At 43.8% G+C, this 131,274-nt stretch overlaps 1 protein-coding gene across 1 annotated transcript; it reads right to left on the bottom strand.

Moving 5' to 3' along the window:
* Positions 1-12,186: 12,186 nt before the first annotated feature.
* On the bottom strand, positions 12,187-71,655 carry SH2D1A (SH2 domain containing 1A). Its single transcript, XM_029607876.1, has 4 exons — positions 71,443-71,655; positions 49,481-49,544; positions 28,383-28,518; positions 12,187-12,625 (listed from the first exon to the last, which is right to left on the bottom strand). The coding sequence occupies exons 1-4, from the start codon at positions 71,577-71,579 to the stop codon at positions 12,582-12,584; spliced, it is 381 nt and encodes a 126-aa protein (XP_029463736.1). The 5' UTR covers positions 71,580-71,655; the 3' UTR covers positions 12,187-12,581.
* Between the last annotated feature and the right edge of the window lie 59,619 nt (positions 71,656-131,274).

The following is a 131,274-nucleotide window of genomic DNA, read 5'->3' as shown; positions in this document are numbered from 1 at the left end:
AGGTAGAATAGCAGGACCTTTCTGTGACCCACCATTAAAGAATTTGGTGCTTTCGCCGTTGTCCATTATTCCAAAAAAGGAACCAGGGAAGTATAGATTAATTCATAATCTCTCCTTTCCCTTAGGTCATTCGGTGAATGATTTCATTCCTCAAGAGTTATGCGAGGTTCGGTACGCTTCTTTTGATTCGGCTGTGCAACTGATCAAGCAAGTAGGGCAGGGTGCCCTGTTGGCTAAGGTTGACATTGAGTCGACTTTTCGGCTGTTACCATTGCATCCAGGCAGTTTCCATTTATTCGGTTTTCGTTTCAATGGGTACTACTACTTTGATAAATGTTTGCCGATGGGTTGCTCCATAGCATGCGCGTATTTTGAAACTTTCAGTACCTTTGTTCATTTGGGTAATGGAGCAAGTTTCTGAGTCGAGGAATGTTGTGCACTCTTTAGATGATTTCTTGCTTGTAGGGGCAGCTGGTTTGGAACAGTATAGTCAGCTGCTTCAAAGGTTCCAAGACATTGCTGAATGCTTCGGCATTCCACTGGCAAATGAGAAAACGGAGGGCCCATGTACTCAATTGACGTTTTGGGGCATTGAATTGGATTCTATTGCTATGATTTCCCGTTTGCCCAAGGTAAAAGTGGAAGCCTTGAGGGCGTTAGTAAAAGAAGCTGCGGGTAAAGCAAAGCTAACTTTGCAGCAATTACAATCTGTATTAGGTAGTTTAAACTTTGCTTGCCGAGCAATACCGATGGGTAGAGTCTTCTTGCATAGGTTATCCTTTGCGATGGTGGGCGTCACCAGGAGCCATCATCACATATGTATTACTTCTAAAATGCGGGAGGATCTGTCTATTTGGGATCAATTTTTGTCGGAGTTCAATGGTAGTTCCTTCTGGCAGACTGACTCAGTATCCAACAGTGATTTGGAATTGTATACGGATACAGCAGGGTCTTTGGGTTTTGGTGCCTACTTTCAGGGGGCCTCGTGTGCTGAGCCATGGCCCAATGATTGGCGGGTATCGGGAGCTACTAGAAACATTACAGTTTTGTAACTTTTCCCCACAGTGGTTGTGGTGTGTTCGTGGGGTTCACGGCTGAGAGATAAGAAAGTCCTCTTTTGGTGTGACAATCTGGGCATAGTTGATGTCAATAATAAGAGAATAGCGAAGTGTCTGATGATCTCTGAGTTGCTGCGGGAGCTGGTTCTATGTTGCTTGTATTTGAATATGACCATTTGGGCTCATCGTGTGGCTGATTCTCTTTCTCATTCCAAGTGGGAGCTGTTTCGGAAACTTGTTACAGAGGTGGATCCAGCAGGAGCTTCGGTACCTCCTTTCCTTTGGAAATTTGGTTCCCGGAAGCCTGGAAGCTGCTGTGAGCATCACTAACCCCGGCCACTTGGAACGGTTACATGACTGGTGCTCAGAAGGTGATGTCTTTCCTTTATTCCAGGGGGTGGACTTGGGGGCTAGTGTCGGATTTATTGCTACTGCAATTCATGGAACAGGCCAGATGATACAAAATTATTCAGAGTAGTTTAATCACAAGCGGATTGTGATAAATTGCAGGAAGACCTTGTGAGACTGGAAAATTGGGCATCCAAATGGCAGATGAAATTTAATGTGGATAAGTGCAAGGTGATGCATATAGGGAAAAATAACCCATGCTATAATTACACAATGTTGGGTTCCATATTAGGTGCTACAACCCAAGAAAGAGATCTAGGTGTCATAGTGGATAACACATTGAAATCGTCGGTGCAGTGTGCTGCGGCAGTCAAAAAAGCAAACAGAATGTTGGGAATTATTAGAAAAGGAATGATGAATAAAACGGAAAATGTCATAATGCCTCTGTATCGCTCCATGGTGAGACCGCACCTTGAATACTGTGTACAATTCTGGTCACCGCATCTCAAAAAAGATATAATTGCGATGGAGACGGTACCGGGAAGGGCTACCAAAATGATAAGGGGAATGGAACAACTCCCCTATGAGGAAAGACTAAAGAGGTTAGGACTTTTCAGCTTGGAGAAGAGACGACTGAGGGGGGATATGATAGAGGTGTTTAAAATCATGAGAGGTCTAGAACGGGTAGATGTGAATCGGTTATTTACTCTTTCTGATAGTAGAAAGACTAGGGGGCACTCCATGAAGTTAGCATGGGGCACATTTAAAACTAATCGGAGAAAGTTCTTTTTTACTCAACGCACAATTAAACTCTGGAATTTGTTGCCAGAGAATGTGGTTCGTGCAGTTAGTATAGCTGTGTTTAAAAAAGGATTGGATAAGTTCTTGGAGGAGAAGTCCATTACCTGCTATTAAGTTCACTTAGAGAATAGCCACTGCCATTAGCAATGGTTACATGGAATAGACTTAGTTTTTGGGTACTTGCCAGGTTCTTATGGCCTGGATTGGCCACTGTTGGAAACAGGATGCTGGGCTTGATGGACCCTTGGTCTGACCCAGTATGGCATTTTCTTATGTTCTTATGTTCTTAGAGTGGAAGGTTGCTCTAAAGCTGCCATAAACAAGCAGTTATACGGGTTTTCCTTTTTTATGAAGGTTCATGGATGGGGTTTTCCAATTGGCTGCTTTGTCATTTGTCAGCTGTTGGTGGGGTGGTCTAGGGATTCCACTTGTGCAGGAGATGGGAGATTGCCCATTATGCACAACATTTTATTGAGATTATGGGATGTTTTGCCGAGCATCTGTACCTCTGCTTTTGAATGTTGCCTGTTTAGGGCGGCTTTTGTATTGGTGTTTTTTTGGAGCTTTCAGGGTTAGTGAATTGGTAGCCAGGGGTGTAAAGGGGTGGAATCCACCGGGTTGCTAGAGCGGCATGTGACCTTATCCCCCGCTTTTTTGCTCTTGTTTATTCCAAGGTCAAAAACCAATCAAGCGGGAAGAGGGCTCTCAGTAATATTAAGGGCAGTTCCCGGTTTATGCACTTGCCCGGTTGCTAACACATGGGCATATGCTCAGTTGCATGCCCCTGGGAAGGCCCAGTTCTTGGTCCATGCTGACATTCGTCTGCTGACCAAATATCAATTTCAGATGGTGTTGCGGTCTTGTCTGTTGTCCTTAGGTTTAGATGTGGGGAAATTTGGAACACATTCATTTAGGATCGGGGCTACAACCTCTGCAGCTTCAGTGGGTCTGTCAGGTGGGATGATCCAAAGGATCGGGCGCTGGAAGTCAGAAGCATTCGAAGGCTATGTTCAGCCTGGGCCTTTGTAATTATGTTTTCTTTCTAGGTGCTGATCATTCGCAATGCTGCGTTTGGATTGTGGGACATTCATATATCCTTTGGGCTCACAGACACGCTTGCGGACGCCCGTATGGGCCTCATTTGGACTTTTCTGGGCGGGGTGTTGGTATTGAATGGTTGGGACACAGGGGAACGAAGTGGGTTGAATTGATCCCATGTTTGCAGAAGGGCTTAAGATGGTATAGGCATCCAGATGTTTTAATCCTTCATTTGGGGGGTAATGACTGGGGAAAGATGTCAGGGCGCAAATTTATCAGCATGGTGCATAAGGACTTAATGTTTGTTTCCATTCTGTTCCCTGCTGCAATAATTTGTTGGTCTGATATTATAGCAAAGCCTGCTGAAATGGATAACTTAATCTGGCGCAGGAGCCGTGCGAAAGCCAATCAGCAGCTTGGTTCATGGCTTAGCATGTTGGGGGGCTAGCACATCCGTCATGAGTGGGCCTGGGATTCAGTGGGGGGGGGTTTGTTCAGGGATGACGGTGTGGATTTGTCATTCGTTGGTCTTGATTTATTCCTCAATTCATTTCAAGAGGCCTTGGAGACAATTTTTCTATAGGAATCTTGGCTGCATCTTTGGAGGTCACAGATTGGGTGATCTGTGCCTGTGGCAGGTTGCCCAAGCCTTTGGGGTGAAATGTTATTATTTCTATGAGTTGACTTGGACAAGTTATAATTTATGCAGACAGCTGGGAGCAGTTGTCAGAGATGGGACTCCTTGCTGGGAGGTGGCGGGGACCGGGATAATGATTTCAATGAATAGTGGAACTTGATGGTCGGTTGGCTAGTAGTGATCATCTTGTTGGGAAGTGGCGAATAGTCGGTTGAGTTCCTAGATCGGATACTGAGTACTCGGGCACCTATGTTGTACAATAAAGCTGCGGCCTGTTGGATTCCAATACTGTGTTTGTGTATTTTCTGAAGGAAGGAAAGGGGGTGGGGGGGATGGGAGTGTTGTTATTGTAAAAGGGTGAGGCGGAAGGAGTGTAAGTCCTGGCTGCCCATATTATAGACTAGGAACATGCAAACGTTTTCCAGCTCTTTTCAAATTTAGTTGTAGATCATCAAGTTCACTTGAATAATCAATGTCATTTTACCATGAGTTATAATCTGACTTTTTTTTAAATCACAGATTACTCATATTATCTTGGATAAATGTGGATTATTGGCATAAGCTTGGTATCTGAAAATAGAATTAAACTTTAAATAGTTCATATTATATATGTATGAATTAATGAGTATTTGCAGAGTCAAAGCTTTTCACATATTCAAAGGTCATAAAAATACTTTGTGTTTAAGTATAAATCTTAGAATATTCACATCTAGTTCAATTCAAATAGATCTAGATAAAAAAAAAATATGGACATCTGAGTTAAGCAATGAGTTCAATGTATATGAGTCCTGTTATAGCCTGTATTGCTTTGATTCAAGGTATCTAAAACTCCCCATATAATAGGGATGTGTATTTGGATGATTCAGATGTGAAATTTGATTCAGATGAGTACATTTTCTGTTTGGTTCAGGTAACCTGAACTGAATGAATTCAGATCCCCCCACCCCCAAAGAACTTGAATTTTTTTTTTTTGGCTCATTTGGATTGGTCCCATTAAAATATATAGGGAAAGGAAAGCCAGAGCAAAGCAGTTTGAGGAGGAAAGAGGAGGACCAATCATGTTTCAAGCACTTTTTCAACCAGCCTGTACCAGCTGGCAGCTGCACAGATTGATATCATCCATTTTTTTTTAGGTGAAAGTGACAGCACTGTGAGTAGCCAGTCACATTTTGGTCTTGCTCATTCCTCTATTGGATCTGAGAGAGAGAGAGAAGGAAGAGATTCTGAAGATCTTTGCTTCAAAATTCCAGAGCTAAGTTTTAGATCAGGGGTGGCCAACCTGTGGCTCTTTCTTATGCAAAATGTAGCTCTTGCACTCCTGGCAATCGAGTAGCAGAGCAGGGGGGAGGACCTGGAGCAGGAAGCACACACAATAGAACATAGCAGAGAAGAGCCATTCTGCTCCAGCATCTCCTCCCCCTCCTGACCTAACAGTGCTGCTGCTTGCTGCAGAGACAGAAGAGAAAGGTTGGAGAAGGGATCAAAGGGTTTTCTCTGCTTATCCCTGCTCTACTATTCAACCTGCATCTTCTCTCTGCCCCTCCCCCCCCCCCCCCCCCCCGAGGTTGGAGCTGACAGGACAGAAAAGAAGCCAGCCAGTCAGCTCTCTGCTCCAGCCCTCTCCACCCTGTCCAACCCCCCACCCCACCTGCTGACTGTGTAGATGGCTCTTCTCTGGTCCGCTGTCTGGAAGAGCTGGCATATACACAGTCCTAGGCCCAGCAGCTCAATGTGCTCTCATGGCTTGGGGATTCAGCTGACAGCAGAGGGGAGGAGGGAGTCACCCAAAGCCCAGTCAGGCCAGAATAATTTGTGGCAAGGGAAAGGGAGTGAATACTGAAAGGGGGGTGAATTGAGAAGGGGATGAATGTAGTTAATGAATACTTGGAGTAGCAGTCATCATGTGAATGCTTAAAGGAGAAGTGATACAAAAAGTGAATGCATCTGAGAGCAGTGACATGAAAAGGGGTGAATATTGTAAGATTTGGGTAGAACTGCACAAGGAGGAGCTTATGCTGCGGGGAAGATGGGGGTGATTATTATTTCCTTCCTCATCTCCCTGAAATCAGCAATGAAAATGGGCTATCTGGCACCTTATTCTTCCCCATGGTCCATCCTGCCATATGTTCTGCAACAGGCGTGAGAGGACCAGGGCTTGGGTGGGGGAAATGGAGGGAGGGAAGCAGGGCCAGGATAAGGGGTTGTATGAGAACCATGTGGGAGGAGTGAAGATGGCATGAGAGAGCCAGGGATGGGGGTAGAAGGGGTTTGAAAGAAAGGGGAAAGGCTGTGAGAAAGCCAGGGAGAGGGTATGTGAGCAAGAAAGTCAGCAGTGGTGATTGGAAGGAGGGTGAAAAAACAGAAATGGAGTCATGGTGGGCAGAATTGGTAGTGAGAGAGCCAGAACAGGTGAAGGGGAGGGAGAGAGAAAATGGGTGACAATCATAGGTAGTGAAGGTGGAAGAGTGTGAGAGAGAGTTAGCAGGGGGTGAAAGGAGAAGGGGGGTAACAGAGCCAGAAGCAGTGATGGGACGGGGGAAGAAGGGAAGTTAGAGATGTGATGAGGTGGAGAGGTAAGAGTCAGGGATGGTTGTTGGAAAAGGACGGATTGGAAAGAGACACATGCATGAATACTTCTGGGGAGAGTGACTTGAAACGGGGTGAATTTTGGGGGAGAGGTGGTGGTTGTATGAAAACCAGAAGGGGTAATATTGGAGGGTATATGCAAAAGAGACAGAGACGGCACTAAAGGGGAGGCGATAGAGGAGGAGAGAGAGCAAGAGGGGATGGGGACAGAGGAGATACTTATAGACAGAGAGTGGGGAGTAAAACAAGGGGTTGGGAGAGGTGTTAATGTCATTGTTCTTGAGAGGCTTGAGAATGTTATGCTGAGACTGATTGAAGGAGAGTGAAGCAGACAAGAGAGAAGGAGAGAGAGAGAGACAGATGTTGGGCAGAGCATAAGAGGATAGAAAGAAAATGCTGGTCAGAGACAAGTTGGGACAGGGTGGGAGAACTGAGGCAGATACTGATGGGGATAAGGTGGGAGGATTTAGAGAGACAGATAGGGTAATTGAGAGAGAGTCTGGTGGGAACAGAATGAGAGGATTGAAAGGGTGGCAGGATTGAGAGAGACTTGTGGAGGGATTAAGAGAGAGGCTAGTGGGAGCAGAATGAGTTTGACAGAGACTGATGGGGACAGGGTAGGGGGACTGAGAGAGAGACTGGTGAGGGGATTGAGAGAGGGAGAGATACTGTTAGAAGGGGCCTACCTCACAATTCTTTGTCTTTTGAAAACATGAGGCTGTTTGCCAGAGGATGTGGTTAGTGCAGTTAGTGTAGATGGGTTCAAAAAAGGTTTGGATAAGTTCTTGGAGGAGAAGTCCATTAACCGCTATTAATCAAGTTTACTTAGGGAATAGCCACTGCTATTAATTGCATCAGTAGCATGGGATCTTCTTAGTGTTTGGGTAATTGCCAGGTTCTTGTGGTCTGGTTTGGCCTCTGTTGGAAACAGGATGCTGGGCTTGATGGACCCATGGTCTGACCCAGCATGGCAATTTCTTATGTTCTTATGTTTGGTGATGTGCATCCTGATTTCTTGGTGTGTGTGAAAGGCTGGCCACCCTGCTTTAGATGTAGAGGAAAAAGCAAAACGTCTTCTTATAGTCACTGTGATTGTGTCCTAGCTGTGCTGCTAGCAGCAGAATAAACTGTAATCTCTCTGCCAGAGGGTTATAGTGTATCACTGTATGAGTTACTGACACAGATAGGTATCTTTAACTTTAGAAGATTAAACTATATTTATAACTTCGGAAACACCTCTGCCGTATTCAAAGTATCTATCTAGTGCCGTATTCAAAGTATCTATCTAGTGCAATAAATAACTGATAGATGAATGGAAATAACCCAGCGGAGGCTGTTTCACATTTTACAAAAAAAGCCATTGAATGAGACAGTTCACCAACTTAAAAAAAGGAAGCCTATAATAATAGATTCCTTTTTAAACACATTTGCTGAGAACATATCTCACGATCTTGCTGAGAATGTAGATAAATCTCTTGAAGTATGGAACTCAGCTATTTTAAAGACGTTAGATATTGTAGCTCCTTTTAGAACTATAACTCTTAAGAAATCTCACAATAAAGCAAATTTCCCCTGGTATAATAATATCTTACGGTTGATGAAAACCGCCCTGAGGAAGAAAGAGCGTCTCTGGTCAAAACAGAAAAATTCCGAAACACTTTGGGTCTTTCATAATGCACTAAAAAGTTACAAAAAAGAAGTTAATTTAGCAAGGAAAAGATATTATGCTGATCAAATTGCAACTGCAAATAACAACCCAACTATACTGTTTAATATAGTACAATCCTTAACTGCTGATCATGCTAATGTACTCCCAAAAATTACAAACGACATATGTGATCAAATATCAAAATTTTTTCAAAACAAAACAGAATCTATATCCAAGGAATTTGCTATGTTACCTTATCCCAGTTACAAACAACAACTAGTAATCTCAGAATGGTCAGAGTTTCACCCTATTACTTCAAAATCTATACAAAACATCATCGGCAAACAAAAAGTCTCTAACTCGCCATTAAATCCTTGCTCAGGCACTTTACTAAAAAGTATTGTGGAAAAGTATCCGAACTACTTATGCTTACTTATTAACCAATCTCTGGATACTGGCTAGTTTCCTGACCTACTAAAACAAACTTCAATATTGCCCATTTTAAAAAATAAAAAACTCCCATTTATGGATTTTTCTAATCTGAGACCCATTGCTTCACTATGTTCGTTAGCAAAAATTTTGGAATCGGTCGCTTTATACCAACTTAAAGAGTACCTATCTGAGCATGACATACTCCATCCAAATCAGCATGGATTTAGGAAAGGACACTCCACCGAGACCTTATTACTATCTTCTTTTGACACCTTTTTGAGAGGTTTTGACTCTTATACGGGTTATGTGGTAATTTTATTAGATATCTCAGCAGCGTTTGATACGTTAGACCACAAACTACTTTTGTCTGCTTTACAACTTATAGGTATTAAATCGACAGTTCTGAGCTGGTTCAGTAGTTTTCTTTCAAACTGTATCTGTCAAATTAACATAGGTACCTTCTCTTCCCAAAAATATGATCAATCAACAGGCGTCCCTCAGGGCTCATCGCTGTCTCCAATATTGTTTAATATTTATCTTTTACCTTTGTGTCAAATTCTTTCTGCATTGAATGTCCAGTTCAAACTTTACGCTGACGATATTCAGTTATTTGTCCCTTATAAGTCCTCTTGGGCAGACACTTTTTCTTTGATCCAAGTCTACATTAGCACAATTGAGCAATGGATGGCTCATAACCGTCTAAAGCTCAATAAAAAGAAAACAGAACTTCTATGCTTAAGTTTTATATCTAACCCTACCAATGCTCCGCCTGCTAGTTTATCTGTTGGCAAGGAAACCATTCATGTTACCAAACTTGCACGTAATCTCGGTGTGTGGGTAGATGCTAACTTATCTCTAAAACAACACATTTCGAAAGTGGTGAAAACCTCATTTTTTAAACTACATGTCCTCAAACGACTACGTCCCCTTCTTTTTTCTCATGATTATCGTTCGGTGCTCCAAGCACTGATTCTGTCTGGTCTAGACTATTGTAACGGTCTATACCTGGGATTGCCAGACTCTACTATTAAGCCTTTGCAACTGATATTGAATTCAGCAGCTAGACTTCTGACCGGTACCCCACTGAAACAACACATTTCACCTGTCTTACACAAATTACATTGGCTCCCCGTCAAACAAAGAATCTGTTATAAAATCATTATGCTAATTCATTCTCTCCTGAATAATACTGATTCTACTTGGATGTGTTTCACACTACACATCTACAAACCACAACGAGAATTAAGATCTACAGGGAAAAATCTGCTGGAAATCCCTTCAGTAAAGAATGCGGCGTTGTGCATGACTAGGAACAGAGCTTTCTCGGTCGCTGGCCCTATACTGTGGAACACATTGCCAGACCCGCTTAGGTTAATAAGCAGTCGAAAAGACTTTAAGAAGGCTTTGAAAACCTACCTCTTTCAGGAAGCTTTTAAAGATTTAGAAATATCTTAGTTGAAGTAAATAAGACTAATTATGTTTGATTTATATAGTATTACTTTTACTTATTCCTGCTTTTTATTTTTAACGGAAACTGGCCAATCTCTATTTTAGTCATTATTATTTTTATTGATTATGAAATATCCTGTATTTTAATTCTTACCTATTTATTTCCTTAAGTTTTATTTTATCTCAAATTTTTAACCTTTTAATTTTAAGGTTATTTATTGTTGTAAACCGCTTTGGTCAGTATTTTTTACTGGAAAACGGTATATAAATTTGTTTAAATAAATAAAAATAAATAAATAAGGATAAAAGTCCCAAGCCACTGGGGTCTTATCTGTCTTCAACAACTGGAGTTTCTGCACTAGCCAGTTTCAAATGGAATTCAGAAACCAAAAGGGACAAGAGCTAGTTACTATGTGGTATGAAATAAAATATACTCACCTTATATCTTAATTCTTTTAATAGGGTTTTAGAGGTTTTTTCTTGTTGCATGATGCTTCTGGACTCTTTTTGGATCAGTGAAACTCGAGCCCTATTAATAAAATTGCATTGAATATTATCCCTTCCCTGTCATGTCGTATTAGCTCCATTCATTAGACAAAAGGAGGTTCTTATGTCAGACCTGCTACTGTAAAATTACCTGAGGTTAATAGCCAAGCACGAAGAACAAAACACTGTCCGCACCTTACTTTTCCCCGGAGTACATTCCAAACTGGTTTCAAGCCAGTTTTAAGTATATTTCAGGACTGAAGACATATCAGTTCATCTGGCAGCTGAATAAAGACTTTTTGTCTTTTATTTTGTTTCTAAGTAAGTTCTAAGAGAAACTACCTACTGCATGTCAAGCAAAGCAAGTGCTGCACGGATACAGACCTGGAAATTCAGACGGAACATGCAAATTATTAAGCAAAACTGTTTTTAAATAATTTATTGCAAACTAAATTACAATAGTACAATAAAAGTTAAAATCATAAAACAATTTCAAACAAACTGTACATCACACAGTCATAAGTGCACTATACATCAGAGAAAATAGATTTGGTGTTAATTAGAATTTGGAGCTCATTTTGAAAACTTGAGCAAACAATGAAACAAAATGTGTGCAGTTTCCGATTCTTGTTATATTTACATGTGAAGTTTCAATATTTTCAATGTATTGTATCTTAGCTTCCAAGCCATGTAGTATAGTATTTTTATTTTAAAGTCAGTAGAACAATGGCATCCATGCATCATCTGTAAAACAAATATTCTTATGAATTATCCATTCTACAGGCAGTACTCCTCATGTCCATCAGGTCATTTTGTTGATAAAAAAAGGGAAAACAAAAAAGGATATTTGGCATTATCTATAATTTGGGCTCATACTTATTTCTATATAGTAATCAGAACTGGTAACATAAGCCAGAGTCAGGCCAAGTTTCAAACAGTAAACCATTAGAAATACAAGTATCAAGGTTCTCATATAAAAAGAATTGCTTCAGAGTAATCTCCAAGTCTCCATGGAAAGCAGTCCACTAGGGTATTCAGTGGATTGCAATGAATATGCAAATCTGTCTCATGCATATTCATTACAGTATTCTGAAAACTCATGAGACTGGAGGGTGCCCATCCTTCTTGGTATCACTTGGTCCTGAAAGTCTTTTAAAAACCTTACTGCAGGGCTTCACATACTTGTTTTGGTGATCTCACAATCTGCATACTAGAGGCCCCATTTTTGCCAGTTCATCTCCTGCATATTCACCGGGGATAACTTAAAAACCTGACTGGCTGTGGGATCGCCAGTACAGGTTTGGGAAGCCCTGCTTATTGCCACCTAGAAGCTGGCAGTGATGCCACCACTGAACTAGGGAATTCTGACCAGAGCCACTACTGATGGCAAGAAAAAAGAAAAAAAAATCACTGTGTGCAAAGATCACGTCAATGCTGGTTCAAGCAGAGGAAATTCAGGACTGACACATCATTTCAGTACTGTAGAGTGTTTAACTCTTCGAAACCCTGCCTGATTCGTAAAGGGTTTTTCCATAGGCATCGAACAGGAAAACCCCTTGATGAATCAAGTCCCTAGGACCCATGAAACTGTAAACCCTCTTTCCTATGCATTTCATAACTAGAAACTCATCGTCTTTATAGAGGGGCTCCCCCACTTTCTCCCACCCCAGAAGGACCCCCCCCCCCTACTTTTTCCCCACATGTTTCCCATGCGGCTGTTTCTGCAGAGTTGTAAAAATAGCAGAGATAGAATGGGGGAGCAGGATTACATTATTCAGTGCAAGGACGTACTTTCAAGTAGGCTTTGGTGCATGAAACACATTGCACTCAATACAAAATTCAAATATTTAACACTGCATATTGGGATTTTGCATTTTTAAAGATGGATGGCAGAACGTACTAAAAAAAAATTACTGTTTGTCTTCCAGCTGCAAGTCAGGTTCAATCTATATCAGCTTAATGTCAGTTGATGTTTCCATTCAATTCTAGATAACATGAAAACCTGAGAAAATATGGTTTCACAAATACACAGAGGTCTTTCACTCAATGCAAAACTGATTCTTAAAGCAGTTCACATTATTTGATCTAAAACACATTTTCAGGAATGGTTTGTATGTAGGTACTCCTTAGCCATTCTTCCACCTAAAGAAAAATAAAATCATAAAGATATGAGTCTGACATTCATGCAACATTTAAATAACAATGGCATCATGTTAAATTACTCAGCAGGCTGTCTACTCTCCAGCCCTGCTTCTGCCATCCATAAAATTATTAAGCATATTCACTCATTACAACAAGCCCCATAGGTGTCACAATGAGCCCAGCTATGCCACCTGCCTTGTGAGAAGAAATGTTATTATGGAGACATCTTAAAAACAAGAGCTCTTCATCTTTTATAAATGATGCAACCAGCTACTGTAGGGGAGCACAGACCATAAGATTGATTTTGCATTGTAATCAAGGTACTATAGATATAAAGGTCCATATTCCAAAGCATTTAGCTGTTTAACTCAGAAGTTAGCTGGCTAAATGAATATTTAGGGACTTATCCGGCTAAATTCTAACCAGCTAGAATTTAGCTGGCTAAGGGGCTCATTTATCAAAGTGCTATATGGTGTTTTTGCAATTGAAATGAGAAAAAGGGGAGAGATTTTTGGCCAAGTGGGCTCATAGTTTTGCAAAGCCATATTGCATGGCTTTAACTACACCTTTTTCATAAAGCTGTGTGATAGGCCTTTATTGTGTGTTGCAATGTTTTCATGAATGCCATTTTTAGTGGAGAGCCAGCCTAGCTATCAGGGCCATGGTGGGGGGGGGGGGGGGGGGGGGAGAGAGAGAGACTGACTAGCCATAATGCCCTCACACTAGATAGGTATTTATATCTCTACGGGAGGCCCACCTAGTAACTCGAGATGAGGTTTAGGTATTAGTGTAAGGGTTAGGGGCCACTTTGACATTCAAAGTGTCACGAACAGAACAGTGCTCTCTTGTGAAGATTTGATGACCTTCGGAGTGAGGAAACTCACCCAAAGATGAGATTTGTGCAATGTTCTCTCAGCCTAGCTTGATGGACTCTCTACCTGGGTAACATCAAGCTAGGTTGAGAGAACATTGCTGGATAACTTAGCCAGCTAAGTCTAGTCGGGTCACAGACCTGTCCTAAAATTAGCTGGCTATAGTTAGCCAGATAACATTAAGATACCCAGTTATATTCATTTGTGCGACTGCTGGCTAACTTTGCTATCTAGACTATATCTAAATCTATACCTCATGCTCTTTACTTTTAAGCCCTTTACATCATGAGAACAGATCTCCAAAGCAGATCTCTGTAGGGTTCTAGTGATTAACCATTTGCTTTCCCTCAGACATGAGAACTGGGCAATCCAGGAGTATGATCTGATTTCAAGTAGAGATGTGAATCAGAACCGGAATCGGTTCCGATTCCGGTTCCGATTCACATGTGGGGTTTTTTTCATCGGGCCCGATCGCGGTTTTGTTTATCGGCTGCGCCCGAGCCGATAAACAAAAAACCCACCCCGACCCTTTAAAACTAATACCTAGCCCCTGTGACACAGTAAGGGCAAAGGCTATCGGCGCCATTTTGATTACTGGCAGCCGATGGCCCGAGTGTAGGAGATCGCTCCCAGACCCCCGCTGGACCACCAGGGGCTTTTGCCAAGTCTTGGGGGACCCTCCTGACCCCCACAAGACTTGCCAAAAGTCCAGCGGGGGTCCGGGAGCGACCTCCTGCACTCGGACCGTCGGCTGCCAGTATTGAAAATGGCACCGATAGCCTTTGCCCTTACTATGTCACAGGGGCTACCGGTGCCATTGGTCAGCCCCTGTCACATGGTAGGAGCACAAGATGGCGCCGGCCATCCAGTGCTCCTACCATGTGACAATGGCACGGATACCCTGTCACATGGTAAGGGCAAAGGGCCATCGGCGCCATTTTGATTAGTGGCAGCTGACGGCCTGGGAGCGGGAGGTCACTCCAGGGACCCCCACTGGACCACCAGGTACCTGTAAAAAGTTTTTGGGGGGGTCGGGAGGGTGGGGGAAGCTAAGGGATTAGTTTTAAAGGGTTGGGGTGGGTTTAGGAGTTAATTTTGTGTGCCATTTTTCCCACCGTCCCCCAAAATGATAAGAGAACCCCTATGATCAAAATTGTGGGGTTTTCCTATCGTTTTGGGGGAGCCCCCAATTTCTGACGATTTTGAAAATATCGTCCGATATTTTTAATCGTCCGAAGCCCGATTCACATCCCTAATTTCAAGTCATCTGTAATGCATATTTAACCTAGGAGCTACAAGATAACACACAAGCAGAGGGATATACATTTGTTACAGCCACTGAAATATTGGCTGCCCTGCCAAAATTGGTCCCCAATGATTTGCAGTAAATTGTGCTGTAGGGGTTTGAAACTCAGTGTGCCAGGGTTAAAGCAGAGTCTAGAAGACAGATTAGATATTCCAAAGCACAGAGACACTATCGCTAACAGACAACATAATGAGAGGTTTCGACAGTGGTAAACATTACATTCTAGTGATGCTAGACCTGTCAGCAGCCTTTGATACAGTAAATCATGACATACTATTAAATAGATTAGAAGAAATAGGACTAAGCAACAAAACAATCAACTGGTTCAGATCATATCTAAATAACAGATACTTCCAAGTACAAAGACGTAATATCAGAAAAAATAAACCTTCAAACAGAAGCTCCACAGGGATCAGCCTTGTCTGCCACACTTTTCAACATATACCTGTTGCCGCTATGTCACCTGCTGGCTGGTCTGGGCATCACACATTACATATATGCTGATGATTTATTTAAGGGTTTCTTATATACCGAGGCACGTTTGCAAAACATCACCTCGGTTCACAGTGTAACATAACCTAGCAACAAGCTTTACAATAATAATAATAATAATAATAAAATAAATAACTAGCAACAAGCTTTACAATAGAACATTAACAGGTAGCGGTTAAGAGGGTAGGGGATGATAGTACGAGAAATATATACAAATGTACATGTAAGTTTTTTAACAATAATGTTATATTAGGTAATCAGGAAGATTAGAAAGGGTGAAGTAAAAGATGGAGGGTGAGGAAGAGGAGAGGACCTGTGGGGTAGGGGGGGGTGAGAGGAGAGTGAAGGGGCGAGGGTAAATAGGGTAGGAAGAAAAAAGAGAAAGGGTGATGGGGAGGGGGTCAGGAGGGCGGTCGGATGCGGGGTCGGATGCGGGGTAATGCGGGGTAATGCGGGGTAATGTCATATCTTATGGAGGGTCAATTCGTTAGTCAGGGTATGCAAGTTTGAACAGCCATGTTTTAAGGTTGTGCTTGAATTTTTTGTGGCAAGGTTCCTGGCGTAGATGGGAAGGCATTTTATTCCAGTGGGCAGTTCCTGCGATGATGAAGGATCGCTCTCTAAAGGTGGTATGTTTCATGAGCTTTGGAGAGGGTATCTGGAGTTTGGCCAAGTGATGCGTTCTTGTGGGTCTTGTCGGAGAGTGAAACAGGAGATGTTCAGGGAACCATTGCATGTCATGGTTATGAATGGCTTTGTGTATGAGTGTGAGTACTTTATATACTATCCTGGAGGTTACGGGGAGCCAATGTAATGATTGGAGGACGGGAGTAATGTGGTCATGACGGTGAGTGTTGGTAAGGATGCGTGCCGCAGCATTTTGCAATAACTGTAGTATTTTTTGGTAAGCCTAGGAGGATGGCGTTACAATAGTCAAGTTTGGACAGGATCGTGGCTTGCAGAACTGTACGGAAGTCAGAGGTATGAAGAAGAGGTTTGATTCTCTTCAAGGTGTGAAGTTTGAAGAATCCGCTTTTTATGGTGGCAGAAATGAATTTTTTGAGATTAAACTGATCGTCTTTCATAATGCCAAGGTTGCGGACTAGTAGAGTAGTAGGGCAACTGGGTAGTGGGGGTGTGGGGGAGAGACTGCGAGAAGGGTTGTTAGGAGGGGAGAGGATGAGTAGCTCTGTTTTGTTAGTATTGAGAGCAAGGAAATTATCGGAGAGCAGTTTATTTATCTCAGATAGTGTAGAGTTCCAGATCTTCATTGCATTTGCAATAGAATAATTAATAGGGATGAGTATCTGCACGTCGTCAGCATATATAAAGTGCTGGATACTCAGTTTCGAGAGGAGTTGGCAGAGGGGGAGGAGGTATATATTAAAGAGTGTAGAAGAGAGGGATGAACCCTGTGGTACTCCTTGAGATAGTTTGACAGGGTTAGATTTGTTACAACCAATTTTTACACTGTAGCTTCTGTCATTAAGGTAAGATTGGAACCATAGTAGGGCTGTGCCAGCAATACCAATTTCCATGAGGCGTTTGATGAGTGTGAGGTGGTTGACAGTATCAAATGCCGCAGAGATATCTAATAGTGCAAGTATGTGGGATTGTCCGTTGTCCATGGCTTTAAGTATAGTTTCTGAGAGGGTGATGAGTAGTGTTTCTGTACTATGGTGTTTGCGAAAACCATATTGAGATGTGGAGAGTATGTTATGTTCATCAGTGTATTCAGTGAGTTGTTTATTGATAATCTTTTCCAGTATTTTGGAGAGGAATGGGAGGTTTGATACTGGGCGATAGTTGGCTAGTTCGTTAGGATCCAAATTAGGTTTTTTGAGAGTGGGTTTGATGATGGCGTGCTTGAGTTGCTTTGGGACTTGGCCTAGGGTAATGGATTTGTTCAGTATGTTTGCGATGTGTTTGGCTGTAGTCGCTGGGCTTGTGAGTATTATTTTGGTAGGCAGGTTGTCTGAGGGGTGATAGGCAGGTTTGATTTTCTTGAGAGTAGTTTCGATTTCTAGTGCAGATGTGTTTTCGAAGTTCAGTAGTGAGGGGTTTGGGTTTTTCGTGTGTGGGTGTGATTGTGTGTTTTGATTGGTGCAGTTTATAGGGGTGTTTTTAGGTGTGAGTGAGTTTGGGGAACCAGAATGAGCTGTGAAGCGTGCCATAATGGTTTCCACTTTAGAGAGGAAGTAAGATGCTAGATTCTCACATTTTGTTTCATCGTCATTGTCAGGATTACATCTATCTTGATATGTAATGAGGCTGTTTACATATTGGAAAAGGGCTTATGGGTTGAACTGGAATTGATGGATTCTTGTGGCATAGAAGTCTTTCTTTGCTTTTTCTGTGGCCTTTCGGTAGGCGTGTAAATGGGTGCGAAACTGTGATAGTGTAGTAGGGAGGCGGTTCCTTCGCCAGGTTTTTTCTAATTTGCGAAGATTCATTTTCATGGTTTTAAGTTCATTTATATACCATGGTTTTTTGTTATTCTTTTCTAAGTTGATTTTTTTTGGTTTGAGAGGGGCAGAGTTTATCTGCTATGTTGGTGGTGATTTGGAACCATGAAGCGGTGGCGGAGTTAGCATCTGTAAGGTCTAGGTTAGGTAGTTCCTCTGAGAGGGCGTCTATTATATCTTCAGTTTTTGCCTGTTTTCGGAAACTGATTGTTTTTGTAGGTTGTGAGGTTTGGGGGGAATCTTGTATGGTGCACCGTGTATCAATACGGTAGTGATCTGACCAGGGAATGGGTGTGCAGGTGGGGAGGTCAGCTTGGATTAAGGTGTTGGTAAATATAAGGTCAAGGGTATGACCCGCTTTGTATGTGGGGTTAGTCACAATCTGTTTGAAACCAAGGGCATTCATAGCTGTCAAAATGGTTTCGCATGAAGGGGAGAGGGGGTCACAGTCAGCATGGAGATTGAAGTCTCCGAGAATGATGGCTGGGTTGGCAATGTTTATGTGTTTAGAGATGTATTCTATGAGGGAGGAGGGGTTCTTTTCTAGGATGCCAGGGGGGGCGTAGATTAAACAGAGTTGGAGAGAGTTGGATTTAAAAAAGCTGATCTCTAGTTTAGGTGGGGGGGGAGTGGATTGAAGAGAGAAGTTGAATCTCTTTTTAGCTGCAAGGAGTAGTCCACCCCCTTTCTTTTTGGGTCTGGGAATGGAGAAAATGCTATATAGGTCTGTGGGAAATTGGTTAATTAATGCAGTATCAGTATCCTTTAACCAGGATTCTGTGATGGCACATATGTCAGGGGATTCGTCAGTAAGAATGTCATATAGTAGGGTGGTTTTCTTCACAATAGATTGAGCATTGGATAGAGAAGGTCATTCAATTATGATATTCAATTATATATTCAATCATGATTATATTTTCAATCATTATATATTCATTATATATTCATTATATATTCATTATATATTCATTATATATTCAATCATGATATTCAATTAATACTACCCATCGATGATATAATTGAAAAAACATTAAACATAGCTAACATGTATCTAGATATCATCAAACAGCTACTAAACCAAATGGAATTAGTTATTAATATAGAGAAAACAGAATTCCTACATTTAGAACGAAAAAATATAGAGACCATTCAAAACCCAATCACACTCAAAAACAACCAAAAAATAGAATTAGCAGAGAAAGTATGGAACCTCGGAGTGATAATTGACACGGAACTAAGCATGAAACAATATATAGCCTTAAAAGTAAAGGAAGGATATGCCAAACTTATGATTCTCAGAAGACTAAAACCACTACTAACAACTACCAACTTTCGATCAGTGTTACAAGCCTTAATATTCACAAGCACTGATTACTGTAACGCCCTACTACTAGACTTACCTTACACCACAATAAGACCACTACAAATACTACAAAACACAGCTGCAAGAATTCTAACTGGTAAAAGTAAAAGAGACCACATCACCGAAACCCTAGCTGAACTACCCTGGTTACCAATTGAGTAAAGAATACAATACAAAACACTATGCACTATACATAAATTAATACATAACAAAAAAGCAGAATGGCTGAACACTGCCCTTCGCGTACATGTACCTCACAGAAACCCGAGATCAGCCAACAAAGCACTCCTAACTATTCCCTCAGTCAAAACAGCAAGACTAACTCAAGTAAGGGAAAGAGCGCTATCCTTAGCAGGCCCTATACTATGGAACACTATGCCTTTAGAGATCAGATTACAAAGAGACATCAAAACCTTTAGAAAAAGTTTAAAAACATGGCTCTTTAAACAGGCTTATCACAAAGAGAATAGAGAAAAGAATCCAGGGAAGTGTAAGGTGCAGATAGAAGAACATTGACACACTTCACCTTAATCAATGTGTATTTTATTTTTTCTCTCACCTCTAAAGGAGAAGACACAATTACAATTATAAATCTAATCTTGTATTCAAAATCGATACATATAGAAATGGACATGATTCATCACATTTACCAAATAATAATTTATTATAAAACTATGTTACCGAACTTTGATGGCACCTATTTAATTGTTATAAGTTGATACATTTACCTACATTATGTTATGTGCCTTACTGTAAACCATTGTGACGGTGTCCATCTTAACGACGGTATAGAAAAGATTTTAAATAAATAAATAAAAGCTAGCTGAATTGGAAAGCTAGCCAGATAAACATTCAGTTAACTCAGGCGAAATAGGCAGTGGTGCAACCATACTGCTGAACATAACCAAATAACTTTTTGTTAGCCAGATAAGTTTATCCTGCTAACTTTACACCTGCTTAATAGTTGATCTAACTTATCCAACTAACTTATCACCACTTGTCGGCTAAGTTAGCTGGATAAGTAGCTCTTCCCTGTTATGCCCTTATCCCGCCAGCCACTTAGCTGGATAAATAGTTATCTGGTTAAGTAGTGGCCACTGAACATGACCAGATAGTCAGATGCCACCACTTAACCGGATAAGTCTGAACTTATCTGGCTAAGTGACAGTGAATATGGACCTCCAGAAGTTTTATTCTTTTGTGCATCTATCGCAAAAAGGGTCCTGAATGAGAGGGGGAAAGAAATGATTATAGCAACAGGTTTTATATCAGTAAAAACATCTAAATGAGCCAAAATCTTTATACCTAATATATCATTGCACTTTTGCTATACCATGCTGTTGTTCAATACCGATAATTACTTCTGCATCATTTTAACCCTGCAGATTTATTTCCCAGCATACTTCAGGAAGACCTAGCCTTTTGTGGTATGACAGAGAAAATAAATCTTACTTTTTATACATTCATTCAGCAAGAAAGGTTACATTCTTATGTTAAACATCTTAAACAATGCTTATTTATAAGTGCTTTTTTCCATTCAGCTCACCTATTTTAGATTTCTAAATGTATTAATCTTCTTAGAATCTTTCTTTCATTTTTGCACCTTATTAAGATTATCATGATTGATCTACCTACTCATTTCGTTTTTATCTGTTAAACCCACTTCTCTATCAAAGCTGAATTGATTTCTGCAGAAGAAATCTTTTGATTGAATGTTATTTTTATTATTTTGCTGACTTTGCACTCAATTACTAATGTACAGTGTGTCTTTAACATGCCAATGATGAAAGAGTGAAATTCTGCAGCAGTGATCTAGATTAATAAAAATTCGATATATTGCCAAACAATTGCAACATCTAAGCTGTTAACAACAATAGGTCTGCATCTGCAAAATCAAAGAAAAATAAGGCCCTCAGCTATGTTAAAATAGCAGGTTTAATATTTTAAAAAAGGAGCGACTATGGTAAAAAGCAAATTATGCAGTAATACATTCTGTGACAATTTACAGTATAAATGGAGAAATTACTTACCTGATAATTTAGTTTTCCTTAGTGTAAACAGATGCTCTCAGGACTCAGGTTATGTGCTCTTCTGCTAGCAGATGGGAGACGGAGTCAGATTTCAAAGCTGATGTCATTCTAGATATACCCCTGCAGTAACCTCAGCTCTTCAGTATTCTCTTCGAAAAGCCATTGTGGATATATATTTGCTTAATTAACTTGATTATCTTGATTAAACTTGATTGAACTGGTTCAACTGATTCAAAAAGTAGAGACCGCCAGTGCACTCAACCAATTAACGCCGACACCGGACAAACTGTGGGTATCTTGAACTAAGGGTAGGGCAGCGGCTTACCCGAATTTGATTAGTCTCGAGGTTCGCTTTCCGAGGTTCTCCTTCCCTGGGGCAGCCGTGGGCGGGATGCTGAGTCCATCTGTCTACATTAAGGAAAACAAAATTATCAGGTAAGTAATTTCTCCATTGCCTAGCGTGTAGCCAGATGGACTCAGGACCAGTGGATGTACAAAAACTACTCCCAGACAGGGCGGGAGGCTGCCCGTGGCCCACTTAATACTGCCCTTGCGAAGGCTGTGTCTTCTCAGGCCTGAACATCCAGGTGGTAGAACCTGGAGAAGGTGTGTATGGAAGACCACGTCGCCACCCGACAGATCTCTGCTGGCGACAGCAGCTTGGTTTCTGCACAAGAGACTGCCTGGGCCCTCGTAGAATGTAGTGGTAAGGGCTTTCCTGCCTCTGTGTAGGTTGTCTTGATTACTTCTTTGATCCAGCGGGCTATGGTCGCCAGCGAGACTGCTTCTCCTTGTTTCTTCCCGCTGTGAAGAATGAACAAGCGATCTGTTTTGCGCACCGGTTCCAATCTTTCCAGGTACCGCACTAAGGGTCTGCTGACATTTAGATGCCGAAGAAGGCATGAGTCTTCCGAATCCTTATGTTCGTCCGGAGATGGTAGGAAGATGGTTTCGTTCAAATGAAACTCGGAAACCACTTTCGGTAGAAAGGAGGGGACGGTGCGCAGCTGAATGGTTCCAGGAGTGAACCTAAGGAACGGTTCCCGACAGGATAGTGCCTATAGTTCGGAGATGCGACAAGCTGAACATATTGCCACTAGGAATACAGTCTTCAATGTTAAGAGGCGTAGTTGCAGACCACGTGTTGGTCTGAAGGAAGCCCCTGCTAGGAAGACTAATACTAGATTTAGATTCCATAGAGACACCTGCCACTTTAGGGGTGGTTGGAGTTGTTTAACCCCTTTCAGAAAGCGGGACAAATCTGGATGGGTTGATAGCCGGATACCGTCCACCGGCTCTGAAGCAGGACAGTGCAGCTACTTGAATCTTGAGGGAGTTGAGAGACAAACCCTTTTTCATACCATCCTGTAGGAACTCCAGAATCATGGGGATCTTGGCTGTCCACGGGAGTATCCCGCGGTCCTCGCACCAAGCTTCGAATACTCTCCAAATCCTTATGTATGACAGGGATGTGGAGAACTTGCACACTCAGAGCAGGGTTTCAATCACGGCCTTTGATTAACCACGCTTCTTCAGTCGAGTCCTCTCAAGGGCCAGACTGTAAGAGAGAATCGAGACGGATCTTTGTGAAGAATCAAGCCCTGCTGGAGAAGGTCATTGTGTGGAGGCAGGCACAGACGGTTCCCCGCAAGGAGTCTTTGCATATCTGCGTACCATGGTCGTCTTGGTCAATCTGGGGGCACTAGTAGAACTAGTCCCCTGTGATGTTCTATTTTGCGGATGACCTTGCCCAGTAGCGGCCATGGGGGGAAAGCATACAGTAAGTCTTCCTCTGGCTAAGTCTGGGTGAAAGCGTCGATCCTTTGGGAGTGTGGCTTTCATCTGCGGCTGAAGAACCTGGGGACTTGGGCACTGAGATGGGTGGCCAGTAGATCCATGGCTGGGAGGCCCCAGTGATTTACTATCAGTTGGAAGGCTGTGTTCGACAGCATCCATTCTCCCGGGTCCAGGTTCTCTCTGCTGAAGAAGTCTGCTGAGATGTTGTCTTTTCCTGCGATGTAGGAGGCCGAGATCCCTTGTAGGTTTATCTCCGCCCTTGCCATGAGAGGATCTATCTCCAGAGACACCTGCTGGCTCCTGGTTCCTCCTTGGCAGTTGATGTAGGCAACCATTGTAGCGTTGTCAGACATTACTCAAATCTCTTTGCCTCGGAGTCTGTGGCTGAATCACAGGCACACTAGTCTGACTGCTCGAGCTTCCAGCGGTTTATGTCTCTTCCTTGCTTCATTGTCCCTGGGCCATCAGTTCCTGACAGTGAACTCCCTACCCTCGTAGGCTCGCATCCGTGGTGAGCATGATCCAGTTCGGTGGGGATAGGCTTACTCCTCTGCTTAGGTGGTCTTCCTGTAACCACTACTGAAGCTGAGAACGTACCTCTGCTGGTAGTTGGAGGCGAATTGAGTAGTCCTGGAACAGTGGGTTCCAGCATGACAGTAAGGAGCACTGGAGTGGTCACATGTGAGCCCTTGCCCACGGAACGACCTCCAGGGTTGATACAATGAGCCGAGGACTTGAAGATAGTCCCATACCTTGGGGCGTGCATTGGTCATCAATCACCGTAATTGTTCCATCAGCTTCCTTCTCCTCAGGGGAGGGAGGAAGACTTTGTTCTGTTTAGTGTTGAAACAGGCCCCCAAGTAGTCTAGAGTCTGAGAGGGCTGCAGACTGCTCTTGACAGTGTTCACGACCCAACCAAGCTCCTGCAGTAGATTCTGCTGGTCACCTGCTGGCTCTCTTCCGAAGACTTTGCCCTGATCAGCTAGTCATCCAAGTAAGGGTGTACCAAGATCTCTTCCTTACTCAGTGTTGCCGCCATGACCACCATAATTTTGGAGAATGTTCTGGGGGCAGTTGCTAGGCCGAAAGGTAGCGCTCGGAACTGGTAATGGTGACCCAGTATCACAAAGCATGGAAAACGCTGGTGATCTTGATGGACTGGAATGTGATGGTAGGCTTCGGAGAGGTCCAGGGAGGTTAGAAACTCTCCTGGTTGTACTGCCATTATGATGGAGTGAAGAGTTTCCATGCTGAAGTGTAGTATCCGCAGATGACGGTTGACGTTCTTGAGATCCAAGATGGATCGGAATGATCCTTCCTTCTTGGGAACGATAAAATAGATGGAATAGTGCCCCGTATTTTGTTGGGACATGGGACCTGGAGTTATTGCCTTCAGACTGAGTAGTCTTGTCAGAGTGGTTTCCACTGCCAGTTTCTTGGTGTGGCAGTAGCAGGGTGACATCATAAATTTGTCTCGAGGAATGCTGCGAACTCTAGAGAGTAACTTTCTCAAATGATGTATAGTACCCATTTGTCCGACGTTATCTTGACCCATCTTTGGTAGAAGAGGGCAAGTCGACCCCCTATCTCCTCTTCCTGAGGATGGGTAAGCCATTCTCATTGTGGAACACGGCTGGAGCCTGCCCCCAGGCCTTGCTCCTCTTTTGGTCTGTCGATTCCGAAAGGGCTAGGACCTTCTGGAGGGATGAGGTGCCTGGAACTGTGAGTTCCTGTAGGGTCTAAAGCATTGTGAGCCTCTGCCTTTGGTTCTTCTGGGAGAGGGATGCTGAGATCTTTTATTCCTATCTTCCAATAGCCGAGGTACTGGGGATTCACCCCACTTGCCGGCTAACTTCTCCAATTCGCTTCTGAACAAGAGAGATCCTTTAAAGGGCATTCTTGTGAAATTTGCTTTAGATGTCGCGTCAGCAGACCAATTCCGTAGCCATAGTTGTCTTCTGGCTACGCCTCTGGCTGAGGTGCGCACCAGGTCTGAGCTTGCGTCCATCAGGAAGGCTGCCACAGGTTCCATTGTCTCACCGGTATACATTCTGGAGTTATTTGCCTCGAGAGAGAGAAGCAAGCAGGAACGTGCCACCAGTGCGCAGCAGGAAGCAATCTGTAGTGTCATTGCTGTTGCGTCTAAGGCCTGGTTAAGGATGGATTCCAATCGTCTATCCTGAGTATCCTTCAACACAGCCCCTCCCTCAACAGGAATCGTTGTTCGCTTTGAGACGGCACAGACCATGGCGTCCACTTTTGGGAAACACAGGCGTTCCTTGGTTGCTGGTTCTAGAGGGTATAGAGCGTCCAAGGCCCGACCCCCTTTGAAGCTGGCCTCCGGGGCATCCCACTCCAGGTCGATGAGTTCCTGGATGGCTTCCATCATTGGGAAGTAACATGAGGCTTTACGAAGGGACACCAGGATGGGATTCTTCTTTGGTTCCGCCATTGGGTCCGTGCCTGGAATACCCAGAGTCTTCAGAGTCTGGGGAAACAAGGGCTGGTAATTCATCCTTGTGGAAGAAGTGAAGCATGGTTCGGTATGGTTCCAGGCCTGGAGGAATTTCTTCTTCTTCCAGGGAGTCGCCATCATCATCTGAGGTGTCTGGGTCCCTGTCAGGGAAATTCTTGGTTAAACGAGGCATGTCTTGAGGCATCTAAGCAGGGCTGGAAGGATCTTGTGCTTCCAGCAGGGGTTGAGCCTGGGGCGCAGATGGGGCTGATTGCGCCTGAACGAAGGTTTGCAGCCCTTGGAAAAATTCTAACCAGAAGGTCCCTGGGACCATGTTAATCCCAGGGGAAGTTGGCGTAGGAGCCCCTGAGGTGCCCTCTTGTGGAGAAGCCAACTCAGAGATGCATAGATCCGGGGAACTATCGTCTGTAGTAGTTCCGGACCCATCCCCAGACAGTGAGGGACCAGGCTTTGGTTCCCCCTGGGCTTCCTCGCAATGCTGGCACAGGCAGGCCTCCAGTTCAGGCTGCGTGGCTCTTATGTGGCAGGCTGTGCAAAGAGAGTGCCTTCTGGCCTTCTTGGGTGCCTGTGCCATTGTCTCTAGCTTCAATGCGCTTGTGTAATTGTAAACGCGGCTGTGCGTGAAGTTGTGCGCGTTTGCGTTCGGTTGTGCGCGCGGTGTGCGTTCGGTTGTGCTCGCGGCCCAGTTGTGCGCGCGGTTATGTGCACCACTGTGCGTGCAGCTGTGTGCGCGCCTGTACTAGACACACACAAGTTAGGCGCATCGGCCACCTGGCCTGCCTCGTGCATACCGCCGGTCGAGAAGGGAAGATGGCGCCGACGCCCCCGTGCATAAGATGGCACCCACGAGGGTCTAAATTCTGCATCGCATCAGGGCCTAGCCTAACCAGGGCTGCTCAACCCGATTGGTGCTCCCTTTTACCTCGCCAGAAAAGAAATTGAATCGGTACGGCAATCCAAGCCTCGGAGACTAGAGACCTGAATTTAAACTTTTCTGCTTACCTGGTCTCGGTGCTTACCAATCAAGTGCCGGGACGGTCTCCAGCTGCGGGGGAAGAGGGCTTTATCTTCACCCCTCACTCAGTTGTGCTCCTGCTGCCTTTCAGCCACTCTGGGGCTAAGTTCACACCGGGAACCAGCTACCTGACCAAGGCACATCTCTGGGGGATATCGGAAATCACCTCAGGAATTCTCAACTGGGGGAGGGACCCTAAGGTTTCACCACAGGAGAGTGGGGATCAATCTTCTTTAAGGTAAATTTTCTTTTTCTTTCTTCTTTGCTGTAATTCTTAGCACTATTCTAGTGTATGGGATAGTGTCCGCATCTGCTAGGAGACGGAGAGATACTGAAGAGCTGAGGTTTCTGCAGGGATATATCTAGAGTGACGTCAGCTTTGAAATCTGACTCCGTCTTCCATCTGCTAGCAGAAGAGCACATAACCCACTGGTCCTGAGTCCATCTGGCTACACGCTAGGAGAAGATGGGTTTTTTTCCACAAACATTCAGAGCTTTTTTGTCTGCCAATACTTAATTGTACTAAATTCTTGCATAGTTTTTTTCCCCCTCTGTATCAGCCCCCCCCCCCAGGGAAAGGCAGGAGGGGAGGGCTCAGTTAGGGAGCAGAGTAGCTATTCTCTACTATATTCTGCCTGCTCCAGCCTCACCTCCTCCTCTCCTGATCTCTGTAGGCTGGGAGGGGAGGGGCTGGATGGAGCAGGAAGTAGAAAGTTGTTCTCTGCAGGCCACTGACCAAAAAAGCTATGGCACTAGCAGTACATGCCATGAGCAGGTATAATACAGAACAGCACCAGAATCTAGTGACTGATTAATAGAATGGATATTTTATACCCTGTAATTTTAGTTTGTGTTATGCATTTTTTCTTCTTTATTTTTTCGCCTTTTAACCATTTCCATATTACTATGGCAACATGTGTACACGTTTTGTCATGATAAAGTTTCCTGAATGTAAATCTGAGAAAAACCACCAGTGGAGAAGGGAGAGGAGAGAGTGAAAAGCACCAATGGTGTCTCTCTCCCTTCCAACCTCCCTGCCCCACTAGTGCTTCTCCTTTGCCACGACAGCGGCAGACAAGGCACCTTTCTTTCTAGAGAAACAAAGTTCTGTAAATGCCTATAGTAAAACACAAAACAGTGCTTTTGTTGATTTTCTTTCCTTGAAGAAATTACTAACCTAGTGGTATAAAATTTTCACAAACTCTTACATTTTCCAGATTTTTCAGGGGACTGCCTGAATTGTATTGATCGCACTGATGACTTTTCATAACTTGCTTTACATTGTGTCACTCACCATTAACTGCTCAATTTATTTTCATCCAGTTCATGCAATGATCTCTCCTGTAATGTATCAGTCAGGGTTTGAGGTTACTATAATAATCATATTGCAATATTTTGGGTTTATTTTGCAGGCTTTCACCTAGACAGAATGCCAGCTCACTTTTACAATGAAAAGCCAAAGCTGAGGGCCAGAAAAATGAATTTTAATATTTGATGGCCTCTATGTCATGACGTTCGGAGGAGTGCAAAAAATATATTAGCAGGAATGAACCTGGGTCTAACAGGGTTCAATATCCCCAAGTGGGCCTGAATATCTTTACTGCAGCGGGAAGAAATGTGGTGCCGGGAACAGCTCCTGCGCTTCACTCCACTGCCAAGGCTCGGGAATTCTGCAGGTGGTCTGTTTTTTGCAACCCTATACATTGCGGCCTGCAGTAATGAGAACAGGCGGTCCCTACGTATTCCTTTAGGAGAGAGAAACAAAGCGAACAAACAATGAAAAATAAAGTATGGCGTTACAAGGAGATTTGTTTTAAACAAAGAACAACCACCACCTTGTTCTTCATCTATGTTCTGGTATTTAACATAAATTTCTGCATTAAATATAGAGTATTGAGAGGGTCAAAGGGATTTACAGCACAGAATCTTTGTGCAAAGTACCTTGTGCACTTTTTGGCATACAGATTCTGTCTACGGGATAGAGTAAAGGGATTGCAATGCCCTGGTCTGGTTTCTTGAATGCAGAAAGCAGGTTTTTCACTTTACGGAACAATCTTCTCTGAACTCCAGGTGCAGTCTGAAAAATTAAGAGAGAAAGAAATCCATCAGATGCGCTATTTATTATGAACTGTATATGTTCCTAAAAGGAATGATTGTTACGACCTCAGACCTGCCTCAGAAGCAGGGTATGATCAGGGTTTCTTGGTCCCAACACTACTCTGAAAAACATAATGCACAGCTGATCACTGTCAGTGCTTCTGAAACCTTTGGCTAAATCTGTGAATGGCAACATTCAAGTTCACGTTATCTTAAGGTATCAGTAGAAATAACCATGGAGTTCTTAGTGTTCCGAGTTATAGAAATGTCCTGTTACTAACTCCCACGAAACAGGAAGCAGCTAAACTGGGACATTTCTGTGTGGCTTCTCATCATTAACCATGCGGCCTTCCTATGGTCTGTGGAAAGTCTGGATGTAGCATGAACAGCTGAATGTCAGGGTCGAACAATAGAGATGATTCTTAACAAGTGAAAGTACGGCCATACGCTGGTGCACAATTTTACTTCCGATAAAATAAAATTTGGAAAATATATATCGAAGGTGGACAAAGGAAAGGAAGCCCGGGAATGAGACCCGAAACAAACAGGCCAGCTGAAATTCTATTAATGAAGGGGATCAGAAGCATAGACAGGCATAGCAGTAAAAACTGCTTTTCTGTGCACCCTCCGACTTAATATCATGGTGATATAAAGTTGGAGGTCCCGAAGGGTAAAAAAAGTAAAAAAAAAATTTTGAAGTAGGCCGGCGGCTGTCGGGTCGAAAACCGGACGCTCAATTTTGCCGGTGTCTGTTTTCCGAGCCCGTGGCTGTCAGCAGGCTCAAGAACCGACGCCGGCAAAATTGAGCGTCGGCTGTCAAACCCGCTGACAGCCGCTCCGGGCGAAAAGGAGGCACTAGGGACACACTAGTGTCCCTTTTGCCCGTTTCTTCCGCCGGACCTAATTTAAATACTGAATCGTGCACACAGGCGAGTGGCCTGTGCGCGCACCGGGAGAACAGGCGTTCTCCCGCGGACTTTACTGAATCGGCCCATTATATTGCCATGGATTAGTCACGAGAGGGGACTCATTTTCTTTCTCACACACATATGCTCTTACACTCTCTTCCCCTTCCCCGGGTTTGACTCCAGCACTCTCCCTCTTCTCTCTTCCTCTCCCCAAACACTGTGCTCTACTTCTTCTTCTGTCCTCTCCCTAACACCAGCGCTCTCAGCCTTCCCTCCTCCCAAGGTGGCCCCAACCCCAACCTTTAACATCCCCACCTGTCAATGTGAGGTTAGCTCAAGGTCCTCCTTCTTCTGTCCCATATAGGCCGATGCAGCATGGCCTCTGTTCCCAACTTCTGGCCAGCGCAGATCGACACAAACATGGCTCCTTATATTTTATTTTATTTATTTATTTATTTATTTATTTATTTATTTAAGAGTTTTTATATACCGTCATTAAGTTATTTACCATCATAACGGTTGGAAGAAGGCACTGTTGCTCCACATCATTCCCAAACTCCTCCCATGCTCATGGGAATTAGCACAAGATAACAGAGACTTTCAACTCAAAATCTTCACACACAGCCACATATGCAAACCTTTCAACCATTCTGTCCTCTCTTCTGGTTCCTCTATTACTTATGGCCTTCTCTATGCTCTAACTACAACTATATTAAGGACCTGATCATCTCCTCTAAACTTCATGTATTGTTTCTTGCCAAAATGTGGCTACAAAGTGCGATTCTTTCTACATGACTCAAGCATATCTCCCCTATTATCATTTTTCTTATAAATGTAAATACTGTCGCTCTGGTTGCCATCCTCTACCACACCCAGAGGTGTAGTAAGGGGGGGGCAAGGGGGTGCTGTCCGCCCCGGGTAGCAACAAGGGGAGGGATGCCATTGCCACCGGCAGGAAGGTCCTGTGGCGGTGCAGAACAGTGACAGTGGGGAAAACACCGCCAGCAAAAGCAAGGACCTGCAGTGACAGAGGCCAATTGCACTTCCTGTATTTCCTGGAGCTGGCGCGACGGCAAAGAACAGGTCCAGCATTGCCGCCGGCACTCCAGGAGCCATCTGCAGAAGAACAGACCCAGCATTGCAGCCTCCGCTCCCAGAGCTGGCAGCAGAAGAAGTGGCCCAGCGTTGCTGCCAATGCTCCAGGTGCCGGCGGTAGAAGACCTGCGATCCCACTGACAGCCAAAGAAGGGAGAGACTGGCGCTATGAGAGTAAGTGCCAGTGTATGAGGGTGGATATGTGTATTAGGTGTGTTTGTATGAGGGTATGTATGTGTGTGTGGGGGTGTGGGTGAATATGTGTGGGTGGGTGTGGTATGTGTGGGGGGGTGGGGGTGTTTGTGTGGGGGGGTCAGTGTGGGTGTTGGTTTGTATGAAAGGGTGTGTGTGTGTGTGTGTATATGAGAGCATGCCTGTGTGTGTGTAAGAGATGGTGAGTGTATAGAAGCATGAGTGTGTGTGTGTCTGTGGGTCCGTGTGTGTGAGAGGGTGCCTGTGTGCATGTATGAAAAGGGTGCCTGTGAGCGGGAGTGGGATTGGGGGTGAGAGAGAGGAAGCATTTGTGTGTGTGTGTGGGTGAGACAGGAATCATGTGTGAGAGATACAGAGGAAGCATGTATGTGTGAAAGAGAGACAGAGGAAACATGTGTGTCTATCTCTTTCATACACACACACACACTTAAGCTCCCTCTGTGTCTCACCAAACATGTATTTGTGTGAGAGACCAAGGGAGTATATTTTATTTGTGTTTCTATGTGTGTATGTACCCTCAGTTCATGCCAATCTCAGGCTGACAGGTATATAGAGTAGGGGATTTTTAGAATCCTTATTACTTTTAATTACTGGGTGTTATTTGATGTCTGCTGTTTTGAAATATTTTATCGATGTTTAGGAAATTTTTAAAAATTTGTACAGGAGCTTCTAATTATTGAATATTATTCTATTCATCAGCTGTTTTGTAGTCTATATTTTTTAGTATTTATTTATTTATTATTTTTATTATACCGAGTTTCATGATAGGAATCACATCAACCCGGTTTACAATTAACAATGTGAGTAAAGGCAGAGAGTAACATAGTAAAAACATTTCCCAATTCAACATCAAATATAGTATGAAACTTAAAAAATATTATAACAATATTTAGGATGTAAGAAAGTTACAAAAAACAAGGAAAAATAACTAGGATCTGAAAGTGGGAGGAAATTGAATAAAGAATATTAACATTTTAGCCAACTGTATCAATTAATAAATATGTATAATATTATAAAAATATAGATGTGTAGCAAAAATGGGTTTACTATGGTTTTACTATTCTGATTGATTTGTTTTGAGGAATAGTGATTTTCTGCTTTTCCATTGTTGCACTGCATACAGAATCTGGCTTGTGGTTTCCAGTTCAGTTTTTGTCTGCAAGTGTGCGTGTGTGAGAGAGAGAGAGAGAGAGGAAGCGTGTGTATGTGTGAGAGAGAATTGAAGAAGCATGTCTGTGTGTGAGAGAGACACAGAGGAAGTATATGTGTAAGATACGTACAGAGAAAGCATGTGTGTCTGTCTCTCACATACACACATGCTCTCTCTATCTCTCACCAAACATGTATGTGTGTGTATGAGAGAGGGGATCATATTGTGTGTGTGTGTTTGTTGTTCATGCGTACCCCCAGTCTGCAACAATCTTAAGATGATAGATATGGAGAATGGGAGATTTTTAAAATCCTTATCAATTTATCGTTGTTAGGAAATTTTAAAATTATATATGGAGGGAGGGGTGCCAAAAAAGTATCTGCCCCAGGTGCCAAATACCCAGGTACGCCTCTGACTACAATGCATGCATCTTAAAAACTAAGGGCCCGATTTTAAAAGGGTTACATGCATAAGGTACGCGCGTAACATTTTTAAACCCCATCTGGGCACGCCGAGCCTATTTTGCATAGGCTCGGCGGTGCGCGGAAGCCCCGGGACGCGTGTAAGTCCCGGGGCTTGCCTGGGAGGGCATGTCAGGGGGCGTGTTGGGAGTGATGCGGTGTTTTCGGGGCATGTCCGGGGGTGTGTTTCCGGCTCGGGGGCGTTTCAGGGGCATGACCGAGTGCCCCGACACAGCGGCCTGTGTCGGGGCCTGTTGTGCCGGCGCGCGTAAGTTGCTACTACCCAGAGGCAGTAGTAACTTTTAAGATAATGGTAGGGAGGGGGTTTAGATAGGGCCGGGGGGGTGGGTTAGGTAGGGGAAGGGAGGGGAAGGTGCGGAGGGGTGAATGGAAAGTTCCCTCCGAGGCCGCTCTGATTTCGGAGCGGCCTAGGAGGGAACGGGCAGCGCGCGCAGGGCTCGGCGCATGAAGGTGCACAAATGTGCACCCCCTTGCGCGCGTCCACCCCGGATTTTATAAGATACGCGCGGCTACGCGCGTATCTTATAAAATCCTACCTACTTTTGTTCGCGCCTGGTGCGCAAACAAAAGTACGCGCACGTGTAGATTTGTAAAATCTACCCCTAAGGTTATGAAAGCACATAGACTGTCTCTTAGTTCAATTTTCTTTTCTAATTCAGTTTTCTTTTATTTTAATTCACAATTCCCCAGATCCCTCCTTAGCTTCACTGTCAGAAACTATGGATTTCATCGCTGATATTGCTACTCATTGTCAAAAACTGGTAATCTTAGGCAACTTCAATTTCCACGCTGACAACCCTGTTCGCTTATCAGATAAATGTTTGCTTGCCTTAACAGCAGATTTAGGCCTTACCCAGTTAGTTAACAGCCCCACCATGAGGCAGGTTATATACTGGACCTTATTTTCTCTTCTGCTAGATTCCATCTCTTCACTAGTCTTTCTGTGGACAAACCATTTCTTAATCTGATTTCATCCCAATCACAATTCTCCTAAACTTCCTCGAGATGGTAAACTTTTCAAACTAGGAATCTCAAACAAATAGAGTTTGATCTATTTGCCTCTGAACTTGATTCTTTTCCTCCCAGTTTTGACACATGTCTGTTGGATCACCAGGTTAATACCTTTGTTCTGCAGTTAATAAAGTTGCACCTTAACTCAGCATTCACTACATCATTACCCTATTCACTACTGGTATCGCTCTGGGCTAAGAAACCTTAAAAGACAAGTCTGTCACCTTGAGCAACTTTGGCGCAAGCATAAATCAGACAGCATTAAGACAAAATAGGTCATTGCAAATAGGCACTATCAATCTGAATTATTATCTCGCAAGAAAAAAATCCATCTCTAATAAGATGTAAGAAGACAACCATCCTTGCCAACTATTTAAGACTATTGTTTATGTCTCCAACCACCCGCCTCTAATTCTAGTCAATTCTTCCTGTTCCGCTGATAGCTTCGAATTTAATTTTTTTGGATAAAATTAATGCTATCTGTAAAGATTTCACTTCTGTCAAGAATAATAACCAATCTTGTTTATCATCAAACTCCCCCTCTTCAAGTAGCAATGTCTCAACCTTTAATCTGACCTTGGCTGCTAGTATCAATCTTCTACTTAGTTTGTTATGTTTTACTACTTCTAAACTGGATCCTTGTGCCCTCACAGTTTCTAAAAAATCCTTCCCTAGGATTAACTAATCCCATCTACTTCATTGTAAACTCTTCTTCCCAGCTTAAAGTTGCAAGGGTTCAGCCCCTCTTGAAAAAAACATTCATTAGACCCCTCTGGTTTAGGCAATAATTTACTTTGCTGTCTGTAATCATTATAAAGATTGTCTTTGACTAGCTCAGAGGCTTTATTTATTTATTTAATGCTTTTATATACCGATGTTCGTATGTCTCGAAAATTAACATCCTGTACCCATCTCAATCAGGCTTTAGAAAGGGACATAGCACTGAATCTGCTTTACTCGCATTTGTTAATGATGTTGGGGTTCAGGCCGATAATCAGGCCGATACAGTACAGTGCGCTCCAGTGGAGTGCACTGTTAACCCGCAATTGGATGTGCGTTTTGGACGCGCTAGCTTTACCCCTTATTCAGTAAGGGGTAATAGTGCGTCGAAAACGTGCATCCAACCCCCCCAAACCTAATGCATGTTGATGGCCCTATTGGAAGACCAGCCGGACTTCATGTCCGGCTGGACGGCGTAATGTGGGCGCAGGCCCGCTCAGCGAGACGCGCGTGGCCGAGGGAAGAAGGGGGGGGGGGGGTGGGGGAAGCAGCGGACGTGACGGGGGGGGGGGGGAGGGGGGGATGGTAGTGGGAGCGTGTCATCTGGACGTGGGCGATAGGGATTGGTGCAGGCATGGGGGGGGGGAGTAATGTGGAAGGCAGGGATAGGTGGGAAGCCAAATTCAAACTGCTGTTAAGCAGTTGCAGGAACGCGGGTGTTATTCAGGCGGCTGGCGAGCGAGAGAGCGAGAGAGGGGTAGCAGGTTCGCGAGACCCTCCCACCCACCCTTTAGTTCTGTATGATTGTTCTGGGAAATTATGGTTTTGGAGAATTTTGTCGCAGCGGGGGAGGGGGCGGTTGGTCCGAGTCATAACTGTTCATTTATATTGGTTATGTATTTGGATTTTGGTAAAAGCCGACGGTGGTTGACAACTGGGCTGTTGTCAGGGATCGGCTCCTTGCCGGATGAGGCGGGGGCCGCTTTGGCCAGACTCCTTGCAAGTTGGTGGCGGGAGTCCACCCGGGTTGGCTCCTTGCAGGAGAGTGAGAGTGGCGGGAGTCGGAACCTGGCATGTAGGGCCAAAGAGTGAGCCGAGTGGCTGGTTAAGCTATCCTGCCGGAAGGTGGCGGATAGTCTGGCGGGGGGATGGGCAATTTACCAAAGTCCTAGTTGTTGATGTTAATGTTATGATGTAAGCTCGGACCATTGGAAGATTAAAGCTGCAGCCTTGTTTTACCCACAATAAATGTCTTTGTGATTATTTGACTGGATGGGGTGGTTGCGAGCGAGTGAGGTCCTGCATGCCCATATTATAGGTATTCCTGCGTGATTCAGAAAGCAAAATGGGCAGCCAAGCCGCACATTTTACTTTAAGAAATTAGCGCCTACCCAAAGATAGGCGCTAATTTCTGCCGGCACTGGGAAGTTAAGCCTCCGACTTAATATCATGGCGATAATAAGTCGGAGGTCCCGAAAGTTAAAAAAAGTAAAAAAAAAAAATTTGAAATGGGCCCGCGGCTCGTGGGTTGAAAACCGGACGCTCAATGTTGCTGGCATCCGGTTTCCAAACCCGTGGCTGTCAGCGGGCTCGAGAACCGACGCCGGCAAAGAGCATTGGCTATCAAACCCACTGACAGCCGCCGCTCCTGTCCGAAAAGAGGTGCTAGGGACGCGCTAGTGTCCCTAGCGCCTCTTTTTACCGCTGGCCCTAATTTAAATAAATTAATTTACTATATCACGCGCACAGGAGAGTGTCCTGTGCGCATGCCAGGAGAGCGAGCGCTCGCCCGCAAACTTTACTGTATCGGCCTGAATGTTAGGGATGCTCTTATTGTCCTCCTGGACACGAGTGCCACCTTTGACACCATTAACTATGACCTCTTACTTTAATACCTCAAGGAGATTGGTCTTACTGATATAACCTGGGCCTGGTTTTACTCTTACCTGTATGAACACTTCTTCCAAGTGGAATGGAATGAGCAGTTGTCAATTCTTATGCCATTACCTTTTGGCATTCCCCATGGGTCTATTTTAACCCCTCTCCTCTTGAACACGTTTTTCTCCCATTAGCTACATTAATAGAAGACTGAGGCTTTAGACTTTCCTTCTATGCAGACAATATTCAGATCACTGCTTTTTTAAATACAAGAGCTTCTTTTTACTTGATGATTTCAACAAGTATCTTGATCTTGTGGCTAACTGTCTTTTTGATCATAAACTGAAAATTAAACCCTCCAAATCAGAGGCCAAGTGGGTTAACCACCAAGGCACTGATCAGACATCCCCATCAATGCTTGGCACTCTGATTCTGCTCAAAAGTGTCATTGCTTCTCTTGGAGAACACCTTAACTCCAAGCTTTCTCTGATTCCATATATTTCCGGCACTGTCCAGAAATCATTTATTTTAACTCTGATACATTCATCGCTTGTATCCATTCCTCAAATCACAATCTGAAACTTTTTTCATACATTTGTAATTTCCAGGATTGACTACTGCAACTCTCTTCCCCTTTATCTTCTGTACTCACAACTTAAAAGGTTGCAGTTACTCTAAAGCACAGCTGCTAAAGCTATCTATGGTTTAAAGAAATCCAACCATGTTAACCCAGTTCTACAGTCACTGCACTGGTTACCTGTTATCTGTCGGATCAGGTTCAAGATTCTCTGTCTGACTTTCTGTGCTCTCCACTCTGGCTCTCCCCTCTACCTGTCTATGCTTCTGATCCCCTACACCTTACTTTACAGGGCGGATTTTAAAAGCCCTGCGCGCCGGCGCACCTATTTTGCATAGGCCACCAGCGCGCACAGAGCCCTGGGACGAGCGTAAGTCCCGGGGCTTCGTAAAAGAGGCGGGGAGGGGGCGTTCCCGAAATGATGCGGCGTTTCGGGGGCGTGACGCGGAGTTTCGGGGGTGTTTCGGGGGCATGGCGCCGGCCTGGGGGCGTGGTCGAGGCCTCCGGACCAGCCCCTGGGTCGGGTGATGGCACGCCAGCAGCCCGCTGGCGCACAGATTTACATCTGCTTTTAGCAGGCGTAAATCTGCCAACAAAGGTAAGGGGGGTTTAGATAGGGCCGGGGGGTGGGTTAGGTAGGGGAAGGGAGGGGAAGGTGGGGGAGGGAACAGGCAGCGCGCGCTGGGCTCGGCGCGCGCAGGTTGCACAAATGTGCACCCCCTTGCGCGCGCCGACCCCAGATTTTATAAGATACGCGTGGCTACGTGCGTATCTTATAAAATCCAGCGTACTTTTGTTTGTGCCTGGTGCGCGAACAAAAGTACGCAATCGCGCAAATTTTTAAAATCTACCCCTACATGTCTTGCAAAATAATTTCTTCTTTGTTCCTCCCCCTTTTGTCATCAGGTTGGAAACCACCAGAGAAGCTTCTTTTAGCTATCAAGCCCCAGCCCTCTGGAACAGCTTTCCTCTGAACATCTATACAGAACAAAATTTTATGAAATTTCGAAAGGAGCTAAAACATGGCTTTTGATTGGTAAACTGGTCCGTAGAATATGTCAGCATTAACTGCCGGTCAGTGTCACTGTTGTGGGCGTGGACTCTTGGGCTGAGGTGGAGTTACAACTACCTGCAGGGAGGAGCCCTGCAGGTCCCCACCATCGGCTGGCGGAGCTGACTGTGGCAGAGGCCCAGCAGGAGCTTCACCAATACCAGCCCTCTTTCCCCTTAGCGGGGGGAGGGGGGGGAGCAGGTCTTAGGTAGAGCCCTCTGCTGACAAGCTGCTTGTCCAGAGAGATGGTCGGGTAACAGGCCAGGGTCTGAGGCAGGATGTGTACAGGCATAGTTGGAGGTAGACAGTGGTTCGAGGCAGGCAGCATTTGGATGTGGTCAATAGTCAACAGTGGTCAGTGACAGGCAGAGTTCAAGAAAGGTTGACTGTCAATCAGGCCGATCAGAACCAGAGATCCATCAGAGGGAAGACAAGACAGAAAGGCAGGTAGGGAGGTGAGGAACAGCACAGGCGGACTCAGAAGAACTGAAGGCTGACCACAGTACAATACAAGGACCAGGAACTGAAGAGATGAAGATCAGGAACTCAGGAATAAAGGCCAGGAATGCAAGAACAAAGACCAGGAGCATAGGAATGGAGACCAGGAACACGCTAAGTCAACTTGCTCTACCAAGGTAGTGGACATTGCCAAGGCAAGGAAGTCAGGGCTTGGAGGCCTTTTATAGGTCTTAGCTAGCTGATGTCATCAATAGGGGCCACAGTGGGCTCCCACCACAGTCCCTTTACATTTGGGTCTGAGGCATGTGCATGCACATGCTCCTAAGGGGGCCTGCACTACACAAGAATTGACAGCAGCATCAGCCACAAAGAAGACAGTGATGGTGTTGGTTGAAGGCCTGGCAGTTTTGGGCCAGCAGCCTTCCGCCGAGAAGAGAAGGCAGTGGTGAACAAAGGTAGTGGGGGTCCAGGCAGGAGGTGAGGCAGCAGTTCGCAGGGTTAGCTCGTAGCCCACCAAAAGCAACAGTCACTATTAGTTGTTTTGTTATATAATGTCATTCTAGTGAAGTCTACATGTACTTTGATTGGGTTTTATGTATGTTTTTCATTGTAAACTGCTTGGATAAATTGTTTTACGAGTAGTATATCAAATTTCAATAAATAATAATAATCATAATAGATCACCAGTTCAAAGCTGGCTCAGGCCATTATTTATCAAAGGTCATTACCATCTGTAAGCTATTTAGTGGACAATGTAATAAGTAGATGATCTCAGTCGAGTTCCATGTGGACAAGTGTCCATCACAAAGTTCACCATCAATACAGTTTGGCACTAATGAGTATGGTTGTTGGCAATCTCAGAAAAGAGACCAAAAATTGTATAGGTATGGAGACTGAAATACCTCTCATCTGAAATACCTCTCATCAGTAGAGATGATCCACTCCAAAAAAGGATTGAGGAACATGGGCAGAGTAGCATAAGGACATTTTCACTACTGCTGCATGCGCTGTACTGGTTTTGTTGATAAATAGACTTCAATTTCCAGCACTGTCAATCTAGCACTTTTCTTGAGCAATGGCATTCACTTTTAAAAGTTGTTTTTTTTAAGAAAAAGAAAAATATAAACATGGCCACAATTTCTTTTTATTCTCCCTTCTTTGTGAAATTAAATCAAAAGCTGGCTGCAGCCGATAACTGCAAAAGGAACAAGAAAGAATATTTATCAGTAAAGTCTAGATGGAAACAAAGCAATAAAAGTAGTGTCAGGTGGGTCTTTAGAAGAGAGAAAGAGGAAAGAAAGGGCACATGAACTCTTAACAGGATTCAATCCAATAAACAAGTAAATGATATTAATTATAATGATGGGGATATATAAATGACCCCAGCCTTTTAAACTCATTGTATGAAGGTAAATTATTTGGCTTAAACCTTTTTAAGTGGACCAAAGAAACTTCAGTAGTAATAGGAAGATGCAGGAAGAAACTGAAAGACGTAGGAAAATTTATTATAACTACAGAGGTGTTTGTCAAAGGATGAGAGCTTCAAGAAATGGAATATAGGGGTGATATAGGCCAAACTGTATTCACCTTTTAGTTTCTTGAGATTTTGCTCTATTTTATTTCACTCCATTGTTTTACTTATTTTATTTTGTATTTCGCTTAAATTTGTCTTGTTTCTCTGTTATTTTATTCTTTTAAACTGTTTGTTGTATTATGGTTTTGTTACATTTTTATTAGTTTTATTTTGATATGCTTTATGCTATATTTTTGCTAGTTTTTTACCTTGTTAGCTTGTTCAAATTTTATTTATACATTGCTTTGTTTTACAAATGTAATTAATTGTGATTAATCAAGTAATCATATATATAAACATACACATAGACCATGACATATTTAATCTGAGCTGGTAGACAGTAATAGAGAGGGAATAGGTAGTAAATGTTGCGATTACTGATCCTGCTCAGTGGTGAGAGCTTGCTGGTTGGTTAGGCAGCCCTGATACAATGAGTTTCACATGTTTGCACTCATTTGATTATTAGCCAGGAAGACAGGGATCACATAGGGTTCCAGGGCTAAATCCATTCTCAGTCCCACGGAACGGGGGAGTCAGATTCTTCTAATGGTGAGAAGAAACTTCTTCAAGGTTCAAGGTGTGGTGATGACTATCTCTCTCTTGGGAAGTTCTTACTTTGATAGGAGTGCCAAATGATTACTATGGACTCTCAGAATAGGTGTCCAAAACTCTTCCAAAATCTTTCAAAATCAAGTTTGTGGCATCATACACACACAGTTCTTGACATAGCCAGTTGTTATCTCAGCTCTCCAGCTGTCCTTTATCTGTTCAATTGTCCCTCAGTAGATGGGATCTGGGGAAAAAAATCATCCTCCAGGGCATGGAAAAGTAAGCCTGACCAGATGAAAAGTCTAGACAACAGGGAACAATCAGATCTTCTATCTTTCCCCACTCTAGGGCAGGAAGGGTGGCAGTAAAACTCTTCCCCCCAGATCCACAAGAAGCAAAGTATTTACACAAATGTCCAAAACTGGAACTCTCTTGCAATAGAGAGAAGGAGAAATCCAGTTGATTGATAAGGACGCACCAAACTAGAACTTATTACTTGTAACCTACAAATGCATATTAATGTTAAATTCAAACTACCTAATATGTTCCCAACAGACAAGCCCATAGTTTTTTGTATTAAATTGTTACTGTACTATGATGGCACATGTTTAATTTGTAATCCATAACCCTCATTTTCATTATCGTGCCTTGTTGTAAACCGTTGTGATGGTTATCTAACTTAACAACGGTATAGAAGAGTTTTTAAATAAATAAATAAAATAAATAGGCTACCAACCATGGATTGTGAGATGGAATAGGCAGTCTTCCCTACCCTGATCATCCCAGAAAAGGGACTTCCCTGTAATCCCTTCCTGGGCCCAGAACCAGGCATCTTGCAAGAAACTCCAAAAATCATCAAAATCACTGGAACACAAAACTGGAGACAACCCAGCTAGACAGGTGGCATACTGGAAGAGGTCAAGTCTCGATTGTTTGAATAGTATTATTTAGTTCTACTTTGATGGGGGTTTATATGTATTCTAGGTATTAATTGAAGGAATTTTACATTTTGGGGTAGTTTTCAAGCCATTTATGTGCATAAAACACGGGTTTATGTGTGTAAATGGCTCATTATAAAATTGCACAGGGTTTGTGCACATAAAAGTATGCATGTAACCTGATTTCTCATACATTTTTATGCAAATTGGCATTCATGGGGGCAGAGCCAGGATTTATACTTTTGATTTTTAAAAATACACATGAAAATTAACTTGCACAAGGTTAGTTTGTGAGTGTTCTTAGGAATAATTTTCAAAGCAAACTTATGCGCTTAAGTTCACTTTGAGCAATAAAAGATGGAAGGGAACCTTAATAATTGTAATTGTTTAAGTGACACCTAAAAAATATTATGCTCATGCTGCAGCTAAAGACAAGGTATGTTAGTTTATCAGTCAAGAACGATAACAGCGATACAACCTAATGGAGACAGCAAAATATAACAATCTTGAATGTAAATGGAAACTCAGTTTATTTTTGTGGCTAGCTGCGAATTCAGAAACCACTGACACGGAAGAAGGCCAGGTTTTACTACTAAAAACCAAGCACAGGAAAACCAATAAGCAAAACACACTATGCAAATATCATTGTATTAGATTGATCTGGAGGTCTTTCTGATTCCATCAGTTTCTGTGTTTCTAAGTTTCAAACCTGACACAGCACATTTCAACTGGCCGCACAGTTTGAACCATGAAATAAAATATGTGTAAAAATAGCCTACTGAGCCCCACATTGTACAAAGAAGCTGCTGAAAGACTGTAACAAAGTTCACAAGACAAAGGTTTGGCCTTACAGCCACAATGGGGCCGATATTCAAAGCGATCCAGCCAGCTAAAGAGTTATTTGGCTAGAGCCACAATTCTAAATCGTTGTTGTCATTGAGCAGCTAAGTCTTGCACCCAGATTTAGTCATTCTAATTTTGGGCAGTCCTGGGGAGAGGAGGTCAAGGGTACTTAACTTTTAGCTGGCCATTGCTAATATTTTCAGTGCTATCTGGCTAAATCATCAGGCTATCCGGCTTATATCGAGCTAAATTCTAGACAGCTGGTTTTAAGCTGTGTATTCTCTTCAAAATCCACCCCAGTGCATATACAGTGTGGGCATATTGCATAGGTTCCACGTGGCGGCAGCATGTCGGATTTTCTAATCTAAATAAAAGGCATTTCAAGTCAAAAGAAGGATTAGTTATTGGGAGGTCCCATGTTCAGGGAAGAATCTTTTAATAGCTTTACCAGTGCGGTGTGATTTAGTGCATCGAGTACACAGGAAACAGCTCTGAAGGGAAGAGCTGGTACATTATTAGAGCCCCCTGCATGTATGAAGCATGCTCTTTTCTGACTGAATTCGAGAGCTGGACAACAAGCAAGCCCCTAATTTTGTTTTTAATTTCCATGCCATGTGATGTTGAACATACATATTATGTGTCTCCAGCTTTTTTTTTTTAATTGAATCCTGTGGCTTCCTCCTGATTCTTTTAGCCTTCAGCTGAACTGAAATCAGGGCTGAAATCCTGGTGCCATAGTAGCTTGTAAATGACAGCAGAAAAAGACCAATCAGCCCAGTTATTCTGTCCACGCTGCCAGCCACAGAGAGGGATCACCTGCAAGATATCTCTTCTCATCCAGGAGAGATTTTTTTGTTTTTCTCCTTGGAACTCTATCCTCTCGAGTAGATGAGCATGCACGATACTCTCTTAGTCCCCTCCAGCAACCACCTTTCCCATACCTAACCACAAAGCTCTGTAAATAGCAGCAATATTAGTGTGGCCACTGCCCGATCATCCAACCTCCTGCATTCCCTGCACAGCCTCCAGGTCAGATCTGGGTATGTGAGTGCCTGCATTTCTACAAGGCTTCCTAATTATTTCTGTATTTGCAGCATGCCAGGCAGGCCTGCTCTAAATGGCTTACATTACTAGGGGTGTGCACAGACGATTTTTTTTTTTTTGTTCTTTTTTGGGCCTGATTCAATAAGACATTTTCCCATAAACACAGAGGGGCGGATTTTAAAAGGAGCGCGAATAGCCTACTTTTGTTTGCGCTCCAGGCGCAAACAAAAGTATGCTGGATTTTAGTAGATACGCGCGGATGCCGAAATTAACTCCTGCCTTTGGCAGGTGTTAATTTCTGAAAGTAAAATGTGCGACTTCCTCTGTGTCTCTCTCACATGCTAACACACACACACACAGGCTTCCTCTCTCTCTCTCTCTTGCTCTCTCTCACGCACATAAGTAGACAAAACTGAATTGGAAACCACAAGCCAGATTTTGTATGCGGTGTAACAATGGAAAAGCAGAAAATCACTATTCCTCAAAACAATACAATCAAGAAATATAAATCAATCAGAATAGCAAAACCATACTAAAAATATACATTTCAAAACAGCTAATGAATATTCAATAATTAGAAACTTTTGTACAAATTTTTACAAATTTCCTAAACATCGATAAAATATTTCAAAACAGCAGACATCAAATAACACCCAATAATTAAAACTAATAAGGATTTTAAAAATCCCCCACTCTCCATACCTGTCACCCTAGATTGTCGTGAAATGGGGGTACACCAAACAGAGAAACAAAATATGCTCTCTCTGTCTCTCACACACATACTGTTATGAGTGAGGCCTTCGGCTACTGTTACGAACCGAGGGCTTGGAGGCATTCGGCTACTGTTACGAGCGCGGAGGCACGGTCATTTCTGGAACAGGAGATGTGAGCCCTTGGACCACGGCAGGACTCAGGGAGGAGCCCCAAGACACACCGCGGGAGGTGAGCTGGTGCGAGCACGGGTAGCAAGGAACAAGACAAGACTAGAGCAAAGACAAGGAGATGAGAGGTCTGACCCTCTACCAGACCTGCACGCCCCAGGACCCCAACGAGAGCGTCAGCGTTACCATGCTGCGGAGACAGGCCGGTGGTGGCTCCAGGCCACACAAGGAGCTGGAGGGCATTGGCAGCAGCGTCCCTAGGCCGCGTTGGAGGTCGGAAGCACGGCGGTTCAGGCCGTGACTGCTGCGAGATGGCTCCAGCGCTGGCGGCTACTGAAGAGGTGAGAGGCCTGCTTGCAGAGGGTAGCTCTGCGGACAGAAATCGTAACACATACACACTTGGTGAAAGACAGAGGGAGCTTGAGTGTGAGTGTGTGTGTGAGTGTGTGTGTGTGAAAGAGATAGACACACCTTCATACACAAACACACACCCTCATTCACACATGCACACACACCCTCATTCACACATATACACACCCTCATTCACACACACACACCCTCATTCATACACACCCTCATACACACACACCCTCATACACACACACACTTATACACACACACACACACCCTCATATACACACACACACACACACACACACACACACATACATATACCCTCATACACTGGCACTTATTCTCACAGGGCCAGTTTCTCCCTTTTTTGGCCGCCGGTTGCACCGCAGGGCCTCTTCTTCTGCCACAGGCTCCAGGAGCACCGACGCCAACACTGGGTCTGTTTTTCTGCTGCCGGCTCCAGAGCACTGGCGGCAACACTGGGCCAGTTCTTTGACCATGCGCCAGCTCAAGGAAATGCCGGTGGCGTTGCTGGTCTCTGCTACTGCAGGTCCTTGCTTTTGCTGGTGAGATTTCCCCTGCCACTTCACTGTTCTGCGCCACTGCAGGACCTTCCTGCCGGCAGCAATGGCTGGCCCAGCCATTGCCACCGGTGCTCCTAGATTAAGTGCCAGTGTATGGGGGGGGGGGGGGTTGTTTATGTGTATGAAGGTGTGTGTGTTTGTGTGTCACACACATATGCTTCCTTTGTCTCTCACCAAGCATGTATGTGTGTGTATGAGAGAAAAGGAGCATATTGTGTGTGTGTGTGTTTGTGGCATGCATGCTCTCAGTCTACAACAATCTTAGGATGACAGACATGAAGAGCGGGAGATTTTTAAAATCCTTAATAGTTTTAATTATTGTGTCTGTTGTTTTGAAATATTTTATCTATGTTTTGGAAATTTTAAAATTATATATGGGGGGGGGGGGGGTGTTGTGGAGGTGGACCCTTGGCCTGAAGTGGAGTTGATGCTACCCATGGGGAAATTCCCATGGATTCCCACCATCGGGAGATGGAGCAGACCGGGAAGCGGAGGCTGACTGGAGCTTCGCCAATACCAGCCCTCATTTCCCCACAGGTTGAGCCCTTGGGTACCAGGGCCGGCTGGTCTTAGGCGGACCTCCGCGTGGTTGATCCCGAGGAAGGTGTTCAGAACAGGGAGCCAGGAAGCAGCAGGGACACAGGGTCCAAAGAAGCTGAGTTCAAGACAGGGCCTGGATCCAAAAGCCTGGACAAGCTGAAGCAGGCTAAGAGTCAGGAACATGTTAAGTCTGGGCTTGTAAGTAGGCTGAAGCCTAAAGGAGGCCAAGTGCACGTAATCAGCTGAAGACAAAATCGAGTTCAGGCTGGAATCAGAACAGGTGGCTGGAGACAAGGTCAAGATACGAGCACAGGTCAGAGCCGGGAATCTGTCCAAAGCGTAATCAAGGGCAAGCAAGGGTTGAAGCCAAGAATCCGTCCAAAAGCGTAGTCAGGAGAAGCAAGGGTCAAAGCCAGGAATCCTTCCAAAAATGTAGTCAGAAGCAAGGGTCAAAGCCAGGAATCCGTCCAAGGTAATCAGGAACAGGTAATAGGTACTGGAACTCAGGAACTGGAAACAGGAATGCTGGACAGGAACAAACGAGCACAGGAGCAGGAACAGGAACCAGGAACAAAAGAGTAGCAACTAAGAACAGGACAAACATAGAGACCTGTGGCCAAGGCAAGGACCGAGTGGCAGGGCCTGTCTTAAATAGCAGGGCCCGGCAATGTCATCATTTGGGGTCGCGGGAAGGTTTCCCGCTGTGGCCCCTTTAAAGTCAGGAGAGGCTCGTGTGTGCGTGCCTAAGGCAATGACTGGGATTACGAGGTGGCGGCGTCTCCCCCATGCACACATGGGGAGACCCAACTGGGACTGGAGGAGGCCATGGAGCAGCCGGAGGAACCTGGGGAAGAGGGAGAAACATGGACACGGAGGTAGCTGCCTACTGCTGCTGGCGAGGAAGGGCCAGGTCCAGGACCCGGGAGCCGGGAGTGAGTAGGGCCAGACGCAGGCTTGCCGTGGCTGGGACATGCAACAGTACCCCCCCTTTACGCCCCCCTCTTGGAGGTCTGGGTTTGCCCAGATGGGCTGGGTGGAACCGTTGAAGAAACCCTTTGTCTAGGATATTACGTGCTGGTTCCCAGGAATTTTCTTTGTGGCCATACCCCTCCCAAGAGAGGAAGTATTCCCAATGACAGCCTCTCCTCTGGACATCTAGAATGTCTTGAACCCGGTAGATAATATCAGTCTCCAAGATGATTTGAGAAGGTTCAGGAGTTTTGCACAAAGGCCAAGAGAGCACTAGAGGCTTAAGTAATGAGACATGGAATGAATTATGTATTTCCAGCGTGTGTGGCAGACGGAGCTAGTAGGTCACTGGGCCAATGCGTCGAGTGATGGGGAAAGGCCCGATGTACCTGGGAGCAAACCACTGGGAGGGAAGCTTCAAATGAATATGGCAGGTGCTTAGCCATACTCTATCACCCGGTTGAAATTCTGGGGCAGGTCTGCGAAGGGCGTCTGAAGATTTCTTGGCACGTGCAGTTGCTTGGCGCAAACGTTGGTTCGTACGAATCCAAAGGGCCTGAAGGGCGTCTGCAGTTGCCTGAGCTGCTGGAGAAGGCAGTGAGAGAGGAACTGGCAAGGGAGGCCGTGGCTGTCTGCCGTACACCAGAGAGAAGGGAGAGACTCCTGTGGCTGCTGCGATGTGTGAATTATGAGAAAATTCGGCTCTTGAGAGAGCGGTTCATCCGTTCAGTTTGGCCGTAGTAGGTAGTGGTAGGCCGTGGTAGGTAGTGGTAGTAGGTAGTGGTAGGCCGTGGTAGGTAGTGGTAGGTAGTGGTCAGGCTGATGGAAATCCCAAATTTCCAGCACAATGAGTGCCAGTGGCGGGCGACAAATTGAGTCCCCCTGTCAGAGGCAATGTCTACGGATAACCCATGGAGGCAGAAGACTTGGAGAAAGAACAGATGCTGAAGGTAAAGTGGGACATGGCACAAAATTAGCCATCTTGGAGAACCTGTCCATAATCACCCAGATGACAGTGTTCCCTTTAAACACTGGAAGGTCCACCACAAAATTGGTGGACAAGTGAGTCCAGGGCTCTTCAGGAGCAGGCAGGGGTTGAAGTAGCTCCCACAGTCGACCCACCAGAGGCTTTTGTTGGGCGCACATAGGACAGGAATCTACATAATGCACATGTATTGGAAGACATGGTGAGCCACCAATAGTAGCACTGTAAGAGGAACAAGGTCCGAGTGCGTCCAGGATGGCCAGCTACTTTGGAATTGTGTGCCCACTGTAGAACCTTTTCACGAAGCTTGCGGGGTACCACCATTTTCCCCACTGGTACAGTCACAGCAGCAGACAGAGAAATGCGAGCAGGATCAATTATATGATGGGGATCTTCTTGGGAGTCTTCAGGGTCGAAGGAATGAGACAGGGCATCAGCCCAGAGATTTTTCTCGGCAGGATGGTATCAGAGGTCGAAGTCAAATCGAGTGAAGAATAACGCCCAACGGGCCTGGTGAGCATTTAAACGTTGGGTGTGTGCCAGAGATGCTCAAGGTTCTTGTTGTCAGTGAAGATTGTGAATCGATGTTGGGCGCCCTCCAGCCAAGGGCGCCATTCTTCGAGGGCAAGCTTAATTGCAAGGAGTTCTCGATCCCCGATGCTATAATTTCGCTCTGCGGGGAGAACTTGTGGAAGTAGAAGGAGCAAGGACATAGAACCCCTTTCGGGGAATGCACCACCTCAGCTCCAATGGCAGAGGCGTCCACTTCAACAATGAAGGGATGGTCGGGTCTAGGTGACGTAAGCATCTTTTAGGGCTTGGAAGGCAGCAATTGCCTCTGGAGTCCAATTCCTCATATCACTGCCTTTCGGGTAAGGGCTGTAAGAGGTGCAGCAACCAGGGAATAGTTAGCTATGAAGTGGTGGTAGTAGTTGGTAAAACCAAGGAACCACTGGAGTGCTCGGGGTAAAACTAAGGAACCGTGGGTCGGAGCCAGTCTTGGATGCTTCATAGCTTACTGGGATCCATGGAGAAGCCATGTTGGGAAACAATGTAGCCCAGGAAGGGTAGGTCTCAGGGTGTGTTTGCTGGGGTGGTGCGAGTTTAGAGGGGGGGGGGGGGGTTACATATACATTCAGAGGAATTAACTGCAAATTTGATATGACTGATGAATTTCTATCAATTTAATCAATGAAAGGTACCAACAAGAGGAGTTGATTTGTACAAAGCAGTCTCTAGCTAGCTCTTGTTTGTATATATATATATAGTATGTCATATTGTCTCCATACGGAGGTGCTCGCTCTCTCTCTCTCTCTTTTTTTATCACGGTTGCTACTTCTGCTATAATTTATAGTAATTTAATGAATCTAGGAGATAGTTTGTACCATTCCATTGATCACATATGTATATAGAGAAGGTAATTTTTACAAATGTGTGCATTCAGGTAAAGTCTGCATGTACCTTATACATGCAGACTTTACCCTGAATTCTCAAAGCAAATCTATGTACATGCTTTGAAAATTTGTGGGTAATTGACCCTGTTACATGCACAGAATAACTCACACAAAGTTGCGCCTGCACTTCAGAGGCCATAACTTGTGTGGGTTAACTTGTGCACATACTTTGCAACAATGTAAAAAGTATGCCTAACTTCTGACTCTGCCCCAGCTCTGTCCCTCCCCAACCCACCCCTACCAAACGCTTCTCCCCAGGTTGCAAAAAAATACTTACAAAACCAGGTTGCAGGCATACTTTTATGTGCATTGAGCCCTGGGAGATTTTAGAACAGCCATTTATGTGCAAAAAAAAAAAAAGCTTTGTTTCTTCTATGGGGAGGGGAGGGCTGGTAGTGTAGCAGTCTTATTTAGCAGAATTAGCATATGATTTGACAACCCTAAGGAATAAGCAGGAAAAAAGAAAAAGAAAAACTATGATAATAAGGCCCTAGAGAGGCAGTTTGCTTGGAATTTCAGCTTTCCAGCTAGTGCACAGGCTTTCAGAGGTTAATTTGGCATAATTAAGTAGACACTAAAAAAAAAAAAAAAAAGAACGTTTGCATTGGTGAATCAGAGGTCAAATTCAGTGGGCTTTAACGGTAATGAAAGTTCACTCAGTTCTGAAAGAAAGGGAATATGTACCTCAGCAGTCCAGGAACCCGACTCAGTCTGATGCACTCTGTAAGTATAAACCAAACCTTGATACCTGTGGAAGGATCAAATTGAGTTTACTGTTAAGTACACTTCACCGAGTCCATTTTAATGACCAACAGAAGTTTATATTTGATTATTTAAACCCTCTGCCCTGCCAGCTCTTAATTTTTATCAAAACTACACCACCAGCTTTCCTACTGAAAATGAGTCGTATTTTCTGTAAATAAAGAAGATTTCTGGAATGAACAGGCACATCAGACATGTAATATATGCTGCTTAAATTGTTTTCCCACACATATTTTGTCCCTTACATTTTTTTGTAATAATATAATTACGTCTCCATAAATTTGCAATAGGTCTACATTTGCATCTGTGAATGTAAAACGAGTCCATCAAGCCTGCTACGTAACTAACAATGATTCCCTGCACAATCAGTTTTGCTAAACTATAACAATACAATGACTTTTGTTGGGGAAGATGGGGCTTGCATCCTGACTTCAGGTGTTTTGAAAATTGTTTTTGTAGCGAACAAGATCTTATCAGAGTCTTGTTTCACCCTCTGCTGAACAACACGCACACTGCGCTGCCTCTTCAAAGACCTTTTGTATAAAAATTCAGTTAATGGTATGTTCACTAAAATGTATTTTAGACAACGGTATCGTTGGTTAACAAATTGAACACAAAGAAAATCAGTATGAATCTCACTAGAAACAAAAATATTGGAGGCGATATGTGCAGCAAAATTCAACTGTGTTCTCTGTTTCCCAGCAACACTAAGAGCTAAATGGAAGAAGTGAACAACATCAGTTTCACAACTAAAAATGAAAATCACCTTGCATGAGGGGCTTTGAAAAACATAGGGTTTTTTTTTTAATTGATTATATTTTTTTCTGCCATAGGGAAACAAAAATCGTGTCCTCCACTTCAAGGGGCAGTATAATTTTGTTCTAAATTAAAACCAATGTGAATCAAAAGAAATGGAAAATTGCAGGACTCCATACCATTTGGAAATATTAAGGTGAATTTTTAAAGCCCAGCATGCACCAAAACTGGGAGATATGGGCACAAGTCGGCCCGGCACGTGCTGAGCAGATTTTAAAAGCCGCTCGGGTACGCACGCACTTGCTGCTAAGCACACAAATGAAAGGTTCCAAAAAAGGGGCAGAGCACGGGTGTAGTCTAGGCAGGGATTTCACATTGAAATTAGCGTGTAACTTTACTTCTACTATGGATGACATGCAAGTTATAAAGATAAACAGATTGTCGGGGTCAGGGCTAACAGGGGAGCAGAGAGGCAATTAAACGAGGGGTTTGGAAGTCTTATACCTTATTGGGTAGATTTTAAAAGATTGCGTGTGCATGTCCATGTGTGCGTGGTACCCGGTGCGTACACATGGACATGTGATTTTATAACATGTGTGCTCAAGGAGGACAGGATTTTTGCTGTTACGTGCAGCGACACATCGGCGCTGTCCCCATTTCCCTCCCAGTCCGCTCCATTTAAGGAGCGGACTGGGAGGGAAATTCCCAACCCCCTAGCCTGACTTCCCATCTCCTTCCCCTATCCCTATCCTAAACCTCCTCCCCAAATTTTTAACCTACCTTTTGTGCCTGCTTTGAGCAGGCGCAAGTTGTGCACCCCAGCACCCTGCCGGCACGCGATCCCCTGGCACAGCGGCAAATGGCTGCTCTGCCGGGCGTCTCTCGTCCCGCCCCCAGCCCCGCCCCCAGACCGGACTGCCCCGACCCCTGGACGCCCCTTTCACAAATCCCAGGACTTACGTGCGACCTGGGGGTTTACGCACATGGCTGGGCCTTTGAAAATTGGCCCGGTGTGCGTAGTTGATTTAAAATCCGGCCCTATCTGGGTGAAATGGTAATGAATTGGTGAAACTGGTAATGGCTTCAGCGTGCGTTTTTTAAAATCCCCCCACTTACATGGTACAAGCAGCATTTGCATGCATAGGCATGCGCACATGTACGCACGGTCTGGCTATTTTATATCATGAGCATAATTATGCACGTATGTTATAAAATGGCTGCGTTCCTGTGCAAAGGTGTGACGAACATGTGCAGATGTGTGCCCGTGCACCTGTTTAAAAGTTAATGTCCCTATGAATGCAGTCATATGCATATTTTATGTTTTAACTTGTAATGCCACCTTGGGCAAATTATTGGAAAGGCAGTATTTAGATTTGTAAATACATGAATAAATAAGTAAATGTGCGAAAGTGTGCTGCTAAGACAGCACCGCACCATACGTTGGAAAGCAGGTCTGCACTGAAATAAGAGCGTTAGTAGGCTGCTTCCAGCTTTTTAAATTGTTTGAACTTCTTTTTTCTAATTAATTCTTCTGCACAGGTTAATCAATTTTCAAATGCGGCACTTCAAGCGTATCGGACAGCCACCAGGAATTTCTAAGTGTCTTTCATGGGTGCCATTAATATGGTAGAAATAAAGATTTATTAAACAATAAAAAAAAAAAAATCTCATCTTTTTCCATCACCATATTACTAGCAGTTAATTTTCTACATAACCTGAGAGAAGCAGGTTAGACATTCAAGGTCCTTTAAGAAATCATCAGGGTTCTATTGCGCCGGGAGTTTGACCCTTGGCCTGGTGCAGAATTGGTAGGCTCCCTGGTTGGACCCAGAGAGCGCCTGCCACCAGGAGGCGGAGCACAGGAGGAGACAGAGGCTAGCTGGAGCTTCACCAATAGCAACCCGGGGTTCCCTCAGGTTGAGCTCTTGGTTACCCGGGTCGCCTGGTTTTTGGTGGGCCTCGCAGGATCTCCGAGAGATAAAGTTCAGGGGTATGCCCACCATGGACAAGGGTGCGTGGTCGATGTTCAGGTCAGGAAGTCCAGGAGCCTGAGAAGGCCAGAACAGAGTCTCTGAATGAAGAGCAAGGATCAAGGCCAGTGTCAAGGATAGCGTGGTCAGCCAAAGCAGAGGTCAATACCAGTGGTCAGTCCGTGGATGGTCAGTCAGGCAAAGGTCAGGTTCCAGGAGGCAATCAGTCATGGTCAGTGTTCAGGCAGAGGTCAGTTCCAGGCAGCGTGCAGACATGGTCAGTGGACAGGCAGAGGTCAGTACCGGGCAGCATTCAGATGTAGTCGAGGAAACAGGCAAAGGTCAAATCCAGGCGGCGGTCAAACATAGTCAAAGTAACAGGCAAAGGTCAGTACCGAGAAGACAGTCCGAATGGTACCACCTGGGGAGACGAAGGAATAGGAGGATGCTGGAACAGGAGGACACTCGAACAGAAGGACTCTGGAACAGGAGACTGGAACAAGCCGCTGGAAAGGAGACTGGAACAAAACACTGGAACAAGGCACAGTAGCAGGAAGGCAAACTAGCTATCATAACGTGATCGACCTGATTGCCAAGGCAAGGAAGTGGGGTCAGACCACTTCCTTTTAAGCAGCTATCAATCAGGGCGTGCTGCGGAGCAGGGTTCCGCCCTGGCCCTTTAAGAGGGCGGGTGGTCCATGCACATGCGCCCAGGGGTGGGGCCGACGCCATGGAGGACACCGAGCCCCGCCATGAGGCCTGGTCCAGAGCCGGAGCTCAGGGGGACCGGAGACGCCACGAGCTGGAAGCAGCTGAGGAGGGTACGTGCCCGGAGCTGGTAGAAGGCGTAGCGAGGTGAGCAGGCCCGGCTGCAGAGCATACGCAGCCGGGAAGCGCAACAGTACCCCCCCCCTTCTAGGCCTCCCCCTTACCGGCCTTGGTTTCTCAGGGTGCTCCCGGTGGAAGTCCTGGAGGAGTTGTATGTTATAGATGTGGTGGGAGGGCTCCCATGAGTTCTCCTCAGGCCTGAAGGCCTCCCACAACAAGACATATTCCCACTGACCATGTCTCTTATGTATATCTAGGGCCTCTCATACCTGTAAGGTTTCCTCTGGTTCAGCGGAGACTTGAAGAGGAGAAGGAGTCTTGAGAGATGGCCAAGACAGTACGAGAGGTTTCAATAAAGAAACATGAAAGGTATTGTGGATATCCATGGATCTTGGTAGCTGAAGTTGATACGTTACCGCTCCGACACAGCGGAGGAATGGCCCAATGAATTTAGGTGCCAGGCGCTGAGAGGGTAATCGCAACCTGATATGTTTGGTACTCAACCATACCTTCTGTCCTGGTCGGAAGAGTGAGGCCGACCTTTAATGAATATTAGCAACTCTCTTGAATCATTCTGCGGCCTGAGCTAGACGCTCTTTGACCTGGTTCCATACTCATTGGATGGTTTGCGCTGTGAACTGAGCCACTGGCAAAGGCATGGAGAGAGGCACGGGCAGAGGCAAACGTAGTTGGTGGCCAAACACCATGGAGAACGAAGCGATGTCGGTGGCAGCGGCGATGTGTGTGTTGTGTGACACCTCGGCCCATGGTAACAGGTCGGCCCAGTTATCCTGCTGGTCATTCGCATACAACCGTAGGAAGGTCTTCAGCGTATGGTTGGTTTTTTCCGCTTGCCCATTTGCCTGACGGAAGTAGGCCGATGTAAAGTTCAGGGTGAAGTTGAACTTTTTGCATAATGATCGCCAATACTTAGCGTCAAACTGTGGCCCTCGGTCTGAGATTATTTCAGGTCAGGAATTCCAGGAGCCTGGGAAGGCCAGAACAGAGTCTCTGAATGAAGAGCGAGGATCAAGGCCAGAGTCAAGGATAGCGTGGTCAGCCAAAGCAGGGGACAATACCAGTCTGTGGATGGTCAGTCAGGCAAAGGTCAGGTTCCAGGAGGCAATCAGACGTGGTAAGTGTTCAGGCAGAGGTCAGTTCCAGGCAGTGTGCAGACATGGTCAGTGGACAGGCAGAGGTCAGTACCGGGCAGCATTCAGACATAGTCGAGGAAACAGGCAAAGGTCAAATCTAGGTGGCAGTCAAACATAGTCAAAATAACAGGCAAAGGTCAGTACCGAGAAGACAGTCCAAATGTACTACCTGGGGAGACGAAAGGAGGACGCTGGAACAGAAGGACTCTGGAACAGGAGACTGGAACAAGACACTGGAACAAGGCACAGGAGCAGGAAGGCAAACTAGCTATTACAATGTCATCGACCCGATTGTCAAGGCAAGGAAGTGGGGTCAGACCACTTCCTTTTAAGCAGCTTTCAATCAGGGCGCGCCGCAGAGCAGGTTTCCACCCCTGGCCCTTTAAGAGGGCGGGCGGACCGCGCATGCCGCCTAGGGGTGGGGCCGATGCCACGGAGGACACCAAGCCCCGACGTGAGTCCTGGTCTGGAGCAGAAGCACAGGGGGACCGGAGACGCCACGAGCTGGAAGCGGCTGAGGAGGGTACGTGCCCGGAGCTGGTAGAAGGCGTAGCGAGGTGAGCAGGCCCGGCCACGGAGCCTATGCAGCCAGGAAGTGCAACAGGTTCGTTATCACTGTTAGGGATTCAAGAAACATCTGAGATTGAAAAAGAACCAGGAAGATGGTCAGCCTGTTTGAATGTCAGATTTTTACCACGTTTGATGGCTATCTCAGAAAAATATCTCATTGAAGGTGTTGTCACAGATCCAAGGAATTTTTTTGGAGGTAAGAATGTGGTAACTGGTCTGTGAGTTAAGCTAGATATCCATCTATCTCTATCCTCCAAATTTCAGCATTGGTTAGGTCCAGGTTTTGTCAGCTGCAACAGCTTTGTCCTTAGAACATTCTGACTTGGCTATAAGTCATTACTCAGTCTTTTGTGATGAGCAAACTTGACCATTGTAATTAGCTATATCTGGGACTTTATTGGCACAAGTCAAAAATGATTAAATTTACTTCAGCACATGACAGCCAGACTTATGGTGGGGGTGGGGTGGGTCAGAAGTATGATCATATTATAGCCTTCCTGCTCAGTCTCCATTAGTTGCCAATAGATATGAAATTCAAATTCAAATTCTTTGTCTAGTGTTGAAGTGCGTGCGCTCAGTTCATTTCCAAGATATTTGGCTGGAATATGAGCCAGGTAGGAAGGTTGAGTCTATCATTCCATGCAGTGATCCACCCAACTTCTACATGATGTAAGATGTTCAGCTACTCTGGTCTAGCCTTATGTAATTCAATTCCATGGAGCTGAGAGTAAAAGTTCATTATCTTCAACTTATGAAAAAGGTTAAGGCATATTTTTATAGTCAGGCTTTCGTGAAATGGGCTAAAGATTAAGCCCTAGATAATGTGCAGTGAGCTATTTCATCAGGGAGGAAGAATATGGACTTATGGGTGGTTTTGGAAATGTTATGCTTGACAGAGGTAATTTTCAATAGAGTTATACACATAAAAGTAACATGTAGTAATTTTCAAAAGTGCATTTACAAGCATAAAACCTTTTGATAATTCAGCTCTGGTCCCGGCCCCTCCCTGCCCCTGGACCTCCCCACCCTGCCCACGCCCCACCCCTGGACCGCCCCTTTTTGCAAGCCCCGGGACTTACACGTGTCCCGGGGCTTTACGCATGTCGCCGGGCCTTTACGCATGTCGCCGGGCCTTTTTAAAATAGGCCCGGCACGCGTAGGGCTTTTAAAATCTGGCCCTATCTTCTAAAGTCTCAGAATTTCAACCTCATATTTGTTCACTTAAAGATAATGTTGGGAATATAACTAAAGGCTGTTTGGCCCTGCAATATAAAACTGAATCTTTAGAAAATGTGGTGAGATCTAGGAACGTCAGACTAATAAACTTTCCCAAGCAAAAAACTGTATCACCTTCTCAGATGCTAAGAAGAGATGTTATGAAGGTTCTGAAAATCCCAGAGAATATATTACCACCTTTGGCTGAGGTGTATTGTTTATCATCAGCAAAGACGAGTCCCTGTCAGGACTTAGAATTACAATCTTCCTTGGATGTCCTGAATATAACAGGTTTTTTGGAAAATTCTGGTACTGTTGAAACTACTGCTGCGACTTTGATTGCTACCTTTGTAATAGACTCAGATCGGGACTTGGTGATGAGATATTTCTTTCATAACAGAATTTCTTCTTTTTTGAATTTTCATGTTAACATGTTTCCTGATGTGGCTAAATCTATCCAGCTTAGAAGAAAAAGGTTTCTTATGTTGTATCCTGGGGTTTTACAACTTGAGACTCTGTTTTGGTTAAATTTCCCCTGTAAATGTGTGATGAAGCTACAAGGGGTCAAATATATCTTTTATGACCTCTTGCAGATGACTAATTTTATAACTCAAAAGCAATCTTCCATCTCCCCACTGGGTGCTTCTTTTCCTACGATATCGGCTGACGGCTAAATATGTATTTGCTAAGTTTAACTCTGTTTCAGCCTCTTTTTCTTTCCTTTGTAACATGATTCCTCACATTTTTTATACTATCCTTCAAGAATTGTGGGCTAAGAATTGGAAAATATTTCTTGATAAAATGATTTTTTTTTTCTATTCCTTGATTTATTTTTCTCTGTTTCTGTACCAGAATGATTTCTTGGCATTATTGTATCAGCAATAAATAAATATATAATATATTGTATGGGAAACTTTTTTAACATTGTATATTTTGTTTTTTATTATAATCTGCCTAGATGTCTGAGGTACTTAGTGGACTATTAAATGGAATGAAATGAGAATTCATCAAACTTGATTAAGCAGATTTTCCACAGATTCAATAAAATCCAAAAGAATTTTGATGCACCTGAGTTTAAAAGTTCTATTCAACAAATTTGTTTTCTATCCGGATTTATCAAACTGAAAAGTTACAACTGAACTCAGAGGTTCCAATCAAGCATTTGATAGTGACGCTATTAAACAAGGTTCAACTCTGCCATTTTGTTGGATTTATCTTAACTTCTGATAAACCAAATAAAATTCTGATGAACCAATTTTTCCAAGATTCACACATTCCTAATCACTGCAACAATAATGTAGTGCAATGTTCTAATGCTGATAGTGGTTCTAAAATTTTTGAACCAATTGTGGTAGCTTGAGCGGTTGGCGGCTTGTTAACAGCCAGAGGAAACAGGAGGCAGACTCGGCTGTTCCTTAAGTGCACTTTGATTACAGTGAAACAAACACAAAACTAATATATAGTAGCGTTCCTTCACTTCAGCAGTCAGAATAAACGATACGGCACACCTCACTTCAGGTATTGCACAGTCCTTTAAACATAGGAGGTCCTTTCATGCTGTAACTCTTTTTTGCTTCCCAGGAGTCCCTGCCCCCTCTGGGCCCTGACAACTTAACCCCTGCTAGAGGGAACTCCTCTGGACCAGAATCCCTTGCGGTATTGATCCTTAAGGAGGACCGGGTCAGATACCTGTGACCAGTCCTTTAAGGTGGTTTTTGCAGGAGTTTCTTATAAGCTCCCTCACACCAACATTAAGAATTAAAAAAGGACTCAACCCTGCAAAGAATCCATCATAAGGGATATGCAGAGGAAAAAAAAATCATTTTTATTTTATTTTCTGGAGGGTTTTTTCCCCATGAATTTCGGTTCATGGATTGTTTGATTCATTTCATTTGTGTGAAAAAATGAATCAAGCAATTAAAAAAAAAAAAAAAAAACAGGCAAAAACCAAAAACTAGGCCTCACTCCCACCCTCCCGAAAAAATGCCAAGGCCAGGATCCCCCCCAGCCCCAAATTAGGCCAAAGCTTTGGACTTGCATAGGCTGAGGCAGAGTGCTGTGGCCTCAGCCTACACGAGACCAAGGCTTTGGCCTAGTCCTAGGCCCAATGCCTGGGCCTCAGACTAGGCCAGAGCTCGGACACAGACCCAGTGCCACGACCTGACGGCTGGGTACCAACACCAGGGCCTTGGCCCAGAACTAGGCCCAATGCTGCAACCTGACCCGGAGGGTGGGTCCCAAAGTCGGGGCCTCTTCCAGGAAGCCGGGTCCTGACACCTGGGCTTCTAACATCTCTTTGTTCATTTATGTACCCGCTCTGAATGTAGAAAGGGCAGGTAATAAGTGCTTTTAAATAAATAAATAAATAAATAAATAAATAAATAGAATACTTGGTCCAAAATTGTGGAATGATTTGTCCATGGAGTTGTGGGAGCAGGGCCAGTGCAAGGGTATTAGGTGCCATAGGCAAATCTTCTGCCTTGCGCCCACCCCCTGATCTAGACCCCGGCTTCAGCCCCGACCTCATTCACTCAGACAAACCCCTTCTCTTACACACACTTAGGCTCCTTGTTTCATTCACACACTCACCCTTACACAGGCTCCCTCTCTCCCTCTCACCAACACCCTTGCTCTCTCATTCACACACAATCCCTCTCACATACACACCAGTGGCGGAGCCAGAATTGATTTTTTTGGGTGGGCACAAGGTTAACATGGCATGCAGGGCTACTAGTTGCATGCAGGTCTACTAGGCATGCAGGTCTACTAGTTGTTTTTTTACTGATAAATAATGCCAAATTATGCAGCTTAGCATTCACATCTACGCCTAAGTATGAGGTTTACTTAATGATACAAACATAATTCACGGTGATTTGTGGTACCTTAGCCTTCTTATTATTACGATTTTATACACGGCTCTTACCTGTCCATAAATTTTGAGAGAGCGGTTGTGTTGCTTATATTTAAATTGCTAACATCTCAAAATATAGATATATATTTTTACCTTTGTTGTCTGATCTTTGTATTTTTCTAATCAGTTGGTCCTGGTCTCTTTTTCCCATTTTTTCCCTTATAGCTCATTTCCTAATTCTTTTTCAGTGTCTTTCTTCTATTACTGTCTTCTTCCCTTCCACACACACACACACACACACACATACACGCTTTCTCTCACAGACTCCCTCTCACACACTCAAGCTGTCACTCTCACTTGGTCTCCCCCCCCCCCCCCCCACAAGCTCACATTCTCTGCAGACACACATACAAGTTCTCACTTTCTCACCCCTCCCCAGGCTTATATTCTTATGCAGACACAGACGCACATCTAGGCACCCATTCTCACCCACACACATAAACCCAGACTCCCATTCTCACCCACAAACCCATTCTCCCAGTCTCACCCACACATATTCAAGCTCCCATTCTCATCCATACATATACACATTTAAGGTCCTATTCTCACCCACACATACACACATTCAAGCACCCATTCTTATCCACATATTCAAGCTTCCATTCTCACCCACCCACACAAACCCAGGCTCTCATTCGCACCCATATATACACACATTCAAGCTCCCATTCTCACCCACCCACAAACCCAGGCTCCCATTCTCAACCACACATACACACATTCGAGCTCCCATTCACCCACATATTCAAGCTTCCATTCTCACCCACATACACACCCAGCCTCCAGTTTTCACCCACACACACTCCCATTCTCATCCACACATACACATTCAAGCACGTGCACAGCTTCCGCTTTCTCCCCCAGAGCAGGAAGATCAGCTGCCTCTCCTGCTGCCACCGGACTCCTGCTATCTTCGGGCGTCGGGCCGTACTGCCCGCCGAACTTCCTGTCCCCCCGACAGGAAGTTCGGCGGGCAGGCATCACCCATCCTGCTCGTGGTCGAGAGAAGCAGAGTCTCGGCGGACCATGAGCAGCATCTCTGTGTGTGTATCAGTGGCGTAGCCACGGGTGGGCCTGGGTGGGCAGGTGCCCACCCAACTTAGACCCAGGCCCACCCAACTGGCACCGGAACTGCAAGGCTGTCGCGGGATCCCATCCCCGCGACAGCGAACAAGAGAACCCACGCCTCGCGCGCCATCACGGCACACATGGGGAAGCGCTGCTGCGGCCGTATGGCCAACCGGTCTTCCTGTTCGGGGGGGGGGAGCGGAAGCGCAGCGTACAACATCCGCTTCCTACCTCCCCCCAAGCAGGAAGATCGGCGGGCCATACAGCCCGACGCCCGAAGATAGCAGGAGTCCGGTGGCAGCAGGAGAGGCAGCTGATCTTCCTGCTCTGGGTGAGAAAGCGGAAGCTGTGCGCGGCACTTCCGCTCCCCCACCCCCAAACAGGAAGTTCGGCGGGCCGTTTGGCCCGAAGATAGCAGGAGAACGGGTGGCAGCAGGAGAGGCCAGCTGATCTTCCTGCATTGGGGGAGGAAGCGGAAGCTGCGCGCGGCGCTTCCGCTCCCTCCCCCCCCCCCGAACAGGAAGACCGGTTGGCCATACGGCCGCAGCAGCGCTTCCCCATGTGTGCCGTGATGGCGTGCGAGGCATGGGTTCTCTTGTTCGCTGTCGCGGGGATGGGATCCCGCGACAGCCTTGCAGTTCTGGTGCCAGTTGGGTGGGCCTGGGTCTAAGTTGGGTGGGCACCTGCCCACCCAGGCCCACCCGTGGCTACGCCACTGATACACACACAGAGGTGCTGCTCATGGTCCGCCGAGACTCTGCTTCTCTCGACCACGAGCAGGATGGGTGATGCTCGCGGCCCCACGTGGCTGCTCTTTGCTGCCCCCTAATGGTTGGCTCCCTAGACGACTGCCTAGTTCACCTATTGGGATGCGCCAGCCTCGATTGGGAGTTGTCTGATTTGAACATTTTTAGGAAACAGCTTAAAGCATTATTGTTTAAAGAAGCATTTAGTTGAAAATTGGTTTTAAATGAAAATAGTCTTGATGTTTGCGATTTTATTGCTATACATTAAGATGTGATCCGCTTAGTTTGATTGTTTTCATTATAAGCAGACATTGAATGTTTTAAAATAAATAAATAAATTCAAGTCTTTTATTCATTACTACAGTCATGCAAACCATAGGATGAATTTTCAAAGATTTGCATGCATAAATAGCCTGCAAAATCAGTATTTTATAAAAATCAAAAGTATGAATGCACTTTACATTTCGCACATACACTTATATGTGCAGAAAAAAGGGGCAGTATGTGGCGTTCCGGGGCAGGGCCCACCATTATTTTTAAAGACACGGGCAAACATTTGACAACTTACTCGTATAATTTTAAATATACTAATTTGCATAATCAATATCAGACTTAAGTATTATTGACTGGGTGGGAGCTCTGGGTGAACTGGGGGAAGTTCAGGCTGAAGAACTAGAAGGGTCTCAATGACCTGGCGAAGGACTGGGCGAACTGGTGGAGTAATTTGAAAACTTGTAATTTGAATTAGGTGCGCATATTTTAAATATACCAACTTATGCATATAAATTGTGTTTTATGTGAGTCCTTCTTTATTTTCACACATAAAATACATGTACGTATATTTTTAAAATAGGTAGAAAAAGACCACACTTTCAATACATTGCATGTATTAGCATATTTAAAATTCACATGTGTTGCGGGGTAGAGATACAGATATTTTATGATACACATAGATTATAAAATACTATCATAGATTTACATGCGGCCATATATATGCATAAATGCCACCATGTAGAGTTATTTGAAGTTATCTTCAGGGACGGTAACTTTCATGCTGGCGCGCAGGCACAAATGTGCCCACATTCAGTGGCCTGCACCCAGGGTTGCGGCCATTTTATAACAATCGCACGTATATGTGCACATGTTATAAAATAGGCTGGCCGCATGCACGTGTGTCGAATTTTAAATGAGTGTGCACATGTGCACGCAAATCCTGCTTCTGCTGCATAAGCCTATTCCTGTAAAACTAGTTCATCCCCAATTCGCCCAGTTAGCAGCTAGCTTCGCCAACCCCCCTAGTCTAAATACCTTTACTCCCCCCATTTAGCCCCCTGCAGATCTGCCTAGTTTTTAAAATTTTTCAACTTACACGACATCCATAGCAGAAGTAAAGTTACATATGCCGGATCGCTTAAGTATTTATGTGCACATTTTAGGTTCCTGCTCCAAAACACTCCTGCCCCGCCCAGACCATGCCCATGCCTGCCCCTTATTGAAAACCTCTGAGATGTGCGCACTGCAGCATTTACGCGTGTACCTGGGGAGCTTTAAAAATCTGACCACCAAACTCAAGCCCAACGTATTTGCAAATCCCCTAATTAATGCACATGTCTGGCTTTTAAAATTCACCTTTATGTTTTTAGTTCATAGGCAATGGAATGACAGTCTCAAGCCAGTAAATGGAAGAATTGCCTACAATAAATTGTGGTCTATCATTTCCTGGGTATTAGCAATAAAATTTGAAAAATTAAGATTGTAGTAGGCAATTAGTTCTGCCTTAATATCCCATCACAGACAAAAAAGTACCCACTGAGTCTGAAGAGTACTGTCTTGAAGAGCTTGAATTATCATGTCCCTCAACGTAAAATAATGGTTTTTAATATTTACAATCTGTTAATAATTTAAAATCTGATGCTCATTTAAATATTTGACTGCATAAGATATTTAAATGTCTAAAAATCCAAAATGTCAGCCCTAGGCTTACATATATTGAGGTTTGAACTGGCCTTTCAATATTATTTTTTGATATGGGACAAATTTTCAGTGTTCCTATTAAATCCCAATTTGAAGGTATCACCAATGAAGCAATGTAAAGGTTCTTTGCCTTTCTAGTAAAAAGATAGACAGATAGAGTACATGCCATGATAATGGTGAGAATATTAAAAGTTATATTTATTAACTAGTGTTCACTTCATCAGTTAATGAGTGATGTAAGTCTGGATCATGAGTATTCTTAAGTACAAGCTCCAAGTCCTTTCATGGCATATGCCATTTACAAGATGTCTTTTTAAAAAAAATGCATCAGTCTGCTAAAAATAAACAGCAGATGTATGCATTTTAACACTATTGAAGAGACGATAAGCATGCAACTGGTACACAATAAACGATTTGGCACACATTCAACATGAAAATCCACCTGCATGCCATAACATCACACGCAATAGAAAAATGAAGATTAGTATAGATAGAAAGCATAAACTCTTACATGAGGTTTAACGTTACACTCTTGAATTGACAGGTTTTATTCTACGTTTCTGCCTGTGTTTTCACTCTACAACTTATAGACATATCCAGTCATTCTAGAATACAGAAATTGCATAAAATATGCATATGCTTACAGTGTCATCAAAATACTGGTGTTATGTTACTGTCCATTTTAAATTTACTTCACAAAAAAAATTTCAGTTAGGCAGATTTTGCATTTATACCAAGGCTACTCTCTTTACAAATACAAAGAACTGTGCCATTTTTTTCAATATTTATATTTCACCAGGTACTCTAGGTAATTCCCTATCCCCAGAGGTGTTTAAAATCATGAGAGGTCTAGAATGGGTAGATGTGAATCCATTATTTACTCTTTCAGATAATAGAAAGACTAGGGGGCACTCCATGCATGTGGCATGTGGCACATTTAAAACTAATCGGAGAAAGTTCTTTTTCACTCAGTGCATGATTAAACTCTGGAATTTGTTGCCAGAGGATGTGGTTAGTGCAGTTAGTATAGCTGTGTTTAAAAAAGGATTGAATAAGTTCATGGAGGAGAAGTCCATTGCCTGCTATTAATTAAGTAGACTTAGAAAATAGCCACTGCTCTTACTAGCAACGGTAACATGGAATAGACTTTTTTGGATACTTGCCAGGTTCTTATGGCCTGGATTGGAAACAGGATGCTGGGCTTGATGGACCCTTGGCATGTTCTTATGTTCTTATGATCTAAGGCAGGGGTCGGGAACCTTTTTGGCTGAGAGAGCCATGAATGCCACATATTTTAAAATGTAATTCCGTGAGAGCCATACTAACTACAACCCCCCCCCCCCACCCTCCTGACTCCCCCAAGACCTACCAAATTAATTTACTACAACCCCCTACTCTCCTGACACCCCCAAGACCTGCCAAAAGTCCCTGGTGATCCAGCGGGGGTCCAGGGCTCGCAGACAAATCTTTAATAAAAAAGTAAAAATCTAACAAAACCCCCCACCCTCCTGACACCCCCCAAGACCTCCAAAATTAATTTACTACAAACCCCACCCTCCTGACCCCCCCAAGACCTGCCAAAAGTCCCTGGTGGTCCAGCGGGGGTCCGGGAGCGATCTCCTGGACTTGGGCTGTCGGCTGCCAGTAGTCAAAATGGCGCCGACGGCCCTTTGCCCTCACTATGTCACTGGGGTCGACCAATGGCGGCGGTAGCCCCTGTGACATAGTAAGGGCAAAGGCCGTCGACACCATTTTGATTACTGGCAGCCGACGGCCCTTTGCCCTTACTATGTCACAGGGGCTACCGCCACCATTGGTCGACCCCAGTGACACATAGTGAGGGCAAAGGGCCGTCGGCACCATTTTAACTACTGGCAGCCGACCGCCGAAGTCTAGGAGATCGCTCCTGGACCCCCGCTGGACTTTTGGCAGGTCTTGGGGGGGTCAGGAGGGTGGGGGACTTTGTTAGATTTTTACTTTTTTATTAAAGATTTGTCTGCGAGCCAGATGCAGCCATCAAAAGAGCCATATCTGGCTCCCGAGCCATAGGTTCCTGACCCCTGATCTAAGGGGTATATTTGCTAAGCTGCGTTAGTTGTTTGTCATGCATTAATGCCTTGCAGGAGCGTCAACATACGGTATTTTCAATACTGCACATCATTTTGTCCCCAGTAATGTCCCCAGTAATGTTAATGAACTGCTTTGCAGGCAAATGTTTTGAAAATGCATGCAAAGCAGCTCATTACTAAGCAATTACATGAGAATAAAATAGTGCGGCTTGCCTGAAAAAAATTGCAAGCTGTGTTATTTTAATCAAAGTTACCAACAATTCAAACGTTTTAGCCAACATTTCAAGAGAGCATATGCAAATCCCGATATTCCCAGGCAGTTTCTTAAAAGGCCATAGCAGTCCAAAGGAAGACCTCCCTCCATGTGTGAACCCTCCTGGGGATATTGTAGATCCCCACTCAACCCCCCACCGCCTCTAGAGGTGGCCCCCTAGGTCACATGAGAAGGGCATAAGTAGTAATGTTGCCATCCAGCTTGATTTTGGGTCAGAATGCACAGGACCCAGAGCTAGGAAGAACAATGGGATACTAAAGGTATGACCAGGAGGGGCATGGTGCCATTGGGATTCCTAAGAGGGGGGGTCCAGGTGCTGAGGTGTGGGGTGAATTTTTTAAAGGGGTGGGGTTTGGAAGGGAGGAGGGCCTTCACCATGCAAATTTCAATATTTTATATTTTTACTTTTCTGCCTAGGGGCCACCTCTAGAGGCAGCAGGGATGGGGGAGGGGGGTGTTACAAGGCCCCCAGGGAAGGGGATTTGCACATTATAGGAGGGTTTCCTCCAGGCTTTTATAGCCATTTAACAAGATGGCGGCTTCAGGTGTCGCCATCACGCAGCATTTGGAGCCTATTAATTTGCGGTAGTTTTCCCCTGCAGCATTTTACAGCAGAGGAAAATATCACACGATTTCCTAAACTGCAGTACCAAGTACTACAGCTTAATAAACCCCTTAAGTTTATACCTGAGACAACAGGGAGTAAAGTAACTTGCCCAATGTCACAAGGAGCATCATTGGGATTTGAACCCTGGTTTCCCCCATTCTCAGCCTAATGTGCTAGCCACGCTTCCATTCACTGTGTTTGAAATCATCACTTGGCTATAAGTACCAGTAGTTCATTTAATTCAATTGGACAGTCTGAAGGCTTATACAAAATTAAATATGTATTATATTAAGGGCCAAAGTTTAAAAGGTGCGCGTGGGTGTAGATTTGTTCGCGCAACCAGGCGCGAACAAATCTACACCCGATTTTATAACATGCGCATAATCATGTCAACCTACAAAACTGTTCCGTTATTCATATTAAAATTTCCTTAACAGTTTGCAACCTGAAATTTTACTTCCATAAAGCCCATGCTCTCTTTTATGGGAAACATATCTGGATTTATCCGGATGTAGTTAAATCTACTCAAGAGAGAATGAAATTATTTCTTGCCTTGTGCCAGGAAGTTTTGTCACTGGGAGTAACATTTTTGCGTACATACCTGTGTAAATGTATTATTACTTATGTTGGTAAAAGATATAATTTCCTTTTTCCTGAACAATTAAGGTTTTTCCTAGATCAGAAGAAACTTCTAACTTCAGTGCCTTTAATTGGTGTTTAATAATATTATGAACCTCAACCTTGTAGCAAGTTAAGCTTTTTTTTCGTATATTTCTTCTTGTTATGCTCCTATAATGTCTCTATCTCCTTTCCCTGTTACTGTGGACTAAGACAATGTATTTTTCTGTTCTGTATTTTTTTTTTTTACAAGTATATCTATTGTAGAAATATTCTTTTTTGACTTGCCTTTTCTTTGTCATTTAGTATGGCTTTTTAACGTTAAATTTATAAATTAAAAAAGAGTTTGCAACCTGATCTCTCAGGCATTTCTGATCCAAGCATGATGTAAGTAAGTGAAGTGTGAGATATACTCTTCACTTAGGATTGATATTACAAAGATGAGCAAGTAGCCAAAACTGAAACCTTGACGATTGAAACTACTGCTCTCAAGTTTCAAACTCGTGCTAATTCAATCCCTTTTTCTGAAATAACTTTACCAAATTTTACAGCATGTTCTGTTCAAAATGATTGGTATTTAAAAACTTGAAATGTTTGCATTGCTCATTGCAGTGGTTTTGGAAGAAATATTGCTGGCACTGGACAAAGCAATGTCTGGCCAAAACTGGAGTATTTGGGGTTCCAGATTTGTTTACTTGTTCCGTTCTTTTATTTAGTAAAATTTGTAACCTATCATTAAAATCATCCATTGTACCTGAAGACTAGAGGGGGGCCAATATTTAAAAAGGGCTCCAGGGGTGATACGGGAAACTATAGACCAGTGAGCCTGACTTCAGTGCTGGGAAAAATAGTGGAAACTGTTGTAAAGATCAAAATCACAGAGCATATAGAAAGACATGATTTAATGGGACACAGTCAGCATGGATTTACCCAAGGGAAATCTTGCCTAACAAATCTGCATCATTTTTTTTTAAAGGGGTTAATAAACATGTGGATAAAGGTGAACGGGTACATGTAGTGTATTTGGATTTTCAGAAGGCGTTTGACAAAGTTCCTCATGAGAGGCTTCTAAGAAAACTGAAAAGTTATGGCATAGGAGGCGATGTCCTTTCATGGATTACAAACTGATTAAAAGACAGAGAGTCGGAATAAATGGTCAATTTTCTCAGTGAAAAAGACTAAACAGTGGAATGCCTCAGGGATCTGTACTTGGACCGGTGCTTTTCAATATATTTATAAATGATCTGGAAAGGAATATGACGAGTGAGGTTATCAGATCTGCAGATGTTACAAAATTATTCAGAGTAGTTAAATCACAAGCGGATTGTGATAAATTGCAGGAGAACCTTGCAAGACTGGAAAATTGGGCATCCAAATGACAGATGAAATTTAATGAGGACAAGTGCAAGGTGTTGCATATAGGAAAAAATAACCCATGCTGTAGCTACATGATGTTAGGTTCCAGGAACGAGATCTAGGCATCATAACGGAAAATACATTGAAATTGTCGGCTCAGTGTGCTGTGGCAGTCAAAAAAGCAAACAGAATGTTAGAAATTATTAGGAAGGGAATGGTGAATACAACAGAAAATATCATAATGCCTCTGTATTGCTCCATGGTGAGACCTAACCTTGAGTACTGTGTATAATTCTTGTTACTGAATCTCAAAAAAGATATAACTGCGATGGAGAAGGTGCAGAGAAGGGCGACCAAAATGATAAAGGGTATGGAACAGCTCCCCTATGAGGAAAAGCTAAAGAGGTTAGGGCTGTTCAGCTTGAAGAAGAGATGGCTGAGGGGAGATATGATAGAGATCTTTAAAATCATGAGAGGTCTAGAACGGGTAAATGTGAATCGGTTATTTACTCTTTCGGATAATAGGACTAGGGGGCACTCCATGAAGTTAGCAAGTAGCATATTTAAGACTAATCGGAGAAAGTTCTTTTTTCATTCAATGCTCAATTAAGCTCTGGAATTTTTCACAGAGGATATGGTTAGTTCAGTTAGTGTAGCTGGACTTAAAAAAGGTTTGCCAAGTTGACTTAGAGAATAGCCACTGCTATTACTGGCATCAGTAGCATGGGATCTACTTAGTGTTTGGGTACTTGCCAGGTATTTGTAGCCTGGATTGGCCACTGTTGGAAACAGGATCTTGGGCTTGATGGACCCTTGGTCTGACCCAGTATGGCAATTTCTTATGTTCTTATCTCATTATGAAATAAATAAAAATATAAAAAGAAATTAGACAATCACAAATACTGTCTACCTTTAATTTAATTATTAAAGAAATGCAAATATAAATTAAACAAATAACAAACCTTGATCTTTTGAGTCTAAATTAATATGATCAATGTAACTGTAAAATCAGGTTGCTCTCTTCCTTATAAAAGATTTCCTAAACCTTAACATATGTAGAAATAAGTGTCAACAACAATGGGACTAACTTGATACATGTGTCACTAGCTTTTGGGAGTAAGAGCTATGCTTCCTTTATCAGGTCATTGAAGCCAGTCACATATGTAATGAGTTAGTCCAATAAATCAGTATCACCTACAACTTGCTCATTGACTCTTATTTCTACAAATTCAAGTGGATGAACATGGCAACCGCAATACTTAAACCTGACCATAGAAACAGAGAAACATATATGTCAACAGATAAGGACCACAGAGCAGAGCATCATTCTGGGGCTCCTTACAGTCCTAACTTTGATGATCTATAAGCATTAGCAAGTGAGACATTTTCTATTTCAAATTCACTTTGCCCGATCCATAAAACTGCAATAAAAGTTGCATTGGTGGATCTTTTTAATATTCTTTGGGGGAATTAGATAAATAGTCACGTATTAAAATGCAAAAATTTCAATCCAAATAAAATCTCTTTCCAGTTTTGGGATCCCTAAATTGTAAGGCCTTAGGCAGTCACCAATTCCGGCACCCTTAAGGCCACCACTAACTTGGGCCACCCAACTTGCCTCTCTGTGCTTGAATGATGTGTTATCACATATTCAGTTTGTGGTCTTCTTCCTCCCTTACCCTGCCATTAAGCTCCATGTGTGTCTGTCCCATATATGCATGAATTCTGTCACTGTTTTGGTTCCTGTAACCTCTGTTGGAAGTACGTTCCAGGTGTCCACCTCTCTCTCATTGATAAAGGATTTTCTCACCTTCTTTTTCAACATCCTTCTCTTCAGACCCTTTTTCCTTCCTAGCCCTCTAATTGTTCCATGTTATGTAAAATGCTACCTTCTGCTTGAAATATCGAGCAGACTTCAATAAAGCTGGATGGCATTAAACCTCCCTCCTCCCCCACTTTCCCCTTATTTCTTCTAGTGAGTACCTCTTTAGGTCCTTCAGTCTTTCTACACTTGGGGGTCAACAGTCAAAAGGATCTAGCTGCCTAACTTTGAAAGTCAGATGGCTATAACTGGAAAATCTTCCCCCCCCCCCCCCCCCCAGACACACAGAAAATAAAGTTTCCTATTTTCACTAGGGGGCTACATTTACCCACTTTTAAATTAAGCATTCCTGGGGGTGTGGTTTGGATATGAGAGAAAGCCAGCTAGAGTGAATTTCCATTGCCTGCTGACTAAGTTAAGTTGCCTTAACTCTGAGCACAGATACAACAGACTGGCTAGATTGTGGTTAAAACCTTTTCCTAAATCTAGCTGACTAATTCACCACTGTTGGATGTTTTGAAAATCGACACCCACCCCTCCTCCCCATGATTTCTTTTAAAGGCCATGCAACCATTTGGCGGTTCTCCGTTCAGTTGCCTATACCTTATCAAAGTCTTTTTGTAGATGTGGTCTCCACAATTGGACTCAGTACTCAAGGTGGGGTAATCATCATCACTTATACAAAGATCCTTACTTACAATCCACCCTATATCTGAATGTCAGACCCCATATATACGCTTTCTTATCTACTCAATGTTCTTCTTAAATTTTGTGTAATCTGTTTGTGCCTACCTTTAGGGAAAGGCGGAATAGTAAATGTTTATTGACAAATATGTGGATGATGTCACTGACAATTTTGCTATTGAGGTACTGTGTGCTTCTAGGACATGTGCTGAAATCTATATTTTTTAAAGTAGTTATTATAAATTAATATCGGTGTGAGCAGTGCTATATGTTTTTGAGATGAGCAAGAAGCTAAATTTACACGATAACAAACAATGGCCGTACCCCAAAGGGCTTTCTATTTAAAAATAAAATTTAAAAAAAGATGGACCAGAAGAGGCAAACATCTGAAATCACATTATTTAAATATATTTCAAAATTAATTGAACCTTCTAAATGTTATGCCTAAACTAAGTAATGAACATTTTAGTAGATTTTAGAATTGAAAAAGGAGCCTTGCTTTCTTTTTCGTTACAAGTGCAATCTTCAACTTTCAGTCAAAAATCCAAAACAACTTTAAGTTGTGTGATCTTAGTAGCAAACATGAGGTCTGGGTCAGGCATGTCCTGATCTTTAAGCACAGTCTGAATTAAAGGCCAATTGCCCAGAAATGCTCTCATTCACAATTTTGTCATCTCTGGGATTATGTAAGATTTAATCATTATTAGCAGCTCTTTTTAGGGGAGGTTGGGGAGTGGTGGAATTACACATTATACTCCTTTTTATTTCTCCTATGTACTAAATTTTTAAAAAGTTGGCAATTGAGCTACAATATAATTTTTAAAATTACAAAAAGACATAAAAACTGGTGCCATTACTGAGAGACTTTCAGGTTATACTTTCTACACATGAAATAAAAGGCAAAAGTTCTACCACCCAGACTTTCCAGCTCTGCATACTGACATCCTAATTTTAACTTTCAGATTTCAGATCTTTACATCGATAATGCACTTCTTTTGCCACATTAAGCCATCAGAACTAATCCATATCAACTGTGAAATTTAATTTTTCCATCTTAAAACAAGGACCAGTTCGCTCTTGGTGAACAGCCAAATTGGGAAATTTGCATTACAATTCCCTGCCTCTGGAGGAATACTAACAGCAAAATGGTTTCCCTTCTTTCTAGAGAAGGAAAGGTTTTATAATGCAATTTAAGGCTGCTTAAATTGACAGAAGGAGTAGCCGCCCGGATCTAACACTCTGGATCCAGCAAGTATACTTACAGCACACATAGGCAGTACACCCCAGGGATACTCTCGCTGTCTCGTAGCAAGTAGCTGCCATCCTTCCCTGCATCTGTCAGTACCTTCTCCACTGTTTCCCGGCTGATCTTCCCATGGTAAACAGAGATGGACTCCATTTCCTAACTGAACCACCAAATCTTGTGGAGTTGGGCCCAGGACAGAATGATTCAAGGCTGGCGCTCTCAACCTGAGAGTACCTTAGGACTGACAGCTGTCTTCCTCTGTGCTCACAATAAAACCAACAGATTGCACAGGATATATAGAGAAGAGAAAAGCAAAACAGGAACTGCTTCACAACAATAATGCAGAGCCTGTATGACACCTATTTCACTACAAATAAATGTGACCTTATTTACTGTGTAGGATCTGTGAAAGGGCATGAATGTTCAGTTCTTGTAGTCACTTGCTGTCAGTGTGAAATGGTACCTGAGACTTAGATTGTCTGTCTAAGGCTGGTAGGGTTCAGATCAGAAAACCTATTTCTAAATATCTCCGCTTTAATATGGATGTGGTTACTGTGCATTTCTGGTTTTTCTTCACTTTAACCTAATCAGGCTAAAAGCAAAACAAGCTTGTAAGCTGTATCTGAAATTTAGAAATGTTGTATTCAGTTTCTCTGGGTCAATTTTGGCCTTGAAACTCTTTTCACTATATACCCAGGACTGAAGTCACATGGTCAGAATTTTTTTATAAATCTGAATGGAGATACTGTGGTGGAAGGCAGGACAGAACCCAGCCCAGATACAGCTATGAAGTTTTCATGGGCTATTCATTTTGAATAAATCTGGTTGTCAACAACCAGGCAGGCAGCTCCTTCCTGAGCATAACAAGATACTGGGGGCAATATTCAGACACTGAGTGGCTCCAATAGTTAGCTGGATAAATGTATCTGGCTTACTAGCAGGGTTTATTCAGCGGTGCAGTTTCACTGCTAAATATACCCAGCAACACGACCAGAGTTAGCCGGATAAGTTAACCAGATAACTTCTAATATCGGAGTTATTCAGTTAACTTATCCGGATATCTTCTCCCTGCCCCTAGAACACTCCTGACTTACCCAACTAAATTCTAGCCAGATAACTAGAATTTAGCTGGATAAGTCTCTAAATATGCTGGTTTTACTATTTAGACAGATAACATTTCAGTTATCCGCCTGAATGGCTTTTGAATATCAACATCCACATTATTCTCATTAAAAGTTATTTTCTTTGGGCCATCCCAGTGGCAGTGCTAAACACGGCCATACAGAGGGGCCTGGCTTGGATTCCTGGCTCAGCTATTTCATTCCCCGGATTGCCTAAGGCTGGGAACACTGAAGAGGCAGCGCTCATAGCCCCAGGAGCCAAGGAATCAGAGTCATCACACGACGAGGACACCAGTGGCCAGATTAGGGACCCCTGTGACCGCAGGATTCTAGGGACACCCATTTTGAAATGAAAGAGGCCACTTTTATTTTGTCTCATCAAATCCCCCAAACTAATCGAAAATGCCTCAGAAAAAAATATTTTTTTTTTCAGATTTTTTTCATTTTGGGAAAAGAGCCCACGCTATTTGCAGAAAAGAAAAATTAAAAAAAAAATTAAAACACTCCCTCCATTGCCAAAAAACAGGTTGACAATAAATGGAACAAATTATCGGGCCGATTCAGTAAAATGTGCAGGAGAGCCGGCGCTCCGAGGCGAGCGCCCGTTCTCCTGACGCGTGCCCAGGCCACTCTCCTGGGCGCGCGATTCTGTATGCAAATGAGGGCCCATGGTAAAAAGGAGGCGCTAGGGACACTAGCGCGTCCCTAGCACCTCCTTATTGGCAGAAGCAGCAGCTGTCAACGGGTTTGACAGCCGACGCTTAATTTTACCGGCATCGGTTGTGGAACCCGCTGACAGCCATGGGTTCAGAAAACGGACGCCGGCAAAATTGAGCGTCCATTTTCCAACCCGTGGGCCCTGGGCAGATTTATTTTGGGGGGGGGGCTCCAACATAATATCGCTATGATATTAAGTCGAAGGGTGTACAGAAAAGCAGTTTTTTCTGCATTTCTGTACACTTTCCCGGTGCCAGCTGAAATTAAGTCCTGCCTTTGGGCCGGTTACCCACATATATTTTGAATACAGCCAGGTAGGGTTAAAGTTATCTGGGTACACATATTCAGATAGCTTTAAACATCTATATTCAGAGGTACAGCTAATGTTATCTAAGTAACTATATCTGGATAACTTTAGCAGGAGACCTGGCCCACTGAATATCTGTGACAAGTTATCTGGCTAACTTTAGCTGGATAACTCACTCACTCACTGCTTTTTTGAATATTGTCCTATAGATTTCTAGCTACACTCTAGCCCCTGTGGATCCCAGCAAGCAGTAGGTATATAATACATGTTCTCCTTATGCATCAAAACCTAAGTTATGGAAAAAATAGTTTTTCAATTTAAAAGACTATATATTAACATTAATCTACGGAGGTAAGTATTTCTACTTACCAAACACTTTGCGTTGACTATGCTAAATAATCTCTCCTAAATTATTTTTCTGCAGTTGTAAGTTATATATTTAGAAATCAGAACCATTAAACATGTAAAAGAAGTGTAAATTATTACCAGATAATTGCAGGTGCTACTATTCTTTTGTTAGTTTTTTCCAGTTAATAATAGAGTGCACTATGCAATTATGTCACCAACTCTTTATTCAGGCTGACTTTGCTGCTTTTAGAAGTATAAATTAAGTAAATTTGGCTACAATCAAAGAAACAGAACAGAAATACTTCCCAATAAATTTGGATACTTATGAGTTTGATAAAAAAAATTCATCTAACAGTGTTCAAGAGGGCAAGGGGTAAGTGCAGAGGATCCTGAATTGCAGAAAAAGTGAAGAGAAAGTCAGAGGTCACCGGGGATATATAACATTGCAAACTGAGCAGACTCGATGGATCCCAAGGCCTTTATCTGCTATCAAATTCTATATTTTTCTGACAGCTCATGAAAAATGTAATATATGTGGGTTGAATAGAACTCTTTGGATGCTCAAAATGTAATATACCACATTGGGTGTATGGTTTGGACTGGGCTGCAGGGTTACCAGTTATTTGCATGGTGGGCTGGACCCAACGAAGGCAGGCAGCTTCGCCGCAGAGCAAGGAGTAAACTTGAGTTCCCCCGTCACACAGTTACTTCTCACCATTTCCTCCTCCTGCAGATTCTTCCAGAACTCCTGTGCTTCTGAAATTGGCCTCTTATGGTGTTAGAAGCCACCGCAAGAATCATCTAGAAATGAGGAAGAAAGGAACCAAGCCCATTCTGATGGGAGTGCGCGGCATGCGAGCTCTGAGATCAAAAGTTGAGACCGATTGATTCATTGATTATGATTTGTTAACCGTCTTTTGGAAAAAAAATTCGCCCAGACTAGGAAGTGCAACAAGTTAAAATGTCAGATTAGTAAACAGTGCAAAACTAGTACATATATATATATATATATATATATATATATATATATATAGCCATTAAAAATAATTACAAATACAAATAAAACTGGTAGAAACTCTAGTAAAATAGCACACATAGACATTATATTAGTACAGAGATATTCTATGAAAATAAGCAGAGATAAGACTGGAGCAGATAAACTTAAGCAAAAAAAAAACCAAACTAAACAAAACCATAAAATTAGCCAAGCATATTAATAAGCAATGAAAATGGTCTAAAAATATCATCTGCCTGTAGACTGCTGGGTGAGCTAATCAGGCTTTTCATCTAGAATCAGTCCAGATTTGCGCAGTTTGCCATCCGCGGTACATGGCCTGGCAGAAAAGCCTGATTTTTCTCCCATTTCCTGAAACAGAGGTAGTCCTGGGTTCTCCATAGCTCTTCTGGAAGGGAGTTCTGGTGGGGGGTGGGGGGGCAATGGTGTGACTGGGAAGGCTCCCTGGGATAACCTTAAATGTCTCTGAGGTATGGGATCTGTTTTTCCAAGTAATCTAGTCCATTTCCTGTGAGGGCTTTGAAGGTTAGAGAAAAGGCTTAAAACTGGGCCCTGTAGAGCATCGCTAGCCAGTGAATTTTTTGCAAAAAGGGTGTAATGTGGTCGCGGCATTTGCAACCCTGTAACAGCTGTGTTGCTGCGCTCTGAACTAGTTGAAGTTGGTGCAATGCTTTGGTTGTCAGTAATCCAGCTATGAAATTTTCATGGCGCGAGACTACTGTGATCAGCCTCGCCTTCCTAGAAGGTAACTTTCAAACCTGTGTGGATGCGTACACACACCGGCCCGCACCCAAGGATGCATCTATTTTAAAACATACATGTGCACATGCATGTATATTATAAAAAAGCCTGGCGGCGTGCCTATGTGCACCAAAATTTGGGTGGATGCACGCAAATCCCACTTCTATTTATTTATTTATTTTAAATTATTTATATACCATCTAACAATAAAATATTGATCAAAATGGTGTACAATGTTCATAAGCAAACAAAAATGAAAAAAAATAGAAAAAATACAATCATGAATTATAATAAATATTAAAAGTTATAAAACAAAATTTTAAAATAATAACTAATTTTAAACTTTACAAACATGAGATAAAAAAGAAGATCAGTTCCACATGACTTTGGAGTACAAAATGAAAAATGATAGATATGTTAAGGTTACAATAGATCTATATCTGGGATGGCAAATGCTTTTGAGAAAAGATAGGTTTTTAATGATTTCTTGAATTATTTTGGGTTTAAAATTTGACGAAGCGGTGTAGGTAATGAGTTCCATATTTGTGGGCCAGCTACTGAGAATGCTCTTTTTCTTGTAATACTTAAACGTGCTAGGTGTACTGATGGAATATCTAATAGGTTTTTGTTCAGAGACCTTAAATATAAACCATTGTGACGGCACCCATTGAACGACGGTATAGAAAAATGTTAAAATAAATAAATAAATGTCTGGTTGGTTTGTAAATTCGAAGAATAGTGCAAAGCCAGATTGAAGATGGATTATGTAATAGTGAATGTACAATGGTCAGGATTTTATACTGTATACAAAATTTGATAGGCAGCCAATGTAAAGTGTATAATGTGGGAGAAATGTGGTTTTTGACAGGTGAGCCAGTTAGGATATGGGCAGCTGAGTTTTGTATTAGTTGTAATGGCTTGATTGCCGAGTCCGGTAGTCCCAAATAAAGGCCATTACAGTAGTCAAGTCCTGAAAAGATTAAAGATTGAAGGACAGAGCGGAAATCCCGATAGAATAGAAGTGAACGTAGGCGTTTTAAGAGATGTAATTTGTAAAAAGAATTTCTAACTGTTAAGGAAATGTGCTGAGACAATCACAAGTCTGAGTTTAGTAAAACTCCTAAATTACGGGCTTTTGTAAGGATTGGTATAGAAATACCGTTTAATAGTAGATGTGAGGGGGGACCGTTGGACGGGTCAGTAATTGAGCTGAGGAATAGAATTTCCGTTTTTTTTGGAATTTAATTTTAAGCGGCTATGAGATAGCCACTTGTCTATAATATTTACGTATACGGGAGATTTTGAAAGGGGCACACGCCAGCCTCATTCCCAGTTTTACCAGTTTGTCCCCAGTTCACCCAGTTAAGAGATAGGATCTCCAACCCCCTGCCACCGCCGGTTTGATAGCCTTCACTCTCCCCAGTTAGCCCCGGAGGGGGAGGGCTAGGGGAGGGCAGGGCAGGGGAGCTCGGTGCTCTGCGTATTTATGTGCACATCTCGAGTTCACGCCCCGAAACACCCATGCCACGCCTTGTTTGAAAACTTTCCAGGTGTGGGCCTGCGGCATTTACATGTATTTCGGGGTGCTTAAAATACAATCTGCGCGTGCGGGCCTGACTTATTCGCCCATCCCCCGATTGTTGCACCCATCGGGCTTTAAAAACTCACCTCTTAACATTCAGCTAGAGGCAGCTTTTAAACTTGATAGGGGAATCACATAGAAAATAATGCAGAGCTACAGCAAGGGAAGGCAAGGGATGAGGGGTAACAGACCCATTCGCTGAGTCTCTCTGAAGGTTTCATTCATTGCAGCTAGCCCAGCTGTTTCAACGTACAGACGCCCTCCCCCCACCTCCGCCCCATCTCAGTGTATTGTGTCTGGCTCCTTATTAGATGTAAGCTTCAGAAAAGCAGTGACTCTCTCCTGTGGTGGTCTGCAAAGTGCTGCCTACACCTGACAGCATTAGATGTACAATAAGCAAAACACGGGAGAGAGGGCCAGACACAACTTTCTTAAGGAGAGAGAAATATAAGCAGGAAGAGAAGGAAAAAGAGAGGAGAAACAAAAAAAAAAAAGAGGGAAAAGCCCACAGAAACTGGGGGATGAGGCTGAAGAGATATGGAGGAAGAGCAAGGAGGAAGAGACACACCTAGGGAATGAGAAATTGACTAAATGTGGTAAAGCAAAGAGCTGTAAATAATTAACTATGATGTTAACCTACTGATGCCTTTCTCTCTCTTCTCCTAGTTCCATTACCCCTGTTCATTGTAACTTCATTTCCAATGCACTAGTTTTCAGTTTTATGTTATCCTGCACTCCTTGTTGAAATGTAAACTGGCATGATGTGATCTTATCATGAATGCCGGTATATAAAAAAACATAAATAAATAAAATAAATAAATGAGGAAGGACAGGAAAGAGAGAGAGAGAGAAAATGAAGAAAGGAAGCAGAGAACAGGGATATGAAGTAGATGTGGTGTTAGGGTTAGTGTAAAAGAAATGTTAAATAAATAAAGAAGAAAATGATGAAGGAGGACAGCAAACTGAATAAGAACAAGCAGGCCGATGCAATATAGTGCGCTCAGGCAAGCGCAGCAGGTAACGTTCTATTGGATGCGCGTTTTGGCTGCACCAAAATAATCCCCGATGCAATACAGGGATTAGCGTGTCCAAAGCAGGCGTCCAAGCGAGCGCATGGCTGATAGCGCTCTTCACATGAAAATTCCATACAGATGAGGCTATTAGCTATTACCCTGCAATGCCTAAAATTGCCGTGCAGCCAGGGCGCCCATTTTAACGTGGCAAATTTAATGCCTGCACAGGAGCTGGCATTAAAGCATGCCACGCTCAAGGGCTCACTGAAAAAAAACCAAAAAAAATCCTGCTTTCTGTGGTTCCTCATAGGAGGAACCACAGAAATCAGCATCCCCAAGATGTGGCCCAATTGGAACCCCTGCCGGCAGTGAGTGAAGGAGTGAAAAAATCAATATTAAGTGTCAGGCAATTAATATTAATTTATTCACTCCTTCACTCACTGCCAATTGGTGCATTCACTGTCACATGTCAGTGAAAGAACCAAACCCCTTTCAGAAGGCTGTCCTGAAAGAGAATTGGTCCTTTCAATGACAAGTGTCAGTGAAAAGGAGGAATCGGGAACAGCCCTGCCGGGGGTGAGAAGGGAGCTCTGGCCAGGCTGTTGTGGGCGCACAACCACGTCTCCTGGGCGCTGGATGCAGAGTGCTAGGGTTGCACACATTACCTGCTGCTCGTCCCTTTTAGTGCAGCAGTTCATTTGCCTATTGTATCGAGCGCCCGGGAGAGGTAAATGTGCACACGTTCAAAAAACGTGCACCCAGTTTGGATGCACATTTTTTACACAATGACTTTGCATGGGACTGAAAGATAAAAGATAAAAGCAATTGTATTCTACTTAAATATATTTACGTACTATTCTGAAATTACAATAAATATTTTTAAAAATAGAAAAAAAGGATAAAATTAAAAACAGCAAAGAAAATGCAAAAAAAAAAAAAAATCAGAGAAAAGACACAAGCAGAAGAAGTTAAAAGAGAAGGAGGGACTATAGGAACAAAGAATAATGGCACACAAAATGAAAACGGGTACAGGGAAATAGAGAAGTGATGTCAGGGGAAGGTGCCAGCAGGGTTCACACCAGGAGCAGGGCCAGAGCCCTAGGCACTGAGCTACCTAACAAGACAGATGCAAATGGAGTTGAGGAGGAGGCTGAAGAGGCACTTTTAAGACCACTCCCTCAATTGTCAAAACAGGCTAAAGCTCAGCGCTAAATTGCTGGGAAGCAAGTTGTGGTTTCTAGTACACAGAAGGCTGCCTAGCCCTCCTGTTCAAGCAAACCTCCTGTACATTACAAACCATGCCCTGAACCCTGGTCTTGTTCCAGCACAGTCTCCAACTTCTGGACTGTCTGAACCTTGCTTTTGGCTCCAGCTAGGCTTGCCTTTCCTGAATGGAAATCTGCAACAGTCTGGCGAGTAATCCTTAGCTATCACTGCTTTGTCTCCATCCTTTGGGCTCTGCCCTGCCATCAGTGAAGGACCTTAATCTCACTATCATACTGTCACCAGCTCATAGACCCCCCTAGTCAGCCGTAATGCTGTTTCTGGACTATCACTAGCCACTATATGTCCTCATCAAACCAGGCATATGAGAGACAGCTTGCTACTAATATCATCCGTGTGCATCCTCTGTTCCATGCTGGACTCCATTTTGGAGTACCTTCCCTCGTCAGACAAAAGCCAGACAAGTGTTCAATGCAAGAATGTTGCATAAAGCAGAGTTGGCACAATGATGCAGGTTCCATCAATAGTAAGCAGCATGGAGGAGAACTAGAGACTGTGCTTATCGGAAAGGAAGACATGTCATAAAAAATAATTCAAAGACACTATAATGAAAAGCTGAACAGTATGGTAAAGAAGTAAATAATGAAACAACACCTCAAAGGGAGGGCAAAGTATTTCATTTATATCTGAAAATGCCCTTGTATGAAAAGGAAAATAGAAAGAGCCTAGTACAAACCTTTGCAGATATCTGTTCCTCCTACCAATTGTTTTAGTTTCATGTAGACAGGACAGGAGACAGAATCCTATCCATGTAACCTGCTTATTTACATTTATTTATTTATATTATTTTGTATATCCATATTCGGATAACAATCATAACAGTTCACAGGATAAATACAAATAAAATCGCATGAAACATAAAACTTCAAATCAAAATAAATAGTACAACATAAAATAACCTCAACTTGAAAATAAAAGTAAAATACAAACTAATTCAATAAAAACACCTAAAATATGCAATCCGATATTCTAGATGAAATATCATTATAAAAGCCTCACTAGCTCATATAAACAGTCCTATTTAAAGAAGACTCATATTATTGCTTCTACTCCAAATGCTTGCCTGAATAGCCAGATTTTTAAAACTTTTTTTAAAGTTTGAAAATTGGTCTCTAGCCTTAGCTCAATCGAAAGCGAGTTCCATAACTTGGGCCCAGCTATTGATATTGCTCTTTCTCTCACTTTATTCAAATGGACCAACCTAACTGACGGGATAGTTAAAAAACCTTTATTTGCTGACCTTACATTATGTTGTGGTGTATGAATCCTCAAAGATGCATTTAGCCATTCTATTCTGTCATTGTATATTGATTTATGTATTAGCAAAGGACTTTGTATTCTATTCTAAATTTTATAGGTAACCAGTGTAAATCTACCAAAGTTGGTATAATGTGATCATATTTTGATCCCCCAGTTAGAACTCTAACTGCTGCACTCTGTAATAGCTGAAGAGGTCTCAATGTACTGTAGGGAAGACCTAAAAGGAGGACATTACAAAAATCCACCTTTGAAAAAATCAATGTCTGGAAGACGGTCCAAAAGTCACTAAAATTTAAGAGGGGTTTTTTTTTTGTTTTTTGTTTTAATTTTTTATTTATCAGGCTTTTACAATTATTAAACAAAGATACACTTTATAATGAAACATTAAGAGACATTATTTAAGTAATCTCTAATAGAATTAGCAATAAAAAGAAAAATATCATTTCCTTATTTCCAAAGAAAGAAACATTAGGGGGAGGAAAATTTATTAAAGAAAACAGAGGAGCTACAATACAAACTAATACAGAAGCACATAAACTGCTTACTTCACTGTGATATATTATAATGACCCACATTATTAGGTGGTTACAGGATTTTGTACTCTGCTATTCAGGAATTCCCTTAATTGGTCTGGGTTAAAGAAAACATAAGTATTTCCAGAGAGTTTTATTGTACATCTACAAGGGTAGCGTAATTGAAAGTTTGCTCCTACTTCCTATCGCATTAGTAAAAAAGTTTTGCGACGCAATTGACTAGGTCTTGTCAAGTCTGGGTAGATCCAGACAATATCTCCAAAATACATAGCATTTAAATTCTTAAAATAACATCTCATCACAAAGCTAAGGTCATATTCAGAAAAAAGGGATACAAACAATACAGCTCTCTCTGTAATCTCTACATTTGAATTTTATTTATTTATTTATTTATTTAACGGATTTATATACCGGAGGTTCCTGTATAATATACATATCACCCCGGTTTACAATGAACAGTAAATATCGCTTCAAGTTAGAGGCTTACAATGAACATGGTTTTTCAAGATATTCAGTTAAGTTTGATATATCTGCCCTATTAACTACCAAAATCTGTGAAGAACCCAGACTCTGGCAGAAAAAGGATCTTCTTTATAGCGGGAACTTGTTCAGAGGAAATCTTTAGGATATCTTGTATCTTTTGAAGGTTATTATAGGTAATTCACCCAAAACTTTAGGGAAATTCAACAGCCTCAAATTTAAATGTCTCAAATAAGTTTTCAATGGATTCCAACCTTCTCGAGGAGATCAAACAATCCCGGGTTGTTATAACAGAGGTATCTTAAAGGCTTTTAACATCTTTTTTTCAAGGATTGAATAGCTTGAGATATTGAACTCCCAATGTTGGTGGTCACTGGCTACCGAGTCCAGTTTTTTGGCTACAACCTCTAATCGACAAGACTGTTTCTTAAATGTAGAGGACATACCTGCTATCAGATCCCATAAAGATTCCAAAGTGACAATCTCTGGTTTTCTTATCTCTGAGGTCTGAATGTTGATTTCTCCCACATCCTGCACAGATTCATCTCCTTCAATTCCAATGGAGGAGAGACTCCACCGACTGCACCGCTCTCCTCGGGAGTCTCGGTCTGCATGACTCATGGGGAAGCCGGTTCCTTGTCCAGGCAGACGCCGGCAATCCCAGCCAACTGAGGATACTCGGTGATGTCATCATCCCGCGCACTAGCAGTGAAGACGGTGTTTGGAGGAGAAGCCAGGAGAGGTTGCCGTGGATCCAGTGGGCTCAAGGAGATTTCCCCAGGCAACAACGGGACTCCTTTCCCTATCACGCCAGTGGGGGTTGAAGCCTGAAAGTCCGGTGAAGAGATGGCAAACTCAGTTATAAATCGCTGATCCAAGGAAACATTGAATTCGGCCGGGTAAATTCTAATTTTTCCCTTCCTTTTGTGAGGCATGGCTGTAATAAAAAGCTTTTATTTTAGGTAACAAAAGTGGAGCAGCGTGAGGGACATCTGCTCAAGCAGCCATCTTTCCTCTCCTTAAGAGAGGTTTTAATCTCTTCAAAATGTGTAGTTTGTTAAAACCATCTCTAATCAAACTATTTATATTTTTCTTCATATTCAACTCACTATCCAAAAATATCCTGAGATCCTGAGCAAAATTAACTAAATTAATATCAGATGGACCAACTCTATAAGTCACAGACATGTTCTGCTTTAATTTGTTATTTAACAAAACTATTTCAGTCTTTTGGTGATTTACTGCTAATTTCATATGCGCCAGTAGTTGTTGAATTGAGGACATATATATCTCCAATAATTTCAATGTATTCTCCATTGAGTCATTTTTTGGTACTAGCAACTGAACATCATCAGCGTAAATGTAATGTATTACCCTAATCCGGATAACGGTTTACATAGCAGCAACATATATAGATTAAACAGAGTTGCTGACAATGACAAGCCCTGAGGCATTCCTGAATCAAGAGATATTTTATCAGATATTGAACTCCCAATGTTGGAGTAAGAGTGGACCCCTGAGCCGAGACAAAGTTGACATCACCTATAGGGGGAGCCCTCTACAGGCCCTCATCATCTGGAGGTGAAGGCAGGCGAAGTGGAGACCCAACTGGACCTTCACCTATACCAGCCCAAGTTCCCCACAAGGTTGGGCCCTTGGGTACCAGGGCCTGCAGGACTTAGGAGCAGGTCTCCAGATGAAGACAATCCAATAAAGACAGAAGGCAGAAGGCAGAAGCAAAGCCAGACATACCAGTGGTCGGAACTGGCAGCGGACAAGGGAATCCAAGGACAGGCCAGAAATCGGGGTAGGCAGCTAAGGTAAAGAGACGGTAGGCAGGCAGGAGGTCAGGATGGACAGCAGACAAAGCAAAATCCAGAGACGAGTCAAGTCAGGAGCCAGAAGAGCAAGTCAAGGGGACAAGGAGCTAGAATGGAAGCAGGGGCGGAAGCAGGATACGGAGAGGAGAAGGAACTGGAGCAGGAAAACAGGTCAAGGAACTAGAAAGGACCAGAGCAGGAACATAGCACAACTCACACTCACTAGGGAGCAGGATCTATTGCTGAAGCGAGGGAGAGATGGCAAAGCAAGGTATTTATACCTGCCTTGCCTGACCTCATCACCCAGGGCCGCGGTGACTTCCCTGCTGCTAGCCCTTTAAACAGAAGTAAACAGCACATGCGTGTGCCTGGAGGGACCTCTGACAGCGGCAGTGGCGTCAGAAGATGCAGGGAACGCGGAAGCAGGCCGCGCCCGCTGAGGTCAGCGTCAGGGATGGAGGCCAGCCGCGAATGGGGCAGGAGTGAGCCTTCTGGTCCCCGATGTGAAGGGAACCGGCTGCATGGGTCTGTGACTGGGATGCCTAACAGTACCCCCTCCTCTACACCCCCTCCCAGAAGGTCCGGGTTTCTTGGGATGGGTGCGGTGGAAGTGCTGAAGTAGGGACTTATCCAAAATGTTGGAGACAGGCACCCAATTATTCTCATCGGGGCCGAAGCCCTCCCAGGAGATTATGTAATCCCATCTCTTGTGGCGACACCTTACGCCCAATACCTCCTTCACTTGATAGGTCTGGTCCACCTCCGATGACAGATCTTGGGGTTCGGGGAGCTTCCAATGTGGCCAGGCTGGATCAAGGGTTTAAGGAGAGACAGATGAAAGGAATTGTGAATCTTCAGGGACGAGGGCATGATAGTCGATAGGTAACTGGCCCAATATGTTCGCTGATTGAGAAAGGGAAGCTAACCTCATAGAAGGTACCCTAAGGTAGATGTGGTGAGTGCTTAGCCATACTCTATTTCCAGGATGAAAGAGGGGGTGCTGTTCGCCGGTGCTTGTCGGTCACCTTTTTAGCTTTTTCTGCTGACTGCTGGAGTCTCCTTTGAGTATGGTGCCATACTCCCTGAAGTTCCTGGGTAATGAGCTGGGCAGCCAGAGAGGGTACCGAGAGAGGCGTTGGAAGTGGTGGTATCAGCTGACTCCCATATACAATAAGGAACCAGTAGCAGATGGCATGTGAATTCTGAGAAAACTCGGCCCAGGGGAGAAGGGTAGCCTAGTTGTCCTGTTAATCATTCACAGAGGAGCGGATAAAGGTCTTTAGAATGTACTTCATCATGGCCTTGGTTTCGGGGAGTGAGAAAGGATACACCGGTCCTCGGGGAGGCATAGTACCCGGAAGCAGGTCTCTGGTGCAGTCGAATGGTGTTCTGGAAGGGTCTTGGCTCTTTCCTTAGAAAATATGTCTGTGAATTCAGCATACTGAGGAGGCAAGGCCGTCTCAGGACGTTGTATCTTTCGAAGGCAAATGGCTTGGCAGTGTTGTCCCCAGGAGGCCAACTGCAAGGTCTCCCAATCGATGGAGGGAGAGTGCATTTGTAGCCATGGTAGACCCAGTACCACCAGATGGATAGCCTTCTCAAGGACGAAAAAGGAGAGGTCCTCTTCATGGAGAATTCCTGTTCGCAAGTGCACTAGGGATGTGATGAGGGTGATCCGCCCAGGCAATGGGTTTACATGGATAGAGGAGATTATAAGAGGCGGATCTCTGGGCAGTGTGGGCAAGTTTAGGTGCTTAACTAGGACCAACAGAATAAAATTCTCTCTGGCGCCGAAGTCGATCAGTGCCAGGGTGGTGAAGGTGCCGTGGGACAGGATGAAGGTAATGGATACTGTGCACTAGGGAGTAGGATTGGCACAGCCCAGGGTCAACTTCACACTGACACCTAGGCTCGGGAGTTTCCCGGCCTCTCCAGGCACTGTGCCAGCATGTGTCCCTATCCTGCACAGTAGACGCAGAGCCCAATGTGCACCTCCATTGTCTCTCCTCCGGCGAGAGGCAGCTCCAGCCTAACTCCACGGGTTCTTCGTGGCGCGTCTGACCAGGCTCCACCGGAGAGGGAGGTATCATGGGCCAAGAGAAGGATGGCACCAGGGCGATGGGTCTACGGGGTGTCCAGACCTCATGGAGGCGCTGCTGGAGGCGCCGGTCTATTCGACCAGAGAGGTCAATAAGAGCTTCCAAGTCTTCCTGAAGTTCCTGAGCGGCCAGCTCATCTTTGATCCTTGAAGGCAAACCTCCAGGAAAATACTCCTAAGGCTTTCCTCTCGCCATCCTAGCTCAGAAGCCAGGGTACAGGATTCAACTGCATACTCTACCAAAGTCCTTGAGCCCTGGCGGAGGTGGAGCAGGTCTGAAGCAGCAGTGGTTTGCCGACCGGGTTCGTCGAAGACCTGTTTAAATGTGTGCACAAAGCACTGTAGATCCTGTAGTAAGGGATCTCCCTGCTCCCACAGGGGAGAGGCCCAGGCCAGGGCCTTACCATCAGGATAGAGAGGATAAATATGGTCTTGATAGTGTCACTGCTGAACTGAGCTGGTTGCAGGGAGAAGTACATGAAGCAGTGGTTTAGGACACCACAACACTGCCGGGGATCGCTGGCAAACGAGGCAGTGCCAGAAGATGAAGAGCTGCGGTTGAGACTAGAGGAGTTGGTGCCATGGGGGGACCAACATTGGTGGAAGAAGAAGCATCCAGTCGAGTTACCAGGTGCTCAACTCTAGCTGCTAGCATGTCCAGACATTGTTGCTGCTGTTGCAACCTCTGGGCTAGACTGGGAATGGCCTGTAGGCTGGACAGGTCTGCCGAGTCCATGGCCTCAGCAAACTGTTGGAAATAGAGTGGACCCCTGAGCCGAGATGAACTTAGCACCACCTATAGGCCCTCATCAGGAGGTGGATGCAGGTGAAGTAGAGACCCAACTGGACCTTCACCTATACCAGACCACGTACCCCGCAGGTTGGGCCCTTGGGTACCGGGGCCGGCAACAAAGACAGAAGACAGAAGTGAAGACAGATGTACCAGTGGTCAGGGCCGGCAGTGGAAAAGGGAATCCAAGGTCAGGCCAGAAGTCAGGGCAGGCGGCTAAGGCAAAGAGACGGTAGGCAGGCAGGAGGTCAGAATGGACAGCAAAGCAAAATCCAGACAAGCCAAGTCAGGAACCAGAAGAGCAAGCCGTGGGACAAGGTGCTGGAATGGAAGCAGGGGCATAAGCAGGATACGGAGAGGAGCAGGAACTGGAGCAGGAACACAGGTCAAGGAACTGGAAAGGATCGGAGCAGGAACATAGCACAACTTGCACTCACAAGGGAGCAGGACCTGTTGCTGAGGCAAGGGAGAGTTGGCAAGGCAGGGTATTTATACCTGCCTTGACTGACATCATCACTCCCGACCGCTGGCCCTTTAAACAGAAGGAAACGGCGTGCACGCAAGCGCCTGAATGGACCTTGGATAGCGGCAGTGGCGTCAGGAGACGCAGGGAACATGGAAGCAAGCCACGCCCACTGAGGTCAGCATCAGGGACGGAGGCCAGCTGCAAAAGGGGCAGGAGCAAGCCTTCTGGCCCTCGAGGTGAGGGGAACCGGCCGCTTGGGTCTGCGGCCGGGGTGCCTAATATAATCTTTACCTTGTGTGAACGTTCTTGAACATAGGTGTTAAACCAACACAGAGTCTTTCCAGATAATCCAATTTCTGAAAGTCTATGAATCAAAATACTATGATTTACTGTGTCAAATGCCTCTGATATATCTAACATAACTAAAAAATAAGATTGTCCAGAATCCATACCTCTAAGAACCATATCAGTTAAAGTTATTAATAATGTCTCAGTACTAAAATATTTTCTAAAACCAAATTGGGATGAAAACAAGACATTATTGACTTCAAGATAATCAGTTAATTGTGATTGCACTACTTTCTCAACAATTTTGGATAAAAATGGAATATTCGATACCGGCCTATAATTTCTTAAAATAGTATCATCAGCATTCCTATTCCTTAAGATCAGCCTAATTATTGACCCCTTTAAGATTTCTGGCAGTTTTCCTTCTTCCAGTGATAGGTTAACAATGTCAGCAGTAGGCCTTGCTATGATATTAGAAACTGTCTTTAACTGTTTAATAGGTAGAACATCTAACTGGTGATTTGCTGGATTCATCTTTTTAATTATTGTTTCAATTTCAGTAGAGGAAATTGTATCGAAAGTTGACCAGACTTGATCAGTCATATTTTGAAGGGTAATCTTTTGTTGAGATGCTGAGGGAATACCATTAAGTAATTTCTGTACTTTTTCTTTAAAGAAAGAAGCAAAATCATTGCGTTTTAACTCCGTAACATCATTTATCTCATTTACTTGCAAAGGTTTGATTAAATCCTGTACAAAAGAAAACAAGATCTTAGGATTGAAAATGACATTGTATATCTTCCTAGTATAATAATCACATTTTGTATTAGTAAGCTGAATTTTATATTAAGAAAGAAGTGCTCGATAGGCTGCTAGGGATTGGGCAGTAGGATTCTTTTGCCATGCCCTTTCTTTTTTTCTTAAATCTTGCGAGTACCAAGGGACATTTAACCTTCCCTTGAGGGTCACTCACTTTCTGATAACTGGACTTAATTTATCAGCGAGTGTAAGAACCATATCATACCAAGACCCCACTGCACTATCAATATTATCAAAATCTAACATCTGTAAAGCTTCAGGTAACTGATCAACTAAATCATCAGTACTGATTAGGTACGAAATTCAAATATAAGGTTGTTATTTCTAAGTTCTCGTTGATTCATTTTGATTGAAAACGTGACATGAATCAGACCAGGGTACAGTTTTACACATTGGGACAAAATAATTAATTACGGATTGGTTCACAAAAAAAAGATCCAGCGTATGGCCAGCTTTATGTGTCAGTTCGTCATGGTCTGAGGTCAGATGGTATCAGGGATTGTTCCCACTCAAACAAGAGGAGTTATATTTGAGTAGTATGGTCCTGTGCATATCTAGCAGAAACAAAGGAAGCAATAACTGGTAACGGAACCCACACAAGAGGGGGCGATACTGGACCTGGTGCTTATAACGGGGACAGTATTTCTGATGTTGTAGTGGATAATCATCTGGAAACCAGAGACCACCAGCTGCTGTGGTTCAATATTAGGACGCAAGAGATGAAGGTTCATTCTAAGGCAAGGGTCCTAGACTTCAGGAAAACTAAATTTCTCAAAATGGGGGAGTACCTCAAGGAGTCGTTAGCTGGGTGGGAAAATCTAGGGGAAGTAGAAGGACCAGGGGCAAAACTAAAAGGAGATATCATAAGGGCAACTAATTTTTTTGTTAGGAATATAAATAAAGGGAAGAGGAAAAAAAGACAATTATGGTTTCCAAAGAAAGTAGCTGAAAAAGTAAGGGAGAAAAGGTTAGCATTCATAAACTATAAGAGTTCACAGAAAGAGGAGGATAGGTGACCATATCTGGAAAAATTAAGAGAAGCTGGAAAAATAGCCAGGAATGCAAAAATTCAAATAGAAGAAAAAATAGCAAATACAGTAAAACAGGGGGACGAGACTAGGTTTTTAGATACGTTAGTAACAGAAGGAAGTGCAAAAGTGGCATTGTGAGACTCAAAGGTGAAGGGGAGGAATATGTAGAGGGTGATGAAGGAAAATCAAAATTGCCTAACAAATAATTCTATTTCGTATTCACTGTGGAAGGGCCTGGAGCAGGACCACATAAAACAAACACAAATAAGATTGGAAAGGAGGTGAACCTCAATCAATTTTGAGAACAGTGTGTTTGTAAGGAGCTAACTAAACTTATATAAGATAAGGTGATGGGGCCAAATGGGATACATCCGAGGGTACTAAAGGAACTAGAGGGTACTTGAAATGTCCTGGCAGCTCTACTGGCTGACCTTTTCAATGCTTCTTTAGTGTCGGGAGTAGTTCTGGAGGATTGGAAAAGGGCAGATGTGGTTCCTATTCATAAAACTAGCAGTAAGGAAGAGGCTGGGAAATACAGGCCAGTTAGTTTGTGCTGAACAAACTAATGGAATTGCCACTAAAACAGAGGACAGTGCAATTTTTGGAATCCAATGGACTGCAAGATTTGAGGCAGCATGGTTTTACCAGAGGTTAATCTTCTCAGACGAATCTGATCAATTTCTGTGATTGGGTGACCAGAGACTTTGATCAAGGGAGAGTGCTAGATGTAGTATACTTAGATTTCAGCAAGGCTTTTGACACAGTTCTGCACAGAAGACTTGTAAATTGTGCCCCCTTGGTATGGATCCTAGAATGACTGACTGAGTTAGAAACTGGATGAATGGGAGGCGACAAAGGGTAATGGTAAATGGAGCTTTCTCTTAGGAGGAGGTTGTTACTAGCGATGTGCCTCAGGGAGCAGTCCTTGGACTGGTTCTTTTCAACATTTTTGTGAGCGACATAAGGGAAGGGGTGTTGGGAAAGATTTGTCTTTTTGTTGATGATACCAAAATCTGTAACAGTGTTGAGGATGCATGAAACAATCTTCCAAGGAAAGTGATAGAAGCAAAATAAAATAGTGGCAGAATTCAAGAGAGCCTGAGATAAGCAGAGAGAATTCCTGCTGGTAAAGTGAGGAGAAAGTCAGAGACCAACTAGGGTGACCAGCCGGACATTACAGCTCTCATTTTCCCATCCCGTTCTCTGTCTCTGTGTTAGGACTCTTGCAGCTTAGGACAGAGCTGATTTCTATTTCCAGCCTATTCTGGGAAAGCTTTTATTTACTTGTCAAAAAAAGAACAGGGTGAAATATTCAAAGCTAGCTGACTCCCAAACAAAATAATCTGTTAATATAATTTAAAGACATTTTTGCCCTAGCTATGAAGAATACTGTTTTTCCATCTTCCTAGTTACGGCCAAATACGGCTCCAGAAAATAAAATGTAACAACTTCTTATAAATGTCCAGATTTCGGCTTTTTCTATTCTTCCCAGTAAATGAAGAAGGCAGTTGCCCTGTTAATCCACTTGGCTACATCAAAATAAGGGTCAACAGACAAGTTGTGGGTGAGACCTTTCGGTTGGACTAACTTAAAACATCTGTGCAGTAGCTTTTGAGAGCTGGGCTCCCTTCATGGGGTCAGTGCAAATTGAGCTAGGGGCGATGTGGCCCAAATATACGGCCGATTCAGTAAAATGCGTGGGAGAGCCGGCGCTCTGGGCGAGCGCCCGCTCTCCCAACACGCGCCCATATGCGTTAATAAGGAGGCGTTAAGGACACTAGCGCGTCCCTAGCGCCTCCTTATTGGCAGAAGCGGCGGCTGTCAGCGGGTTTGACAGCCGATGCTCAATTTTACCAGTGTTAGTTTGTCGAACCCGCTGACAGCCATGGGTTCGGAAAATGGACGCTGGCAAAATTGAGCATCCGTTTTCCCACCCGCGGGCCATGGGCAGATTTTTATTTTTTTTAAGATTTTTTATTTTTATTTTTGGGTCCTCTGACTTAATATCGCTATGATATTAAGTCAGAGGGTGTACAGAAAAGCAGTTTTTTCAGCTTTTTTGTACACTTTCCCGGTACCAGACAAAATTAACGCTTGTGCTATTAGTTTTGGGGGGGTTGGACAAGCGTTTTCCACGTGCTATTACCCCTTACTATATAAGAGGTAATAATAGCGCATTGAAAATGCACGTTCAAATGGGAGCTAACGGTGCGCTCGGCCTGAGAGCACCATACTGAATCAGCCTGAATCAGAGTAAAGTGCGGGCTGCATTGCAGTGGTGATGTTTGCTTGCAAAGGTGTAAAATAAAAAAAAAGTTAGAAAAATGAGGTGGGGAGGGTGTTGCAGAGGGCTGAGAAAACTACCACCTTGTTCTTGGTTTTTCTCACTCCCTTGCAAACATATTACCCCCCTGACCACCTCCCCCTCCCTTCCCCAATCCTTTTATGGTACAGCTCTCTTTACATCTTTGGAAAGAAACATCACACGAACACCCTTGCAGTGCCATCTGTAATTACTTGTCACTCCTAACTCATTTTGCATGGGCACAGGAAACGCGTTAAAGGCTCCAACTTGGTTGTCGACCTTTACTGCTATTTTCTATGGCCATGATGACCTTTAGGACTAACCCAAATGAATGCCACTGCTTGGCTTGTTACAGCAACACATTGCAGAAAGGTCATAAAGTAGGCCAGATCTGTGCGTGCTTGAATTGCTATTGTCCAACACGTCGGCTTATAGCTGCAAAACGGTCTACTTCTGAAACAATTGAGTGCAAGTTTATAGAAAATGAAGAAGAAAAATTCCCATCGCTTCTCAAATTAATCAGTCTGCAAACCCACATGAAAGGAACGCCTGTATCAATTTTCTATATGGTTTTCATCACCATTAACTTTCAATTTTAGTATTAACATTTGACATAAAACTTCAAAACAACTTCAACAGATTACTGATAAGCTCATAGCAAAGGTAAGCAAAATAACATTAAGTTACTGGAAAAATAAGTGTGTTCCATTTATCTCTGTTTTTATGTGTGTTTAATTTAATACGCCAGAAAGCAAATGCAATAAACTAATAGGGGTGGGGGAAAAGACTTTCATGCCATCGGAGACTGTCTGAGTTTCTGGAAACCATGGTGTTTTTTATCTGCCTTTTGGCTGATAGTGATTAAGAGTTCCTTTTATTGTTTACATTCAGCTTTGGTGATATAGGTGCTGATGTTTATGCTAACATTTGTTTATTATTGGTTTTATTGATTTTGGGTTGATTTCAATAGTTTTACTTGTTAAATATGGTACTTTTGGGATTTCTTATTATATTATACTTTTTGTTGGATGGTCTGTTATTCACCTACAGCCCTCTATTGGTAAGGTGTTTTACAAACTGAAGACAAATACATATTTGGAAAGTCATAAATGCCTCATGCATAACACAAAAAGTCTTTTGAATGTTGTTGGCAGTGGGAAAATTTACATCCCAAGATCCTACTACTATGTATCATTTTTAAAGCACTACTAGACATAGGGATGTGAATCGTGTCCTCGATCGTCTTAACGATCGATTTCGGCTGGGAGGGGGAGGGAATCGTATTGTTGCCGTTTGGGGGGGTAAAATATCGTGAAAAATCGTTAAAAATCGTTAAAAATCGAAAAATCAAAAAACCGGCACATTAAAACCCCCTAAAACCCACCCCCGACCCTTTAAATTAAATCCCCCACCCTCCCGAACCCCCCCCAAATAACTTAAATAACCTGCGGGTCGTTAAAAATCGAAAAATCGAAAAACCGGCACATTAAAACCCCCTAAAACCCACCCCCGACCCTTTAAATTAAATCCCCCACCCTCCCGAACCCCCCCCAAATAACTTAAATAACCTGCGGGTCCAGCGGCGGTCCGGAACGGCAGCGGTCCGGAACAGGCTCCTGCTCCTGAATCTTGTCGTCTTCAGCCGGCGCCATTTTCCAAAATGGCGCCGAAAAATGGCGGCGGCCATAGACGAAAAAGATTGGACGGCAGGAGGTCCTTCCGGACCCCCGCTGGACTTTTGGCAAGTCTCGTGGGGGTCAGGAGGCCCCCCACAAGCTGGCCAAAAGTTCCTGGAGGTCCAGCGGGGGTCAGGGAGCGATTTCCCGCCGCGAATCGTTTTCGTACGGAAAATGGCGCCGGCAGGAGATCGACTGCAGGAGGTCGTTCAGCGAGGCGCCTGATTTACGAAGGCTTTTCCCCCATTCTCTATCCATGGAGAAAAAATTTAAGTAAATGAGGTCTTGTAAAGGGGGAATCCTGCTTGCATGTGAACTGAGAATTTCCAGGACACAATCACATAGCATGGTAACATATTGAATGATGACGAATAAAGACCAAAAAGGTTCATCCAGTCTGCCCAGCAAATTTATTTATTTTTTAGGATAGTGTTATGATTCTTGCTTCCGTGCAGTCTCCTATTCACCACTGGACCACGGCGAGCTCTGCTTAGGACTGTTTCTACCATTGTATTCCTGGTCTCATGCCTCAGTCTGTCTTACAGCCTCTGCTCCACCAGGGGGCCTCTATGAGCACACTCTCCAGGCTGGCAAAGCCCTTCCTTCCTGCCTGCACCACACCCAGACTCCAGCCCTATTTAACCCTGTCTGTTCCTTACCTCAATGCTTCTGCATCGAGTCTCCTTTGGCTCCCTGCCATAGCCATCCTTGCTTTGCAGCCTCTCAGGCCTTTCCTCGCTTTGCCTCATGACCTCTGGGCCTTCTGATCCCAGTTTTGTCTTGCCTTGTCTCGTGGCCACTGGGCCTTCTGACCTCAGCCTTGCCTTGCGACCATTCTGCCTACTGTTCCTAGTCTTGTGGCCTAAGGACCTTCCTGTGCTTACCTTGTCCTGTAGCCTGCCTAGGCCTTCCACTGCCTAGCCATTCGGGATTTCCTTGCCTACGTTGCCTTCAGGCTTTTATGTTCAATTTTCTGTGTTGTCCTTGTCTTGCCTTGTCTTGTCCTGTCCTAGTCTGTCCGAGTCCCACCCTGTATTTCAGTGTTCCAGAGTTTCACTCTTACCTTCACTCTGTTCCAGAGTTCCACTCTTACCTGCACTCTGTTCCAGTTCTACTCTTACCTGCAACCTGTTCCAGAGTTTCACTTTTACCTGCACTCTGTTTCAGAGTTCCAGTTCCACTTTTATTTGCACTCTGTTCCAAAGTTAGAGTTCCACTTAAGAGTGGAACTCTAACTTTGGAACAGAGTGCACCCTGTTCCAGAGTTCCACTCTTACCTGTACTCTGTTCCAGAGTTCCAGGCTTACCTTCACTCTGTTCCAGAGTTCCAGGCTTACCTGCATCCTGTTCCAGAGTTTCACTTTTACCTGCACTCTGTTTCAGAATTCCAGTTCCACTTTTATTTGCACTCTGTTCCAAAGTTAGAGTTCCACTCTTAGCTGCACCCTATTCCAGATTTTCATGCTTACCTGCACCCTGTTCCAGAGTTCCACTCTTACCTGCCCTCTGTTCCAGAGTTCTAATTCCACTCTTGTACCCCATTCCAGAGTTTCACGCTTACCTGTACCCTGTTCCAGAGTTCCTCTTACCTGCACTCTGTTCCAGAGTTCCAGTTCCACTTTTATTTGCACTCTGTTCCAGAGTTAGTTCCACCTTTACCTGCACCCTGTTCCAGAGTTTCACTTTTACCTGCACGCTGTTTCAGAGTTCCAGTTCCACTTTTATTTGCACTCTGTTCCAAAGTTAGAGTTCCACTCTTACCTGCACCCTGTTCCAGAGTTTCACCCATACCTGCACTCTGTTCCAGAGTTCCAGTTCCACTCTTACTTGTACTGTATTCCAGAGTTTCATGCTTACCTGCACCCTGTTCCAGAGTTCCACTCTTACCTGCCCACTGTTCTAGTCTTAGCTGCACCCTGTCCCAGAGGTTCACTGTTACCTGTACTCTGTTCCAGAGTTCTAATTCCACTCTTGTACCCTATTCCAGAGTTCCACTTACTTGCACTCTGTTCCAGAGTTCCAGTTCCACTTTTATTTGCACTCTGTTCCAGAGTTAGAGTTCTACTCTTATCTGTACCCTGTTCCAGAGTTCCAGTCTTACCTGCATCCTGTTCTACTCTTACCTGCACCCTGTTCCAGAGTTTCACTCTTACCTACACTATGTTCCAGTTCCACTTTTATTTGCACTCTGTTCCAGAATTCCAGTTCCACTCTTACCTGCACCCTATTCCAGAGTTTCACTCTCACCTGCACTCTGTTCCTGAGTTCAAGTTCCATTCTAACTTATACCCTATTCCAGTTTCACTCTTATCTGCACTCTGTTCCAAAGTTCCAGTTCCGCTCTGACTTGTACCCTATTCCAGAGTTTCAGTTCCACTCTTATATGCACTCTGTTCCAGAGTCCAGCTTTATCTCCACAGCTCTACAGTCCAAGCCCTGGTTCCAGCATTACCTGCACTCTGCTCCAGTCCAAGCCTTGACTCCAGCCTTACCTGTACTCCATTGGAGCCCAAGCCTTGCTCCAGCTTCACCCGCTATCCTGCGCCACTCTGAAGGTGGTGTTCCCCATGCTTTGCCTGAACCAGAGTCACAACAGATAGTAGCAGCTGCCACTTTGTGCAGGCGATCCCCATGCTTTCAATTAAGGGTAGTAGCAGCTGCCACTCCATGCAGGCCACTCCCAAGTAACAATGTAAACTTTAGGAACTATGTATTCAAATGCTAGAGAGCCGAATAAGTAGGACTTATCTGGCTATCTAGCAGCCACTGAATATCTGATTATATTCAACAGCCACTAGATAGCTAGATAGGTTGTTGCCTATCAGTGGGTGGATTGGGGTGGTGCCTCTTAGTTATCCAGCTAAAAAGTGATATTCTGCCTTAGACGGATAACTTATCCAGCTAAGTCAGACCTGCTCAAAAGCAGGTCTAAATTTTGACGGATAAGATTTATCCATCTAAGTATCGATTTCTAGGGGATATTCAGCAGCATAGCGTGCTACTGAATAAATATCCCATCTAAGCTAGGCAGATACATCTATCCAGCTAACAGATAAACAGCTAGGTTCTAAATACTGACGCCGAAGTGTAATAGAAAAGTTACCCCATTTCTTCCTTTCTCTTGTCTAGCCTGCAGGGATCCTCTGTGTTTGTGCCATGCCCTTTTGAATGCCGTTGCCTTTCTCTTCTTCACCACTTCTGGGTGGGCGATCCATGCATCTTCCATGAAGCAGTTTTTCTTGACATTGTTCCTGAGCCTTCCTCCTTGTTCATATTACAACCCCTGTTTTTATAGTTTCCATTCTATTCCATCAGAAAAGATTAGATTTTTGTGCATCAACATAAAGGAAAAAATAAAATCCATGCCAAAATTGCAAAAATCATGAATAATAAAGACTGTCCTCAAGGAAACAGTCTCTTTGTCAATGGTGCACTTTATCCCAGATCTCTTCCCTTGGTCTGAATCAGTATCCAGTACTCCTTCCCTGAGGAGGCTGGAGAAATTCTCCTCCATAACAATTATTAGCCAAATGGAAAACTTGCAAAAAGGGAAAATATTCTTTGTCTTCAAAATTGGAATCAAAAGCTTCTTGCAAGCCAACAAGCTCTAAGTTCACTATAATCTGAGTGCAGGGGCAAACAACTGGAACAGCCAGACCCTCCATTAAGGATATGCTTAACCCCTACTATTGGGAAACTGGTCAAGAACCCCAAAATCCCAAACTTCTCTAAACTCTCAAAATCTTCCACTGGTGAGCCATTTTTCCTACCAAACCTTTCTCCCCCAAAACTCCCTTCTCTCCAGTCTCCCACCTCAAAGGATTCAGAGGTGATCTCCCCTGACAGACTATATAACCTTCCTGAGCGCATCCCAAAAGGGGGAAGGTCAAAAGCTGGAGGGACTATCCCCCAAAATGCAAAACCCTCCTGTGGGCTGAAAACGCTTCAGCAATGGTGCAAAGCTACCGCTACTTATACACCAGGTTTTGAGCCATGTATTAAAGTTGTCCGTATGGCTTAGCCTCTCCTTCCCCTTTCCATGAACAGAACACTTTTGCAAATGCAAGAGTCTTCACCATGTGCCCACTCTGCTTCCCCTGAGCCTGGAAATCTCTCTGTACTGTCTGGATGCTGTTTCTAGTAAGGTCATCAGCCCCCAAATGGATGTTAACATTGATTTTACAGTCCTTACTTTCTTCATTAATTGCATTGAATATCTGGTTTATATTTCTACCAGATGAGGATCCTGAAAGGCATTTAACTGTTGTGTTTTCCTCAAAATTAATTCCCAAATCAGTGCCTCTGATGACTGAGTCTCCAAGCACAAAGAGCTTTCTGTTATGAACTTTTAATTATGTTATGGGATTGCTGTGTGCATTGGGTATCTTTCTTCTTTTCAAATACCACTTCAATTTGCATTGCTAGAGCATCTTCATTTTCCAATCCAGAAAAGGCATTTTATACCGGTATCATTTGATAGATTCAGTGTCTCTGTGTCACAGGTTATTTCCTACCCGAGCCCACTGTACTCCATTTTTCCTGGATTTCTGGATCCTCTGTGGAAGAGGGGATGGACATACAGCTACAATCTGGGGAGAGCGAATGTCTCCAGGTCACGAGTCTTGTCCTGCAGGAGCCCACTGTAAGCCACTTATTGATGGGTTTCTGAATCTTCTGTAGGAATAGAGACAGGCTTTCTGAATGCTATGGTATGGGGGAGGTTTATTTGGTGATTGCTAATCCCTGTTTAGCCTTTTTAATTGAAGCTAATTCTGCTTTAATTTGTGACAATTCCTTTTTCATTGAAGACATAATCTGTGACTAACTTTATGATTATTTTTTCCTGCCTTCCTATCTGTTAAACAAAAATTTATTTTTAATAAAAAAAGTTGAAAAAAATGAAATCTAATTATAAACTTACAACTTTCAAAATGTATTTCTTGTCATTTTGCCTATAAGCATTTGTATATAATAACCACTGAACCTATTGCTTAAAAAAAATCACAGTGCATTTTTACATTTTTTCCTATTTTTTTTCTTTGCGTGTTTCTAAAATTTGTAAAGCATGCTTAATTTTGAAGTGATCATCTCTATCTATCACCAGAGCTGTCAAATGCATGAGTGTAAAATGTACTTTAATAAACCCCATCACTTATTAAATATTCTGATTTGTTTTCTGTTTTTGACTTATAAATATCCATGCTTTCCCTCAGTTGCTTCCTTTGCTTGTACTAATTCACATCCATTTTTTCCCCAAGCAAAAACAAATACTTCTGAAACCGAAATTTCCATTCTGCCCAGATTTATATGTATTTATCCACAAAACGACCTACTCAAACACAAAAAAAGCAAGCACTCTGCTTATAACGTACAGTACACTAGCTTAAATAGCTTTCCCACTTTGACTAGAGTGCATTCTGCTGTGGAAATCATCAGGGCCTGAAGAGAGAAAAGAGGGAACTAGAGAAAGGGACAGGGAAGACTGAGTGAAAAGAAGTGGATGAAGAGGGGTGAAAGTCAGGAGACAGGAAAGGAGAGGATGGGAAAGAGGAGAAAGAGAAAACTGAGAGGAGCAAGAGTAAGTAGAGAGTGGAAGAATGAAGGAAGGAGGGATAGATGAGAAGATGGAGTCAAAAGCGAGGAAAAGCATAAAAACAGAATACAGAAAGTAAGCACTGAAATGCTTAGGCTGGTGATCTGCAAACCACATTCGGCCAGGGATGGGTTAGGAGAGGAGATGAGGGGGAGGAAGAGAAGGAAGTGTGAAAGAAGTGAGCCTGAAAGCAGGGAAGGGGGGAGAGAAAGTTGATGGAGGGGGAGAGAAAAGGGATTGTGAGGGAGGCCAGGGTAAGAGGAAGGGAGTGGGACTGGAGTGTGAGTGAGTAGGGAAGAAGGGGGAGAGGGAGAAGACAGAAAGGGAGTGTAAGTGATATGAAGGGTGAGAAGTAGAAAACAAGATTTTATGAGGGGATGTGAATGGGAAGGAGTGTCATTCACCTCTTCCCATTCTCCCCCAAGGGGCAGATGCTGAGAAAGAGAAAAGGATACTGGTAGGGTTTCCTGGGATATGACAGGGTTGTCAATTTCTAGAAATATTTTAATAAGAACCTATTTGCCATAACTCTGTGGTAATCCTTTCCCCTGCCTCCTACTCTCCACAGCATTTCAGTTCAGAGAAAGGGCCAATGTAATGATAGTGGACCCTTGTGCTGTGGCATGGTTGACACAGCTGCACAGGTGAACCTACTGGGCCCATGCTGATAGCTGATGCATGTGCCCTAGGCTGGGACAAGAGTGGACCTTCACATATACCAGCCCCATTCCCCACAGGTTGAACCTTTGGGTTCCAGGGGCCAGCAGGACTAAGGCAAGAGACTGATAGGGCGAGCAGGAAGAGAGATTCCAGGGCCGGCCAAAGTCAGGGCAGGAAGCAGTAAGGCTAAGGGTCAGGGCCAGCAGCAAGCAAAGCATAGTCGAGGTCTATGCAGAGGTCAGTGGCAGGTGGCAAGCAAAAGAGGAGACTAGATCTGAAGCAGAGGTCAGGCAGAAGAGTAGCACAGGTCCAAAGCAGAGGTCAGTGCAAGGTAGCAGGCAAATCAGAAGTTTAGATCCAAAGCAGAGGTCAATAACAGGCAGACAAATGAGGACTGGGATGAGATGGGACTGGAAGCTGGATGGGACAGGGTGGACTAGACGAGGCAGGGCAGGCTGAAACAAAGCAGGATCAGGAATGCTGAAGCAAGGTAGGATCAGGAATGCTGGAGCAAGCAACACATCACTGCTGAGAAGCAGGAGGACCTGTTACCGAGACATCGGCTGGAGGCGCCATGGGGTTTAAATATCCCTCTGTGCTGACGTCATCGAAGAGCGCCGCCCGTTCCTTTCCCACTGCAGGTTCCTTATAGCTAGTGAAGGCGTGAATGTGCATGCCTAAGAATGGAGGCAGTGGCGCATCCGAAGCATGGTGGCGGCATCAGAGCTACTTGCAGAGGTCAGGCCTTGCAGGGGTAAGTGCGACCAGTCGTGGGACTTCCCTGCAATCGGCCAAACATTACATTTGATATTTACATTTATTAAAATTTATTTATTTATTTTAATTTTTTTATATACCGGAATTCCTGTATGCAATACAAATCAATCCGGTTTACAAGTAACGAAAAGGTTGCCCTGGTCTGGGAGGTTAGACTGGGGTTTTTTACATAGAACATAGAACAATAACAATAAACTATTGAACATTATTACAAGGAACAGTGAAAATAACAATAGTATTTAACAAACAGATAATATTATTATAACATTATTCGTGTTCACATTTTACAATGAACTTAAGTAGCGTATATTTATTTATTTATTTATTTATTTATTTAAATGATTTTATATACCGATAGCCGTTTGCACATCGTATCGGTTTCCAGTAAACTAAAACTTTTTGATATAGTCTGCAAGTAATCGGTTAAAGTAAACTTTTTGATATAGTCTGCAAGTAATCGGTTAAGCAGGTGGTATAGAAGGATGGAGTGATCGACTGTATCAAAGGCAGAGGATATATCAAGAGACACAATGATATAACAGTGTCCACTGTGAAGGCCTCGCCTGATTGTGTCCATTAAGGACAGTATTAATAATTCAGTGTTCATAGACCTTCATAGAATTGGTGAGGGTCAATAACTTCCTTTTCCTCAATGAAATCTGTCAATTGTTGCAGATTCCAACAGATTCCAACAGTTTAGCCATGAAAGGAAATGAGGATATTGGCCTATAATTATTTAGATCTGCACTATCCAAGTTGGGTTTCTTTAATAAGGGTTGAACTATGCTTTTTTAAGAGAATCAGGAACATGTCCCTGTTCAAAGGACAAGTCAACAATGGATATGAGATTGGGCTCAATAGTACCTCTTGAAGCTTTAAATAAAGCAGTAGAGCAATTACTAACAAGACAAACAACATTATTCATCTGCGAAATAATGTGTTTGACTTTGATTTGAGATGTATTAGAAAATGTAAACAAACATGGAATAGCATCAGGTCTGGTAGTCCAGACAGGCACATTAGAAAAACTAAGACCTAGTTTTTCAATCTTGAAAGAAAAATGTTTAGAGAATAAAACCCACCTTCCAAGGGAGACAGAGGTTAAAGAGCATGCTACCATTTAAGTGAACTGCAGCAGAGAAAAAAAGAGGACAATGCAGCTATGGAACATGAGCTGCTAGCCCTGGAAACCCAGAATGAGATTGAAAAGGTAGCCAGACTCCTTACTGTGAAGGTGCTTAAATAACCATTGAATAGATGACTCAGAGACTCAGGTAGGGAATTTGAATGTCACAGCCCCCTGGACTACTGTTGGTAACTTGCAGTGAAATATCACTGTAAATCAAAGGATAGAAAAATCCTAAATTACAGAACTATGACTCGAAAAGTCCTACATTGGAGAATTCTGAATGAGAGAGGGACTTAGAGAGAAATGTACTGAAAAAACAGTCCTAGGAAAGAAACAGATTCTCACCCTGACTAACAAGGGGAGTCAGACCCTTGAGAACCCAGTTCTCAGACAACAGAAAAAGAAGCCAGGCAGGATGGAAGGGTGTGCACATATTCCTTTTCCATTGTCCTGCTTGGGTCTTGGCCTTTTGGCTGAAAGAAGGTAACCTATCCAAGCTGGGTAACAGTGAATGACTAACCATAAGCTTAGCAGAGTTAAAATCACTGAACGCTAAACAAGCCATGATGCTAGTGGAGTTGTAAACCCAAGCCAGGAAAAACCCTCCTACCCAGGGAGAAGAACAAAGGACAGCAGCAGATCCTGAGGTGGACCGGTCCCCCAGTGGCAGATCAAGCGGTCCTCCTGGAGGGTGTGGACCCAAGCGGCAGATCAAGTGGTCCCCTGGAAGGTGTGGACCCAACTGCAGATTGAGTGGTCCCCCAGGTGTGGACTCCAGTAGCAGATTGAGCAGTCCCCTTGGAGGATGTGAACCCTAGATGCAGATCGAAAGGTCCCTTAGGAGGAAGAGGACCGCAGAAGCAGATCTAACAATCCCCCAGGAGGAAGGGAACCCCAGGGCAAGTCCAGAGGTGCAGTCGGGTTCCCCAGGAGATGTGGACCCCAGCAGCATTCCAGGAGGTGGAGGCGGAGATTGGTCCCCAGGAGGGTGTGGACCCCAGTGTTGGCTCGGACCTTTCTGTAGAGCAGAAGCAGCACCAAGGAGATGACAACAGTATAGATATAACGGACACCCCAGGCCAACACCGCCCACCAGCCCAGTTGCATCTTTTCACATGGGAGAGACGTGGGGGGAAGATAATAGTAACACTTGATTAAGTGGGAATTCAAGAGGTCCCTTCTATTCTATATGGTGGTATACTCTGGGGGCCGATAAGCCCAAATTGCCAAATATTTAATGTTCTTGCTACCTTGTAGAAATGTATATAGTTATGTAGCCTGAGATTATTAACCACGAGTAGATAAGTGTGATGCTTGACATCCTATTAGTGATGTACATAGTCATGTAGAAATGTATATACTTATATAGTCTAATAAACCTGTATATATTTATACATACTGCCAGTTTTGTTCACAGTCCCATTTGTTTTCCTGTGGTGAAGGGAAGGAAATCCCACCCATGAACACCTTCTTCCCCAGGTGAAGATACCAGGCACCAAGAATGCGAGGACCAATGGAGTCTGCCCTTGAGGGGCTCCCGCCAGGTTAGTCCCAGACCCAGGAATGCCTCGCAAGGTAAGCAATCAAGGTGGCATTACAAGAAAGAATCTACAGAAGGAGTAACACTACAGTAAAAAGTACTTTAGGGTTATAGCCAATCCTCCTAATTTGACTGGAATAGTAGTTCATTTTGGCTTCTAATGTTAATGAATCAAGCACTCCCAATCAGAAACAATGCCATCTAAATTAGTCATATCTAAAAAACCTAAATGAGAAGACATGTGATCAATAAACTCAATGCTATCTGCATGACCACGCCAATACAAAAGTTGGTTGAAAACTTTAGATTTTTGTAATTCAGAATGAATGTCAAAAGAAAAAGTAATTAATGCATGATCAGGCCAAGGAACATCTTGAATTGAGTTGGAATTTACACAATGTTCCCTAATGGAATCATTATCAAAAACTAAATCTAAACAATGACCTTGTTTATGAGTGGGTTGAGAAATAATTTTTATTTATTTATTTATTTATTTATTTAACGATTTTTATATACCGGCATTCGTAGGACACATCATGTCGGTTTACAGGTAACTGAGAAAGGAAATTACAATGAACGACGAAAGAAGGCTAAATAGATAATATATGACAGTGCAAGGAAGGAGAGTCAGCGAACAGAAATACAACTTGGTAGAACGAAATGGATTTTGATTATCCATATTAAAATTAGATATACCAGTGAACTTATATACAATGTTAGGGAGGCGTGTGCACTTATGAGCTTAGCATATGAACTATGAACAATATAAAGAAATTATGTGCACTACTGTACAATTGAATAAAGGGGAGGGGGCAGAGAGGGAGCGAGGAGGAAAAGGGCGGAAGCGGGGGGATAAAGTGGGGGGATGAGGGTGGGGCAAAGGGAAAGAGGGTACTTTAAGTCAGGGGTACTTTAGAGGAAAAGTTGCTAAGGGGTGAAAAGGGCGGGGAGGGGAGGCTACGGGGCGCTGGGAAGGGTGAGGGGAGAAAGGCTGGGAGGGTCTTGACTTTGCAGGGGATGAAGGAGACGGATGGGGCAGAAGAGGGGATGGGGCAGGGAGGGTGCTAGGGTAGAATGGAGGAGGTCAATGAGAAGGATAGTGGGCCGGGCGGGAGCTGAATTGGTTCAGGGGACGTCATTGACTAGGGTTGAGAGGAGTTGGGGTATGCCTGTTTAAAGAGCCATGTCTTGATTCCTTTTTTTGAAATGGCTCAGAGACGGTTCCAAGCGGAGTTTGGCGGGAAGGGAGTTCCAGAGGGTAGGACCAGCAATGGAGAAGGCTCTATCTCTGGTGGTAGTAAGGTGACCAATTTTGAGTGAGGGGGTTTGGAGGGTGAGTCCAAACCAAAAAAACAAGGATATCTAAAAATAAGGCACAGTGGGATGCAAGCGGAAAAGTATTGACATGCAAGTTAAAGTCTCCAATTATCAACAGGAGTAGAGGGGTAGCCTAGTGGTTAGAGCAGCGGGCTATGAACCAGGGTTCAAATTCCACTGTTGTTCCTTATGACCTTGGGCAAGTCACTTTACCTTCCCTTGCCTCAGGTACAAATAATAGGGTCATTCATCAAAACAGGTGCACTAACAGCTTTCTGCAAAATGTGTATGCAAATAAAAAATGTCATATTCAAGTGGGAGGAGGGGGACCAGATAAATTTAAAGTAGGGGGTATAGCATGCTGCGCCATACGGATTGCAGGTTAGTAATGCGGCTAATAACTACACCTTTTTTCTGGGCGGTACAGTCAGATCATGGGCAGTATTGCGGTCTGCAGTATTATCACGGCATGTATCGTGCATTATAAAAACTGCAATCAATACACACACACCTACCAAGCATTCCTGGACCAATAAAAAATGTGTTGTTTTTTTTTAACAGGTCAAGCTTCCTAACTGCTTTTGGTGAGTAGCAAGTGTACTTGTACATGCATTCTTCATGCCTTGCCAGCCCTGCCGTATGGGAAGACATGTGGAAGATGAACAACCAGAACAGGACCCAAAGCCACTTCCAAGACATCTCAGGGAAGTGCCAGTAGTGCAGACTGAGGCTCCACTGCGGCAGGTTCTGGATCCTGCCCAGCGACGTGCACACAACCGGCCACGGGCCGGGAGATAGAGGGAGGGTATCTTTCCACCACGAACATCCTTGTGCTGGGCATGTCTGAGAACTTTGTGCTTAGCAGGTATCATCTCAGTTCTCGGGCAATCCTGGAATTATATGAAGACATCCAAGGGGATCTGGATTCTGCCACAGCAAGATCCTGTGATGTCCCCGGCCTCACCAAACTGTTGGCCATCCTCCATTTCACAGCAAGCGGCTCCTTCCAAAACACTGTAGGGGTGGTGGGGGGAATGTCCCAAACCACATTCTCACGCTGTCTCGATCAGGTCATTGCAGCTGTAACTGACCGCATTAATCAATTCATAAAATTTCCTCATGACAGGCAGGACTTGACCTGAAGAGAGGTTTTTATGCCTTTGCACACTTTTCCAATGTCATCGGAGCTATCAACTGCACTCACATGGCCATCGTTCCACCCTGTCAGAGGGAGGAGACGTACCGCAACAGAAAGCTCTTCCACTCCATCAACATCCAAGTGGTCTGTGATGCTCGAATGCGCATTCTGGACATGGTGACCAGGTACCCTGGAGCTGCGCATGATTCCTTTATACTTAGGCAATCGAGGCTCTTTGAAAATTTTGAGGCAGGCCTGTATGGTGATGCTTGGCTTGTAGGTAAGACACCCTTTTCGTTCTCATTTCCATCAATGCTTATTGATATGTGGCTAATGGCACCAAACTGGGGGTGGAGAGCTGTGGGGAGGACGTGATCGGTAGCATAACACCTGCCTTCTGTGGTTATGTATGGAGGACATTGGCCAAGGCCATGCCTTTCTCCTCCCATGTTTCAGAGGGCTGCCAAATGAGTGGCCCAAAACAAGGCACAGGACATAAAGTCTGAATGCACTATATACATAGCACATATTTATTACCTACTAGGCCTCATTCCTACCCTCTCCTTGGGAGCTGTTACAGTGTATCATGTGAATCCAAACTGTGCACTGTGTACACTGTTGGCACAGCACCTTCACGTGTGACCTGTTACTGATCCATCTGGAACATTGTCATCTATACTTTGTGTACAGCCTCACACACCTGAACCACGAACAGTCTGCAGTGCATGTTGCAGTGCTGCCATATTTCCTGTGTGTGAGGTGACTAATGGTTTTTAATGCAGGACAGACCGGAATGCAGACATGGAGAATAACTGCCACTACATGAAGTACACCATTTGTGGTAGTACAGGTTTCTGTCCTCTTATGTATGTCTTGACGGTTGGCAGGCACCTACACACCAGTACCCTTTGCTGGGTTGCAAGATCCTGTCATACAATACTTCCAATTGTTACATCAGATGCTGTAGTAATGAACAGATCAGCTCCTTTTGCCTACAGTTTGCCTGCACGTGTAGTGCAAAACAACAATATTTAAAAGGTCTCGGGCAATGCTCATCAGGTTTAACGGCTCAGCAAAGGTACTGGCTACAGTCTTACTGGATGTTGTAGTTTGCCAGTCACATCTGCCAGTAACAATGCAAACATTCATACCTTTCCTCTGTCATTGTCGCAGGAGACTTAGGGTATGGTTGCAGGCCCTAGCTTCTCACCCCCATACACATGCCAAACATGCCAGCAGAGACGAGATATGAGGCCTTAGGTACTACCTGCAACGTCTTAGAATGCACCTTTGGCCTTTTGAGAAGTCACTTTCGCTGTTTGGACAAGACTGGTGGAACGTTAATGTAGGCCCCACCCAAAGTAGCAAAGATTGTCTTGCTGTGCTGCATATTCCATAATCTGGCTCTACACCATGGACTACCAATGGACATACGTCCAGATATGCCACGGGATCCTCCATGTCTCCCTGCTGGAGGCCAGGAGAACACGCTGAGTGGCAGCCAGATTTGGCAAAATCTTACAAAGATCCATTTTGCCTGATAGGGTTCACACGTTGCTATTCCCCTTTCAGGGGAGATACGCATGAAGCCTGTTAGCTGCTGCTATACTTGCTATCACTTGTCTTTGCATCACTTCTTGGCTGAGTAGGTCACTGTTGTGACCGTCACTGCCTGACGTCTCCACTATGCCCACCTTCCCGCTTTGGCGACTCCCTCTTTGCCTGTTGGAAGTTTGGCTGCCGCGGCGTCCTCCTGCCGTCCTCCTCCGGCATCCCCAGACTGGCTAGACGCTGCACACCGCCATGTTTCCCCGGAGCCTAAGGGCGCGCACACGTGCGGCGCGGCCCCAACTGAAGTACCAGCAGTGGCGCGAACCTCAGGGGCGTCCCCCTGAGGTGACGTCATCTGCACCGGATATTTAAGATCTCTGAAAATGCTAACTAATTGAGTTAGCAAGGGATGAGTTAGTCTACCTAAGCTACTCCGCCTCCACGGACTTACCAGGGGTATCTGCTCCTCGGGGGCCTCGCTTTATCTTTTGCTTTTCAGATCGCAGTCTGGAACCGGTACTCGCTCCTCGAGGGCCTTCATTCCTGGACTTGCTACTGAATTTAAAAGGTCTCAGGCAATGCTCATCAGGTTTAACGGCAATGCTCATCAGGTTTAACGGCTCAGCAAAGGTACTTCTGCCAGGAAGTCATCTCTGCCTACAACATCAATGAGTTCTCTCTCTCTCTCAGAGCGTTCCCTGGAACCAGGTACTCGCTCCTCAAGGGCCTACTCTTTCCAGCTCCTGGGCTGCTTCCAAGGAACTATTGTGTGAGTGTTACCATCAAGGTTCTGTTCCTGAACTCTGCATACCCTGCCTACTCACTATATTCAGTTTCTCTACAGCTCAGCTATCCAGGATCGCTGTTCCAGTATCAGAGGGACTACAGCACAGCTGGGCACTTCAGCTCATTACTGCCACCTCTGGTGGTTCAATATACTGTTTAATAAAAGAACTAGTGTGTGTCTGTCTCCATACTCTGAGCCTGACCGGTGGTCCCTCTCGGGATCTTCCCCCGGGGGCGTGGTCATCTGCTACCGGTCCAAGGATCCACCCACAACTACCTCAAACACTAACAGTCACCATGTACCATACAAACACATATGGATGATCATGAATTGTCTTTGCAATGCAGCTGAACAGTATACTTGAAATAAAGTTGTCACTCTAAACATTACATGATTGACATGTGGCTGCCAGTATGTGCTGTTACTGATAGAAAATGAGTGACATTTGATATGACACTCAGTGGCCTATCTAGCACGGTGTGGCCAGAGAGCCATCAACAGTGGCCCTCATTATCACCCTCACATGTGGATGCCACCATGTGATAAGTATAATCCTGGGCCACATGTTCCTGAACCCTGAAGAGAGACAGCTGTAGTTATACAGTAAATGTGAAATAAAAACATAAGAAATTGCCATGCTGGGTCAGACCAAGGGTCTATCAAGCCCAGCATCCTGTTTCCAACAGAGGCCAAACCAGGCCACAAGAACCTGGCAATTACCCAAACACTAAGAAGATCCCATGCTACTGATGCAATTAATAGCAGTGGCTATTCCCTAAGTAAACTTGAATAATAGCCGTTAATGGACTTCTCCTCCAAGAACTTATCCAAACCTTTTTTGAACCCAGCTACACTATCTGCACTAACCACATCCTCTGGCAATAAATTCCAGAGCTTTATCGTGCGTTGAGTGAAAAAGAATTTTCTCTGATTAGTCTTAAATGTGTTACTTGCTAACTTCATGGAGTGCCCCCTAGTCCTTCTATTATTCGAAAGTGTAAATAACCGATTCACATCTACTCATTCAAGACCTCTCATGATCTTAAAGACCTCTATCATATCCCCCCTCAGCCGTCTCTTCTCCAAGGTATAACGTGCATAGCAACATACGAAGGGCACACTTAAAAGCAATGCTGCCAGATAGCTATTGATGCAGTTGGAAGTGCTTACAAGTGTGCAGCTGAAGTAGTACCTCTATGATGGGTGTGCTTTATGTCACAAGGATATTACCAGAACAATCTATCACCAATGATATATCATTTAAACAGTGAGAAAACACTAGGATATCAATTAGCATCATATGTACCTGTAGCCATCGTCTAAATCCCATGCCAGTACGTATAGATGTTGCTGCCATTGATATGAAATAGCAGCATGTACATACTTCTCATTCTGGACAGGTGGCCCCAATACTGCACACATCACACAGCTTTGGGATCACACCTTCCACTACAGCCTGGATGAAAGGGACTGTGCTATGGGGTGCTGTTTTTTCTATATGCCCAGCTCCTTCAAAGTTTGCATTAACCTTTCTCAATGTATGCACCCCTGCATGCATGCACGGTAGTACATCAAGCGTGGAAATGTATCAGAATAGATGTACAAAAGTTGAGAATCTTGGCTGTTGTGATGCTATGTCGGTGGCTTCGCCTTCTTGGGAAAGCTCCAAGAGCATGCACTTGCAGGTGAGTGAAGGTAGGAGAGTGCATCTGCTACAGTCCAGCCTTCACTTCATCTGTGACATGTCACCGTGCATGGTCTGGTCTGATGAAACAGCAAGGGAGGTTAACTAACAAAGCCGTGGAGGCGACAATACAGAATTAGAAGCCAAATGTCCGATCTGGATTCTTTTTTGGACAGAGACAAAAATTTCAAACAAGCCCGACTCAGGCCAAGTTTCGCCCTCTTACAATGGGGCTGCATCAGGGGCTACAACATACAACAAATGAGACATACTGATAAATAAATAGAAATCATAAAAACATAATTAAAATAGACATATAAAATGGTAACATGTATATGTGGTGTAACATATAAAACTGAAAAGTGATATTAACTGTGTATCTAGTAAGGTATTAAATGTTAACAGTACAAATGTATTGCCTTACCTCAGCTTTATCATTTTGGGGTTTCTGAGTGTCCAGGTTGCAAATTATGAATATGCATCAAATGGTCTGTAATATGTTAATAGAAACAGAATTTAAGAATTAATAAAATATGCATATATAAAAAATATATAAATAAAATCAACATTAAAAACATTTTTTTGTATGTGATTATTGAATTTCATAAAAAAATGTGTGTACCTCTGGTGTATTATTATATGCTGTGCCGCAGTGTTATTGAAAAACAATGTTCTTCAGTGCTGTAAAAAATGTTAAAAAATTAAAAATTGTAAATTGTAAAATAACATTGCTTAAAACCAAAAACACTATTTGTGTGTTTAATAGTTTTACATTACTAGGCTGTGCATGCTCACCCAAAAAACTGTGCTAGACCAATGCTATTAAAAGGCAAACACTTTGCTAAAATAGAAATTGCAGATGACTGCCGCTATTATTGAAACTGGCAAAAGAAAGACTAACAAAATGTTGCACTAGCAGGTTCATGTCCTGTGCCACATTATTATTTCTAAAAAAAAGCCTCCTTCTCCTCACAATTAAGGGCCTCATTTTCTAAAGTATCGCAGGCCTGCGATACTTTAGAAAATTGCGCTACTCTGGGGCAGGGGGTCAGGCGGGGGGGGGCGGTCCTGCGCTAGCCAGCAGCAATCGCACCGCAGCGGTGCGATCGCTGCCGGCATCGTGCCCAATAACTACACCATAGAAGGTGAAGTTATTGGGCGCGAAATAGCGAGCGAAAAGGGCCTTACCTTTCCGCTCTGCGCGCCGTCCTCACAGAGCCGGCCCCGGTGATGCTCCCGACTCCGCCCTGATTTCAGTAGCGCAGGCCTGCGATAGCTTTGGAAAATGAGGCCCTAAATGCATTAAAAAATGAAACATTGCTAAAACAGAAACTACCGCGTAAAATGCCGGCGTTTTTTAGACTTTTTCATTACGATCGGAGAGAGACAGAGATTGCCGCTGTGTGACCAGATTTCTTTCAGCGCATCAAACTGTAAGCACCACCTTTGTTAAACTTTACTTTTCAATTAATTCACACTGAGTGTCCTAATTAAAATAACGACTTTGACGCGGTAGTTTCTGTTCAAGAAATATTCTTGTGTTTAAGTGATTCCTTAACTAATAGAGGTCTAGAATGTTTTTTCATGTGACAAAGCAGCATTGAACTATAAATATAAGAACAGTGCTTTTGGTTTTAAGCATTGTCATATATGTTTTACCAATGTTTCATTTTTTAACGCATTTAATTTTGAGGAGAAGGAGGCTTTTTTTTTAGAAATAATAATGTGGCACAGGACATGAAGCTGCTAGTGCAACATTTTGTTAGGATTTTTAACATTTTTTACAGCACTGAAGAGCATTGTTTTTCAATAACACTGTGGCACAGTATATAATAATACACCAGAGGTACACACATTTTTTTATGAAATTCAATAATCACATACAAAAAATTTTTTTTTAATGTTGATTTTATTTATATTTTTTTTATATATGCATATTTTATCAATTCTTAAATCCTGTTTCTATTTACATATTACAGACCATTTGATGCATATTCATAATTTGCAACCCGGACCCTCAGAAACCACAAAATGATAAAGCTGAGGTAAAGGCAATACATTCTCTTTCTGCCAGGATCCTTTCTCAGTCTCTGTCCTCCTCCACTGCAGGGGCTCGTGCGGTCGGCACAGCTCAGTCGGGGCAAGAGCCCGCTCACCCCTCCCTTCTGTGAGCCAGCAGTGAACAGTGAACCGGGAAATTAAGAGAAAAAAAGGGACAAGGGGGCTCAGAAACCTGCAAAATAAAGAGAAGCAGCAGGACCACGTGGTGAGTGATACTGCTCCCACCCCCAGCCCAGCCGTCTAGCCCAGCACTGTTTTCAGGCCCTTAAATTGCAGACGCTCCCTGGGGCGTCGCGCACCAGGCGTCGCGCACCCGAAGGAGTGCGACCTAAGGGGCTTGCCCCTTAGCACGCCCCTTGGAGCGTCCCAGAGCAAGAGCCATTACCCACCCTTATCCATCCATCCAGCGATCACACATCCACCTATCCAGTCTCCTGCGGCACTCATCCAGTCTCCTGCGGCACTCATCCAGTCTCCAGAGGCACTCATCCAGTCCCCAGAGGCACTCATCCAGCAGCACTCATCCAATCTCCTGCGGCACTCATCCAGTCTCCTGTGGCACTCATCCAGTCTCCAGAGGCACTCATCCAGTCCCCAGAGGCACTCATCCAGCAGCACTCATCCAATCTCCTGCAGCACTCATCCAGTCTCTTGCAGCACTCATCCAATCTCCTGCGGCACTCATCCAGTCTCCAGAGGCACTCATCCAGTCTCCAGAGGCACTCAACCAGTCTCCTGCAGCACTCATCCAGTCCCCAGAGGCACTCATCCAGCAGCACTCATCCAGTCTCCTGCAGCACTCATCCAGTCTCCTGCAGCACGCATCCAGTCTCCAGAGGCACGCATCCAATCTCTAGCAGCACTCATCCAGGCTACAGAAGCACACATCCAGTCTCTAGCACTCATCCAAGCACCGATCCAACCTGAACAATAATGTACTACCGACCACGCACCTACAAATCACTGATCCCAATCATGATTTCCCCCACTACACAGTTACTAGGCCTCACCCTATTCACCATAATCCTATTCAACGCCCAATCTCTCACCAACAAAACTCTTATACTCAACGACATACTGCAGGACACAACCCCAGACGTTTGCGCCATAACAGAAACATGGCTCAAATCCACGGACATCACACTCATTACCCAATTACCAACGCAGACTTACGATTTCTTCTCCATCCCAAGACAAAAAAAAAGAGGAGGGGGTATCTTCCTAGCTGCAAAAAAATCCTTAAGGTTCTCACACCCACCCCATCAGCTACAGTAACTAAACTAGAACTAGGATTGTTCAAATCAGAACAACTCCAAATCCTGCTAGTCTACGCCCCTCCAGGCTTACTAGAGTCAGACTCCTCTCCTATCATCGAAACCATAACTCTGCATCTCAATCTTGACTCCCCTGCTATAATCCTGGGTGACTTCAATTTACATGTTGACAAAGTTCCCCTCTCTACAAACTGTGAAGCCCTCCTCACCGCACTGTCAGCGATGGGATTCAGACAACAAATCAATAAACCCACCCACAAAGCAGGCCACACGCTCGATCTACTCTTTACAAACACTGGTATTTCTCTTACAAAACAACCAAATTGCAAAAAAGTCCCATGGTCAGATCACTCTCTAATCTCCACCAGCTTTTCCTTACCTCGATCAGACTCCAAACTCAACTCAAGACCCTCTTTCCTATACAGAAAACCTTGCAACTCGGAACATCTAAGTAAAGCTCTAACCTCGGATCTACCACTCATTGAAGTATCTACCCCTAACGCTGCCCTCCAATCCTGGTCCAAAATAACAAAATCTATAGCAAACACTCTCTGCCCACTGACAACCAAAACAAGGTCTGCTAATACATCTAAACGACATCCCTGGTATAATGATGAACTACGAAAACTCAAACAATTACTTCGGCAAAAAGAAAGAAAATGGCGCAAAGCCCCTTCACCAGCCTCACTCTCTGATTACAAACGATCACTCCATCTTTACAAAAGTACCACGTTGAAAATCAAAAGAGACTACTATGCCCGAAAGGTTCATCATCTCAGCTTTGACTCAAAAGCTCTATTCGCCTTCGTTTCCAGCCTCACTAAACCTATCACTCCAGATATACCACCTGAACAAGCCCAGACTAAAGCAGACGAATTGGCTCTTCATTTTAACAAAAAAATATCGGATCTCCTTAATCAGCTGATTCCAAACACTACGTCTCCAGATAACACATATCTTCCCCAAAATAAAGACATCCAGCTTAATGCCTTTGAACCCATCACAATCACAGAGATACAAAATGTATTAAAAAGAATGAAACCGTCATCACACCCATTTGATCAAATCCCTACCAAAATGCTTCTTCTTATCCCGGACACAATAGCAAAAACCCTAGCAGATATTATAAACTGCTCCTTATCACATGGCATCTACCCAGATGACCTAAAAACTAGGGATGTGAATCATTTTTCAACGATTAAAATTATCGTCCGATAATTTTAATATCGTCTTAAATCGTTATAGAACACAATACAATAGAAATTCTAACGATTTATCGTTAAAAATCGTTAAATCGTGTTAGTGCGCACTAACAGAAAATGATACAAATTGACACTTTCCAGGTCAGTAAAGGTCAGTTAGGAATGAATATGTATTCCTATTGGCTGGCTGCCCTCTTATCTATTGATGTTACCAAGGTTCCCACTGAGGTGATGGTTGAGGGGATGGGAAATGGAAATGGAAACTCAGGAACACTAACAGAAAATGATACAAATTATTGACACTTTCCAGGTCAGTAAAGGTCAGTTAGGAATGAATATGTATTCCTATTGGCTGGCTGCCCTCTTATCTATTGATGTTACCAAGGTTCCAACTGAGGTGATGGTTGGGGGGATGGGAAATGGAAACTGTTGGTAGTTGACAAAAAAAGTAATGTGATCAGTCAATATGACTAGAACTTGTGCCCTATTCCTGATACCAGGGGTGTTGTGATCATCCTGCACACAGTGCCCTAACCATGACACCAGGGGTGTTGTGATCTTCCTGCACACAGTGCCCTATCCCTATTAATACCAGGAGTGTTGTGATCTTCCTGCACTCAGTGCCCTAACCCTGATACTAGGGGTGTTGTGATCTTCCTGCACACAGTGCCCTATCCCTATTAATACCAGGAGTGTTGTGATCTTCCTGCACACAGTGCCGTAACCCTGATACCAGGGGTGTTGTGATCTTCCTGCACACAGTGCCCTAACCCTGATACCAGGGGTGTTGTGATCTTCCTGCATGCAGTGCCCTATCCCGCCTGCATTACTAGTGAGAGGCTGGCTTCACAGACAGGGGGGAGCTGCCTGACCCTCACTCCTGACTTCCCCCATGTCCCAGCCAGTGAATGGTGGTGTGGGTGAGGGGGGGGGGAGGATGGTGAAGTCTGAGACAGTTCCCTCCCTGCATTACTAGTGAGAGGCTGGCTTCACAGACAGGGGGGAGCTGCCTGACCCTCACTCCTCATGTCCCACACAGTGCCCTAACCCTGATACCAGGGGTGTTGTGATCTTCCTGCATGCAGTGCCCTATCCCGCCTGCATTACTAGTGAGAGGCTGGCTTCACAGACAGGGGGGAGCTGCCTGACCCTCACTCCTGACTTCCCCCATGTCCCAGCCAGTGAATGGTGTGTGGGTGAGGGGGGGGGGAGGATGGTGAAGTCTGAGACAGTTCCCTCCCTGCATTACTAGTGAGAGGCTGGCTTCACAGACAGGGAGGAGCTGCCTGACCCTCACTCCTGACTTCCCCCATGTCCCAGCCAGTGAATGGTGTGTGGATGAGGGGGGGGGGGGAGGATGGTGAAGTCTGAGACAGTTCTCTCCCTGCATTACTAGTGAGAGGCTGGCTTCACAGACAGGGGGGAGCTGCCTGACCCTCACTCCTCCGGGGTGTTGTGATCTTCCTGCACACAGTGCCCTATCCCTGATACCAGGGGTGTTGTGATCTTCCTGCATGCAGTGCCCTATCCCTATTAATACCAGGAGTGTTGTGATCTTCCTGCACACAGTGCCCTATCCCTAATACCAGGGGTGTTGTGATCTTCCTGCACACAGTGCCCTATTCCTGATACCAGGAGTGTTGTGATCTTCCTGCACGCAGTGCCCTATCCCTGATACCGGGATGTGTGCAAGAAGATCACAACACCCCCGGTAACCGGGATAGGGCACTGCATGCAGGAAGATACAACACCCCCGGTATCAGGAATAAAGCACTGTGTGCAGGAAGATCACAACACCCCTGGTAATAGGGATAGGGCACTGTGTGCAGGAAGATCACAACACTCCTGGTATTAATAGGGATAGGGCACTGCATGCAGGAAGATCACAACACCCCTGGTATCAGGGATAGGGCACTGTGTGCAGGAAGATCACAACACCCTGGAGGAGTGAGGGTCAGGCAGCTCCCCCCTGTCTGTGAAGCCAGCCTCTCACTAGTAATGCAGGCGGGATAGGGCACTGCATGCAGGAAGATCACAACACCCCTGGTGTTAGGGCACTGTGTGCAGGAAGATCACAACACTCCTGGTATTAATAGGGATAGGGCACTGTGTGTAGGAAGATCACAACACCCCTGGTGTCAGGGTTAGGGCACTGTGTGCAGGAAGATCACAACACTCCTGGTATTAATAGGGATAGGGCACTGTGTGCAGGAAGATCACAACACTCCTGGTATTGATAGGGATAGGGCACTGTGTACAGGAAGATCACAACACCCCTGGTATCAGGGTTAGGGCACAAGTTCTAGTCACATTGACTGATCACATTACTTTTTTTGTCAAGCTACCAACTGTTTCCATTTCCCATCCCCCATATATTGTCAGTGGGAACCTTGGTAACATGAATAAATAAGAGGGCAGCCAATAGGAATACATATTCATTCCTTAACTGACCTGAAAAGTGTCAAATTGTATCATTTTCTGTTAGTGCGCACTAACAATGGTTAGTGCGCACTAATTCCCATTAGTGCGTTCTAATCGGAAAAAACGATTTTTTAACTAAAAAATCGTGCCAAACACGATTTTCTTCTCCTGCCAGACGATTTCAATCGTTAAGACGATAGGGCACACGATTCACATCCCTACTAAAAACTGCCTCAATCAAGCCACTGCTAAAAAAACCAAATCTAAATGCATGTGATCCCAACAACTTCCGCCCTATTTCCAACCTACCATTTATAGCTAAAATCATGGAAAAACTGGTAAACACCCAACTATCCAACTACCAAGAGGACCACAGTATTCTGTCCCCAAACCAATATGGTTTTCGCAAAGCCGCAAGCACCGAAACGCTACTAATTTCACTCATGGACTACCTACTCTCTGGTATTGATAAAGGCCAAGCATATTTACTAATCCTCCTTGACTTCTCGGCGGCCTTTGACACCGTCAACCACGCCCTTCTTCTAAAACAGCTGGCAAACATTGGTTTAACAGGTGCCACACTAAACTGGTTCAAAACATTTCTAGAAAACAGAGGATACAGAGTCAAAATTCATAATAAAGAATCCCAATACCACCCTTCTAATAGAGGAGTGCCGCAAGGATCATCACTTTCACCCACCCTTTTCAATGTCTACCTGCTACCACTCTGCCAACTACTTACAAAATTAAGCCTGAAACATTTCCTTTTTGCAGACGACGTACAGATCGTAATCCCTATAAAAGAATCAATCTCAAAAACAATGGAATACTGGGACAGTTGCCTATTAGAAATTAAACTTCTCCTCAACAGTCTAAACCTTGTACTCAGTGCTTCGAAAACAGAATTCCTGCTCATATCACCGGAAAACAATAACACACTTCCTAAACCACCCACACTCCTTCAAACAACCCACGTAAGAGACTTAGGAGCCATCCTAGACAATCGTCTCAACCTCAAAACATTCATTAACCAAACCACCAAAGATTGCTTCTACAAATTACATATCCTGAAAAGAATAAAACCGCTGTTTCACACTCAGGACTTCAGAACAATCTTGCAAGCAATAATCTTTTCCAAACTAGATTATTGCAACTCATTACTATTAGGCCTCCCAGCTTCTTACACCAAACCTTTACAAATGGTTCAGAACTCTGCAGCCAGAGTCCTTACAAATTCCAGGAAAATTGACCACATTTCACCTATTCTCAAAAACCTCCATTGGCTTCCGATCCACTATAGAATCATGTTCAAAACCATTAACATCATTTACAAAACTATCAACCAACACACGCAACTCGACCTACAAATACCACTTAAAAAATTCACCTCTGCCAGGCATATCAGGGAACACTACAAAGAGTCACTCCAAATTCCAAAGGCCAAAACCTACCAACATAAATCCTTGAGTCTCAGAGCCTTCTCATCAGCAGGTCCAGCTCTCTGGAACTCGATCCCACCTGATTTGAGACAAGAGCCATGCTCTTTAACATTTAGGAAAAGACTAAAAACTTGGCTTTTCAAAAAAGCATTTCCAAGCCTTGAATAAAACCTCCTCTCACTAGCACTAACTCGTATGCAATAATGGAATGTAAACACGAATCAACCAACCTCAAACCCTCTCTCACTAATTCCTGCTGAATATTTATCATACTATTACCATTCACAACTGTGTCATATTTATTCATTTGATTACCTATGTACCGTTTCATAGTCTTATTTTTTCACTTGCTATTCTAATGTATCAATAGGCTGAAATGTAAATATTGTGCTGTTCAATTTCTCCCCTTCCATCCCAAGTTTATTTTCCTTGTTTTTTGTAACTTTCCCTCTCCCTTTTTCTGATTCACTGTATTTAAAGTTTAAGGTTCTTATTGAAAATATTGTTTTTTACGTTACGTTATGCTTTACACTCCTTGTTATTTGTAAACCGGGTTGATGTGATGCCTATCATGAAACTCGGTATAACAAAAACAATAAATAAATAAATAAATAAATAAATAAATAAGTACTGTTAACATTTAATACCTTACTAGATACACAGTTAATATCACTTTTCAGTTTTATATGTTACACCACATATACATGTTACCATTTTATATGTCTATTTTAATTATGTTTTTATGATTTCTATTTATTTATCAGTATGTCTCATTTGTTGTATGTTGTAGCCCCTGATGCAGCCCCATTGTAAGAGGGCGAAACTTGGCCTGAGTCGGGCTTGTTTGAAATTTTTGTCTCTGTCCAATAAAGAATCCAGATCGGACATTTGGCTTCTAATTCTGTATTGTCGCTTGCGTGGTCTGGTGACATTATGTGGTCAGGTAAACAGGTAATGAGTGTACAGACAAGCCTCCATTGTATAACCGCCACTCTGTACTTATTGTATAGGGCTAGTACTTGCACATATGTGATGTGATAGCCATGATTTATGATTTCCTTTACATGTAGGCATCTTGACAAGCAGGCTTTTTCTGCCACCTAATCCATTCAGGGTTCCATGTCACAATCTTCCAGTAAGTAGGGGTAATATATGGATGGCAGTCATAGAAGTGTTTCTTTTGGGCAGCTATACATAATGTTTGTGGAGGACGGAGTCACACTGACTCGTTACATGTAACAGGAAGTTGAAACACACACCTACTTTTCATTTATTCTCAACCATTATAGAAACATAGAAACATAGAAATGACGGCAGAAGAAGACCAAATGGCCCATCCAGTCTGCCCAGCAAGCTTCACACACTTTTTTCTCTCATACTTATCTGTTTCTCTTAGCTCTTGGTTCTATTTCCCTTCCACCCCCACCATTAATGTAGAAAGCAGTGATGGAGCTGCATCCAAGTGAATATCTAGCTGATAAGTTAGGGGTAGTAGGGGTAGTAACCGCCGCAATAAGCAAGCTACACCCATGCTTATTTGTTTTACTCAGACTATGTTATACAGCCCTTATTGGTTGTTTTTCTTCTCCCCTGCCGTTGAAGCAGGGAGCTATGCTGGATATGCTTGAAGTATCAGTTTATTCTTCTCCCATGCTGTTGAAGCAGAGAGCCATGCTGGATATGCATCGAAAGTGAAGTATCAGGCACATTTGGTTTGGGGTAGTAACCGCCGTAACAAGCCAGCTACTCCCCGCTTTGTGAGTGCAAACCCTTTTTTCTTCTCCCCTGCCGTTGAAGCAGAGAGCTCTGCTGGATGTGTGTAGTATCAGTTTTTTCTTCTCCCCTGCCGTTGAACCAGAGAACTATGCTGTATATGCATAGAAATTGAAGTAACAGGCTTATTTGGTTTGGGGTAGTAACCGCTGTAACAAGCCAGCTACTCCCCCCTTTGTGAGTGCAGATCCTTTATTCCACATTTTCTCTTGCTGTTGAAGCTAGAACGATGTTGGAGTCACAGTAATCATGTGTACGTTTATTGAATAAGGGTATTGTCTCCAGGCAGTAGCCATCATTCTGGCGAGTCACCCACTCTTCATTGGCGGCCTCTTGACTTTATGGATCCACAGTGTTTATCCCACGCCCCTTTGAAGTCCTTCACAGTTCTGGTCTTCACCACATCCTCCGGAAGGGCATTCCAGGCATCCACCACCCTCTCCGTGAAGAAATACTTCCTAACATTGGTTCTGAATCTTCCTCCCTGGAGCTTCAAATCGTGACCCCTGGTTCTGCTGATTTTTTTCCTACGGAAAAGGTTTGTCATTGTCTTTGGATCATTAAAACCTTTCAAGTATCTGAAAGTCTATCATATCGCCTCTGCTCCTCCTTTCCTCCAGGGTGTACATATTTAGATTCTTCAATCTCTCCTCGTACGTCATCCGATGAAGATCCTCCACCTTCCTGGTCGCCCTTCTCTGTACTGCTTCCATCTTGTCTTTGTCTTTTTGTAGATACGGTCTCCAGAACTGAACACAGTACTCCAGGTGAGGCCTCACCAAGGACCTGTACAAGGGAATAATCACTTCCCTTTTCTTACTCGATATTCCTCTCTCTATGCAGCCCAGCATTCTTCTGGCTTTTGCTATAGCCTTGTCGCATTGTTTCGCAGACTTCATATCATTAGACACTATCACCCCAAGGTCCCTCTCCTGCTCCGTGCACATCAGCCTTTCCCCCCTCCCATCGAATACAGTTCATTCGGGTTTCCACTCCCCATATGCATGACTTTGCACTTCTTGGCATTGAATCTCAGCTGCCATATCTTCGACCACTCTTCCAGTTTCCTTAGATCCCATCTCATTCTCTCCACTCCTTCCGGCGTGTCCACTCTGTTGCAGATCTTAGTGTCATCCGCGAAAAGACAAACCTTGCCTTCTATCCCGTCCGCAATGTCGCTCACAAAGATATTGAACAGGACCGGTCCCAACACCAATCCTTGCGGTACACCACTTAAAACCGCTCTCTCTTCAGAGAAGGTTCCATTTACCATCACACATTGTCTTCTGTCCGTCAACCAATTTGCAATCCAGGTCACCACCTCGGCACTCACTCCCAAGCTTCTCGTTTTATTCACCAGTCTCCTGTGCGGAACCGTGTCAAAAGCTTTGCTGAAATCCAAGTATATGATATCGAGCGCTCTTCCTCGATCCAATTCCTTGGTTACCCAGTCAAAAAAGTCAATCAGATTTGTCTGACAGGATCTTCCCCTGGTGAATCCATGTTGCCTCTGGTCCATCAATTCTCCGGACTGTAGATAGTTCACTATTCTCTCTTTCAGCAGTGACTCCATTACTTTTCCCACCACTGAGGTGAGGCTGACCGGTCTGTAGTTGCCAGCCTCCTCCCTGTTCCCACTCTTGTGAAGCGGGACCACCACCGCTCTTCTCCAATCACTCGGCACCACTCCCGTTTCTAGGGATCTATTGAACAGGTCACAAGCGGAGCTGCCAGAACATCTCTGAGCTCCCTCAATATCCTTGGATGAATCCCATCAGGCCCCATGTCTTTGTCCACTTTCAGGTTCTTTAGCTCTTCCCACACATTTTCTACTGTAAAAGGATTTTCACTTCCCACCAGTTTTTTGTTGTGTAGAGATGGTCCTTCTCCAGGGTCTTCTTTGGTGAACACAGAGCTGAAGTATTCGTTTAATATTTCTGCCATTTCTTCGTCTCCCTCCACACATTGATCATTACCACCTTTCAATTTCACTATACCACTTTGGATCTTTCTCTTTTCGCTGATGTATCTGAAAAATGTTTTGTCACCATTTTTTATCTCCTTGGCAATCCTCTCTTCCGCTTGACTTTTTGCCAACTTGATTAATTTCTTTGTCTCCCTCAGTTGATACAAATATTCTTCTTTGTGTTCCTCCCTTTGGGATCTTTTATATGTCTTGAATGCTGTTCTTTTAGCTTTAATTTTGTCAGCCACCTCCTTTGAGAACCAGATAGGTTTCAATTTTCTTTTGCTTTTCTTTACATTTCTAACATATAGAGCAGTTGCCTTGGTGATTGCTCCTTTTAGATTGGCCCACTGCTGATCCACATCTCTCTCGTTCTCCCATCCTTTAAGTTCTTCCTCCAGGTACTTCCCCATTTCCTCAAAGTCTGTGTTTTTGAACTGTAAAACTCGGGTCTTTGTGGTTCTTTTCCCTATTCTTTTAGTGATATTAAACCATACCGTTTGATGATCACTGCTGCTGAGGTGGGCACCCACCTGGACATCTGAGACATTATCTGCATTAGTGAGCACTAAGTCGAGTATAGCTCCTTCTCTGGTGGGTTCCAACACCATTTGTTTGAACAAAGATACTTGCATGGCATCCACTATCGCTCTGCTATTTTTAGTTTCTGCAGATGGGATTTTCCAGTCTACATCTGGCATATTAAAGTCACCCACGATCACCACTTCTCCCTTCTTACCTATCTTATGGATGTCTTCAACCAGGTCTCTGTCCAGCTCTTCCTTTTGGTTTGGAGGCCTGTAAACCACTCCAATATAAATGGATGCTCCGTCATCTTTTTTTAGGTCGAGCCATAGAGCTTCTTCCTTACCCCAACTTCCTTGTAGCTCAGATGCTGGAACATAGGCTCAGATGCTGGAACATAGGCCTTGCTAATGTGTACGTACAGGGACATCAGCATGTAGTTCCTACTGCTAACATAAGTGACTGTGGCACTCGGTGACTGACGTTCTGAGTGGGATTTGCTTACTCGCTGTGTGTCGGCGGTATAGATTTCCCAGCTTGGTCCCTTGCACCTCAATTCCAAAACACCTTACCAGTCAGCATGTGTTGAAAAATTGGCTACGGTCACCTTTTGCAGAACGTTCATGGAGTGGCTGTCCTCTGAAGAGGGTGTGCATGTGACAGCCCTGCATATGTACAGGTGTAGAAATGATCTTTCAACGTTACGGGCTCATTTTCAACAATTACAGTTACAGGATATATGTACTCTTCGTTGAGGGTTAGAGGTGTGCCGGTGGGCATGGTGACACATGTAGTATGCTGCATAAGTTGAATGATAGAGTGCACATTAAGATGTTTCTCTCACCTTGCACTCACTCCCACAGCGAGGTCTTTCCTGGAACTCATAGGACTGGGGCACAAAATGCCATGTTTAGGGGTTGGCTTGCCTACCCACAATGATGCATGGCACAGACCCTTGGCAACATAAGAACATGCCATACTGGGTCAGAACAAGGGTCTATCAAGCCCAGCATCCTGTTTCAAACAGTGGCCAATCCAGGCCATAAGAACCTGGCAAGTTCCCAAAAACTAAGTATACCCCACGCTACTGATGCTAGTGATAGCAGTGGCTATTTTCTAAGTCAACTTGATTAATAGCAGGTAATGTACTTCTCCAAGAACTTATCCAAACCTTTTTTAAACCCAGCTACACTAACTGCACTAACCACATCCCCTGGCAACAAATTGCAGAGTTTAATTGTGCATTGAGTGAAAAAGAATTTTCTATGATTAGTTTTAAATGTGCTACATGCTAACTTCATGGAATGCCCCCTAGTCCTTCTATGTAGGCAGCAGGACAAAGAACAAACAGTTCAGCACGTAGGCAGCAGGAGAACGACCAAACAGTTCTGCATAATGAGCCATCACTATCGCAGAAGCATCAGAAGACACAGCAGCATGGAGGCAGGAGGCCCAGGATGAGACACAGCAGTATGGAGGTAGGAGGCCCAGGACGAGACACAGCAGCATAGAGCAAGCACTTGCAGGAAATGAGAAAAGATGTCAGGATCCCACAGCATGGAGCCGGAGACAGGACAGCATCACAAGAGACGGCATCTGGCAAGACATTGTAGGCTACTTAAAGTATGCCTTCATAGGCCCAAAGGCTGAAGGACCCCTTGTTAGTGACGGTGCTGCTTGAAAGTCCTTGACATAACAGCATCCAAGGTGTGTGATGGCAGAACTACTTTGTAGTGAGCACAGGATGAGACGCTTTCTTCCATCTAGACGGCACAGCAACTCTGTCCAGAATGCGTCCCTGTGTTTTTCTTTACCTTATTGGCCCTTACCAGGCCTTTCCTGTTTTCAAGGCCGACCGCTACGCTGTTGAGATTCGGTGGGACTGCTGTGGGGTGTCGATCCAAGGGATGTCGCAGATGATTCAGATGGCTGGTCTGGTATGCGCTGTAGGGTTTGTGTCATCACATTAGTAAGGTTGCTAATAGCAGCAGCAATCGTGTTTGCATTTTGGGTGCTGGCTGCCATGCTTTGCTGGAGGATCCTGTTTTGCCACTGTACAGTTCTTTGCAGGACCCTTATTTCTCCTTGCAACTGTTGGACCTCTGCTGTCGAGATGCCTGCTACAGGTGCTGGTGGCGATGTGGGTGCTTCTGGTGTCTGGCGCAATGGTGCCAGTGTTGAAGATGGTGTCAGAGGCTCCAGTATGGGCATAGCTGGGCTTGTCTCTGAGTGGCCCAGGGTCCTGATTCCTGGCAGCTGTTCCTCCGAATGTTGCCAGTCCATTAAGCTGTCAAGATCCAGGTCAACATTAATCGAAATTCTGGAGCCTGGGGACTGCATAACATACAGGGCCTGTGATTGCTGTGCCTCCTGCTGCTCCTCCTCCTCCTCACACTGTGTCTCTGCATCCATGAGTAAGGGCCTGTGAAAGAAGAGTACAGGGCGGCTGGTCCCAGGAGCATCCCAGCTCATCCCTGGGCATTCCTGGCTAGGACCGGCATGTTCCTGCTCAAGAGCTGTGTCATCAGAGGTGCACTTTGTTTGTTTACAGGAACTGATTCACTAAAACATTTCTCCCATTCTGTGTGTATGGGAAAATGGCTTGATGAATGAAGCCAAAAGTAATCATCGAATGGCAATTTCTGGGCCTTTTCTACAAAAGGATTGTTTCTATTCAGGGTCAATGGGAAAAACGCTTAGTAAAAGACCCCCAATGTCTGCCCATTTATGGGTGAGTTAAACTTACCGGCAGCGGCTTGTGGGGTGTCTAGCCGCTGATCCATGCCCTCGAACACATCCGGTCCCAACCTTTCTTTAAGTCGCTGCTCCATTTCTGTCATGACAATGTGACAGGGAACCCCTCCTCCATTCTGGCACAGATATTTGGATCGCTCTGCTACCTTCGCATTCAACTGGGCTTTGATATCTCGGTAATGATCTTCAACACTGGCATCATTGCGCCAAACACCAGAAGCACCTACATCACCACCAGCACCAACACCTGTAGCAGAAGGGCATTCCAGGCATCCACCACCCTCTCCGAGAAGAAATACTTCCTGACATTGGTTCTAAGTCTTCCTCCCTAGACCCCCTTGTTCTACTGATTTTTTTCCAACGGAAAAGGTTTGTTGCTGACCATGGATCATTAAAATCTTTCAAGTGTCTGAAAGTCTGTATCATATCAGCCCTGCTCCTTCTCTCCTCCAGGGTCTACATATTTAGGTTCTTCAATCTTTCCTCATAAGTCATTTTATGAAGTCCATCCACCTTTTTGGTCGCCCTTCTCTGGACTGCCTCCATCCTTTCTCTGTCCCTTTGGAGATATGGTCTCCAGAACTGAACACAGTACTCCAGGTGAGGGCTCACCAAGGTCCTGTACAAGGGGATCATCACTTCCTTTCTCTTACTAGATATTCCTCTCTCTATGCAGTCCAGCATTCTTCTGGCTTTAGCTATCGCCTTGTCACATTGTTTCGCCGACTTCAAATCACTATCACCCCAAGATCTCTCTCCTGCTCCGTGCACATCAGCCCTTCACCCCCCATCAAATACAGTTCTTTCGGATTTCTACATCCCATATGCATGACTCTGCACGTCTTGGCATTGAATCTCAGCTGCCATATTTTTGACCACTCTTCCATCTTCCTTAAATCCTGTCTTATTCTCTCTACTCCTTCTGGCATGTCCACTCTGTTGCAGATCTTAGTATCATCCACAAAAAGACAGACCTTACCTTCTATCCCGTCCACAATGTCGCTCACAAAGATATTGAACAGGACCAGTCCCAACACCGATCCTTGTGGCACTCCGCTTAACACCGCTCTCTCTTCAGAGTAAGTTCCATTTACCATCACACATTGTCTTCTGTCCGTCAACCAGTTTGCAATCCAGGCCACCACCTCAGCACTCATTCCTAAGCTTCTCATTTTATTCACAAGCCTCCTGTGCGGGACTGTATCAAAAGCTTTGCTGAAATCCAAGTAGATGACATTGCGTGCTCTTCCTCGATCTAATTCCCTAGTCACCCAGTCAAAAAAGTCAATCAGATTTGTCTGACAGGACCTTCCCCCTGGTGAATCCATGCTGCCTCTGGTCCAGCAATTCTTCTGACTCTAGATGGTTCACTATTCTTTCTTTCAGCAGCGACTCCATTACTTTTCCTACCACCTAGGTGAGGTTAACCGGCCTCTAGTTTCCAGCCTCCTCTCTGCTCCCACTCTTGTGAAGTGGGACCACCACCGCTCTTCTCCAATCACTCGGCACCACTCCTGTTTCTAGGGATCTATTGAACAGGTCACGCAGCGGACCCACCAGCACATCTCTGAGCTCCCTGAGTATCCTGGGATGAACCTCATCAAGCCCCATGGCTTTGTCAACTTTTAGTTTTCCTAGCTCTTCCCATACATTCTCTTCTGTAAACGGAGTTACATCTACTCCACTCCCCTCCAGTTTCTTGTTAACTAATGACGATCCTTCTCCAGGGTCCTCTTTAGTGAACACCAAACTGAAGTATTCGTTTAATATTTCTGCCATTTCTTCATCTCTCTCCACACATTGATCCTTTTCCCCTTTCAATTTCACTATACCACTTTGGACTTTTCTCCTTTCTCTGATGTATCTGAAAAATGTTTTGTCACTTCACTTTACCTCTTTGGCAATCCTTTTTCCGCTTGACTTTTTGCCGTCTTGATTACTTTCTTTCTCTCCCTCAGTTCCACCAGATATTCTTCCTTGTGCTCCTCCCTTTGCGATCCTTTATATTTCTTGAACATTGTTCTTTTAGCTTTTATTTTGTCAGCCACCTCCTTTGAGAACCAGATAGGTTTTATTTTTCCTTTGCTTTTCTTTACTTTTCTAACATATAGATTAGTTGCCTTGGTAGTTGCTCCTTTTAGTTTGGTCCATTGTTGCTCCACATCTCTCTTGTTTGCCCAGCCTTTTAGTTCGTCCTCCAGGTACTTCCCCATTTCATCAAATTCCGTGTTTTTGAACAGCAAAACTCGGGTCTTCGTGCTTCTTCTCCATATCCTATTTGTGATATGAAACCATTCTGTTTGATGATCACTGTTGCTGAGGTGGGCACCCACCTGGACGTTAGAGACTTTATCTCCATTGGTGAGCATTAAATCAAGTATAGCTCCCTCCCATGGGTTCCATTATCATTTGTTTGAACAGAGTCCCTTGCAGGGCATCCACTATCTCTCTACTTTTGTTAGATTCTCCAGAAGGAATTCTCCAGTCTACATCCGGCAGATTAAAATCTCCAGCAATCACCACTTCTCCCTTCTTTCCCATCTTTTGGATGTCTTCAATCAGATCTCTGTCAAGCTCTTCCATTTGATTTGGAGGCCTGTAAACCACTCCAATAAAAATTGATGCCCCATCATCTTTTTTTAGGTTGGCCCATAGTGCTTCTTCTTTGCCCCATCTTCCTTGCAGCTCAGATGCTTGGATATTGTTTCTACATAAAGAGCCACTCCTCCCCCTTTCCTGTCCTCTCTGTCCTTCCTTAATAAGTTATAGCCCGGTATTGCCGTATCCCAATCATGAGATTCCGTGAGCCACGTCTCCATGACAGCAACAACGTCCAAGTCCTCCTCTACCATTAGGGCTTTCAGATCTGGGATTTTATTGCCCAAACTACAAACATTTGTGCTCATAGCTTTCCAGCTTTTCTTGTTCAGGTTACTGCTTTTCTTGGACTCCTTTTGTGACTTATTTAGTTCAGTTTTGTTATCCACTTCACCCTTTTCCATTGTATTTGTATTTGGGGGGGTGACATTCTAATTTCTTTCTGCCACCCCCAGCTCCTAGTTTAAATGCCTTATGACATAGGATTTGAATTTACCTCTTAGGATCCTTTTTCCTGCCACAGACAGATGTAAGCCATCTTTGACATATAGCTTTTTATTATTCCATACATGGCCCCAGCCCCCAATAAATCCAAAACTTTGTTCCTTACATCAGGATTTGAGCTTATTAAAACACTGAATCCTGCTAATCACCCATTAGACACTATCCCGATTGCAGACTTGAAACCGATAGCTCAGACAATTTTACCAGCAATTACCCATATTATCAATAAATCTCTTAGTGAAGGCTATCTCCCTGATAGGCTTAAAGGCACAATTATTAGACCAATTTAAAGAAAGAAAAATCTCTATCCAAATATGTTGAATAATTATAGACCAGTGTCAAATCTCTCCTTCGTATCAAAATTCATAGAAAAGCTAGTATACAAACAGCTATCTATACACTTAGATGCAAATGACAAACTATATTCCACACAATTTGGTTTCAGATGTCATTTTAGTACCGAAACTTTATTCCTCTCCTTATTAGATACAGTTCTAAGAGGAATGGACAACGGACAAGCATGTCTTTTAATCCTATTAGACCTGTCCGCAGCATTTGACACTGTAAACCATCAGATCTTACTTCATAAATTAGCAGAAATAGGCCTAACAGAAATCACGTTAAAATGGTTCTCATCTTATTTATTTATTTATTTATTTATTTATTTATTTAAGGTTTTTATATACTGGCATTCATGATATAATCACATCATGCTGGTTTACAGTTAAACAGGGGTGCATAAAAATACAAACAGGAACTATAGTGCGGAAGAAAGCAGTTACAAAAAACAAGGATGCTTAAACTGGGAGAGAAGGGAAATAAAGAAAAGGTTAATAGCAGTAAAAATATTTACAATGAACTGAAAATTGAGCTGGCTGTGTTATGGATCTTGAAGTTGTGGGACATTAGTTGGAGTCCGGGAAAGCTTGAAACAACCGGCTCTATCAAGTACATGTTAGTAACACCATATCCGACAAAACTGAACTTAATATTGGAGTTCCCCAGGGCTCTGCATTATCAGCGTCATTATTTAACATCTAAATGTTACCCTTATGTCACTTACTCTCTGGACTCGGGCTAACCTATTACCTATACGCAGATGACATCCAGATCTTATAACCAATTCAGGATTCTGTAGAAAAAGCCTATAAAACAATGGCATTGTATTTGAAAGTAATCAAACAATTACTCTCAAATGAGGCTGGTATTAAATATTGAAAAAACTGAAATCATTTTATTAGAAAGGAAAATATCTCCCAGATGCTCAAGGTTGATATCTCTACAAGATAACACTAATTTCAAGCTGGCAGAATATATTAGGGATTTAGGAGTCATAATTGATCCAGAATTATGTCTGAAAAAACATATTTCGACTAAAGTAAGAGAGAATTACTCCAAACTAATGACATTGAAACGCCTGAAACTCCTTCTCTCACAAAGTGACTTCCACACAGTCCTGCAAGTATTAATATTTGCAAGCACTGACTATTGCAATTCACTATTTTTAGGCCTCCCCGCCTCGTCCATTCGACCTGTTCAGGTCCCTCAAAATGCAGCAGCAAGAATTTTAACCGGCAAAAGGAAAACTGACCATATTACTCCAATTCTGATTAATTTATACTGGTTACCCATTGAATCCCGGATGAAGTTCAAAACACTCTGCATTTTGCATAAACTTATTCACGGTGAGCACGTTCCTCAAAGAAATTTGCATTCCACGAATAAGGGCTTATGATCCTTACCCTCTGTTCATTCTGCACATCTGAATCAAGTTAAGGAGAAAGCGTTATCACTAGCAGGACCCAAACTCTGAAACACGCTACCAACGATTCTGAGACTTGGGACTGATTTTAAGAAGTTTAAGCATGATTTAAAAACCTGGCTTTTCAGCAAAGCATATCTGGAATGAGTTTAGTCTGCTTCTATCCCTTATTTTATGCTTTTTACCATTTTAGTCTGCTACAAATGTTTTTATTGATTACTTTATTTTTCTTATTATTTATTTGTTTTTATTGTATATTTGTTTTTATTGTATATTTTTAGGCCTTAGTTCTATGTTTAATTTTAGTTATTATTTACAACTGTTCTTATTTTATGGATTTTTAGGCCTTAATTTTATGTTCAATTTTAGTTTTTATTCACAACAGTTCTTATTTTATGTATAAGAGCTTTATGACTGCATTTGTGATTGTTTTATTGTGTTATATTTTGTGAACCATTACTATGGCCTGTCTTAGTGACGGTATATAAAACTTAATAAACAAACATAAACATAACCGTACTGTGAAAAAATAACGTATATGGAAAAACCACAAAATTCACCAAAATGGCGATCATTCCCGTGCTTAGGATTCAGCGGGAAGAAGAGTGCGCCAACAAAGAGACTGTGCATCTACCATCACTTGCAGCGTATGTGGCAAACAACCAATGGAACAATATAAAAGCAGCGACATGCTTATTATGCTACCCTCTGCACGAGGGAGGGCATGTGTAAGGAGTTCATGCCAAGGCAATCCCCAAATGGTAGGCCGTAATCCTCCAAGCGAGCGGGGTAACAGCCAAAGTGAGTGGTCATCTCAAACTATATCATCTGATCAACTACTGATTTGTGACACTGCCATCAGAACGGGGTTGCAAGCCAAGAAATGCATTGAGTGAGGCATAGCAGTGAGAACACCCCTGTTACCTGATAGCAGCATGGCCGAAAAACCAGTGGCAAAAGCCTCCAGCTCCAGAAAAGGCAGTCCACCGAAAGCATCTGATGAGGGAACATACACTGTGCAGGTGATGGGTAGCAGATGGGTGAGCAAGATGGTGGTTCCCGTCTGCAGCCCAGCCATGCATTTGGCCTAAGTGAATTAGAAAGACCCATGCAGTATTGAGCAGGGCTTCGGATGTCCTTTGCAGGGATGGGAGCTAAGTTAGCGGTCGAAGGTGCAGACTGATGTGTGTGTCAACGCTCCAAGCCTGTAAATACTTATTGCTACTACTGCAATGGACCACTTTTCACCGAAGTTCTTTTTTACTCAATGCACAATTAAACTCTGGAATTTGTTGCCAGAGGATGTGGTTAGTGCAGTTAGTATAGCTGTGTTTAAAAAAGGATTGGATAAGTTCTTGGAGGAGAAATCCATTACCTGCTATTAAGTTCACTTAGAGAATAGCCACTGCCATTAGCAATGGTAACATGGAATAGACTTAGTTTTTGGGTACTTGCCAGGTTCTTATGGCCTGGATTGGCCACTGTTGGAAACAGGATGCTGGACTTGATGGACCCTTGGTCTGACCCAGTATGGCATTTTCTTATGTTCTTATGACGTTGGCATGGTTCCCAGCATTGCCATGGGGGTGGAGAGGATGCCCCTCAGCCAGAAGTGCCTTTCAGCAAATAGTAATACATCATCGCTGTGAATAATAGTCATCAGTGATCTCCAGTGAAAGCAGTGGCATTACTGGTGCAG

Source organism: Rhinatrema bivittatum, chromosome 6 (assembly GCF_901001135.1).
Source record: "Rhinatrema bivittatum chromosome 6, aRhiBiv1.1, whole genome shotgun sequence".
Lineage (NCBI taxonomy): Eukaryota > Metazoa > Chordata > Amphibia > Gymnophiona > Rhinatrematidae > Rhinatrema > Rhinatrema bivittatum.
Note: the sequence above shows the minus strand (reverse complement) of the source record. Positions and strands in the feature narration are given on the sequence as shown.

Bases quoted from the DNA above. Each gene is read 5' to 3' on its own strand.
- SH2D1A (XM_029607876.1), bottom strand. From the start codon at position 71,579: ATGGAGTCCATCTCTGTTTACCATGGGAAGATCAGCCGGGAAACAGTG. The intron at 49,545-71,442 runs GTAAGTATACTT...ATCCTTCCACAG, and splicing joins GTGTACTGCCTATGTGTGCT to GTATCAAGGTTTGGTTTATA. The intron at 28,519-49,480 runs GTACATATTCCC...TTAATTTTTCAG, and splicing joins CGGGTTCCTGGACTGCTGAG to ACTGCACCTGGAGTTCAGAG.